This window comes from Abrus precatorius, unplaced genomic scaffold (assembly GCF_003935025.1).
Source record: "Abrus precatorius isolate BTA unplaced genomic scaffold, Abrus_2018 Scaffold4, whole genome shotgun sequence".
NCBI classification, from domain to species: Eukaryota; Viridiplantae; Streptophyta; class Magnoliopsida; order Fabales; family Fabaceae; genus Abrus; species Abrus precatorius.
In genome coordinates, this window is record NW_020874384.1 from 9,908,102 (window position 1) to 10,016,782 (window position 108,681).

General features: G+C 33.1%; 4 protein-coding genes and 1 pseudogene across 9 annotated transcripts; 3 read left to right on the forward strand and 2 right to left on the reverse strand.

Moving 5' to 3' along the window:
- Positions 1 to 1,229: 1,229 nt before the first annotated feature.
- LOC113865322 lies at positions 1,230 to 4,688 on the reverse strand. Its single transcript, XM_027499786.1, has 3 exons — positions 2,514 to 4,688; positions 2,185 to 2,376; positions 1,230 to 2,026 (listed from the first exon to the last, which is right to left on the reverse strand). Exons 1-3 carry the CDS (start codon positions 4,670 to 4,672, stop codon positions 1,456 to 1,458), a joined length of 2,922 nt encoding a protein of 973 aa, XP_027355587.1. The 5' UTR covers positions 4,673 to 4,688; the 3' UTR covers positions 1,230 to 1,455.
- A 14,972-nt stretch (positions 4,689 to 19,660) lies between these two features.
- Positions 19,661 to 49,588, reverse strand: LOC113866379 (probable LRR receptor-like serine/threonine-protein kinase At1g53430). Of its 4 annotated transcripts, XM_027501279.1 has the most exons (25): positions 49,523 to 49,588; positions 49,235 to 49,414; positions 45,834 to 46,011; positions 45,093 to 45,164; positions 44,112 to 44,180; positions 39,221 to 39,292; positions 39,052 to 39,123; positions 38,842 to 38,913; positions 38,142 to 38,213; positions 33,408 to 33,479; positions 33,223 to 33,297; positions 33,056 to 33,127; positions 27,824 to 27,895; positions 27,608 to 27,673; positions 27,373 to 27,432; positions 27,252 to 27,296; positions 27,126 to 27,172; positions 26,636 to 27,006; positions 26,307 to 26,502; positions 25,937 to 26,074; positions 25,523 to 25,635; positions 25,196 to 25,406; positions 21,046 to 21,283; positions 20,679 to 20,829; positions 19,676 to 20,299 (listed from the first exon to the last, which is right to left on the reverse strand). In XM_027501279.1, the coding sequence occupies exons 2-25, from the start codon at positions 49,347 to 49,349 to the stop codon at positions 19,907 to 19,909; spliced, it is 3,042 nt and encodes a 1,013-aa protein (XP_027357080.1). In that variant the 5' UTR covers positions 49,350 to 49,414; positions 49,523 to 49,588; the 3' UTR covers positions 19,676 to 19,906. The 4 variants fall into 4 exon arrangements, 2 of the variants coding, with proteins under 2 accessions (XP_027357080.1, XP_027357081.1); XR_003505041.1 differs by lacking the exon at positions 49,523 to 49,588 and having other exon boundaries at positions 19,661 to 20,299; positions 20,938 to 21,283; positions 49,235 to 49,503; XR_003505042.1 differs by lacking the exons at positions 21,046 to 21,283; positions 49,523 to 49,588 and having other exon boundaries at positions 49,235 to 49,474.
- Positions 49,589 to 52,554: 2,966 nt separating this feature from the next.
- Positions 52,555 to 61,151, forward strand: LOC113864998 (acidic endochitinase-like). Of its 2 annotated transcripts, XM_027499292.1 has the most exons (2): positions 52,555 to 52,567; positions 60,136 to 61,013. In XM_027499292.1, the coding sequence occupies exons 1-2, from the start codon at positions 52,555 to 52,557 to the stop codon at positions 61,011 to 61,013; spliced, it is 891 nt and encodes a 296-aa protein (XP_027355093.1). The 2 variants fall into 2 exon arrangements, with proteins under 2 accessions (XP_027355093.1, XP_027355092.1); XM_027499291.1 differs by lacking the exon at positions 52,555 to 52,567 and having other exon boundaries at positions 60,074 to 61,151.
- Positions 53,530 to 54,092, forward strand: LOC113864390 (annotated as a pseudogene).
- A 38,130-nt stretch (positions 61,152 to 99,281) lies between the features above and the next one.
- Positions 99,282 to 101,908, forward strand: LOC113864938 (metacaspase-4-like). Of its 2 annotated transcripts, XM_027499193.1 has the most exons (3): positions 99,313 to 99,701; positions 100,770 to 100,902; positions 101,014 to 101,812. In XM_027499193.1, the coding sequence occupies exons 1-3, from the start codon at positions 99,356 to 99,358 to the stop codon at positions 101,681 to 101,683; spliced, it is 1,149 nt and encodes a 382-aa protein (XP_027354994.1). In that variant the 5' UTR covers positions 99,313 to 99,355; the 3' UTR covers positions 101,684 to 101,812. The 2 variants fall into 2 exon arrangements, with proteins under 2 accessions (XP_027354993.1, XP_027354994.1); XM_027499192.1 differs by having other exon boundaries at positions 99,282 to 99,701; positions 100,770 to 101,908.
- Positions 101,909 to 108,681: the final 6,773 nt, after the last annotated feature.

A 108,681-nucleotide genomic window follows, 5' to 3' on the forward strand; every position in this document is an offset into this window, starting at 1 on the left:
CTTATAGGTTTCCATAAACTTCACAAGCATGAAAAATTAAAAGCTACCTAAACGGGTTCTCCCCTTGTTTCTTGAGAAGATCAAACACAAAATATAATCACAATCACTACAAGTTTATAAATCTTGCCTTTTATCAAGCAAATTACTAGTAGACGAGTAGAAATCATTTGCTAAAATTTGAACTGAGTATATCAAACACAAACACAAAAGATTCTTCACAAGATGCACCGTGAAACACTGACTATCATTTGATTATGTAGACTGTAGATTATTGAACAAGGAAAAATGAAAGTAACATTGAACAAAGAGAAAGAAGTTCTGGTGAGAAGAGGAAGAAAATACCTCACTTTGCTGTGGTGAAAGTTGCAATAACAATGCAACAGCAGTGATCAGTGAGAACAGCAGACAGCAATGGTGATGAATTCTTCAACCTTCAGCAATGGCAGAGTACTCTCATGTTTTAGGGTTTAAAAAATTTGAAAATGGAGATGATTTGGAATTCTGAGATTTTGATAAGGGTTTTATTTTACTAATATTTTAGTACCAGCTACCCAAAATGTTTAAAATAAGAAGCACCTGAAATTAGCTTCCATATACGCTCTATTAAAAATTTTATCCAAAAATCACTTTTGGACTACAAAAGTACTTCATCCAGTAGAAAAATCTAATAAGCACTTGTGGGGCTGTATCTAAACAGGTTGAAAGTACTGTATATCACGTATTCTTCATCTGCTGTCAAACAATGGCATTGTATGATTAAATATTCATACATTATCAAATTAATTAAAAATGTGAGACCAAATCATCACTGAAATGTAATTCAAACAAGAATTTGTTCATAATCTGCTAGTGAACAGTCAAACAAATATTTGGAATAGAGACAAACAAGACTTGCCAAGTAAAAACTACTAAGACTCAAATATTAGCATAACAATTCATAGGAGCACCTACAGCAAAAGGAAGGCCAAGTGAGACAACAAGAATGACTATGCTGAGATCGAAGGAAACCTAAACATGAAGATAAATGGTCAAAACATTGGTACTTCCATTCATTGTATTTCATGGCAAGGGACAAATAATTGTTTAGCATACTTACCTTACTAATACATCCCAAATGTGTGGAGTCATAAAATGACACGGGTGAACAGAATAAAACAGAAATAAAGAAAGTTCCTTTCACTGATAATTGAACAAATACATTGTTTATATTTGTCAATGCATTGAATTAAGCAAATGAATAATTTACTAAGTAATATATTATAATTTAGCGAATCAATTGGTCATGTTAGTATACAAGTAACGTGATGAACACTTGGAAAGCAAATTCAACTTCAGATCCAGACATCTGCATTCCAAAATTTGTGGTTGAACTCTGAAGCACCGATATTGAGTTATTCTGTTCTTCAAGTTTGCATATACATTTTCTCTATGAAAGGTGGGTATGGTTTACTCACATCAAAGATCATCCTTAAACAAAGCCTTAGAAACTGAGCCACTTGTTTGACTCCCATTAGCCAGGTGATTATCATCATCTGAACCACTTGTCCATGGGTTTGAACGTTTGTTTCCTGCCATTGGGGTCTCACATACAGTGCCATAGCTTGCCCTTTGTCGCTCCTTTCCTTTTGATACCTTCCGAAGGGGACCTGTCTTGGTTTTCATAACCTTCTGTTTTGGGGCCCAGACTCTCTGTAAATCAGGCATCCAACTTGTGAAAGATGAAAATCTCCGTGCCCTCTCTCTCCTCTCCTTAGCTTCAATAATTTTTTTATGTTCATTCTCTAGATTCCTTTGGAATCTTCCACTCTCATCCTTCTGCAAATGATAGGATTCATTTTCCGCTGAAACAGGTTCATTACTGACATCATTTTCACCCACTTCATCTCTGTATGCTTTTTTGTTCAAGGATTTGTTGCTGTCCTCACTGTTGAGTAAACTATGTGGGGCTTCATCCTCATCAGCAAACAGCAGCAGGTCCATTTTATTGTAGATTTTCTGAACCACATCTTCAAGACCGAGTGAATACCTGAAATTTTAGGGGTTTAACTATCATATGTCTACAAGCTTTCTCTACATTACCCAGTACAAACCTAATTCCACTATTTTCATGGAAAAAGATAAACAGACAGAAAGAGCAATCAATTAACATATAAAATATCTCAGTTACTGTATATAAAGTTGTACCTGTCTTTTATGGTCTTTGCCACATAATTTTCAAGGTTCCAATCACCAAAGAATCCTCCTTTCATGTGGCACTGAATGCTCTCTAAAAGCAGGCATATTTGTCTTACAAACTTTTGTTTGTTGGAATCCTCAACTCCAGTTCCAACCTCTGATAGTAAAATCTCCATCCGAAATAAAATCTGCAGTTCATATCTAATCCTCACTAAGGAAAAACCAAAAAAACAAAGAAGAAATGAAAGTTCCCAAATTACAGTTGACTAGAACTATCAAACAAAAAAGGAATCACATGCAGAAATTAAGGTAAAGTGGGAAACTTTATCAAAGGATACTCTCTAACAACATGTTCTGTAATTGATGTAGCAGGTACTGAATTGGATGCCTCAGAGAATGGATTTTGGCTTTTATGCTTTGCAGTTATCTCCTTGGGCTCCCTTAATAGAAGTTTTATCAGTTCAGATGCAATCATGCCACCACAAGTACCATAATCTTTTAAAGGAGAATGACTCTGAGAAATAGTTTGCCTATCAACCTTCTGACATAGCCAGTGTATAGATGAAGTCACAAGTCGCGTAGCCAAAGCCCCCAGGTCAATGACTTCAGATTCAACTGCCCAATTGATCTTGTTCGAAAGATTACTGAAAAATGCTTCAGACGTTTCTGATTTAAAATCAAGCTCAGTTTCGTCCTGTATTCTCATAGCTTCAGGCTCAGGGTTAGTTTCAGCTGAGGCAAATGAGGAGATTGGCAGTTCACGATTTTGAGTTAAGTCATTCAATTTACTGTTAAGCTCTTCTACATCTGTCAGGTTTGGCTTGAGTTTTTCTGTCAAAGCAAGATCCCAACAGCCAGATTTCTTCATCTGTTTCATCCAACATTTCAGAAATTTCAACTTTTTTGACTTGTTGCATTCCAATGCATAATAAACCTCAAGCAAATCTATCTCAAATTGATCATACACAGAATTACAGAATGAGCTCCACGTGTGGTTTTGAATCATATTCAAATCCATCCTTTTCTTTTTCTGATGACCCTCATTCTTGTTAAATTTACAAACAGGTTTGCAAATTTCATCATCCACCATCCTAACATATTGAGCCACATTTGCTTCACCAAAATCACAAGCCACAAGTGGATCCCCTAATACAGACAAGAGAGCAGAAAAAACAGTAAAAGGCCGTAGAACTCCCAAACATGAACCACCTTTGTCATTTGTAACAGACACCAATGCCCAGTAACCTTCCTTATAAAGAAAACTCAAGAGCATTTGCCAAACAGGTACCGACTTCCGGCGCCACTGACAACCAAATTCACACGCAACAAGTTCAAGAACTCTATCCGCAAAAACCTCATCAAAACCTTCCTTGTTTTTCTTCTTCAATTCCCCTAAAACCTCGCGCACAAGAACTGACTCAGACAACCACTCCCCTACATTAACAAACGCATCACACCTCCGCACAACCTTAACCTCCAATCTCACAATCCCACCTAAACACAGCTCCCAAAACCGCCCCATTCTCTCACACCCCCCACCTTGCAAACTTGACAACTCTGAATTCCCCCAAACATCCGCACCCCTATCCAAAACCTTCAAATCAACAAACTCAAGGTCACAACAATTATACTCAATAGGCCTCCCATTCACATCCAAGATCCCAAGACTCAGCTCCGCACGAACATCCCTTTCAGAACAACAAAATTTCCCCCACGAAACCCCAATCTTGGGATAAACCAAACCAAAGGGAACAACACCCGAACCTAGCAGAATCGAGTCCAAACCACAAAAGCCCCATCCCAAACTCCGAAGCCCAACCTCAAACAAGCGATGAATCTCTCTAACCTCGTAATTCTGAATATCAGTCTCGATCACGCCATTAACCCCAACCCAACTACAATAAATCCCCTTGGAAGTAAAAGCACGACTAACATTACCGAAAACCGAAAGAAGAGTCTGACCAAACGAGGAAGGACAAGAAACGACGTCATTTTGGGCGTGGAGAAAGGAGGCGAGAGAGAGGAAAGTGGAGAAAGTGGGAGAGAACAAGAGAACTAAATTGTGTGGGACGGGTTGTGGGGCGTGGTCAGGGTGTTCCCAGGGGTAGTCATGGAGGAGTTGAGAGAGGGAAGAGGCGAGGTGAGAGGCTTTGGGGGAGCGGTGGTGTTGAGGGAATGAAGGGAGAGAAGAGAGGGTGTGAGAGAGGAGTGTGAGGGTGTGGGAAGGGTGGTCGAAGGAGAGAGAGTGGGAAGAGTTGGGGAGGAATGGGTGGAGCTTTGAGGCGGAGAGGAGAGGGGAGAGGGACGAGAAGAAGGGTTTGAAGGCGAAGAGAGAGGAAGATAGGGGAGGGAAGGAGAGGAGGGTTTTCAAGGCACAGATTAGTGCTTTGATGTAAGTGTTGGTGTTGTGGTTGTTGAGGAGTGGGTCAAGGTCTATGAGGAGTACGATGCGGTGGGTTTGGGAGTAGCATGTCAGTGGATCTGAATCTGCACCCATTTCAGAGTGACAGGGAAGAGGGAATGAGAGGGTTTTAATATGAGTTCAGAGATCAGAGGAATGAAACGGGGAATATTTTGTGCCGGGAAATTGAGAGAGAGAGAGAGAGAGAGAGAGGGAAATAAGTGTTTGAAAAGAAGGAGAACGGATGAGCTTAGGGGGGAGGAAGAAACTGTGTCGTTTAAGTCAGGGGTGTTGTGTTTAGCCTCAGTTCCCATTTTACTTTAAAACGTCATTCAAAGTCTACATAAGTTAAAAATGTATTTCAGTTTTCTGTTTGATTCAATTTGAATATATAACTAGTAAATATATTTCTTGCTCAAGTTTTGCACGATTATATTTATATTTTTATTATTTAATTTAAAAATAATTATTTTTAATATTACAGAAAAATAAAAAATATAAAAATAAATTTGGTTAATTTTATAAATATATATATATATATATATAAATATAAGTGATTCAAATATTTTAAATTTTAATAATTATAAATTAATAAATATATATGTAGATTGTACAGATTTATTTATATTTTTTTGTTAAATTATTTTATTTTGAAATAAAAAAAATATTATAATTTAAATATAAAATTATGTAATGATAAAATTTTATTATATTGAATAATATGAAATATAATTATATTAAAAATATAATAAATTTATTTTATATATAATTTTTTATATTTTTTTTATCTTCTTCAATAATAAGAACTTTTATTTTTTAGTTATTGTAACATAAAAAATAAATTTAAAAGATCATGAAAGGGAAATTAAATAGTAAAATATTTTAATTACTTTTAAATATAAGTAATGTAAATATATTGTTTTATTATTATTATTAAATATTTAAAAATAAAAATACACAAAAATATATATTAATGAGTAGAAATATAACAAAAATATTTTTCAATAAACAATGAAATTTAGTATTATATTAAATTAAGATCGAGTTGAATGAAGTTTAATTTTATTTTTTAAACAAATTGAAACAATTTAATAAATTATATATAAAATTATTAATTTATAATTTTAAAATAATATATTTAAATTTGATTTATAATAAGTAAATATATATTAATAATTACTTATTTTTATTTAAAATAATTTTTAATTTTAAAAATATAATATTATAAATAATTATATCAATATAAAAATATATATTTATCTTAATGTTTTCAAAACATTTAAAATTCAATTTTAATATAAAAAATTTTATTGATCACATAGTTAAAATATAAATTGTTAATAAATAAAATATAGTTTGAAATACTAATATTAAAATTTGATTTATGTCTTTATTTGATTGTAAACTTCTTTTTGAGATTGTAAAAAAAAATATTTAAAATGTGAAGTAAATATTAAAAAGTTATAGAATTTTAATTCTTTTTTAAAATAAAATACACACACACACATATATATATATATATAAATTAAATATAATATTTAAACTTAATTTAAATTTAATATATTATTTATTTATTTATTATATATAAAAATACTAAATATGCATATTAACAATTACTATAAGATTTTAATAATAAATTTATATACTATCTTTTTATTATAATGATATGTAATATTATTTAATTTCTTCTAATTATTGTAAATAATTAATTTTAAAATAAAAATTTAAAATTTAAAATTATTAATGTAAAATTTAAAAATAAATAATACCACTCTTAAAATTTAATTAAAAAAATATTTTAGTTAAAAGATGAATAAGTAGAAAAAAAATTATAAAAATTTTAATTATTGTATTATTATTTGATTTTGTCATAATCAAAATTTTATATAAATTTTTTGAAATTCTCATACTTAAAAAAAATAACAGATTTTGTAATATTAATATTTTCAATAGTATATATATAATTTAAATTTTAATATTAAAGTAATAATAAATAACACATCTAGTTAGACGATTCGAGTCAGATTCGAATTAAATTGAACAAAAAATAAAAAAAAAGGTGATAATAAATAAATAAAAATTTAGTTAAAAAAATAAAATATTATCAATAATTATTATATTAAAAAAATTGATATAATTTCTATATCCAAAAGAATTTATATAATGAATAACATTTGGTATATTAATATTAACATAAATCTTTATTGATAATAATTTAGAAATAAAAATATCACCTATAATACATGATACCACTTAAAAATAATATATTTTAAGCATTTCAAAGTTTTTAATAAATTTTTATTAAATATAATTATGATTAATTTGTTATTCTATTTCTAACATGCACTGTTACTCATCTTGATCATTTTTGTTACTAATATTATATAAGATTTTAAATATTTTAAAATTTAATAAGTATGAATTTTAGTGTAAATGCATACATTAATAAGTAAGTATAGTTAATTTTATATAGATTAGTTTATATATTTTAATTAAATTTAATTAAAAAAAATATTTTATGAGTACTATAAAAATAATTAAAATTTAATAACGTTACATTTTATTAATTATATTTATTTATTATCAATATGTTTAAAATCTCATTAAGAAGTATATATCTATAACATGATATTTTATTATTTTTTAGTACTTATTTTTAAATATATTTATAAATATTTTTATTTATAAATTTTAAAATATGACATATATGATACGTCATATATAATTTAAATTTATACTATTGTAAATTAAATTACTTAAGAAAATATTGATAGATTTAATATAATTTAATTAATTAAAAATAAAATTTAATACATGATATTAATTAAAAATAATATAGTTTTATGATTATTCAACAAATTAAAATAAAATATATTAATATAATTTAATGAAAAGAAATTAAAAAATATCAGTATAAATAATATACGTACTTATTTGGATTGGTAACTCCTGACAGTTAATATAGGTGTAAATTATAAAAACAAAATAAAATTATAAAAAGAACTTTTAAAAACTTTACAAAAGTTATGTATGATAAAAATTATTTTTTATTTATATTATAGTTTATTTATCTTTTCATTATAAATATAATTTAATAATATAGAATATAAATTAGTGAGTACATAATTTTTTATCTCAACATTTTGCCTATCAACTTTGGCAACAAAGATGATATCATTAACAAAGAAACGAGGAGAAAGGTTGGGTCCAAAGCAACTAAAAGAGAAAGGAGTTCAATTACCACTATTAATTTTGTCATGAATTAAATTAGCAAATTTTTCTATTCACATAACAAATATGTAAAGGGATATAGAGTCCCCTTATCTAAAGCCACTATTAGGTTTAAAATTTTGAGTTCTACTATTGTTTCAATTTATAGTCATAGGGGGTGAAGAAATACAATGCTTTATAAGCTCAACAATCATCTAAAATCGGTTGCACTAATTTCCTCATATTCAAGGTTAATATTGAAATAATCTAAAATCGATTTTATAATTTCTTCATCATTTAGAGTTAGACCTATGTCTGTTGACTCTAAGACTTTATCTCTATACGATACATGTTCAGGAGGAATAGGGTTAGAAGGCATGTGATACTGATTTTTATCTACAAAACGATGTTCTTCTTGTATGTGCTCCTTCTAGGCGTCTATGGACAAATCTACGCCTGTCTTTATCTTTATGTGCCTTGATCAACCTAATCCATTGCTTCCTTTGGGCGCTTCTCTATCTCGTGTCGCTCTATCTCTATAAAATCCATTGGCTTAGGGCCTGAGCTCAAAATATGCTACTTCTAGTGCACCGTTGTTGTTACAAAAGAATATCATTGCACAGTTTCAAAGAACTAGGGCGAGAGCCCTATAATGGCACCCTCGTTTCTTGAAAAAGAGAAGAAGTTTCTTAAAGCCCCAAATAAAACTCTACCAATAATGCTATGCAAACACCCAGATTTGGTGTCTATACATAACATCGTATACTAACAAGTCTTAAATACAAGGTTGCATATTAGTTATTCTACACACATGAACATACTGCCTAAACTCAAAGTTAACTAAACTTAAAAAAATAAACTAAAACGTCGTGTAACTCTCCCGTCCACTGGCCCTTGGTTCCTCCTCTCTTCTTCTTCTTCTTTTTCTTCTTGAACAAATAAAAAAAAATTATTTGAATTGCAAAGCTACGTTGTTGTTGTCCATCTTCAAAAAAAAAAAAAATTCATTTCTCACTCTTAGGGACTATTCATTGTTACGTGACTCTCTCACTTGTTCTCTGTAGCCTACTCCTGGATATTTGCATATTGGCCCTCATTCGAGCCTTTGTATTGAAGATAGGTTGAAATACTGGTTGGGTATCAGTCTTCGTAGCATCACAGGTACTTTTAGTGTTCTCTTCTTTGGGTTTTCCACAATGTTGATGAGTACTCTGAAATCTTTTTAGATTCCTCTGTGGTAGCCTTATAGACAATGGTAGTTAGTGAATGTAGTTAATTTCACATATTAAGTTAGTATGTTTTTTACCTAGGTTCTACTAATTTAGTGTATAAGCTAATGCTAAATCATTTTACATATGTTTTCTGTTAATCCTAAGTATGATAACAATAATGCTATTATTTTAACTGTATAAAGATGGTTATTCACCATAAAAATCTAGTAATTCAATTTTCAATTTGATGGTAATTGAATGTAAAAAGTGGTAATGTTGCAGGGTGTACACAAATTTTTTCTACTTCGGTAATATATGTTAGTGAACTAACTTAATTAATGGCTAACATAAGGTTATTAAATTTTTATCACCAATATTAGGCCATAAGTAGGAAACTGCTACATTACCAGCATCTAAAATAAATTACATTAACAAGACTTTTCAAAATAAATTTTTGTGCAAAGGGTGATGATAAACAAGACTTTTTAAACCCTTGTTCATGATGTTAGTGGACATGATAATTTGACATTTGTAGAAAAGGATGTGAGAAACCACATTAACAAGGAAAGACGTTTGATTGCCAAGGAATGAGATTCAAAAGCAACATAGATGATATAATAAGTTTGTTGAATATGGTTACTTGGACAACACAATATTTTCTATTTGTTGTTATCAGTAAGATAGGACATAGTGAATTGTACAAGAACAAAGTCTTCACATTATCTCTTGTAAAGTTGTAAATTGTGCAATGTAACCCTTGAGATTTTTGTTTGTAAATATAATGTATGGTTTATTGATCAATACAAGGTCTACATACTTAAGGAGCTTTATAGTAAAACTAAAATGGTAAAAATTTTGCCTTATCTGAACTATATAAAGATGGTAATTGACTATATAAAGCTGATAATTAAATTTTAAATAGGATGGTAATTAATTTTAGATACTGATAATGTTGCAGTTATTACATCTGGTTTATTTTCCAGTTCTGTAATATAATACACGATCTTAATTAATTGGAATATAAGTTTATTTAACTTTTTGTAACCAAATATTTCCCAATAACTATGATACAACAACGTGCAATGATAACAAATTCGCCTTGATTGAACTGTATAAAGATGATAAGGGAACAAAAAGACATGATAATTATATTTTCAATATGATGGTAATTGACTCCAGATACTAGTAATATTGCACATGGTCACATTTTAATAATTAAAAGAGAGAGCGGTTCATTTTTTATGGTAATTTTTAGATGCTGGTAATGTAGCAGTTTCCTACTTATGGCCTAATATTGGTGACAAAAATTTAATAACCTTATGTTTGCCATTAATTAAGTTAGTTCACTAACATATATTATAGAAGTAGAAAAAATTTGTGTACACCCTGTAACATTACCACTTTTTACATTTAATTACCATCAAATTGAAAATTGAATTATCAGATTTTTATGGTGAATAACCATCTTTATATAGTTAAAATAATAGCATTATTGTTATCATATTCAGGATTAACAGAAAACATATTAAAATGATTTAACATTAGCTTATATACTAAATTACTAGAACCTAGGTAAAAAACGTACTAACTTAATATGTGAAATTAAATACATTCACTAACTGTCATTGTCTATAAGGCTACAACAAACGAATCTAAAATAATTTCAGAGTACTCATCAATATTATAGAAAACTCAAAGAAGAGGACACTAAAAGTACTTGTGATGCTGCGATGACTGATGCCCAACCAATATTTCAACCTATCTTCAACATAGAGGCTTGAATGAGGGCCAATATGCAAATACCCAATAGTAGGCTGCAAAGAACAAGTGAGAGAGAGTCATGCAACAATGAATAGTCCTCAGGAGTGAGAAATGATTTTTTTTTTTGTTGAAGAAAGGCAACAACAATGTAGCTTCGCAATTCAAATGTTTTTTTTTTTTTTGGATTTGTTCAAGAAGAAGAAAAAGAAGAAGAGAGAAAGAACCAAAGACCAATGGGCGGAGAGTTACACGACGTTTTAATTTTTTTTTTTTTTTCTCGAGTTTAGACAGTATGTTCACGTATGTAAAATAATTAATATGCAACCTTGTATTTGAGAATTGTTGGTATACGATGTGAGGTATAAACACCAAATCTGAGTGTTTGAATAACATTATTAAAAACTCTAGCAGCAAAAAAAGTCCCAACAAGTTATGAAAAATGATAATTTAAATTAAATAAAAGTGATATACTGTATTATATATACAATATTACGATAAAATTGAATAAAAATATAATTTTTATATAAAATTATGAATTTATTATAAATACGGTTTAATTTAGTTTAGTTCAATTTTACAAATAGAAATTAAAAATTAAATTATTGCATAATATAAAATATGATTTTTGTGCCTTTCAATTTAATCGATTATATTTTTTATGAGTTAACAATTATAGCATATTTAAATTGATGTTAAATCTGTTTAAATAAAAAGTAAATATAAATTTATTTTAATGTTATAAATTATAACTTTTATGTTAGCAAGTAATTTAATTTGATGAATTTTTTAAACATAGGTGAATACTCATATATGTTTGATTCCAAGTGAAAGTTATCCATGTTAACATAGTTAGGCCTATTTGTTTCTCTTTTAAAATATAGTTTTCAGTTTTTAAAACTAAAAAAACTTAAAAATTTGTTTGTTAATTTAAGTTTTAAAAACTATTTTTAAAGTAATTTTTAATTTTTAATTTTTAAAACTAAAATATAGAATAACTTATATGTTGGATTTCTCTTTTAAAAAGAATTTTTATTTTTTTTTAAATATAGTATAAGTTTATACTATATTTAGAAAAAAAAATAAATTAAAAACTCTTTTAAAAATAGAAAACAAACATAATATTTTTATTTTTAATTTTTGTTTTTTATTTTCAAAATTTCTCTCCCAGAGTTTGCAGGACCTGGAAAACTTGAATTTTATTAATGACACTTTTATAAATTAAGAGAAAAAATGCAAATGGAGTGGGTTAGGGTTCGCTGTACTCTCGTATTCTATCCTCACAACCTTGTCACATTTACACCCTAACAACATCATCATGACTCCTCACTCTCGTAGTGTATTTAAGTTGACGTTAAATCTATTTAAATAAAATATAAATATAATTTTTTAATATTATAAACTATAACTTTTACGTTAGAAAGTAATTTAATTTGATGAATTTTTTAAACATCAGCGAATACTCATATATTTTTATTCAGAGTGAAAGTCATCTGAGTCAAGAAACTTATTTTTCGTCTCTTCTTCAAGCCTCCAACCTATCGTGCTATCAAATAAATATCCAATAAATAAGTTTTTGCTAAGAAAAATATTTACCAATTTGTGTCATTCAACAGGTTGAACATTTGATTTGAAGGGTTAACTGTCCATCATAACATCAGAAAGATTACATTGTAAAGATTTTTACACTGTAAACATTGTAATTAAAAGATTATATATATATATATATATATATATATAGGAATCGCAATTGTAATTGGGTTTTTGTTTCCTTCCATCGGCTTTCGAGGTCTCGCTTGAATTTTGGAATTAAGGTTCCAAATCTTACTCCAACGACCATCAATTCGTGCTGGAATTTCTGGCTTTTGGAGCCGTAAAGATAGGGTTCTTCCATTTTCTGATTGTTCTCCTTGAAAAAAAGAGATAACTCTCTCTTTGTGATCAAGATATCTGGGAATGGTTACGAAGATGAGGATTCGTGGGAGATATAATAATTCAAATTCTGCCAATTTCACGTTTCATCTCGCATGCGAATCTTGATTTCTTGCTTGAGGCGGAGCAAGTTGTAGCCGAAGGGCGTTGGGTCTTCTTGATATAGGGCAATATTTCCAGATTCATATCCTAAGTGGAAGGATTGTGCTTCTTCGGTATACATCCAAGAATCTAGAAGTTGGATAATTCAATGGTGAAACGGAGGTATAGAGGAAGGGGTAAATTTGGTGGACATCTTGGAAAAGTTCTCAACAATTCTACATCATACTTTTTTATGAACTTTCCACTTGTTACTGGTGTATCAGCCTTGTGGCGGGTATTTCAACGGTGGGGGAAGGTGATTGATGTTTTCATACCTCAAAAGAGTGATAAACTAGGACGTCACTTTGGTTTTGTGCGTTTTGTGGATGTGGCGGATGCCAAGAGTTTGGAGGCTAAGCTTAGATCTATTGTCATTGGCAGAATGCGCTTGTCTATCAACTTAACGAGGCATGCAAGGGAGAAAACTGTGGGTACAAAAGTGTCTGCGGAGGGCAATGAAACGAGACACTCCTTTGTCACAGGAGCTACAAAGACGTCAGGGAATATGTATGCGAAAAAGCTTAAAGCACCCCGTCTATTTGAGACACACATAGGACAGAAGTGGGAGGAAAAGAAAAAACCTTAGGCTCACCTTGAGTTTGAGGTGGATGAGGGGCGAATTGAGGAGTGTAGAGGTGCTATGGTCGGACACCTTCATAGAAAACAGGATATAAAAAAATATGCGAGGGGCTCTTCTGCGAGAAGGTATGTTGGATATTAACTCACGACCATGGGTGATGATATGGTGTTGGTAGAATCTGATGCGGGGGTAGATTTAGAGAATACAATATCGCTCAATAAATTGTGGTGAGAGAAATAGTTCTATGATCTACGAGAGTGGCACCTAAGTATGGTAGCTGCGCGGAGGGTGACTTGGGTAGTTGTTATGGGGTCCCTTTGCATGCTTGGAGTGAATTATTCTTCTATAAGTTGGTTTTTTCGCCTGGTGACTTTATCAAGATAGACCAAGTCACGACAGAAAGACGATGATTGAATTATGGAAGAATACAATTAGGTACTACCATTACTAAGCTTATCAAGTAAAACATTACAGTGAAAGTCAATTATTGTTTTTACTCAATAGTCATGCTTGAAGAGCATACCTGTGACGTAGTAGCTGCAACAGAGGAAGGCGTGGTTAACTCTTCTGAGGTTGGTTCAATAGAGTTGGAAGCGTTAGATAACTATTCTAGTGAGGAGGAGGATGTGCTGCAAGGTGATATCAGAAGTAAGGGTCGGTTGGTTGATTCTATGATTACAGGTAAACTGTCAATAAAAGGGAGCTTGGTGGATGAGGGTTTGGGGGTTGGTGGTGTGGATGCTATGGGTCTGACGGTGGCAGTCTGTGATGTTGTAAATGAGCCTTCTGAAAATATAGAGAGGGAAGTCCCAATAGTAAGAGATGGGTTGAATTTGTCAGACCCGTTTGGATTAGATGCATTGATTTGGAAAAATCTAGAATCACGGGATATGAAGACAACTAGGACAGCGCGAGTCGACCCCTCTCAATCCAAAATTGAGAGAAAGGGGGGGTCAATGTGCGCGAATCCCTTCGGAGGGCACGTTTTGTGAAAGGTAGTCGAGGTAATGAAGGAGGGAAGAGACATAAGAGCGTAGTTTCCATAGAACCCCCTCAAAAAAACCTTAATAATCATAATAAAGAAGCGTCAATGCCATTGCAACTTAGAAGACAGGTATCGCTAACTGATGAAATCTCAGCTAATGCTTCCAAGAGCTCCTACAAATCGCATCCTCCCAATCTTTCAGTGGAGGTGGGGGAGCGAATACCTACTATAGATTGTGATAATGAGGTAATGGCGTCGATGTTACTAGACATTGACAAGAAGGTTGGTTTGGTTGTACATAGAAATGATAAGCAGGTTTGAGAGAAATTGATTGAGATGGAGGTACGTGATAGAACGATTGCGGAAGAACATGGGGTTCGCTTTGATTCTAAATGAAGATTGGCTCATTTAATTGTCGAGGGCTGGGGAGCGAGGTAAAGCAAAAGAAGGTGTGTGAGATTGTTCGCTCTGAAGGTCTGGAGTTCTTGGCGATTCAGGAAACAAAACTTGAGACATGTAATAGTAATTTATGTGCGCGTCTGTGGGGTTCTGTGGATTTTGATTGATGTGCCTTGCCCTCCATTGGCAGAAGCGGGGGTATGCTTTCACTTTGGGATACTTCTAAAAGTAAAATACTTTTCTCCTTTTCTGGTACTGGGTTCCTGGGTGTTTGCTTGCAGGTATTGGCTATTGGAAACCTATGTGTTGTGGTGAATGTCTATACATCGTGTAGACTAAGTGAGAAGAGAAAATTATGAGAAGATTTGCTCATGACAAGAAGGAGTTTTGGCAAATTTATGTGGTGTATATTGGGTGACTTCTATGCTATGAGACATGTGAAAGAGAGGAAGGATTGTTAAGCAGACTATGGTATCTTTGAAATGGATGGCTTCAATTCCTTCATTCAGGAAATGGAACTTGTGGATCTTCCACTTGTGGTTAAAAAATTTACATGGATAAAAGGGGATGCTTCTATGATGAGCAGACTGGATAGAGTCCTTGTTTCTAGTTCCTGGCTTGATTACTGGGGAGATGGTTTCATTCAGGTTATGAGTAGAGATGTGTCTGATCATTGTCCTATTATTCTTAAGCACAAAGTGGTTAACTAGGGTTTGAAGCCGTTTCGATTTAACAATTGTTGGCTGACTCATAAAGAAGTTGTGGAGGTGGTGGAGGAAGCGTGGAAAAGAGATATTACCCTCCTATGGGCTACCTAGAGAGCTAGTGTGAGGTTGAGGAATGTTAAAATTGCATTGAAAAAATGGAATATTGAGGTATTTGGAAATGTTGATAAGGTGTTCTTTGATTTGACAACTGAGTTGAGCTTGATTGATGATAAAAATTTTGTGATGGAACTTTCTGATGTGGAGAAAGAGCGTCAACAGATATTGGTGGGTGATATTTGGAAGGTTAGGAAGAATAGAGAGAGTATTATAGCCCAAAAAGCTCGGGTGAGATGGGGGTAGGGGGTGATTTAAATACAAAGTTCTTTTATTTGTGTGTTAATGGAAAGTGGCGACGAAATAATATACATGCGCTTCAAATTAGGGAGAGATGTGTCGAAGAGGTTGATGAGATTAAAGCAGGTGTGGTGTCCTATTTTGTGGCTCATTTTAGTAGTAAAGGTTGGCTTCGACCTACTATTGATGTTAATGACCGAGAATCTCTAATCTACAGAATGAGGGGCTTGTTAATGCTTTTTCGAAGGAGGAAGTGGGAAGGATGATTTTGGAGCGTGAGGGGGATAAAAGTCCAGGGCTTGATGGTTTTAATTTTGTGTTCTTTAAGAGGTTTTGGGGAGTGATCAAGGAAGAAGTGATGGGTATGCTTACTGAATTTTGTAGAAATGGGAAACTACCTAGATCTTTGTTATCTTACTTTGTAGTACTTGTGCCAAAAGTGTCTTGCCCACAACAGATATCTAATTTTCGGCCTATCTCATTATTAAGTTGTCTTTATAAGATTATTTCCAAGTTTTTGGCAAATAGGTTGAAAGGGGTTTTGGATTTAATAATTTCAGAAGAGCAATCAGCCTTTATCGCAGGAAGGAACATGTTAGATAGTGTGCTTGTTGCTAATGAAGCAATTGATTATGTGTGGAGGTATAACAAGAGGTATTTTGTGTTAAAGCTTGATTATGAGAAGGCTTATGATTCGGTAGAGTGAGGATATCTTATGTTTATGTTTCGTAACTTTGGATTTTCAGAAAAATGGGTCAGTTAGATGGAAGCTTGTGTGTGTGGGAGGTAGCCTATCAACTTTGATTAGTGGGTGTCCTACATTAGAAGTTCATATTGAGTGGGGCCTAAAATAGAGGGATCCTCTTGCCCCTTTTCTTTTTCTTATGGTAGCGGAAGAATTAGGAGTTCTTATGCGGAAGGCAGTGACTTGTGGGTTGTTCTCTGGTGTGAAGATTGGGGTAGAGGGACTAGATATTTCTTTGCTGCAGTTTGCAGATGACACATTGATTATGGGAGAGGCTTCAGTTCAGAATTTGTAGACTTTGAAAGTAGTATTGCGTAGCTTTGAATTAATGTTAGGTATGAAAATTAACTTTCATAAATCTTGTGTATTGGGAATTAACATTGGTGATAACTTTGAAAACTTGGCTGTGGAGTTCCTACATTATAAGAATGGTAGTTTACCATTAAAGTATCTCGGGTTACAGTTAGGTGTTAACCCGAGAAAGCCTAGTGCATGGAAAGATGTGTTAGAGGCTTTTAAAAAGAGGTTAGCATCATGGAAGCATAGATATTTATCGATTGGAGACAAGGTGACTTTATTAATGTCGTTCTTAATTCTATGCCATTGCACTCGTTATCCTTTTTTAAGGTGCCGAAGTCGGTGATAAAGGAGATTATCACTATCCAATGAAATTTTTTATGGAAAGATGTTAAGGATGGATCTAAAATTTCCTGGGTGAAATGAGAAACGGTATGTAGACCACAGAAGAATAGTGGCTTGGGCATTAGGAATGTGCAGTGGTTTAACTGGGCGCGTCTTGGTAAATGGATGTGGCAAGGTGTTAATTGTTCTAGTTCATTGTGGGTGTGGGTGTTAGAATCTAGGTATGGTAGATTAGCTTCTTCTATTCAACGTTCATCAGTCCACAACAGATGTTCTTTGTGGTGGCGTGATTTGCTAGAGGTTATTCATTAAGGAAATTCATGGCTGGATGATAAGTTTGATAGGAGTGTGGGTGTAGGTTTACACACTCTTTTTTTGGAGAGATAAGTGAGTAGGTGGAGTGCGATTGTGTGAAGCATTTCCGCGATTGTTTGAGGTGGCAAGGAATGCTAAATCATGTGTTTTGGAGAATGATTTTCATGATGGTAATAGATGGGTTTGAGATGTTAGTTGGCGAAGAGGACTCTTTCAACATGAGATCTCAAGCTTTAATCTTTTGTTGGAACTTGTGGATGGAGTTTCTATTAAGTTACTACAAGATGATAAATGAGTATGGAGGGCAGATTCTTCAGGTTGATATTCAGTGCAATCTGCGTATTCATGGCTATTTGAACTTTTTGGTGGTCCTAATAGTGTAGATCAGTGTACGGCAGATGCCTTGCAAAGGCTATGGAGAGGAAAGGTTCCTCTTAAGTGTCTGGTATTTTCTTGGCAATTATTGTTGAATGCACTTTCTTGTAAAGGTTTGTTGATTGATCGTGGTGTTCAAATTGATGACATAACTTGCTATTTCTTCATGGTTTTGAGGAACTTCCAACTCATTTATTTTTAATGTGCTCAATTTCATCTTAAATATGGTACTTGACTGCGCGTTGGCTTAGATTCTCATTGGTTTTGCCTTTAGATTTATCGACTCATTTGCTTTCTTGAGTTGGTGTTGGCTGTAGTAAAAGAGAAGGGATATGCTTATTAATTGTTTGGGTAAGTACAATGTGGTCTTTGTGATTACATAGAAATAGAATTGTGTTTTCTAATGGTATTTTGAATAAGGGAAGTCCTAAATTCTATTATTTTGAGGTCCTAGAAATGACTATCACTTGTTAGTAAGGGAGAAGATATTTTGTTAGCTGATTGGTATTTGCACCTACGAAATTGCATCTGTCTTAATTTTGTATAAGTATATTTTTACTTTCTATTTTTGAGTAAGTAATTTTTTCTGTGTATATGAGTTTTGAATTCTCCTTAAACTCTCTCTAATAATATTTATTTTACCTATAATATATATATATATATATATATATATATATATATATATATTTAAAAATTACATAGTTTTACGTTTTCGAAAAATGTATTTACTTTTTACAGCTTCTTTGATAAATTATAAAAGCAAATAGTTATTGTTTAAAAATTAAATTAAACATGCGTTAGTTATGCGTGAAGTTTTGTTCATCAAAATATTAGTATAAATCATTTATTAAAAATAAAAAAAAAACACAAAAAAGGTGTTAAAAAAGAGAAGTTAATGTTTATTTATTTAAACTCATAATTAAGTTAATGTTTATTTATTTATCCAATTAAAAGGAAGCTTTTGGTTTCTCTAATTACTTTGGTTAATATTAAAATTTCTTTAATTAAAATCAAGCATACATTAAAACAATATTTCATTAACTAAATTACTCTTTAAATATTTTAAAATAAAATTTTCTCAAACTATTTTTCGTACTTTCATTTTTATAGTGTCAGTAAAATAACTGTTTTTAGCTAATTTTGTTTTGGCTAGTATTTAGCTAATTTTTTAAATTCTATACTTTTAACCTTTCACATGTAATTGTCACGTTTCTTACATACAATTATATTTAACTTCTTTGAAGTATACTTTAAAAATAAAGTACACTTAAAACCATTAATTAAAGTACCAACGGGGGAGATCATAACTAATTTTAGAATTTGTTATGCACTTAATTTTATCACATTCCTCAATCTTTGTTTTTTTTTTAATCAACGATTATAAGTACTCTTCATCCTTGTTCTGTCTTGGAAATTAACTCCACACATGGAATTCTACCGTTGCAATTATGCAACCATGAAACCTACTAAAATTGATTTCACAATTTTACCATGTGAAGCCACTATAACAATGGTTACCATAAACTTTAATTACGTACATAAACTGCTATTTGCTAGCTAAAAGTTGCACAGGGTCATATTTTTTAGCCCACTTTCTTATACTGTTCTTTAAGCATGCGAATAGTAAAAAACCCTCCTTGCTACATTCATTGATTCCTTGTATATAATCAATGCCATAGATATCTTTTAATGCCTAATCAAGATTAGGCAATTGGAACTTTAAACCTTAACTAAAATTACGCTAAAATCTTTATGAGAACAATCACATGAAATAAGTGTATTTAAAAACCACAACTTACAGTAACAACAAACATGTGAAATTGTTCCATGCACTTTGATACCTCCTCCAATGCTTCAATGCCTTTTCCTTTGTACATTTTATATATTATAGATCAGCACTTTGCACAGTCAGGGTCTCACCATGCACTTTAATATCTCTCTAACTTTTGAAAATGTCACTCATCATGTGAATCTCATTAAACATTATTAATTAAAGAATGATCATCTCTACTTTGAAGAGATATGGAGGAATCAACCCATGGCCCATCTGCTGATTTGTGTCTTTGCTCCATGCTTTCTTGTGAGTATGCAGAAGAAACAAAAGTTTGGCTGTCTTGTGATAGGAACTCAAAGGCTTTAAATCTTGCATCATGGCTGCTTTCACCGAGCCTGATTATCGGTGCTTGGATTGGGGTTTTTCCTTCAAGCATGCTAACTACAGATGACATGGGTGGTCTAAGAGTGGGGGATGGATTGGTGCATAGGAGTGCCAAGCTCAGCATTCTCATGGCCTCTTCTGGGGAGAACTTTGAACCAAGACTTGGATCCACCAACTCCAGAAGGTTTCCCTGCTCTTGGAGAACATAGGCCTATGTAGCAATAAGAAATTTAACCAAAGCATAAATACAACAGAGACAAAAAAGCAAGAACAACTGTGAAAAGAAAACATAAAAAAAACAGCAGAGTAATTTATCCGAATTTATCCGTTTATTTAATAAATAACATTTTTCTCAACACTCATCTTGAAATTCTATTTATTGTGAAAATGAGCATTTGTAGCCAGAGATATATTTGCCATATGCGTGAAACAGTAAAGGGATCAAGACTAAGATGAACAAGACAAAAAAGTTATGAACATAATATTCAACTGGAAGTGACAAGGTAATTTGGGTATTATGAACCCAGATGGTCCCACACATTGCCTCAAGTTATCAAAAACTCACAAAACCACAAAAAAGTTAAACATACCCAATCCAGAAGATATACAAACTCCTCCTTTGGCCTGTAATTTGTGTTGCTTTTTCCACTAACTATCTCTAGAGCTACAACTCCAAAGCTATATACATCTGCTTTATCAGTCAAGTAACCTCGCATAGCGTATTCGGGAGCCATATAACCACTGTTATGACATGTAGTACACAAGAGGTCAGTGTAAACATAAGTACTCAGCATTCTGTAAGTGGTTGTGACTTCATGCAGTAGACAGATAATGGATAACAATTCAAACCTATTGTGTATGGTAACTATGTCTCGGTTGTTTATGCAATGAATAAAATATCAACAAAGTATGAACTGAGTATTGAGTTCAAGCTAATAGATGTGGTACAGTGCTAACATTGTTCCAGCTACCCGGGTGCTGATATGGGTATTTTCTTCTTCATCAAGCTTAGCTAAACCAAAGTCAGAGATCTTGGCATTCAGATCCTTGTCAAGTAAGACATTGGTTGCCTTAATGTCCCTATGTACTATTTTCAACCTTGATTCCTCATGAAGATAAGCCAATCCCCTTGCTATCCCCACACAGATCTTCATTCTTGTGGGCCAGTCCAAGTGCAGCTTTTGTTCTTCTTTACCTACCAGAAACGTGGGGGAAGGAAATAAGTTTTCCCAGTTACATCTTTACAAACACAGTATTCATCGTCAAGTAAGTTTTACTTTTCTGATTTATTTGGTTCTTATCTGCTCCATATAGTACAGGCACATTTATGACAATTAAATCTAATTCCTAATTTATAAAACCTGAATTAGGAATGCTAAATATATACAGCTAATAGGCTGATTATATTCGTAATTGATATAACATATAATTGGAAACACAATAATGATAAATGTAATGATAAATTCCCTGATTAACATTCCCCCTCAAATCAATGCCGCTGGTCAATAAGTATCAATTTGCTAATGAGGAATTGATGACATAGACGAGGAGCAGCCTTGGTAAAAACATCTGCAAGCTGAAGTTGGGAAGTGATATGAGGAAGAATAATTTCATGATTGAAATTCTCAAAGGCCTCACAAATAGAATGACAATCCTCCTCAATATGCTTAGTGCATCATGAACAACAGGATTGGAAGCAATTTGAATTGCACTAGTATTGTTAGCAGAGGCATGGCAGCTGTTTGCAGGATCCAAGCTCAGCCAAAAGACCACAAAGCCAAACAATTTCAGATCATGCAATAGACATAGCACAATATTCAAATTCAGTGGAGGACTTAGAGACTCAAGATTGCTTTTTCTTTTCCAAGAGATCAAAGCAGGACCTAGCAAACAATTCTGCTTATAAATCATTGAGCTGTATCTCAAATAAAAACAAAAAGCAAAATAGTTATTCCCTTTTCCTTTATGGTATACAAAATTATTCTCTTTCCTTTCTGGTAGAAGGCATTCTTCACATCCATTTGATGAATGGACCAACTTTTGGAGGCAGCAATAGATAGTACAGTTTTGATGGTAGTCAGTTTTGCCATAGGTGCAAAAGTCTCATCATAATCCACTCCATATTCTTGTTTGTTACCCAAAGCAACCAATTGGGCAGTGTAACAATTAAGAGAACCATTAGAATTAAGTTTTAAAGAGTATATCCATTTACAATCAATGGATATAACAGCAAATGGGCAAGGACCAATATCTCAAATATAATTATCCTGAAGTGCTTGTAACTCTTCTTGCATTGCTTTGACCCAACACTTGTGTTTAACAGCCTATGAATAAACACGTAGGAATAGGGATGCTAGACAAAGTAGCAGTGAGAGAAGTAGGTGATAACCATACCTATCCAGTGGACAAGAAACACAAGTGGATCTGCGAAATGTGATAGGTGTGCGCTTAGGTGACGGAAGCTCAGGAAGGGGCAAGGCAAGCTAGCTCTGAGCATATACATGTCTAGGTTTAAAATGTTCTACAACATGAGTGCCTCAGGAAAAGTAGGGAGCAAAGCAAAGTCATTAATTTTAGGACAAGTAAGAGGAAAGAAATATTAATGGTCAAAGAAAACAACATTTTGAGATGTGCTAAATCGTTGAGCAGTAGCATCATAACACAAGAAACCCTTTTGAGTGGTATCATAACATAACCCATAAAAACACATTGAAAAAATTGGGCCCCAATTTTGTGACATTCAGAAAGTGGTAAATGCACAAAACATATACAACCGAAAGGATAAAGATCATCATTATTAGGATGTGTTATAAAGACAAAGGAAAGGAGAATACAGACCAAGAACCTGAGAAGGAATATGGTTGATCAAATAAACTGCAGTGCACAATGCTTTGACCCAAAAAAAAGAAGGAACCAAGACATCAAGGAGTAATGCTCTTGTAACATCAAGCAAGTGCTGATTCTTTTGCTTAGCAACGCCAATTTGTTGAAGCGTATATGGACATGGACGTTGGGAAATAATACCTATTAAGATGTCCTACATTGACTAAAAATAGAGTGAGAATACTCCTTATAAGGGTTAAAGTAGTTCTCCTCCTATGAACTATCCATGGATTAGAAGTTAGAACCTTATAAGGGTGAGCTTTTGGCAATGAGTTAGGTCAAAATTTCTTGACAAAGTATTAGAACCTATCTAGTTTGAATGTTGGGCTATCCATGGATATTCAGTCCTGTTTGGCCACTCACAAATGTCCAATCTTGCAAACTTTACATACCAAATGTCCAGTCTAGGCGTAAGGAAGCGTATTAAGATGTCTCACATTGGTTGGAAATAGAGTCAAAATACTCCTTATAAGGATTAGGGTTGAGAGTGATCTAAAGTGGAAATAATCTGCCCACTTTAGACCTCTGCAATTACTTTCCCCAACACCTAATCCTACACAATACAACCAGCTCGAAAAAATTAACATTACAGTTGTTATCTATCAATTGTGCAACTTAAATTAATTTGGAAACGAGACCAGGGGACACAAACACATCTCGAAAGGAAGAATTAATATCACTAGATTAGAAAAAGGTATTACCATCAGTACTCTGAATGTTTTGGTTGCCATTATTAGGGCAAACATTATGAAATGTTCAAAGGAACCCGTTATATATGATTAGAGGCCCTAGAAACAACAAACCATGGTTGAGATATATCACGTGACTTACCCTAGATGCCTAAGGTCTACAATGCTGATAATACCAGCTGCTGCACCTTTTTTGGAGTCAAAGCATTAGCATTTTCAGGCCCCGATGTGGATGTGTGACCCACTGCACTAATAGCATGAAAAGCTTAGACTTGTTGCTGTGCCAATCTTGTGGGACAACTGTAATTATATGACCACGTTGCTCACAATAGTTACAAAATTTTTTAGTGCAAGGGCAAGCAATATGGCCAAATTGCTTGCTCGAATAGCATTGAACATGTTTCATATCTCACCCTTTTCCTTTGCTTTGAGCAGAATAGGCAACAGGAATAGTGTCTGAAATACATGAGTCCTAAGACATGGTTCCTTGAGTGAGAAGACATTGCTCCTCCTGAAGCAACTCTCCAGCACACACATCCAAAGAAGGAAGTGGATTCCTATTTAAGAGAGCAGCAGAAACTACTTCAGATTCTGGTCAAAGCTTCATGAGAAATTGAGCCTGCTTAGTGACTTCATACACTTCTTGAATGGCAGCCAAGGAAGCTTTCGGAACATCAGAGCACGTACTATGGCTGAGTGCTCAGCCCACAGGTTCAAGAAACCAGAATAATATTATTGGTTAGCATGAATGCAGTTGGCTATTTCAAGTTTGAACTAAAACCATCTAGTAGAATTGTTCTGCGCAGTAGAAAACGAATGCAGGTTACTAACCACGTGGGACTCAATGGATCCCAAGATCCAAGAAATAATCTGGGCATTCTTTGTTTCCCTTGCATCCAACTCAGCCTTGGCTATGGGTGCAGAGGAAGACCCATCTATATGTCTCCACTTGCCTTTCCCTTTTCACTAGCATTTTGAGTTGAAACTCCCAAGCAGCATAGTTCTTTCCATTGAAGCGAACATAAGGGTCCTCTGCTGCCATGAAAGCTGTTTGTGACAGAAAACAGAGGAGAAAGGGAAACCCACAAAATAACACCAAGAAACACTAACACCAGATACTCAAAAAGAAAAATACAAACAAGAACATAGGAAGATCGCTATCCTGCACACACAAGAGTGGGAATAGAACACGAACAAGAACAGGGCAAGGGCCAAGAAAACAAGAGCGTTGAGAGATCAGTCACTGAACATGACTATGACTAGGAGACTCGTGATACCATATCAAGTAAGTTTCAATTTTCTGATTACTTTGGTTCTGATATGCTCCATATATAGTACAGGCACATTTATGACAATTAATGACAAATAAAATCTAATTCCTAATTTAAACAAACCAAATTAGGAATTCTAAATATAGACAGTGAATAGAATCAGGGCTGATTCTATTCCTAATTGATCATATAATAGGAAACAGAATGATAATAAATGTTATAATAGATTCCCTGATTAACAATCATTTCTCAGGAAACATTTACCAAAAAGTGCACGAGCGAGACTGTTGTTCTCCATGTATTCATATATTAGCAGCAACTGGTTTCCTTCAATGCAACAGCCATAAAGCTTCACCAGATTTGGATGCTGCAAAGCAGATATCATTCCAATTTCATTGACAAATTCACGATTCCCTTGCTTTGATTTGGAGGAGAGCTGCTTAACAGCAATTACATCACCATCTGACAGCACACCCTATGATAAAGCTATGGCTTCAGCATCATTTTTTATGAACAACAGTATAGTGGGATAAGTGGCATGCTCCAATGTTTTGAAATCATATACTAAAGTCAGATGATTATATTAGTTACCTTATATACAGGCCCAAATCCCCCTTCACCTATCTTATTTGCAGAGTCAAAGTTATTCGTGGCTGCTTTAATTTGTCTTAAGCTGAAATAACCTGTTTTAAGATCTAGAAGGTCTGCAACAAGGAAGATCTATAAATCACTATTCAAATTTTAAAAACTAACTAGTAAACATGAGGGGGAAAAAGACAAAAGAGAGGCTCAGAAGGAGAACATTAAAGAATCTAACAAATTTCCAGGCAAAAGAAAAGGCTATTTGTCATAATAATGAACCCAAATCTGCATTTTGGATCTTTACAGTAAACATGATGCCTTAAAAAATAATATATATGGATATATTAAAACTGTCTTTATTACCATATTATTGATTATAAATGTATATAGCAACTAAGTACTTGTTTTGGACCTGAACTTTACCTTTATCTGTTGTATTTTTCCCACCAAGGAAACCCATCTTCCAAAGGGCAACCAATACCAATATAACAAGAACACATGATGCAGCCACAATTCCAACAATAGCTCCAGCAGACAGGCCTTTTGAAGGATTTTCAAAGTCTACAAAACAAAGCAGAAATGATTTTAGGGTGCATTTGGAAAAGCTTATAGTTCCCATAAGCTCTTTTCAGCTTATTGCAATAAGTTTAATGATCAAATTTATAACAAAAGCTTTCATGTAAAAAGATTTTATTGAATAAGTGCTTGATCAAACTGTGTTCCCAAATGCAACTATAGAAGAAGACATAACATGGTAGTTGAAATAACAAGTGACAATAATAAAATAACTTACTTGGTATCATCTCGATTGCAGATACAAGAGGTCCATATACACTTCTGTCAGGAATGGCAGTAGTTCCTTTCCCTGCCCAGTATAAGTGGATTTGCAAGGTTCCATCATCAACTTCAACATCAAATTCCTCAGTGATGCCCTTTCCAACTGCTCCAGCTTTTTCCACAATGTTAAAATCTTTCAAATATCTATAACCCTATGAAGATGCAGCATTGAAAATTCCTAAATTCAGAACTTCTGTTCTCTTCAAATACTAGATACAAAATATGATAAAGAAATGTCAGAGGCAACAAAAACAATATAGCAAAGTATTTTTCTTTGGCACTCACTTGAACTGAAACATCAAATATGCGCCTTCCTACACTGCTAAAATTCTGGTCATCAGAAAACATTATCTCAGCAAAATGGAGCTTCACTTTATAATTACCATTTGGCATACAAAGGCCATAGTAGTTTAGTGACAGAGGGGAAAGGCGTGCAGTTTGGTAGTATTCTGGACCACTAATGTTCAAAGAAAATGTATTTTCTGCTATATAATCTGCATTAGCATTTCCCACATATACTCCCGTGCTGCTATAAGCCCATTGTTTTTCATTTCTAAGAAGAAAGTTTGAAATGCCATCTTGCTGGAGGTCACCAAAATAGTTGTTGCCTTCAAACACTCCCTCATTTCCTCCGCAGTTTATGAACAATGACTTGTCTGCAAAAACAGAGAAAATCGCTTCACTAAGTTACCCCAAAAAGAAACTAAGTACAAACACATTCTCAAAATTATTCCAGCATAAGAAAACGTTTGAGCTACTGCATCTCAACACTCACACTGGGGTTTTCCAGCACAAGGTAGGTTCCTCTTCAAACAAAAAGTTCTACAAGATGAGTACAGTTAGTTTAAACAGATATGACTCAGTGGTGATAAACCAAGTGGAAAATAAGCACAGAACTTACGAAGGCGAAGTGACTGCTGAAGAAGAGTGGCTTGAAGCCAAGTTCCTGTTTAGTAATAGTAAGTGGTTATTGACACGGCTGAAAGAAATGCTTAAACATTGCTAGACAAAGAGAACCTTACAGATTCAAGATCTGGCAGTTAGGTGCAGAAGATTTTGTAAAATTGTTGTAAGATAAATCTCTGAAAGAGAACACAAGATTAGATATAATTTTAATTTTTTCACGATTATTGACTCCTTGAGATTAATCACACCAGAAAGTTCAAAAGGACTGATATAAATAATGTATGGTGTAATTCTGTAAAGGCTCTAAATTATGCACTTAGAGAAAGCACAATGAAGGAAATATATGCTAACATATTAATTTTGAAGTTCAGTATCCAGTCTTGAATTGGTCCGCTCAGAGAATTATTAGTCAGAAACCTGCATCCATGATTAATGTGTCTCATTTAGGATCATAGAAAGTAAAATCAATAAAAAAAAAGTAATCAATTATCCAGTATCAAATTACTTGAAGAGTACACATGAACTTTTTGGCTAATATTCTGGTCAGCAAATGGAATGTTCACGTACATATAATTTAGGCTTTTCAATCCCTGAATTGAATTTGGGATTGGACCAGTCAACATATTGAAGCTTAGGTCTCTGCAAGAAAAACAACATGATTATTATGGGTAAGTAATGAGTTTCATGAGTCCTGGACGCATACCAGATTCATCAGATCCTAAGAACAGAATTCCGTTCAAGTTTCTATTTTAAAACCATACTCATTTTGAGTGCCAAAGATAAAAAATTTACACACTTTAACTATATTACACTTTATGGATATTAATTTTCAGAAATTACTCCTACTAAAAGAAATTTTACCAACTTATTTTATATATGATCACTATAGCTGTTACAAACAACTGTGCTACAAATCACAAAAAATTAATTATAAGACAAACTTTTCCCCCCGTTGGTGATAATTTTTGTTCAATATTGTCAGAGAAAATATTGAAAATTATTATTACAAAACACCCAAAGATGAGGGTGTAGAAATGAGTGACATGGACTGCCAATAGAATTAGTACATAAAAATTTTCATGGGAATACAATGGTTTACCAATATTTATATGTAAGTAATAAATAAAACTATTCTAATGAAAGACAACTCTTTGAAGTGAATGAGGACAGAAAAGAAAACAAGGAATAAAAGGGAATGGTCTATCATCCATGACAAATAGTATGTTCATAATGCAGTGTCTTCTGAAAGGTTTATAGCATGATTATTTAGCTGTATGGTTAGAAACCACCCTAAATTACTTTATTACTAAGCTAATGAAAGCATCTCGCTTCTTATTGAGAGACAATAAAAGAAAAAAGTAAGCATTTTGCAGGTTTACATTCCTCTTTTTAATTTCTACAGTGTAATAAATTGAAAAGGAATGAATATGAGGAGGAATGATGTGGAGGGACAAAAACAACAGGCATAGATGAAAATGTAATAATAGAAAGTTAGGAGGATTAAAATAGGATTAATTCTGTTATTAGTTGTTGATATTGTTTAAAGAGCAAACAATCCTGGTTTTAGCGTGAAAAATGGTTATTATCATTGAAAACCAGGATTATTGATAAGACCTTTGTACATAATTGAATCTATCAATGAGAATTCCCTTATTCGTTTCCTCTACAATTCCTAAGAGATTGTGAGTGAGTGTGTGCATTCAAGGTTGGAATCCATCCAAACTTGACATTGGTATCAATTAGCTCGTGACGTTTGGGGACAATGGTGACCACAAAGGAACTTGAAACCCACATGGAGTCTTTTGAGATGACGTTTGCAGACGCACAAGAATCAACAAGGAAGACATTGGATTCATTGTAGCAAGCGATAGGGAGTCTTGTTTCCTCCATAGCATCATTGAACGGCGGCAAGAAAATCGTGACAAACGATGAAGACATTAGGCAAATACCAAATTCCGGTCAATCTGCAATAGGACGGGTGCAAATTCAATTTCCTACATTCATGATTGGAGGGCAAAGGCTGAACAGTTTTTCGAATTAGAGGATACACCAGAGGTTCAACATGGACGATTACTGCTCCTATCCATGGATGGCAAAGCCCTCTCATGGCAATGACAATATATGTAGCAACCTAGCTTCAAGGATAAATCTCAGGAACAAATTCTACACAATGTGGCATATCAGTTCGATGGCAGTGCATTTGATGATCCTGTTGCCGAGTTATCCAGATTGAAACAAGGAGATTTGGTTAAATATTTGGAAGCTTTTGATTCTCTCTTGGCATGTGTAACTATCTCAGAATCCATGGGATTAAGTTTCTTTTTGTCTGGATTGAAAATTCAGTTGAAAAAATCAGTACTGGTTCACAAACCATAGTCTTTACCAGAAGCTGTGCATATTGCAAGACTCCAAGAAGAAATCCTCAAAGAAACGGAAAAGAAGATGCAGCAAAAAAGGATTGGAAGTCTTGAAACATAATCACGGTACACGAGGTCTTGGTCAACACCTGCTAGTTCACAGAGGGGCCATTCCATCACAAGTTTGCAATAGCATCATCTTCCAGCTTCCAGTTCTTCTCCAGCAACTGCAGATTCTAAGGTACCCACTTCAACTTCTATCTCTCGGAAGGAAGTTAATGAAAGAATTGCTAAGGGATTGTGTAGATTCTGTGGTGATAAATGGGAGAAAAACCATAGGATGAAATGTAAAGTATAGGGTAAATTGAATGCAATTTTCATTGCTCAAGAAGAAATGGATGATGATATAATGCAAGTACCTAATTGTGAGGAGGAACAAGCATTAGTGGATAGTAGCCTAGCCATGATTCAAGATGAAGATGTGCATATTTCTCTCAATGCTCTACAAGGCATAGCAGGTGGTAATACATTGCAGCTTAAAGGCTTAATCAAGAAGCAGCAAGTGCCTTTTCTGATGGATACAGAAAGTACTCATAATTTCATTAGTAACAAGTGGGTAAAGTTGCTTGGCTGAAAACACAGTTTGTCAAGGATTTTCCACTAATTGTTGCTTCAGATAAAAAGTTACTGATCACTAAGAAGTGTGAGCACATTTGGGGTCATCCTGGGCATGCAATGGTTCAGGAAACTTGGGAGAAATTTATTGGAATTGTGCTACTTTTACTATGCGATTTAATCATCAAGGCCAAGTGGTGACATTACAAGGAGAGCAACCTTATTCAGAGTTTCAAGAATTGACAGAGAAACTGAAACTGGTACAGGGTACATGTTACTTACATTCCACAGTTCAGTTTTTCTCAGTGTTGTTGATGCAAGGGACCAGGAGGCATTAACAACAGAACAACAACAAGAGCTCAGCAATTTTGCAGCAATTTCAACAGTTATTTGTAGAAACCTACGCAGTTGCCACCTAAAAGGAAATGTGATCACAGGATCAATTTGATAAATGAGACACTAGTTTGCTCAAAACCCTATAGATACTCACATGTTCAAAAAGAGGAAATTGAACGACAAGTGCAGGGATTATTGGCAACTGGATTTATCAGGGAAAGTGCTAGTTCTTATGCTTCTCCCTTGATGCTGGTAAAAAAGAAAGATAGCTCTTGGAATGTTGCACAGATTTCAGAAAACTCAATGCACTCACCATAAAAAATAAGTTCCCTATGCCACTAATAGAGGATTTACTAGATGAATTGCATGGGGCATGTTACTTTTTCAAACTAGATCTCAGAAATGGGTATAACCTTTAGAACACACAGTGGGCATTATGAGTAGGTTGTCTTGCCCTTTGTCCTGTGTAATACTCTTGACACATTTCAATCACTCATGAATAATATCTTCAGATGCTATTTAAGAAAGTTTATCTTAGTCTTCTTTGATGACATCTTCGTCTATACAAAGACTTATTTATATAAATCGCTGGTGCGCTTGTTTGCGTCCAATCCGGATGTGAAGTCCTTACTTGCAGCCCTAGGTAAGGCGCGGGTTTAGTCTTCCAAGTAAAGGTTACGAAGTAAATGGACTGATTTTGATGGACTTACTTTCTCGCCTTTCCCCAGAGCATAGAGCGACTTCTTCGCAATGTCAATATCCTTCCTCAGCTGCTCCAAGAACAAGATATCTCGTAAAATAGAATAAGTAGAGCTAGACTGCATGAGTGGCTTGTAGGAGAAAGAGTGGAAGGATTCTAGCCTTTGGAATGCTTGACAACTATTGGATGTCACACTGCAGATTTTGGAGGAGAATGGCTTGGCTGTCAACTACAAGAAGTGTAGTTTTGGAAAGAAGAAAATATAGTATTTAGGCCATGTGATTTCCATCCAAGAGCTACAATCAGACAACGATAAGATTTCAGCAATTCAACAATAGCCAACACCAACAACAGTGAAAGAACTAAGAGGGTTTTTAGGGCTCTCAGGATATTACCGAAGGTTCATTTTGAATTATGGAACGAGTTGAAGTGGAATGAAGACACTGCAGCTGTATTTCAGAAGCTTAAGGAGGCACTCATGGCTGCACTAGTACTAAGGTTACCAGACTTCAAACAATCCTTCACCATTGAGACAGATGCATCTGGAGGAGGAATTAGGGCTGTTATACTAGGCACCCTATTGCTTACATCAGCAAGGCTATGGGACCTAAGTACAAATTGCTTTCTGCCTATGAGAAGGAGCTCTATGCAGTTTTGTTTGCAGTCAAAAAATGGCAGCACTACTTATGGAGACAGCATTTCATCATTAAGACTGATCAAAAAGCTCTTCAGCACCTATTACTGCAGCCTCCAACTACTCTGATGCAAAATTGGGGACTAGAGAAGCTTATGGGTTTAGATTTTAGCATAGAATACAAGAAGGGCAAGAAGAATCTGGTGGTAAATGCATTGTCAAGGGTTGAACACAGTGGAAGTTCAGTTGCAATACTACATTTTTCTTCTCAAATAATGACTGAAGCCATTGAGTCTTGGAAGGCAGATCCAAAACTGCAGAAATTGGTGGATAAAATAAGGCTGGCACAACAGCCTTACAAGCACTACAATTTTGATGGTACCTTGTTGAAAAGAAAAGGTAAAGTGGTCGTAGGTGCTCAACTAGACTTAAGACACAAAATTTTAAGTCATTTTCATGGTTCACCCATTGGAGGACACTCTGAAACTGAACTCACTTACCAAAAGATTAAAAACCAGTTTTATTGGAAATGATTACAAAAGGACGTAAATAGGTGGATTAGGGAATGTGTCACTTGCCAAAGATTTAAATCAGCGAATGAGTTACCTATAGAACTTCTCCAACCTTTACCTATACCTGATAGAGCATGGAAGTCAATTGGACTTTATCACAGCTCTGCCTAAGTCTTATGGGATGAGTGTCATACTAGTGGTTATAGATAGGCTAACTAAGTATGCTTATTTCATAGCCTTAGGACATCCATTCAGTGCAGCAAAAGTAGCAGAGTTATTCATGAACACTGTTGTAAAGTTACATGGTCGGCCAGAGGAAATCATCTCAAATAGAGATACCATCTTTCTAAGCACTTTTCTGGATAGGGTTGATGCAGTCACAGGGTGTTAAGTTGATAAAATCCACAGCCTTCCATCCATAAACTGATGGACAGACGAAAAACCTTAACAAGTCTCTAGGGCCTACTTGAGATGTGCTACAGGAAGCATGCCCAAACAGTGGACAAATCACTTGGCAGTGGAAGACATGTTTACACATTTTGTCTCCCGGTCATAAATATGAAAATTCTCAGCTAAACTTTTAATCAGCAGTCCATCTTTAAAGAATAAGAAACTTGAGCTGAATACCCGTATGAAGCAACTTACAAAGTTTTTAACTTAGACATTTCACCAATGTAATCCGGAATAAGACCAGTGATTAAGCAATTTCTCAATTCCCTGGACAACAGAAATATACCATTTCAATCAAAACCCAAGTGAATCTTATAGCTATTCACAAAACAGTTGAAAACAAGATTTAAAATTCAACTTACAATCGTTCCAAGATTTTCAAATCCATCAGATCAGGAAATGCCATAGTTGTTGGTCCATTCAAATCAGTGATTCTCCTGATACAGAAATATTTCATCAATAAAAATGAAATGTTTCAGAAGCATTGCACTATATGCAGAAAAAATGCATCAATTCAGGGAAATTCTAGAAAGAGGCAAGCACTCACAATTCAGTCAAAAGTTTCAACTGTGATATAGTGGGAGGAATCGGGCCTTCCATAGATGTTCCCCGCATATCCCTATCAGAAACATAAAATTTAACATAAAATAGACAGGATGTTAATAAAGAAGCATAGAAACTTTCAAACAGTTGTTGTGTTATGTCTCATCCTGTTAAACTTAAGAAATGAACATACTGAATTCTAAGTAAATTATATAAATAATCTATTTTAGACCAGATTTTAGCACAAACCCAGGATTTTCCCTTAACAAGGAGTTTCCTCCTACAAAACACCAGAAATAACAATCTAACACCTTAATTGCCTTTTACAAGTCTGTCACACAGACTATATATATCACTGTAACTGTCACAGCATAATCGATAACTGCTTAATACGAAATTAATATAAAAATAACTGTCCAATAACTTCCTAATACATTATTGTAATTGCCTAATTTAGAACTTGGCCTCTCAATGCCTCCCCACAGAAACAGCCTTGTCCTCAAGGCTAAAAGAAAGGAATTTATCCTTTGCAAACTAGCTTTTGAATTTGGTCCCATCAAGTCAACTTCTGTGAATTCTTGTTCTTCTCCCATTTCATTATTCTTAAGATGTCCCACATCAGATAAAAGCATGTCTAGAATACTCCTTATAAGGCTTGGACAATTCTTCTAGTAGGGTCACAGATCCAATCAAACCACCTGTGTTACAGGTTTATTCTAGGAGGCATAGGAATTAAAATTAAATCTGTCATGTGACAGTTATTGGGGTAGGTAGTTATGTGTTTAGAATCTAATGTGTTGTTATTAGAGTAGGCAGTTATGTATTCAGAATGTAATGAGTAGTTATTGGAGTAAGCATTTACATATTTAGAATATAATGTGTAATTTCTGTGTGAAAGACAGTTATGATAATATTTTTCTTCTCTTGGACAGAGATTGTGCTCTGTAGGAGTTTCTAAGACTCTGGGACAGTAACATTAATTGCTGTATTTCTGTGTTTTATTACATTTCCTATCGATTAATTAACAGTGTTCTATCAATTGGTCCAACCTGCTGGATCAAGTAAGGGAAGGAATTTCTTTGAAGCCAGAGAAGTTTTCTGCTACAATGGATCGAGTTTCTGACAGAGTTGAATCATTGGAAGAAGCTAGTTGAATCAAAGGAGTTTCTTTGAAGCAAGGAGGAAGTGTTGAACAGTATATTGAAGCCTTTGAATTCCTTTCTGCACAAGTAGATAAACTACCAAAGGAGCAGTACTTAGGGTATTTTATGAGTGGGCCGCAACCAGAGATCAAGCAGAGAGTTTGTTAGGTCCCATTAACCTAAGTGGACAAGTCCAGTTCAACTCAGTCAACGGGCCTTGGATTTGGAAACATATAGTAGGAAAAATAAGAAATGGCAGAATGGGAATTAGATAGAGAAATTAGTTATGGAGAGCACATTAAAGGTGTAATGTTTCACATAGTGGGGGAAGAGCTTGAACAAGTCAGTTATGCTTTTTTTTCTTGTCTTTCTGTTAGTAGTGAGCAAGGGTGTGAACCTTTGTAGTAGCTTTGCTCTGGGTATTGCAAAATTGATTCTGCAGTATTTTCTTCTTCGTTAATAATACAGTTCATATCCCTTGATTGGTCTCTCACAGAGTTCATACTATGAGGCCAAAGTCTAGGTTGCAGGTGTCAGAAAATCTGTTTCTGATAATTTGATTAGAAGAGCAACTGCTCTTAAATGGAATACAACAAGTCTAATAAAGGAAATCCCTAAACTACTACATATACAATTAATTCCTAAAATTAAGGGATTCTTGTACAATAAACACAAAATCAGACAGCTAACGCTATCTCCTAATTATAGTATTTAATTCTGTCCATACAAGGAAATATTCTATTTAGGTCAATCTTTAGAGATTCTGACGCTCCCCCTCAAGTTGATGGAACTTGCTAACAGTAGACTGAAAAATAGCACCACCCAATACTTTTGTTAGTACATCTGCAAGTTGGTTTCTAGAGGATACAAATGGTGTACAAATTGTCTCATGTTGCACTAGATTATGTGCAATATTTATTGCTGATTTGTTATTGTTGTACAGTCTCATAGGCTTATTCCACTCAATTTTCAGATCTTCTAGAATGATCTTCTGAACTCTGCCTCTGCACTTGACCTTCCAACAACATTCTATTTCTTGCTTCTCCAAGTTACCAAATTCCCTCTGTGAAAAGTGCAATATACAGAGGTAGACCTTCTGTCATCTATAGATCCAGCATAGTCAGCATCGGTGTATGCTAAAGAGTAATCTCCTTCCCTCTTGTGAACAGAATTCCTCTTCTAAGAGTTCCTTTTAAGTACTGAAAAATGTGATAAACTGCTATAAGATAAGTTTCTTTAGGATTGTTCATCAATTGACTTACCACGCCTTTTGAATTCGCAATGACAGGTCTGGTGTCGGACAAGTAGATCAATTTCCTAACCAGTGTTTGATAAGATTGTCTATCCACTGTTGCATCTTCAACTGATTCGCTTAATTTGTGATTCTGCTCAATAGGTGTCTCTACTGGTTTGCACCCCAATTTTCCAGTTTCAATCAATAAATCCAGCTCATACTTTTGTTGGGAGATGAAAATACCATGAAGAGAATGAGTCACCTAAATGCCAAGAAAATACTTCAATCTGCATAATTCCTTAATCTCAAATTCTTTTAAGCATTTCTTCAGTGCTTCCATTCCTCCTTATCATTTCCTGTAACAACTATATCATCTACATAAACAATCAGGGCATACCTCCCCCTGAAGTTGAATGTTTAATGAACAATTTATGATCACCTTGGCTTTGCTTGTACCCCATTGTCTTCATCACAGTAGTAAACCTACCAAACCAGGCCCTTGAGGACTGTTTCAGCCCATAAAGTGCCTTCTTCAGCTTACACACTTTTCCTTCCTCACTTTAAAAGCAGGTGGGACTTCCATATAAATTTCTTCTTCAAGTTTTCCATGAAAAAGAGAATTCTTGACATCAAATTGCGGCATGCTCCATCCACAGTTAGCAGCTAGAGACAACAAAATTCTAACAGTACTTATTTTTGCAACAGGTGAAAAAGTTTCAAGATAATCTACCCCATATGTTTGAGTGTATCCCTTAGCCACTATCCTTGTCTTATATCTTTCTAATGCCCCATCTGCCTTGTATTTATCAGTGAAAACTCACTTACATCCAACAGTTTTTTTTCCTCTAGGTAATTTTACCGACTCCCAAGTTTTTTTCTTTTCTATTGCATCCATTTCAACCTTCATAGCATCACTCCAGTCTTGCTGCCATCAACAGTTTTTGGAATAGTGACAGTGCTTAAATGAGTAAGGAAGCTTCTATGATTATTGGATAATTTATCATAGTTCAGAAAGTGGGCTAGTGGATACCTTGGCCTTGGGGTACATGCTCCAATACCTTTTCTTACTGCAATTGGAAGATTACCATCTTCAGTGGTCCCATTTTCAATTGGTGTTAAGAAACTTGAGTCTAACTCATTCTCAAAAGCTAAGTCCCTCAATTTTCATCTTCAGTTTCCCTCTCCCATTCTGTTTCACTCCCCCATTTTTTCCTTTTTCTTTATTATTCTGTTTTCTTGATTCTATTTTTCTGTTTTCACTTCCAAGTTTCCTTCTCCATTTTTATTTTTTTATTCTCTATTTTTCTGCTATAACTTCAGCTTTTTTTCTCACGTGCGTGTGTATATTATGACCATTATGCTTCGGCCATAACTCGCCATGGCATCCGCCATCAGATAGATGAATGTCATAATGCTGTTGAACATGCAGTTTACTGGTCCTTTCAAGATTAGAACATCCTGCAGGGTATTCTCCTTTAACTGGTTCTTTTCGGATAGCCAAATCTTTCAACGATGGTAGAGTGGTATCCAAATTGCCAAGCCTTTCTCTCATTTCTCCAAAATCTATGTGAATATCTTGGTCTTGGATAGGTCTTCCATTTTTTGCATCTAATCCTTTTGCTGAGAATTGGATCTCTTTATCACGGAGTTAATCTCCTTCACATGCTTCTCCAATCCACTCCTTAGTCCATCATTCTCAATGGCATCTAGCAAGTCAGACCAACTACTGAACTTGAGAAATGAACACAATGAATTCTGAATAAATTATGAACTTAATCCGGTTTTAGACCATAGTTGAGTACAAACCCAAGATTTCCCTTAACATGGAATTTCCTTCTTCAAAACACTAGAAATAATCTGACACCTTAAGAAGACTATTTGGTTTGAGAAAATATTTTCTGCTTTTACTTTTAATTACAAAATTATCATCTTGTTTTTATTTGGTTTCTTGTTTTCAAATAGTTATATAGGAAACAGTGAAAATAATTCTATCATTTACTATGTCTTTTACTTTCTTATACAACTATTTGAAAATAAAAAATGAAATAAAACAAGATAACATTTATGTAATTAAACGGCCCCATGATTGACTTCTACAAGTCTATCACACAATCTATAGATCACTGTAACTGTCAAACCATAACCTATAACAGCTTAATATGAAATTAATATAAAAATAACTGTCCAATAACTCCCTTATACATTATTATAACCTCAAATTCAGGACTTGGCCTATTACATCCATTTCAAACACATATCAGACTTCATGAATCCTATAATGCGTCTGGTGTGATACATAATATAAAGTTGTTTTTCTCTCCAACAAGGAAGAAGTCAGGGATGTTTCTAAATGTATACTCACAATCTGTCAAGTTTGGTCCAGTTCCCAATAAAACTGGGTATTGATCCGGTTAAACTGTTTCCATCTATCCTACTGCAGAAAATGCAAAGAATAATTTTAGAATTCAACAAAGATATAATAAGGACTAAATGACTAAAACCTCAAATTAGTCCCTAAAACATAAGAAATCCTTTAATTTGATCCCAGAAAGAAGAAAAAACAAAAACTATTAACTGATTACATGGTTTATCATTCATTTTAGTTACCCAATTAGAATTCATTAGTTAACTATAATGATGTGGCATTTTAAACGCAATGTAATATGCTACAGTGTTTGCCAATTAGGAATATTTCAGACGAAGAGAAACACTTCATTTTCGTACACATTCTAAATGATGTGTTATATGTGGAACAGAAATGAAGTGTTTTCTTAGTCACCTTATGTTGTAATGCTCTCAATTGCACAATTAGAGATACCTTAGTGTATTGCACTTAACCTGTTACACCACTATCTCTCTAAGAGTTAGTCAATAGATTCTAACAAAGAAGACTAAAATGAATAGCAGACCACACATTTATCGACTAATTCTAATATTTTATTCTTTGAAGGACCATATTGAAGGACTTTTATCTTTTAGGAACCAAATGAGATTTTAGTCTAAAATATATAAAAATAAAAAAAAAATATCAAAAGATCATTGCATGACTTCATATCACTCACAAATCAGTGAGATTCTTTAGTTTGCCAAATGTTTCTGGTATGGTCCCAGTAAAATTATTTGCAGAAAGAAGCCTGCAGATTAGTATAAAATAATAAAAGAAATTAGTTATGCACCAAAGCAAAAAAATGTAAATAATTTATAGAAATCAATTCAGTAAAATGAATTATCATAACTGATAATGTATATCAGACTAGAAAGAAAGAACTTACAGTCTCCTCAACTTGCTCAAATTTCCAAGATTGGGCGGAAGTGATCCTTCGAGTTGATTACTTTCTAAGACCCTGACAAACATGAATACCAATATCATCATTCAAGTATTCAACCTCCAATTTCAACCATTTTTCAATACCAAAAATCAAAATTTGTTCCGGCACTTACAGTTCCTCCAGACTAGCTATGTCACCAATTTCTACGGGAATTGGGCCACTTAGTCGGTTTCCCACAAGGGACCTGAACCACAGTAAAAGTTATGCATGGATCATTTGAAATATGAAAACCACAAACGCTCCTTGGGCAAAATTAAGTGAACTTTTGTCCCTTAGAATAAGTTTCTTATTTAAGAAATTATTAATTGGATATAACACCACCTGTGAGCTTCAACTGCTTAGACTTATATTTAGTTGAAGAAAAATGGACAGGAAGAGAAGAGAGAGGAGGGATATTTTTAATGGTATGGTGTTTGATTCAAAATTGAAGAAAAATGATGATATTACATTTTAGGCTTAATTATATTTTTGGTGCTCGTAAATATAGGTCATGATTAGTCCTTACAAAAGTGGTTTTTCTAAAATAGGTTACTCAGCACTCTATTAGGTGCTACATGACCATCTTAAAGTCGTCAGAGGCCTACGTGACATACCACATTATTTATTATTTAAAATTAAAATTTGCAAATAAACTCTTAAACCTAAATTTATATAGTTGTATGAAAATCCTTTTTCTTTTACAACCCACTACCTCCCCACCACCCCTACTCTTACTCCTTTCCTCCACGGCCACTCCATTCCCTTCTCCCTCCTTACACCGCCACTCTCTTCCTTTTTTCCTCCTTGCACCATCACTCCTCCCCTTTACCTTCACACTCCCACCCACACCCACACTCCTTCTTCCTCTTCCTCTTCCCCACACTCTACCTTTCTCAACCCAACCCCAACCTCCACTGCCCCCTCCTCTAATCCCACTCCCCCCTCTCCCACCCCTTTCCATGCTTATTCTATTCTCTTCCGAACTTTCAGATGTCTTGAGCCATGGATTAGCCTTCCTAACCCTCTCTTTCTTTCGGCGAATCATGTGCAGGCTGTATGAACAGTTGCATTTTTCTTTCACGGACTTTCTGGAAATGAGCAGGGGCATGTTGGGCTGGATTAGTTTGAGGACCTCTGTAGTAACCTTAAAAAAGAGGCAATGCTGAATCTCGACCCTTTCTCAATAATCCATCTTGCCTCCCAAAGGCTCCTCCGCGTGTAACTCGGACAAAACCCCAACTTAGCATTGATAAAATAACCTATTGGGAAATACCGAGCTTTGAAAATATTTGATACCAAAGACTCAGGATTATGAACTAATCTCCGGTCCTGCTTTGCCAGGAGAGCCTGATTTAAATGAAACAAGAGAACTTCCTGAAGCCGAGACCTCCAAACTTGCTAATCAATGACTCTATCTGCTCACATATTGTTTGAGGAATGGAATCTTAAAACAACTCATTGTTTGAGGTGTCGATTGCAGACCCGTGATCAGAACCTCTTGTTCTCCGAATGCAAGCTCGGAATCAATGAATGTACTCTCTCTCACCACAATCTTCCTTCCCTTATGCGAGTATTCTCTCCTGTGTTGTCTTAGAATACGGCGAACAAATCGCTGGTGCCGGCGAGTATTCTCACACGCTGGAGGCCATCAAGTGGGGCACCAATTATTTCATCAAGGCCCACACACAACCAAATGCTCTTTGGGTTGAGGTATTTGTTTCAATTCATTTCTTACAATTTCACTGGTTTTTAACCTTTGAAAATTAGTTACCCCATGCCGCCGTTGACAGAGATTATAAAATGAACGTGGTTTGTGTTGTGTAGTTGTTTGAGTTTGGTGACAAGTTTAAGGGGAAATATGATGAGAGTGTTGGAGTGGCTAAAGGGTATTATACTTCGGTTAGTGGGTACATGGATGAGTTATTTTGGGCAGCGATTTGGCTTTATAGGGCCACCGAAAAGGAAGAATATTTGAACTATTTTTTGGACAAAGCTTATGAATTTGGTGGGACCACTTGGGCCATGACTGGATTCAGCAGGGATGTTGAGTGTCTTTAAGCCATTGCTTCGATGGTAATTATAAATCTCCCTTCCTTTACAACTTACAAGGGCATTTTATAATTCATTCATGGCAACTAACATAAAGTACTACCAAATTTCGTAGTAGGAAGATATGGGGTGGACAGTGGGAAGAGGTAAGAGGTGGAGGAAGGGGTTAGATGGAGTGGGTAGTGAAGAGGGAAAAGGGGGGTTGATGGAGTGGGTAGTGAAAAAGAAGAAATTTTTTTATGCAATTATATAAAATAAGTTTAAAGTTTATTTGTAAATTTTAATTTTAAATAAAAAATAATAAATGATGTGGCATGTCATGTAGGCTGTGACTGAACCTCAAGTTGGTTTCGTGGCGCTATGTGAAGTGTTGGCTCTCTGTCAGCCAGCTCAGCATTTAATAGAAAGAGAGTTAACGACAAAGACTAATTCCTAAATTATCTATTTTAGAAGGATCACTTTCTAACAAAAATATTTATAAGGACTAATCACAAAATGACCTATATTTATAAAGATCAAAAACATAATTAAACTTACATTTTATTTTGAAACAAACATATCCCCTAAAAACCTTCTTAGTTTATTTTTGTCTTCCCTCCAACGCTGGGGAATTTAAAGCAAAGAAAAAGTGTTTTATAAATTTTTGACAATATATACTAAATTGTTACAAAATTTTATTTTATTTCTCATTTCTTTTGTTACTATCTATAAGGGTATGAAAGAATCTAGAAGGACCATGATATAGTTATAAATTTTTTATCAAAGAAAGACCCATTATGACTAGACTCACTGATTAAATTTTGATAAAAATAAGGCTTAATTATATTTTTGATCCCTATAAATATAAGTCATTTTGTGATTAGTTACTATAAATATTTTTGTTAAGAAGTGATTTTTCTAAAGTAGGTAAGTTAGGAATTGATCCCTGCCGTTAACTTCTTCTTCTTCTCTATTAAGTGCTGAGCTGGGTAACAGAGAATCAGCTCAATACTTTAGCTCAGCACTCTACGTGGTCATTTTGAGGTCTAGTCACAGCCTACGTAGCATGTCACGTCATTTATTATTTTTTATTTTTTATTTAAAATTAAAATTTACAAATAAGCCCTTAACTTATTTTATATAATTGCATAAAAGACTTTCTAACTTTCTTTCTTTTCTGCAATCCCTCTCTTCCCCTCCCCTTCTCAACTACTTTCAAACACCCCTCCTTCCCTTTCCCTTCTCCCTTCCTCACAACCCACTTCAAGCACCCCCTTTCTTTCTTTTTTCTTTGACACCCTTGCCCTTCCAGCATTCTATCTTAACTATAGCTATTTGATGAAAATGTGAGGTCATATTATTATAGAGCTAAACACGCTACTAATCGAAGGTTTCATACAAAAATTGGCAAACAAAAATTTACAATTTTTCTCTTTTAATGTGATGGTTGAACAAAATGGATATTGTGAGTGTGTCTTTGTGAAAAAAATGGAACCCAATACTCCATAAAAACAAAGAGGATATTGACTCTGTCTCTTAAACCAAACATTTTGTGTTGATATAGGACATATATCACGGTAGTTTTGTACTCCTGGTTTGCTATGTACCCAATACTCCATAAACAGAACCCAATGCTCCTTGAACGTAGCTATGTACACACATTTCTACCCTCATCCCCGTCACCCCCTCTCCACCCTTTCTGAGCACCTCCCTTTCCTCTTTCACACAGTAATATAATCACGCAAGAAAATTACCAATAATAAAGGTCTTTGTTCCAGCTATGAGATATAGTATCTAAACATAATCAACACTTTTTTCTTTACACCACCCATTTTTCTCTCTGAAATTGCAAATTAGTGGAAATTGAAGCTTGTGCTTCAGTAATTTTAACTACAAAATCTACCACCCCAGTGCAAATTTTATGGATTATGCCATGGGTTGTGCTGCTGATTGCCCGAGCACATAATCACTAGGAAAACAGTAGTACAATACACTTCTCTCTAGTTTTATCAATTAGTAGCATAGAACTCAATACATATTTATCAATTTGAAAGCTAAAATTTTGAAGCATTGAAAAACTCAAGTTTTCTTATAGTAAAATCCCTTATTTCATTGCTTTAAGGGGCATGGTAGGGAATGATGGCGACTTTGAAGAATGATGGTGGCATCGGCGACTTTGTTGCCAACCTCGGCAAAGCGAGTTAGTTTGAGAGGTGTGGCGTGGGGTGCCATGACTCTCAAATGAAAGTTTGTGGAGAGGGTAGTGCTGGAAATTTGGGAATAGGAGAGAATATGGCAACTGTGACAACATTGCACTTCGATTTTTTTATTTGGGTTTGAATTTGTAATTCCTACATTGTGTTGTTTGGAGCATTTATGAAGTATAATCAACCAAAGAAAGGGTTTGTGGGGAAGAAGAGGCGAAGGAAGAAAGAGGAGTGAGGAAAGACGAAAGTGTTTTTATGTAATTATATAAAAAGGGCTTATTTGTGAATTTAAATTTTAAATAATAAAAAATAAATGACGTGACATGCCACATAGACTGTGATTGGACCTCAAAATGATCACACGTTACATGGAGTGCTAAGCTAGCTAACTTAACAGAGAGGAAGGAAGTTAATGGCAGAGACTAATTCTTAAATTACCTACTTTAAAAAAATCACTTCCTAACAAAAATATTTATAAGGACTAATAATAAAATAAACTATATTTATAAGGACCAAAAACATAATTAAGTCTAAAAATTATGTATTTCTCTTTCTAATATTGCTATATCGTATTACTTAATAACGCGTGAAAAACTAAATCTGATATAAAAATTTATCGTTCATATTTTTTTCTTTCTTTCCTTGTGAGCAAAAATAAGGTGATTTTTCTCCTCTTCTTTCCTTCTTTGAACCAAGTGCACTAAAACTGGTCATTAACAAATAACACAAATGCAGGCCGTATCCAAAGAGCAAGACATAAAATACAGAACAGAGGTATTGGTGACTTACAGAATAACCAGCGAGTTGCGACCAAAATTCGTTGGCAGTGAGCCATTGAGAAAGTTGCGAGAGAGATCACTGCACACGGTATAAAAGTTCTACTACTTAATAATTTAAACTTCACGTAATATATATATATATATATATATATATATATATATATATATATAAAAGGTCTTAAATGAATGTAACAACATAATTTCATGCATGATTTAATAAAAAGAAGGTTTACGAAGGACCAATATGTTTAGAAGAGGAAATGAAAGAGCGGGAATAAATAAATAAGAAAAAAAAGTAAGATTTTTGTTTTAGAACCCAAAAATAAGAAAATTTTCCCCTTTACAGGCTTGAAAGTAGAAGGTAGGGACTTGCCATTTTAAAATTTTTTTTATAACATAAAAAATTAATTCTATGTTATGGAAAAGGCCATAGAGCAAAAGATTTAAAGTTTCTGAGTCAAGTTTAATTTCAAATAAGTAAAAAAAATTATACAATTTAATTTTTTTTTACCCTCTTTTCCACTTTTCTAAAACAAATGGAGAAAGTTTCATAGGGAAGAGATTCACTTATTCTAATAAAGAATAAGTTCTGTAAAATTACTTTACTTAATAATTTTCTTAAGAATATGACTTTGATAATTCTAATTATTGAATAATGTAATATCATTGTAATAATTATGCATGTAAAATTTTATACAAATCAAATATTTATAAATATATAATTTTATAATTTTATAAATTTATATTTCATGTTAAAATAAAGTTTATTGATGAAATATCAAATAGCTTTTGAATTGTATAAATTTATACAATGAATGAATTAATCAACTTTATATTTACAAAAAGTTATTAAATAATAGACAAAAAGCTTTCTTATAAAGTAAATAGATGCTTTTCCAAATTTACTTACCTTTTTTTCATTTTCATTTATCTGAATAATACTACAAGTTATGTTAGCTAGCTGCAGGAAACAAAATTTACAATCACTTACAGTACTTTTAGTTGAGTAAGATTTCCAAATTCACTGGGTATAACTCCGGATATATTTTGACCTTTGAGAGTGCTATCATCACAAAGCCATGGTATTAGCATCCCATAAAACAAATTAAAGATATAACCTTCAAAGGAATTTAATTAATTTATGGTAGAAAATGTGAATGTCAGGAAATGTTGAGCCAGAGTTTATTTGAACTTATCTTGTCACGTTATTAAGCATATAAGAGTGACTAGTGACCTTTTCATAACTTTCTTAGACATATTTTAGTAAATTTAAGCTTATTAAAATAATCTAAACTCTTACATGATTTTTTTTTCTGAAAAATAAACCTTTTTAATCAAAATAATAATAATTCTATAATTTTTAAGTATAATTAATATTTTCTAATTTTATTCTTAAGATAACTACTATTTTAATATCTATTATTTATTTATTTATGTATTTACTACACAAACAAATTTTAAAATAAATGTAATAGAAAATTTTATAATACTTTTAATAAAAATAAAATAATAAAATATATTTTTTTAGTTTTTTTACCATAACTTTAAGTGACTATTTTTTTAAAGAGGAAGAGAGTAAAATTATATTAAATAAGCATTTAATTTAAGCTCCATAAAAATTTACTTTACCTTTGGTCATTTTTTCTGTTTCTACAGTTATTTGATTTCAAACAAAATATCCTTGGCAAAGCTCATAATTGAAAGGGTATAAAATACTTGGAAAAAGACGTACATGTTATCAACATGGCAAACAGTGTTTCTTTGGAAGGTGCAATTGCATGTGACATTCCTGACAATATCATCATCTACATAAACCTGGCCATTAAAGCTTCCATCCTCTGTGCAGGAACGCTCTGTGACTTTCCAGTTCAAGTTCTTTAGTTTATCCGATATTGCTTGTAGAACTTTCACTGCAACACGACACAAATCAATTTCTTTAGCCACATGCATTTCTTCTTGAAATTCGTTAAATATTGAACATCATCATAAATAGCAATTCTTCTATTTCTACACTCACACCCAACATGATCTCTCAAAACATGATCTCTCGAATATGTTGGATATGTTGGAATCCAAGGGTAAACAGTATCTTATATGAAATGGAATATAGATAAGTTAGAAGTCTTTAAAGAAACAAACTCGTACTTATTTTGAGGTTCTGTACCTAAAAAACTCGCCTACTTAAAGATGTATAGTGATACTTAGATGAGCGAGCTGGTAGCACTCATGTGGAGGACGTAAAGCTCAAAAAATATTATATTAACTTATACATTCATTACTTAAAAGGTTTTTAAAGTTAAATTATGATGTAAGTAGACTCCTTACCTTAAAAAATAACTCTTCTACTCAACAAAACATACATTCATTAATCATCAACAGAATCAGAAATATATTGTTTAATTTGAATCTTATGCATGCTAGTGACAAGGTTTTGTTTTTCATCATTGTCAGTGTCATAACATGACTAACACAAGTAACATAATTACTTCTATCACTGTGCCTTTTTGTTGTTTATCTTTTTGTCAAAAAAGAAAAATATTTTATTTATTCGTTCGTACAAAAATTAATATTATCTTTAAGTGATTAAATTCTAAATATTGACCGGTCATATTTCAAAAATCTCATGCCCATAACTTGCAACTCTGTGGCCGTCAAAGGCCAGACAAGTCTTGTGACTTTTCAAAATTTTAAATGTTCTTATAATTTATAATAAGTTTGGGTTCATATTATTTTTAAGAAAAATTAGTTAGATCTCTGACTCAGCTACATTGTTGAGGGCTACAAGGACCCAGTAAAAAATCTTTACATTACAGAATTCAACACACACTTTTAAGTATTTATTTATAAAATAACAAAAAAAAATATTTTTTAATTTTAAATAATAAAATTCATACATAAATAAATTATAAATTAAAGAATATAAAAAATATCATAAATCTAAATTATTAAAAAAAAAATAAACCTATTTAGTCGCTCCTAAATCACTCCTTACACAAATTTAATACCTTTGTTTTAAACAAAGTCATACATGGTGTGCAATCTAATATTAAAAATTGTGTTTTTCTTTTTGTTGCGCAAGGATGATGTATGACAGTTTCTCTATGCCATGAAAGACAGAATCAGGACCACCGTTTGATATAAAAGTTGAAGAGATCGCATGGTTTTGTCATATGTTAGGTCACCGACACTCTTTACAATGTAAGTTAAATCATAAAAGACATCTGAATCTTACAACATCCATGATTTTTAAAACATATACAGCGTAAGAGGGTCAAAGAGTAGTTAGCTACATTGTCCAAAAGTAATGCTACTAAAATGTAGCATAGCTTTGATACATGCCAAAAGTAATGGAGTCTCTGCCTAATGAATACTAAAACTTAGCTATTAGTATGAAACACAACATAATTTTTTTATCAAATTTCTTTTTCTCTTTCAACTGATAGTCACTGGTGGAATATCATGAGTTTAGATGTTGTAGTTTTCTTTTTAAAGAAGTATCTATTATTATCTTTATTCAATTTTTTTTATCCAAAATACCTTTTTTATTATTCGTTGATCAAATTAAATAATAAGACTGTTCTTTTAAAAACAATCATTTATATTATATAAAAATGATAATAAACATTTACAAATAACAATAATCTCACCCCTAAAAAAAACCCTCACAAGTCACAATTAAGAATATTCATATAAAGTATTTTGATACAGAATTTATTTCAGTACTTATTTAATAATTTTTTATAATAATTTATATCATAAAATTTAACAATAAAATTAATAGATTAAAGTAAGTAATAATAATTTATTTTAATGAAATATATCAAAAAATTATTAAAATAAATCGAAAGTAATTAATGAAAGTCAAAGGTTATTTTTCATAAATTATTTTAAGGTACTCTTATACCAGTTTCTTTGGTCAGTTTATTACAACAATGTTATAAGACGGGAAGTATTTCTTTATACAATAAATGCTCTGTTAAATATTTACTATTGTATGTATAATAAATGCTCCATATTTCATTTTAATGCAAACCGTCCCATTGATGCCTCTTGGTATTAAGCAAGTGTTCATGTCCATGCGATTTTCTTCAATTTAGATATTCCTTCTCTTTTTAGGTACTTTTTCTGATAAAATGTTTAATGAACTAAACGTAGTATAACACAGACAGTAAAAGTTGTTCAAAAAATAATTGCTTGGATAATACATTTATAGAAATGAAATATATAAAATCAAATTAAAATTATTCATTTAATTTTTAAATTTATTTTAATGAAAATTTAAAATATTTAATATGAACTATTTAATGTTTCTTGATATATATTTTTAAATATAAATTAAAAAATTAATTAAAGAATTATAAATATAAATATTTCATTACAACATAAAATTATATTTAATCTTACAATTTAAAATACATCACAGAGGTAATTTTTAATAAAAATTTATTACTTACAAATTTCTTTTAATAAAGTTAAGTGGAAAGATTTAGATATTATTAGAGCTTTTTATTAATTAAAATTTTATCTTAATAATATGTAATAAAAATAAATACAACTTATACATTAAAATAAAACTCTAATTTTAATCCATAACAACTTTTACCTTCAAACCAGACATAACTTTTGTCCTAAGGCCAAATATAAAATGATCTCAGAAAATGAAAAAGCCAATGTTGAGACGATTCATTGATGTGTGATAGAGAATCCAACATTATTAGAAGATGAATTAAAAGATCCAGTAAACAAGTTTTAGCTGAATTTAATAATGCTGGATGCATAACCTTAAAAATATCTATAATATGTTGCAGCCCTTAAAAATAGCAAGATAGCAATAACAGTATCGAAAGCTTCGTCAACTAAGATGCAAAGCATTCAATTGATGTTGGAATTTCAACTTCCCCAAACGGAAATATAGTGTATAAGGTTATTTTCAATGTTAGCTTTTATTAATTTCTAATTTCTATTTTCAATTGTTCATCTTTTGCAGAAGTGATAACGGTTAAAAGGGTAGTTACAGCCTTAAAGGCAGTTTCTTTCTTGATTGGTTATGAAAAGCAAGTTTCGACCATAACTGCACGTATGAGCAACGAAACCAAAGCGACTAACATAGCAAAATGAAGCGTGGAAGCGTACCTTCATCTTGTGGTATGAGTTGAGCATTGGACCCAAAATCTTCGAAGCATTTCAAAGCCAGAAAACCAAAGAAAAGAACATGTCCTAGTTTGGACCCTGACAGAACAAACCACATTTTCTTGTCTCAAAGCTTCGCTTTCGTTGGTAATAAAACAGAACCCTCTTCCGCGTCATAAAAAACTGAAGAAAACAACGAGAAGAGTTGGGAGTTAGTTGTAGGATTTGTCTCCATGATTGTATCGATTAGTTTAAGGGAAAGAAATGCTTTTGAAGATGGAGATATTTTACCATGTAAAAGAAGAAAAGCCAAAGCAGGAAAAAAAAGAAAATACTCACTAATATCTTTTAGATCCTGCCTAACAATTAAAAATATTTTTTTTATAAGAAAATATTCTATTATGAACACATCTTATATTTTTTATTTAAAATTTGTTTAACTAGTAATATCTTCCAAACGTTAATTAGCTTTTAAAAAATAGGAAAAGTTCGTTCTTGAGAAAAGTCATATTACGCATTGGTTTTCAATTATGGTGATAAGACAACGCACAGTCAGCACACGGCATTGATTCTCGGTCTCTTTGGTGGGCATGGCAAAGAGGCTGCGCCCTATCTTTTCCGATTTTCATTTTTCACCGCATTTAAGCGAACGCATGTATTTTAGGTTTAATTTTTGCCGGTTTGTTTAGCTTTACAAGTCCATTTACACATTTTTTAAGATAAAAAAGAGGTATAGGAATCTTATGCAGTTTTAGTGCCATAAATTGTAGTATGTGCACTTTTTTAAAGTAAAAACTGTCTCAGCTAAGTGAAAATAAGTAAAATTTATTAAAGTTACTAAAGCAAATTTTAACTGAGTAAAGATTCACCAGACATCACGTGAACTTTGCTTGAGAGAAAGAGAAGCCTTTAGATTATCTCCCTTAGGCAAGTTTTTTTTATTTAATCATTGCTCACTTAAGCGCCTTTAAATAAAAATAATTAAAATTAAGTAAATTTGAGATAAGAAGTAACGTATTTAACGCCTGTCATTTGCTTAAACGATCTTATATTTATTTAAATGAGGATGTATCCGCTTAAACAAGTATGATTTTACTTAAAGTTAAATTAGCAAATATAATAAATTGAGATTCGTTTAAGAGAAAGTGAGCATGTATCTCCGTTAGCGAGCATGATTTCGCTTAAAGCTAAATTAGTAAATGTAGTGAATTGAATTTTACTTAAGAGAATATGGCTAAAAATGCTAAAATTATGCAAAAACAGATAACATGAAAGAAGTTGGGTGAAATACATTTTATGACAGTATTTCAACTTGCATTTTACACAAAAATGACTTAATAAATACATATTTAATCAAGAAATAAAAGAAGTTTTGGTAGTTTAAGGATCATTTTTTATCAAGGATTAAATCATTAGTATCATCAAGTTGTTCCAACAAAATAAGAAGGAAACTTATAAAGACCATGGATGAAAAAAAAAAGAGAATTTGATTCATGTAAAGTTTAGTTGAACAACCTTATTGCTAACAAATTTGTGAAACTGAATTGATTGACTAATGTGTGAAAGGAATTATTACATGACAATGCCAAACAATTTACTTCAAATGAATCACAAAGCATTGGTTGATATTCCTAAAGCATATTCACATAAATATTATTATATGGTTATAATAAGCAACTTAAAATATATGTATTTATTGATATTTACAATTATTATTAAAAAAGTATCTGAGATGCTGATTTACCTAAAATTAGAGTTCTATTTTTCTTTTTCTTTGTTTGTAACTTAATCTAACTTTTTAATCGTTTATACACTCTCCTCTTTATACTTGGTCGTTGCTTGAATTCCTTATGTTGTGTACTATCATTATTGACCACAACTTCTACATCATCTTTATTCTTGTCATTACTTTATTCTTGCAAGTGCAATTTTTTAATTTGATATTGTCATCAATTAGCTGACAATATTCTTGTGAAGAAGATACTTCAAAGGCCAACCTAATCATTTCACATGCTAGGTGATAGTATCGATGTGTGGTACTAAGTTTAGGATCTCTTTTGACCTCTATTCCTTTTACATTATGAATAATCCCATAGCTACCTTATGTTGTCTATCTCTTAAGTATGTAGTTCTAAGTGACAACCTTTACATTATTTGCTTGAATCCCTTAAGTTGTGTACTATCATTATTGACCATAACCTCTACATCATCCTTATTCTTGTCATTACTTTGTTCTTGTAAGCGCAACTTTCTAATTTGGTCAATTTAAGTATTAATATTATCGTTAATTAGCTGACAATATTCTTGTGAAGAAGATATTTCAAAGGTCAACCTAATTATTTTACATGCTAGGTGACAGTATCAACGTGTGGTACTAAGTTTAGGATCTTCTTTGACCACTATTCTTTTTACATTGTGAATAATCCCACAGCTATCTTGTGTTGTCAATCTCTTAAGTATGTAGTTCTTAGGGATAACCTTTACATTATTTGCTTCAAACACTTTCAAAGTATGAGAACAAAGTATATGAAATATTTCAAACTATTTACAAGTGCAAGATAAAGTTATTGAGGAAAGATTAAATGTAATTATCCATAATCTTTGTTGATTTACTTTAGTAATAACATATTTAATCAAAGGAGGATTTTTAATCCTTCATTATATGCAACAAGCCAAGAACAAAGTAAACTCTTGTTGGAATAAGTTAAACATTGTATGTGTGTATACCTAGGCCATTTGTATTAGTGTTGGTGACAGCTCACATCGCAACATGGTTAGCTTGTGGTGGGATTCATACTCACATTTTAGCTCGCTGTACCACTTGTCTTCAACAACTTGTTCAAAGTGTTTGAAGAATTGTTTTATGTCAATACTAGATTTCATACAAGCTTTGAACCTATAATTTAAACTTTCAATTATTTAAGTACTCCATATTCCAAGAGTGAAAATATCTTTGAGGTAACATGATGCTCATTTCTCCTTTATGAAATGAAGTAAAATAATCCAAGTATTTTCTTAAACATTGTATTATGTTATCAACCTTGTCCAAGCCTCTTCAAATTCAATTGAAGTATCACAGTCATACATGCATATTTTCAAATCTCTTAAAAAATGTCTTTCTCCTTTCATCAAATTGCCAATGTATTTTATTCCACTTTACATTAAGTGCATATGCATAAAACATGATGTGTTTCAAGCATTACTTGGACTAGAGCCTTACCCATTGCTTGATTTTGATTTGTAAAAATCGTTTGAAGTATATTTTTTATCCTGCACTTCTAAGAATATCTCAAACAACCATTCAAATGATTTTGCCATTTCATATGCAAAAATGTTGTCCCAAAGATAATAACATCTCTATAATGGTTAAAACCTGAAAACAATGCTAGAGGCCTATTAGTTCGATTGATACAATATGTAGTATCTAGCGATACAACTTTGCCAAAAAATCATAATTAATCACATCTTTGCATTTTTCCCAAAATTATTTTTGATTTATTCATTAGCATCCATTTGGTATGCATAAAAATGATGAGTTTTCTACCAACCATCACTTAAAGTATTGCAGCAGATAACTGACTTCTTATATCCTTGCCCATTTTCCCTTTGCCTTCAAATGACTTTTTTGCATCAAGGCAAGTATACCAACATTAGCTTGATGTCCTGTAAGTGTGGTCATGAGTTGAAATGATGACTTTCGTTACAATCATAAGGGCTCAACCAAATCAATCTCATGACCTTGGATTTTAGTTATCTTATGCAAAACAAGTATGTGCATTGTCTCTAGAACTTATTGTTAGAGATTAGTTAAGTCTGTTAGTAGTTAGTTAATTCTATGGGCTATATAAGCCTTCTATTTCCTCTTGTAATTCAATGGTTTCATTCATTCAGATTAATACAAATTTACTTTTCTTTCATTTTAGTTCTATTATTTTTTTGGGCCATATTTTTTTGACATGGTGTCAGAGCCATAGTACCCACCATGAGCTTCTAATTCTTATAAAGGAAAAAGAAAAAACCAATTTCATTGATTAGGGTTCAATTGAACTCCAATTTCTAACCCTTCTGATTATCCATTTTCCAAATCCTAAAACTTTCCCCAACTGGGTTCTCAAATTTGCCACGGCGAGCCCTTATAGCTCGCATATCCTTCAACTGACAATGGCAAAATTCTCCACACTAATTCCTCACTGTTGAAGCCATTATCTTTGCGGCCTCCAGTCTAAACCTTCTGTTTGGTCTTTCAGTTTTGGGTTTTGAAAGCAAATTGTGTTTACGAATCTCTACAATCAAAAGCAATGGACTCCTTCTCTTCCTTCTTTGATTCAAGAAATCGATGGAATAACAATACTCTCAAGAACTTCTGTTAGATTTCTCCGCTCGTTCAAAATCACCTCAAGCAGGTTTATTTTACATTGTGTTTCGTTGTGGTTGCTACGGGTTGTTGGGGCTTACTTGTATATTCTTTTCAACATTGGGGTTTTCTTACAACATTGGTGGGCGTAGGAAGCAGTGCTTGGTTGATCTCGACTCCTTCTGTTGAGGAGAGAAAGAGGGTGTCTTTGTTGATGGCCCGTCACTTTTTCAGGGTGCCTCTATTGGACCCTTGATTGATTTGGCTGTTCAAATCGATCTAAGCATTATCATTAGTGCATTTGTGGGAACTTCCTTGGCCTTTGCATGTTTCTCAGGAGCTACTTTGGTTGCAAGGTGTAGGGAGTACTTGTACCTTGGAGGCATGGTTTCCTCTGGGTTGTCCATTCTTCTCTTGTTGCACTTTGCTTCCTCCATCTTTGGAGGTTCAATGGCTCTCTTAAAGTTTGATGTATTGCCTATAAGCTTTTCTGCATTTTGTTATTGACTCTTGTATTCTCCCTTGATACCTTCTGATGTTGTAACTTCTAGAATTTTTTTGGTTTGGGACTAGTTGCACGCATAAGGTGTTTTTTTTTTTTCCAGACATACAAATATGTTACACATGACTTCAAATCTGGGACTAAGTTTTGTAACAGTTTTGCTCATACTAAAGATTTTGTTTTATGGTTTCTTGATCTGCTTTAGTGACATAAAATGGGGCTCACAAGCTATTTGGATCAAATTCTTTTTTAAAAACTTCTCTTATATTCATGAAGATTGACAAATGCAATGATCTTACCTTGAAAATAATTTTTTTTTAATAAATGGCATAAATAAGTAAATTTTTAGAATTTACTTAACAAGTCATTGAGTAAAAATGAACTTAGTTAAGAAAATCATGTAAACTAGTTTTTAAAATTTTATCCTTTCTATATAGATTGAACCAATACATATAATATAGATTTTAAGAAAAATAAACTAAGTTTAAAAGATTTGACCAAAGTGTAAGAAAGTATTATACTTTTTTTTTTTGCTTTTAAACTAGATTCTAAAAGTGCAATAATTTGATTGTGAGAAGGGTGGGATCAAGTGACTATAAAACATATAAGATGGCTTGAATTGATAAATCTTTTATGAAAATGGCTCTTTTTGTAAAATAATAAAGTTTTAGAAATAAACTATCATTTTTTTAAGTTGCATGGACTATTCTGAAATAATTTATAGACATATTATTTAGATCTAGAAATGTTTTAAGAGTAATTACCAACTAGTTTTATGAATTTGAAGTTAAAATGAATTAAATATGAATATATTACTAAACTAGTGTTAGAAAATAGTATTTTGTGACTTGTTGGAAATTAGAGTGTGTGTTAAATCTATGCATGGTTGATCTATGATTTTATTTTATTTTTTAAAAATTTCACTTAAACAAAAACAACTTCATTAGTTTCATAATTTTTGAATTAGTAATGAACGAGATATTAATTTTTCAATATGGGATATAATTTAAAAATATGTGCCTTATGATTTAATCTATAGATTGTGATTAGAATATGTTATTGATTTGATGAAATGATTATGAACTAAATATACAACAAAGTTGTTGAATGATTTTAGGTAAAAGCATAAAGCAATTGGTTAAACTATTACCAATAGAGATATTGTAGTACTCATATTTTGACATGAAACTATGTCTAGCCAACTTATGTTGTAGGCAGGGAAAACATACTAAACTATTTTAGCTAGCACTCTCGCATTATATGATTGGTTAAATTATGAACTACTTGAAGTAACCATTATTATTGATATAAATTGTGCACTATAATGTGGTCCTAACGAGGGATAATGTACTTTATGGCACTATATGAATTGAAAACATGGAACTCTCAATTTTTAACCATAAAATTTAAGAGATGAATAATTAATTACTCTATGGAGAAAAGATAACTAATGGAAAAATATGAAAAACTCTTGCTTGTTGACATTTATCTATATTCATTAGTATTGTGTATTTACCTTAAGAAATAAATTATGAGTGATTTGTACTCACTCCTATGTCTTTGTGTTCTTTGATAACATTATGAGAGCATAATGAGTTTTTGAGCCCTATAATAGTGGTATTTAGCTTTTTTCATGTGAGCTGCAAAATGGGATTTTAATGTTGTTAACTAAACCATAAATTTCACAGGTGACATTATCTATACTATAAGTATGATTGATAATAATTCATTAATTGTCTTTGTTATTGTAACTAATATAGTTAGAGTTGAGATCCTTTTTTCCATGTATTGTGTAATGGTATATCTAGGAATTCAGAATGACTCTCTTGCAAGTAGACTAGATACATAGGAGATATGTTTGTTTCCTATGGAGTGACTTAGGATGAACCCTCTTACATTATGTTATTATGTGTGTATGAGTCTTGAGGTCACTATTTGGACTTGCTTATTTTCTCTTCAAATGTATTACAGTTAAATAATTAAAAGAAAACTAAGATAATAGTGTAATATATCATGCACTGTATTATGTTTGAGACTATTTTTAGTTTCATTTGACTAGTATTATCATACATGAGTAATTAGATTTTTTTAGCCTTACACGTGATTAACACTTATATCATTAGCATATGTTACGAAATTTTAAACTTTATAGAATGCTATCAATTAGTTTTACGGATAATAGGATGAATATATTCTTGATGGTAATAGGACTATCTCAAATAAAATTATAACAATTAACATTATTTTAAATTTTAAATAAACAAATAAATAAAATAAAGTGTTATTTTTAAAAAAAAATGAAAATTGATGATATATTATAAAAAATCTTTGAATTACTTTAAAAATAAAATAAAGAAACTAGACACATAGTTAAATTTAATAATTAAATTACTCTAAATCATATATAATTGAAAGTCGAGCTGAATTTAAATATTTTAAAATTGGAATATATTAGATAAGTTTTTCTAACTTTTTCTTATCTTTGAAATTTTATTAGTTAAATGTTTTTTGAAATTTCTAAGTTTCTTTGACATTTTCTTTACTTAAAATTCTCAAAAATTTATTTTTAATAAAAAATTCTCACATATTAATTTGATTAGATTATCTTAATTTATTTTTTACTCATAACTTGTGATCAAAAAGATTGTACGTTAGCTAAAATAAAGAAAATTTCCTTCTTTAAAATTTGATCACACATCTCGTAAAATCTTTTAAAATTTAAAATTTTTTATATTATAAATTCCTTATAGACCGTGGAAAATTTAGATGAAAAATAATAATTTAAAAATTTTATGTGAAATAAAACTAATGAAAAGATAATGTTTATTAAATTTAAAAAGTAGAAGGATTTAACTCATTCAAAATATTAAAAAGCTAAAGCTACACTTCTTCTAAACTAAATAGGAATGTATTAGAGCTATATATTGATAAGAGAAAAATTGGCAAGTGCACTGAGCCGTGTCAGTTAATAAAGTGAAAGAATGATAAGTTTATATTTTGAGAGTGCTTTAATACTAAATATAAAGAGAGACAGCAAGTAAACTTAAATAAATAGTGGTAATGTTTATTAAATAAACAAAAGATAGTAAGACAACCTATCTTTTTATTTTAGATGACTTGTCTTTCAATAAATATATATATATATATATGAAAAAATAATAGAAAAATATGAGAAGTCCAACTAAAATATTTGAAAACCATTTGAGGATAATAGGATAAAATCAATAATTTATATATGGACAATTCAAGTAATAATCTAACAACATAACAAAATATATATAACTAGAACAAGAAGACAAATTAGAAAGGATTCATACTATATTTGGTTTCTTAAATAAGGAAAAGGACAAAAATTTTAGAACCAACACTAAAATGACCTGCTATTTTATTGACCCTACGTACTACTTATGAAAATGAAATCAACGAAATTAACAAATAGAATAACAAAAAAATTTGATCACTAAAATAAGAAATGAAAAAAGTAAAATAAAGTAGATGTATAAGAAAATATTACATGATTTTAACTTTATAATTTTGCTTAATTTGTTCATGATAATAAGACATTCTAAGCATAACATCAACTTATCATGTGTTAAATTTTTCAAAGTATATTTTCTTTTTAGTCATATGAAATCATAATCCTTTACAATCACAGAATGAAGGATCAAATTTAGTAAAAAATAATTCAGAATTATTATATATATATTTTTGCTTTGAGAATTATTATATTTCACCTAAGACAAATAATTATTCTGTATTCTAAGCATTCTCTTCTTCCTGTATATAGAGCACATATATAGAAGTTATGATTAATATAGAAAAGAAACAAGAAGTAAAAATTATCGGTGCCTTGTATCTATGCAAGACCTATGGTTGCAAATTTACTCGTAACAACCAACTAAAATTAAGAAAATTGAAGAAGGAAAATAAAATATTCAAAGCTTACCTAGATAAGATTAAAGACATCTTGCTTTAGATAAATTTATACAACAATGTATAAATAAAGAATAAAAAAAGAGAATATTAACAAATATAAACATTGAATTCTAAGGAAAAAATATATAATTTTTTTCATGGCCAACGACTTTGGCTCATTTAGCTTCAAGTATCATTCTGAAGTCAATCAAATCATTAAAGGTTTTCTCATTTTTATTTTATTTTATTGATATTGAAACAAAAATATGCCAAATAAAAAGAGAAAAAGTGAAGAGAATGAAATTCATAAATAAAAGATAAAATGAAAAATCAGAAACTATTTAAAACAAACTATACTTGCAATTGATCTGTTAAAAAAGAAAAAACAAATCTGCAGCATACGTGTTTAACTTGAAAATGTACATACAAAATCAAAACTAGAAAAATAAAAAATGACCCCAAAACTACACGATTTAAGTATTTTAATTTCAAATCTATTCTAGAAACCTTAAAGATGTGTTTCAAGCCTTCTCATCAAATCCAACAGCCAAATATTATCTTATCTCTTCTTATACAAAACTTATAAATAAGTTATGAAAAGAAAAATTTATTCAAAAAAGAACATGAAGAAAAACAAGAGTAGAAACAGAAAATAATAAGATTATACATAAAAAAATCTTAATTATTAGTTAAAATTATTAAAAATTACAAAAGTCGGAAAAATATTAAATAATGAAAAAAAATGAAATTATATAATTTTATAGTTTTTAATAAATGATACATAAATTATTATATTTTTATATTTATGTTTGAATAGTATGTTACAATTTTGTCAAAAGCTCTAAATAAAAGTTACTATTTTTTTTTAAAAAAAAGTACAGGGATACGTCTAGATAAGACTGATTTGCGATTAAAGGAAAGCATCGTCGAACTGTGCGCCAGCTCATTTCATGCTCTCTTATTTAATAAGAAACCTTAATTCACTAAACATTGTACATAAATTTGAGAGAATAATCTAAAAGGGTCATTAATTAATTCAATCAATAAAAATTTGAAGGTAATTTTTTTTATTGAAAATTGTGTTAGATTGTATTAAAAATTATAAAAGAGTTATATTTGTTATATTTTTTTGAAAAAAATATATTTTTATTCCTTAACCAGTTCTCTAAAATATAATAACCAAAAGAAAAGTTCATTGAATTGTTCTGGATGTGCTTATCGGGAAGGTGGAATGCCTATACAAATTGATATGAATCATCAAAGGCGTACAAGACTAGTGTTATTTCATGACTGAAGACTGCATTATTGGCCTAAAAAACTAAATAAAGAAATTAAACATGAAGCTATGGTATATGAGTGGGCAATACTCCATCTGTTCCCCACACATTACGCCTAAATTTATGACATATTTCAACATTGATGGCTACTAGTACCACTTTCAGCGTGGAATGTTTCGATCCCCGCATACAATCAATCTAGAATATCCTTAAAGAGGTTACAATCTCATTTTCAGTCTTAAACTTAAACATATGTATTTTGACTTTTAAAATCTGTAATGTATGCAAAATAATTCCTTTATATAATTTTTTAAACTTATCTTTAGGATAAAATGAACGTAAATGAGTTTGAAGTTAGAAATATGTGGGATTTAGTCTTTAATTTTTTTTAAAAAAATTACACATGATCTAAGAAGTAAATCATACGTGATTCGATAAATTAACAAATAAATTATTCTATACATTTTAAGGATCGAAATATATATATTAAATTTGGAGGCTAAATTACATATGAACCAAATTGAAGAATACTAATTTAAATTTATTTTCCTAATATTCACTCGCCGGTCTTTGTGAGCTTGACTTGATTTTGTTATTTAACTAGTCAGGACTTTAGATTAGAGAATGTAACAGAAATACATGCTTCTTACTTTTCCTCCCGCAGACCTATGCAATCAATGAATTTGTTGCCCACAAGGCACGGTTCTCATGAATTCTTTAACCAAACTTTGTACATACTAGCCTTCTAGCGCGCCTATAAAATGGTACCCTCTCTGAATTCCATGAACCAAACCTACTAGAAACAATTAAGCACTTCGAGTCCTATAGAAATTTAGCATGGCATCCATCAAACAAGTTTCAATCCTAGTATTACTACCCATTTTGCTCATTTCCCTCTTCAAGTCCTCCTGTGCTGCAGGAATTGCCATCTATTGGGGTCAAAATGGCAATGAAGGCTCTTTGGCAGATGCATGCAACACTGGGAACTACAAATATGTGAACATAGCCTTTTTGTCCACATTTGGCAATGGCCAAACCCCCCAACTTAACCTTGCTGGCCATTGTGATGCCAGCACAAATGGGTGCACCAAATTCAGCAGTGAAATCAAAACATGCCAAGACAAAGGCATCAAAGTGCTCCTCTCACTTGGAGGTGGTGCTGGAAGCTATTCCTTAAACTCAGCCGATGATGCCACACAAGTTGCAAACTACCTCTGGAATAACTTCCTTGGAGGACAATCAAATTCACGTCCCTTAGGTGATGCTGTCTTGGATGGCATAGATTTTGACATTGAGGCTGGTAATGGTGCACATTACGATGAACTTGCAAGAGCACTCAATGGGTTTAGCAGCCAAAAGAAGGTGTATTTGGCTGCAGCACCACAATGTCCATTCCCTGATGCTCACTTAGACACAGCTATTAAAACTGGCCTATTTGACTATGTGTGGGTGCAATTTTATAACAATCCTCCATGCCAATACACTAATGGAAACACTAACAATCTTCTTAATGCATGGAATCAATGGACCTCAAGTGAAGCTAAACAAGTGTTTCTTGGGGTGCCAGCATCTGAAGGTGCTGCTCCAAGTGGTGGTTTTATTCCCTCTGATGTGTTGATTTCGCAGGTTCTTCCTTCCATCAAGAGTTCTCCCAAGTATGGTGGAGTCATGATCTGGGACAGATTCAACGATGCTCAAAGTGGATACAGTAATGCTATTAAGGGAAGTGTGTAAGTGTTTCATTAATTAGTTTGACGTTATCAAGTGATTTATAGTATCTTTGGAATAAGTAGCACGTCGGTGGGTTTTGTACTTACATATTGAGTGCTATGCATATGTAACAGGTATACGTAATAAAATACTTTCTTTTGTTATTGGATATATATACGTACGTACATATATATATATATATATATATAATACTATTAGGAGTTTTATCATATTTGGTAAATGTTTATTATTATACGAGACAAATAATTAAAGTCATCTTTTAAGAATTATCAAAGTAATTCATTATATTGAAGTTTACAACTCGGGAATTGAACAAAATTAATATACCGAACCGTTATGAATCCAAAATTTGATAATAATCAAATTTAGAGTTAAAACTTGAATTTAAAGAAAACTTCAATTCAAACCAAATGGTTATATGAAAATTTTTATATATTTGATTAACATAAAATTAATTAAATTTAAAATTTTCTAATATTTAATTAAAATATATTAATTTCTGTACTATTTAATTAATTTTAATAATTTAAAATTAATTTACACACTTTAAATGAATAAAAATAAATCAATTATTTCTTAATTGAAATTAGAATAATATCTTTAATTTATAAAATTAAATAAATTAAAATAAAGCTTCAAATTGAGAATCAACGTTGAGAATTGATTTTTAAGAGTGTTGCGCTTCTAATTCTTAAATTACATAATAAAAATTAATAAAAATTATTCTTTCATAAGGAAAAAGTACAAAAGTATAAAGTTTAGAGTATAGAAGAAAAAATATAAAAATTAAAAAGAAATTAAATTTGTTTATATGTGTATTCCTTTTTCTTTTTTCTTCTCTCTTTTTGATAGCTTCAAAATTTTAAAAATAAAAAAGTAATCAAAATCTTAAAAATTCTAATTCTAATTATGATAATAAAAATATAAAAAATCAGATTGTATTGAATTTGAAATTTGAAAAGACATTATACTTTGAAGGAAAAAGATATTTTAAATGATAACTACCTAATCTCCTATAGTAAACTTGTAATTTTCTTATTTATTTTGACTCAAAATTTATTTTTATTTAGCTTTGTAGTCTAAAGATAAATTAAAATCTTAGGTGTTGACTTTTAAATATCACTTAAATGAGTTCAATCACATATCTATAGATCCAGATAAGGCCTAAACATTACATGCTGATCAAAAATTTATGTTTGCCTTCTTTCTCTTCCAGTTTAAGCTCGATTTTAGGTGTGAACGTTAGGATTCAAATTCTAATTTCTTCATGAGAGTTGTAAGCCTATTTTTTTAGCTTTCCTAATCAATGTCAAAATATATTTATACTAAAATAATTAAATTAATGTCTATCCAAAACTCAAACAACAAAAGTAGTTTAAATCAATTTAATTATGAACAAAAGAATGTTAATGTACCAAATATGAAGATATATATATATATATATATATATATATATATATATATAAATCTAATTTATCATTATACAATAATTTTTAAAAAATAATTATATACAATAAATCTATTTGATAAATGTTTATAATATTAAATAATTCAATTAATGACTTATATATTAATAAATATGATCTAATTTGAATAATTTTTTTAATTAGTCTTTATAAGAGACAAATAAAGTAATAACATGAATTAAAGTTTATTTTATAAGTTAAAATTAATTTATATTTCTTTAGAATTCTCTAGAAAAAAAGTTCAAGAACTTCAAGTAAGTTTCTTATATATTCTATGAATTTTTCATTTATATTGAAGTATATTTTCTCCACCACTTTCTTTCCTTTTTCTCAATTCATCATTCATATCCTTAGAAGTTTATCATCTCCAACCAAGAACAACCTCTTTCCTCTCCACCTTTCTTCTTCTTCTTCTCTCTCAACTCACATTCCTAACTATGAAAACTTTTCTCTCTTAAGTATGAAAGTTTCTCCTCCTCAACCAATTATCTCAACTTTGGCCTTAACCAAACTTGTCGTTGTCCAATAAACTCAAACCCTAGAATCTAAAGTTTTTAAATTTTAGACCTTTTTGCCTTTTTTAATAAAAAAAAATCATTTCTTTTTAGTTAGAAAAATTTATTTTCTTTCTCTTTTTGGTAGCAAGTAGTCTAAATTACACCAAATAATGACAATTTTTATTTATTTGAGTTGTAATTTTTATTTGTAAAATTTATTTTTATTTTAATATTAATAATAAATTATCTCTATAAATTATCTCTATAATTCTCTTTTTTCATGTTATTTTAATATTAATAATGAAATGTAGCAATCCTTAATTCGTTCATATAATTCTATCCCTATTCCTCTTAAAATCTAATACTTTTCCTCTTTCCCTGAATTAGATTAACTCAGCAATCGAGAATTAACCTTGAAACCTCATACGAATTTAAGCAAATTCAATGGACTCCAACTCCTTTTCCTAAGATTAAGCAACCTTAGAAATTAACTTAGAATTTAACAATCCAAGTTAAGAATCTCATTAAAACGAATTAGGGTTAATTAAGCAATGTCCCCCTCATTCAACCATTAATTCAATTCAAAGAGTTAGGAAATATAAATTTATGAAGGAAAGAGAATTATATTAACATTCATACCTAGAAATTCAAGAATCCATGAACTCACTAAGGATTACAAGAAAGTTTAGCCTTCCATGACGGTGAGTCTTACAAATTTAAGATAAAAACAAAGGGAAATCAATGACATCAATGTAAAAATTAAAGGAAAGTGAAGAATAATTGTAAATCAAACCCTAGGATTGGTCCTTAGCTATCACCCAAGGATGACCTAAGCTCTGCAAGTGTTCCCCAAAATGGCAAAAGAATATAAAAGTGCGTAAAAATTGTTAACCTAATTCCCAAAAATCTATATATACTAAATCTGACGCCACTTCATAGTGATCACTCTTGTAAACAAGAGTGAACACGGGCAACATTCGTCAGGTTTCCCCCTTTTTTGTAGTGATCACTCTTGTGTATAATAGTAGTTACTTTGGGCACGCGTAGTTACTCTTACTTATGAGAGTGAACACGCGTAGAGTATTCTAGTTTAATCTTCACTAGAGTGATCACTTTCACTTCTGAAAGTGGTTATGCGCAAGGTTCTTCATCCTGGGGCTTTCTGGAGTGATCACTATCACTCACGAGAGTGATTACGCGCAGGCACTGTGGTTCTCTTTAGCTCTGAACTGATCACTGCTGCTTCTGAAAGTGGTTACTCTGGCCTATCCTTTGGAATCAGCTCCCTGAAGTGATCACTATGGAACCTGAGAGTGATTACTCTTAGTTCATATTTTCTCAAAGAGTAAAAATTCATGGACTTTGTCTAGAATCTCTTGCACAATTATTCAAATGCTCAGAATTGCAAAATATATTCACAAAAATTAGTGTAAATAACGTAAAAATTAAGAAAGCTGTAATATTTGACCTAAATGAGATTTTTATGTTATTTACAATCTCTAAGTCTATTTTTCCTATTAAAACTCTATAAAAAAACCAAACAAAATATCTATAAAGTGTGGGTTCATCACAACCCCAAAGTTAAACCTTTGCTTGTCCTCAAGCAAATCAAAACTCAAGAAAATTGAAGGTAAATGGTTGGATTTATTCAAAAAAATTTCTTAAAGATTTTCATTCCAATCTTAGACTCCAATTGGCACTTCCAATATTTCCAAAATCATGGATCCATTCAATAGAGAAATCATACTCACATCAATTATTTTCATACAAAGTCCCACTAAACTGAAACAAAAATCCAGCAAGATTCCATGCAATCCACACAATGCAAAGAAATCATCTAGCTCACAAGATGGTGTTTCACTTTTCACTCATTAGTATTTTAGGCTAAGTATTTTCCCTTAATTCATGCATTTTGCCTCACCCTACCATATGCTTACCCATATTCTCAATCTCCTTTGCCTAGATACAATGAATCACCTATCATGAGCGCTTAATTGGCTACAAATGAGGTTAGGTTAGGTTCAAATTTGATCAAGGAGGGACAAAAGCTCAAGTGGATATTTCAAGAAAAAGGAAATTCTTTTGAGTGAGTGAATACAACAACTTAGAGTGGAATGCATCAAATGATGCAACAATTGAGATTCAAGCATTCTTTCACCATATTCTTCATTATTTTGCCTTATGTGGGAGTTCTTTTTCTATTACAACAACTTGATGTATTTTTCTTTTTCTTTCTCTTTCATTCATCATCATTCATTTTCATTTTCTTTATGGACTTTGACAATCATTATTTTCTTCAAATTCAAGCATTTTTGACATGTATATGATGCTCACTACCCCAAACTTAAGGGTTTGCTTGTCCTCAAGCAACTACAGTGAATATTAGCACCCCAAACTCAGTTTCTTGTATTCACTCTTGATGCAACTCAAAAGAAATACCTCTCTTAAAGTAAGAAGATATTTTTGCAGACTAAGTTTAGCAAAAAGAAAAATGTGGAACAAGGAAAATTAGGTGCAAGGGTGGTCCAGGGTGTGTGTGTAAAGAAGGCCTCAATCATCTAGATGAAAAATTGCACGATGCATATTCAAATAAGAAACAAGGTAAGTTCTAGAGGATAGATGTAAAAATACACGTAAAGTGCACATAGAAAAGAAATTTAAGGCCCAATTCTCTACCAAGTAAAAGGTGATAATTACTTAGCAGTATGTGAGTACAGTTCACCTTACAAGAAAATATGTTTAGTATGGTAGGAATGGTAAGTATTTACAAAATAAGAATGATTGTAAGTTGAATGGGAAGTGTAATCAAAATATAAAATCAGAATTACAACACTGAACTAAATAAAAAATATATAAAAATAATACAAATGTTTTTGTATTTTATCTATGAACTATGCAGGAAAAACAAACTAAGACAATGTGAAACAGAGGCAAAGAGATCACCCCCCTTTTCATTAATGATGGATTCACATTCAATCATCAAATTCATGCTCCTCTTGGTGGACTGAGGGCATTCTCTGCACAAAGACGCATAGTGGATTCAGCACAGAGTATAATAATGGAAAATGAACTGCGAATAGTATATATGAAAGCGTTAAATGTTGTTCATGGGGATAATGGAGGAAAATAAAGGGAGAGATGGTATTGAAAGCGGTAAAGTACGATAATTACAGGGAAAATAGTAGTTAATAAATACAGGGAAATGAAGTAGAAATGGTAGAAAAGTAAATGTTATAAGGGAAAGTAAAGCTAAATGAGATCTTCATTTGAGCTGGAGGATGAAAGGTTGTCATTGGCATCCTCATCGTACTCTTCCTCTTCTGGAGAACTAGAGTTGCCATCTTTCTCAGCTGCAAGTGCAGGGGTAGTGGCTGTGAAAGGAGGTAGGTCCTGGTTAACAGCTGCTCTAAGGAAAGGTGCAGAGAATGTAAGAGCTTCATAAATTTGTTCTGAGGTCATGCCCAGCTTCTTTCCTATATTAAGCATCATGGTTTCTAGAAGATTCAGCATGGATTTCTGACTGGCATGCAATGTGTCCTATCTGAGTGCTAGTTGCTTGAGTTGTGCTCTCAATCCAAGAGGGGTTCCTTTCTTATACTCAGGAGGTAGGGAAAAACCTGGGTCAACAATTTGTTTCTTAACATTAAAGAGATCCTTCACCATGGCTATAGAGATGGAAGAGACTGCTTTAATTCTCTGCTGGTATTCACCTATGTCTACTTCAGCATCCTGGCAGAGCATGATGATAATGGATGAGAAAGCAAATGAGTCCCTCTTAGTGCTTAAGACTCCCATGATGAAGTTACTAATAACATCTCCCACATGGATGGGCATGCCAATGAGGATGGCATAGATAAGTTCAGCTCTCTTGATAGCTAATGTAGATGAATGACACACTGGCATGAAGGAACTCAAAAGAAAGATGCTCCACACCTTGGCTGGTGGAAAGAGGTGTCTTGTGGTTAAATTCTTGGGCATGAGCTGCATGTCAAACTCCAAATTTTCCCCTAGTTTACAAATTGCTTGGAGTATTGGCTTGTACTCTTTCTCTTCTAAAGAACTAAATGTGGAGATATCAAGTTGCCCAACCTGCCTCTCCATTGGGGGTATGTTCAAAATTTACTGAATGTTGGATGGGGTAAAGTCAGTTTTCACACCCTGCACCATGATGTGTCTGAGGGGCAGCTGGTCTCCTTTCACCCTCATTGCATTAGCATAAAATTCTTGGGTGATCTCCTTCCACCCATTTCTAGCACAGGTGGTAAAAAGCTCCCAGCCCCGTCTCTGAATTTCTTCTTGAAATTGAGTGTATGTGCCCTCATGGATTTCAAAATTGCGGTCCTGCACTATCTGCCTTCGCAGGATGTTGGTTCTAAAGTAATCTTCATGAGCCAAGGATCTAAACTTTGGGTCATGTGCAGGAGGAGGTCTGGATGATGATGCTCCAGCAGTTCTCGCTCTCTTAGGTCTGGAAGTATTCTTCCTTAGAGTATTCACCATATTGCTACAAGGGGGATGAAAAGAAATAGTGAGCTGATTGTAAAAAGAGACAACCACAAGCATTAAAATCGACTATTATCAGATTCACAGTGAAAGTGGATATCAGAGTGAGCATTGTAAGGTTTTATGTCTCCAAAGTGTTCACTATAGGAAGTGACAGTAATTACTCTGAAATGCAGGGAAGCAAGCAATTGATGCAGAAAAGTCAGTACAATTCAATTCAAAAAGGGCAGACTTGGCATTAGACAATATGCAGAAAACTGATGCATGTGTGGTGGCAGATATGCTATAATGGTGTGATAAAGGGCATTGCAGAATGATGATTATGGCACCTAAGTGTTCAATATGAGAAATGACAGTAACTACTCTGGATTCTAGCTCTTTCAAGTGTTATGCAACAAATTTTAAAAAAAAAAGACTAGGCCAAGCATGTGGATTAAAGTTCAAAGTAACTATTCAGGCTTTAAAAAATTCACACACAGTCAGTGAATGCATTTGGACATGAGAGTGACCTCTCTCAATGTGTACAACAGGAAAATTGATGTGTGTTCAATGTAAGGAGGTGCACAGGGCTGATTGAGTGTGTATAATGGAAGTATAGCAATGATAAAATCTTTCAACATTCAAAGTATCAGAGAATCCCAAAATTACAGAGTGGTGGGAGAAGGTGCAGACCAAATGGTTACCTTTGCACATGCCAATAAACACTATGGGGATTTATTCATGACCAAATTAACCAGAGCCATAAAAGGGATCTGTGTGATTAGCTATAGATATATGAAATGCAGCACAAATTAAGTATCACACCCTAAAACAATCTCAGGGTAAGCACTAGCACATCAGAATATTCAAAGTAACCACTCTCACAGATGAGGTAACTACCCTAGGGTTCAACATTTCCAAACTCAACAAAATAATCAAATTAAATGCTCCCATTATCCTTCAATCATACAAACATCCTTGTAATTAGAGCTATAAATTATCAATTCCAGTCCAAGAGTCTCCAATTTAAAATCCCTAATACAAAAAGAATAAGGGTTAGGTCATCACCTGAATTAGATGTGCAGAATGCAGAAATGGTGTAAGCAAATTGAATCTTGGGTGCAAGAAATCAAATATGAGGGGAGAAAGGCAAGGGATTTGAGAATGGGAGTGAGAAGCACTCAGAAATAAAGTGGAGGTGAATGAGAGAGTGAATACTTTATATATATAAATGACCAAAGTGCTCACTCTCAAATTTGATAGTAAACACGCGCAAGGTGGTTTTGGTATGCTAGAGCTGCGCGTGCTTACTCTACTTTTTAAGAGTGATCACTATAGGGGCGATCAATTTCAAAATTAGTAGAAAGCATTGCGCGTGTTCACTGTTGTAGCTAAGAGTGAACACTCCAGAAAGCTTTACCCTGTGCGCTGTGCAGAAATGCTTGGGGTGTGTTCACTATGACAAATGAGAGTGAACACGCGCACCTACTTAGGATTACATGCAATGAAAATAATCACTATCAACTGAGAGAGTGCTCACTACAGAGAGTGAATATGCAGGTTCGAGCTAAAAGTGATTACTTTTGTTCAGGAAAGTGATTACCTTCAGGACGATCTTTTGTTTTCTTACCCAAGTGATTGCCTTAAGCCTTGAAAACATTGACCATCCTACTGCATCTAAACTTCCTTGACTTTGTGCAATACTTAGCCCCCACAATCACAATCTCACCTTACAAAAATGAGAATTATGCAGAAAAACCATGTCAATTGATGAATCGAAGTGCATAGAGTGATGCTTAAGTATCAATATAATGAAGTATAAGAATAGAAAGGCTCAAATGCAAGACCAACATTTATTGCAAAAAAATAACTAAAATTCCTAAGATCATTGTGAATTGCCTCTCACGCAGCGCTTCTTTAACATCACTAGCTTGACGTATGAAGTGAATTACTTAGGCCATAGGCTGTAGGGGAGATTTGTGCATGGTGAGTGCAGTTTAATCTCCTTAACTTCTTCCAAGGTGGCTGAGTTTTGCAAGAATGGCTTCAAACGGTGCCTATTTACCATAAAGCTTTTGTTTGTGGAGTCACTTTGGATTTCCACTACACCATGAGGGAATACCTTTGTGACTGTGAAGGGTCCAATCCATCATGATTTGAGCTTTCCAGGCATGAGTTTGAGGTGAGAATTGAACAAGAAGACCTTTTGACCAATGGAAAAGTCTTTCCTTGATATCACCTTATCATGGTACCTCTTGGCCATTTCTTTATAAATTTTGGAGTTCTCATAAGCTTCAAGACGCAACTCTTCTAACTCCTGCAGTTGCAATTTTCTTTGTTTTCCAGCTGAATCATAATGGATATTACAAGTCTTCACTGCCTAATAAGCTTTGTGTTCCACCTCAACTAGTAGGTGGCAGGCTTTTCCATAGACCACCCTGTATGGTGACATTCCCAAGGGTGTCTTAAATGCAGTTCTATGTGCCCACAAGGCATCATCAAGCCTGCGGCTCCAGTCTTTTCTATGAGGTTGTACGACTCTCTCAAGTATTTTCTTGATTTCCCTATTAGAAAGCTTAGCCTGCCCATTTGTCTGTGGGTGATAGGCAGTGGAGACTTTATGTACAACTCCATATTTTTTCAACAACAATTCCATTGTCCTATTGCAGAAGTGACTTCCTTGATCACTAATGATGGCTCTGGGGATACCAAACCTACAAAACAAGTTGCTACAGATAAAATCTACAACCACTCTAGCATCATTAGTTCTGGTGGCTTTAGCTTCCACCCATTTTGAGACATAATCAACAGCAAGAAGTATATAATGAAAACCAAAAGAGGAAGGGAAGGGTCCCGTAAAATCAATACCCCAAACATCAAAGATATCACAATACAGGATGGGCTGTTGGAGCATCTCCTGTCTCCAGGTAATTACTCCTCCCACTCTTTGGCATCTTTCACAGATGGAATATGCTTGCCATGAATCCTTGAAAATTGAAGGCCAATATAGTCCTGCATCCAACACTTTTCTTGCTGTCCTTTGGGGTCCTTGATAACCCCTCCTACAACTTAGGTGTGATAGAACTACAGTATGGATGAGATTTCTTCATCAGGCACGTACCTTCTAATGATTTGGTCACTACAGAATTTCCACAAATAAGGGTCATCCCAAACATAATGTTTGGCATCACTCCTTACCTTATCCTCTTTAGCTTTTGGTGCACCTACTGGAAAAACCCCTGCAACAAGAAAATTAACAATGTTAGTGTACCAGGGTTAGGAACTCCTCTATCTTGCTCAGGTGGTCAGCTACTAGATTTTGAGTTCTACTTCTATCCTTGATCTCCAAATCAAGCTCTTAAAGTAAAAGCATCCATATTATTAGCCTAGGCTTAGAATCTGTCTTTTTTAGCAAATACTTCAAGGCAGAATGATTAGTAAAAACCACAACTTTTGATCCTAAAAGATATGACCTAAACTTGTCAAATGCAAAGACTATGGTCAACAATTCTTTTTCAGTTGTGGTATAATTGCATTGTGCTGGATCCAAGGTTTTAGAAGCATAATAAATGATATGAGGAAACTTACTAATCCGCTGTGTCAAGGTAGCTCCCACTGCAAAATTGGATGCATCACACATTAATTCCAATGGCTTGGTCCAATCTGGAGGTTGGATGATGGGTGTGGTGGTTAGGGCTTCCTTAAGCATATTAAATGCTTTCTTGCACTGTTCATCAAAATTGAACTCAACCTCCTTCTGTAAAAGCATGGATAGGGGAATGACAACTTTGGAGAAGTTCTTATAGAATCTCTTGTAAAATCCTACATGGCCAAGGAAAGCACGAACCTCTCGAACACAAGAGGGGTAAGGCAATTGTGCAATAACATCTAATTTTGCAGGATCTACCTCAATTTCTTTTTCAGATATGATATGGCCTAACACTACACCTTGCTCTACCATCAAATGACATTTCTCAAAATTTAGTACGAGGTTAGTGTCAATACATCTTTTTAAAACTTTTTCTAAATTAACCAAGCAAGTAGAAAAAGATGGGCCATACACAGTGAAATTGTCCATAAAAACTTCTATATAATGCTCCATTAAGTCAGAAAAAAATTGTTAACATACATCTTTGAAATGTTCCTGGAGCATTGCACAAGCCAAAGGGCATTCTCCTATACGAAAAAATTCCAAAAAGACATGTAAAAGTGGTTTTTTCTGGTCTTCAGGTGCTATGCAAATTTGAAAATAACCAGAAAAACCATCAAGAAAACAATAGTTAGACTTACCAGCCAATCTTTCCAGCATTTGATCAATGAAAGACAATGGAAAGTGATTCTTTCGGGTCACTTGATTAAGCCTCCTGTAGTCTATGCAGACTCTCCAACTGTTCTTGACTCTGGTGGGTATCAACTCATCTTTCTCATTCTTCACCACAGTGAGTCCAGATTTCTTTGGGACCACCTGGATCGGGCTGACCCAAGTGCTATTTGATATAGGGTAGATAATCCCAGCTTGCAGCAACTTGGTGACCTCTTTCACCACGTCTAAAATGATGGGATTTACCCTCCTCTGAGGCTGCTAAGGCTGCCTCACTGGCTTAACACCCTCCTCAAATAATATTCTGTGCATTCAAAGAGAGGGACTGATTTCAGGAATATCAGCAAGGGTCCATGTTCGGAGGGCAAGTGTACCCATCGAGAAGTAATAAAGGGTTCTTAAATTAAGTTCCCGAAATATCGTCCCATAAGGATTGATTTTCAATTACTAAGAATTTCCTAATTCAATTATTTAAGCTTCAAAGATACAAGATTAATTAAAAACAAGAATTTATAAAATCAATTATAAAACTAAAAGCAAGAATACATTGCACGTCTTAGTTAAACTTATCAGAGAGGAACCTAGGGCATATGGGTTTTCTCATTCAATCCTTTATGTTATTTTTCTGTTTAACTTTAAATCTGATTTCCTTGTGATTACCAACCATTCATACGAATATTATTAATACCCAATGGTCATGCAATATTAATATTCTTTTCTCTAAATTAATATCCTCAATGGTCATGCAAGACATCAATTTAAGAAAGTTTAAGGAACCTATGAACTTGTTAATTTAATAACGATTAGAAGAGAAAGATTAGTTTGGTCCACCTAATCCTTTGTCTCGTTTTACCCTATAGATCTATTAATTAATCGAGGTACGGTCGCCTGACGATATAATTAATTAGGATTAAGAAAGAAACACAATAGGATAAAATCTAATCACATAACGAAAATCAAATTAAAATTCAAACATCAAAATCCCATAAATTCATAAACAATAGTTCCCATAGCCCTAGCTATGAACTTAGTTACTCATGCTAAAGAAAAGAACTAAAACATTCATGAATAAAGCCATAAAGAAAAGAAATAGAAAAACTAGAGTGTGATGAGTTCCCAGTCTTCAAGTACGGTCGCTTGAATCTCCAAGTCCCGCCAAGAGTGTGCCAAAGATCCCGTGCAAGAGAGACGAGATGAAATGTATGCCAGAGCAAAAGCTAATATAAAACGGTGTAAAACGGTATATCCAAGATGCCTCAAGTCCTCCCTTTAATGAAAACCCAAAAAACTCTTCATAATTGGGCTTCTCGCAGATGAGCACGGCCGTGTAAGGCCTTAAGCACGACCATGCATGGGCTCGAAGCACCCCCGTGCTTATTGAATGGAACTGGTCGTGTTAACTGCTGCGAAGCTCTAATCTTCTATCAATTTGGGCCCAGAATGCACCCAAAATCCACTTGAGGCCTCTTTTTATCAAACTGTACAATTAATATATAAATTAGTGTAAAATCCAAATAAAATAATGGTCAAATATGAATATATAGGCTGTAAAAGAGGGCCTAATTACAGACTTATCAGTCCAGCCTATAGCTTTCTTGTGCCTCTTAATCACTTCTAGGAGTTTCTCCTCTTGATCAATATTTAACTTGGTGGAGATTATCACTGGGAGCTTTTCATTTAGCTCTAAATAGGCATATTTCAGATGCTCTGGCAATGGTTTAAGCTCCAATGTGGGAGACTGCTTCACAAATGGAAGTGACTTGGCACTTTCGGTAGAAGAAATTTATGCAACATTCAAATTAAAGTGGTCAGATTCAATTATACTTGCTGAACTCAAAACATCACATTCTTTTCCTTTTGATTTTTTAATCTCTTCAATATTAGAATTTGCAGAATTCACATTCAAAAATTCAGAAATACAAGAGTCACACATAGAAGAATTATTACAATATTCACAAATGGGAGTATCTATACATTCAGAAAAATTAAAAGAAAAATATGCTTCTAAAAATTCAGAAAATTGTTCATCTAACAAATCATCAAATAAATCAATTTGGAAGACATAATGCTCTTTAGATGGATGCTTCATAGCATCAAGTATGTTGAAGCGCACAATGCTATCCCCAAACTCCATGGTAAGTGTCCCGACGTGCACATTAATTTTCGTTCTTGCGATTTTCAAGAACGGTCTTCCAGGAATAATCAATGCAACACCTTTCATTGACTCTCCCTCTTGCATATTCAAAATGTAGAAGTCAACTGGAAAGATGAGATCATTCACTCTGACTAGCACATCTTCAACAATCTCGCCTGGGTTTGTTATTCTTCTGTTGACTAATTGAATAACCACACCTGTAGGCTGCAGAGGGCCAATAGACAGTGAAGTAAAAATGGACAATGGCATGACATTTATAGATGCTCCTAAATCTAACATGGCATTCTCAATCCTATTATTACCAATGATGCATGGGATAGTGAATGTTCCGGGTCCTTACATTTCTCAGGCATTATGGACCTTTGTTTCTCAAAGAGTACAGAAACATTCTTACCCATGTTTACCTTCTCATTACCTTTAAGACGCTTCCTGTGGGTACATAGGTCTTTCAAGAACTTGGCGTACTTGGATATTTGCTTGATTGCATCTAGTAAAGGTATGTTCACGTCTACCTTCCTGAAGGTCTCAAAAATCTCTTTTTCAGCCTCTTCAATCTTCTTGCTTGGTTGGATAACTCTTTGAGGAAATGGGAGAGGAATTGTCCTTTCAATATTGTCCGCCACCTTTGGTTGGGCAGATGTAGGTTCTAGTTGTTTTTGAACCTTTTCCTCTCCATTTAGATCAACTGTAAATGAAGCATAACTTGGGTCTTCTTTCTCTTTGGACACTGTGGGATCTTGAATCACCTTTTCAGACCTTAGAGTGATTGCACTCACATTTTTAGGATTTGCTATAGTTTGTGCAGGGAGGTTTCCCGAACCTTGAGATTGCATCTGGTTCAGAGATGAGGCTAGCTGTCCTATTTGGTTCTTCAAAGTCTTAATACTAGCCTCGGTTCTTTGCTGGAAGGAGATGTTATTCATGGTCAATTGCTTCATGAGCTCCTCCAGTGATGGTTCATTTTTCTATGGTGCACTTGGTTGTGAGGAAGATGGTTGGTGATGTTTCTGGGCTTGTTCTGGTTGATGTTGGGGTGGATGAGATCTATTTGGGCCACCATGATGTCTTTGATATTGATTGCCATGCTGTTGGTTCTACTGTTGAGAATTGTTTCCCCATCTTAGATTTGGATGATTCCTCCAGCCTGGGTTATATCTATTGGAAGATAGATCCCAATTGGGCTGCTGCTGCGAATTTGGAAAAGAAAATTTATTAGTGTAAATGTTTACAACATAGGCTTGAGTATTACCTTCTAAAGTGTTAGACTCTTGTAGTGTAGGACAACTATCAGTGTAATGGTCTGTAGCTGAGCAAATGCCACACAACCTAGCTAGAATGGATGGTGAAGAAGGTGAAGATGCAGCAACACTCTTTTGCATGGAAGCCAATTGCTTTACCATAGATGCTAATTCATCAAGCTTATTCTCTAGCTTACTAGATTCTGCGACTTGTACTTCACTTACATTTGTAGTAACATAAGAGTTTTGCCTTGTTGCAAATTGTTGAGTTGCAGCCATATTCTTAATCAAATTCTGGGCTACAACTGGAGTTTTATCTACCAACGCCCCTCTACTTGCAGCGTCTATCATGCTTCGGTCCATAGGGTGTAGTCCCTCATAGAAGTATTGGATCAACAATTGATCACTAATTTGGTGGTGAGGGCAGTTGACACATAGTCTCTTGAACCTTTCCCAATATTCGTAGAGAGTTTCTCTTTCAAGTTGTCTTATCCCACAAATTTCCTTCCTTATGGACACAGCTCTTGATGCTGAAAAAAATTTCTCCAGGAAAAGTCTCTTCAAGTTGTCCTAACTGGAAATAGATCCTGGAGGGAGATAGTAGAGCCAATCCTTGGCTGCATCCACCAGAGAGAACGAAAAATCCTTTAATTTGACATGCTCCTCAGGCACACGTTGTGGCCTCATGGTTGAACAAACAATGTGGAACTCCTTGAGGTGTTTATGCGGATCCTCACTTGCAAGACCATGAAATCTTGGCAACAAATATATTAGTCTAGTTTTTAGAACAAAAGGAGCATCAATGTCAGGATACTATATGCATAAAGTTTGATATGTTACATCTGGTGCAGCCAGTTGCTTTAATGTTTTTTCATTGTCAGCCATTTGGTCCAATTCATAATTTAAAGAATGTAGTGATAAGTAGATAAATGAAGGAGATAAAGGTTCCTCAAAATGTTCAGAATTATGTCTATGTAATCTAATGTTACTATGAAATATTCTATCAATTTCTGAATCAAGTGGATACAAGTCTCCAGGATTTGATTTAGTCATGTTGTAACGCCCCTAATTTTGTAATCTTAATTATTGATAATTATATAAATCTAAATGTATTTTCATGTGTGTATTTTTAGATATATGTTGTGAATATATATATATATATATATATATATATATATATATATCTGTGTGTGTGTGTGTGTGATGCATGACAGGTTAGGCTAAAATGGGCTAAGTGCCTAAGTGTGGGGCGTGTTACTGAGCTGCTCTTGCTGCAGCGAGAGAATTCTCGCTGTAGCGAGAGGGCTCTGGGAGGAAGGACCAGAACTGTCGCCTTCTCGCTGTAGCGAGGGACGTCTCGCTGTAGTGAGGGACGTCTCGCTATAGTGAGAGAGCGACAGTTTGGGGTGCATTTCTAGGTGCATTCTCGCTATAGCGAGATTCTGCAGAAATCAGAGTGCAGTTTTCTCTAGTTTTTTTGCTATAGCAAGGGGGCGTGTCACTGCAGAGAGGTCCCCTTGCTGCAGTGAGAATATCTCGCTGTAGCGAGAGTATCGCGACCAGAAAGGGATTTAAAGGGGGGTTAGGGTTCGGGGAGAGTTATTTCTCCCTCTCCCTTCGATCCTCTCATGCCCAAAGCCCTTTCCACCGATTAAATTGCCTCCAAAGCCATTCAGGAGCTTGATTGAAGGTTGAATCTACGTGGGGAATGCTTGGAGGTGAGTTTTAATGGTTAGGGTTTCAGTTTTCCTTCCCTTTCTTTGATTTTGGGTGATTTTTGAGGTTCTCATGGAAACTAACCGTGTGTTTAGGCCGAGATCTGTGTGGGGAACACTCCCGTGGTCAACTTTGAGCGTGGGTCTTCAATTCGAGGTAAGGGGGGACTCTACCCTACTCTTTTATGTGTAATTTGCTGTTATTCTGTGGAATGTTATGATGTGGCTGAGTAAGAAGATAAGAAATTGCTAAGATATGTGATGTGAATTATGTACTAGATGTTGTGAATGGGTATGGGCAATCGTGCCATATAATTGAATGAATATTGTGTGAAAATATGGGCCCGAGGGCCGTGTAATATGAATGAAAATAGGTTAAGGGTCGTGTGTCTTGAATGAATTGTGGGCTATGTGCTGTGTGTACTGTGAAAATGAAATGTGGGCCTAGTGTCATAACTGTTAATTGTGGGCTATGTGCCGTATACTGAAATGTGTGTGACTGGGGCGTGTAACACCGTTGTAATGTGCAATGAATGGTTCAGTGATACACTGGAGGTGTGGGAGATGAGGACAGTAGAAATACCTTAGGAAAGAGAGAGTGGTGGTGACACCGACTATGGAACGAGTGCACCACAGGCTACACACTCTCTTTTTGACTAGACCTCTGACCACTATCCTTGCTGAGCGACCCGTGACTGCCCATGGGGTATCCGTGAGACGGGGGTAATCGGCGACCATTCATAGTGTAAATCTGTGATCACAATATCAATGTGAGTGTGGTTGGCGTGCGTGTGCACAGGTTAATGAATTGTTCTTATGAATGTGATAATGCTGCCTTTGATTGTATTTGTTTAATGTTTTGGAAGTGTGTTGAAGGTGAGACTCTACGTTTATTGTGTGTTTTTGGGTAGTGTAGAGTACTCACCCTTACGTTCATTTTTCAAGTAATCAAGACGATCAGCACCGGACTCAGTAAAGGGATGGATGGACTGCTATAGGATTTAGATTTATTTTGAAAATGTTGTAATTGAACTAGTCCTGTAGCAGTTATGTGATATTAATTTGTAACTCTTCACTTGTTTCGAAATCTTTTATGAAAATTTGGCTATTCGTTTTGCGAAATTATTATTAAATTGAAATTAAAATTAAGGTGTTACATCATGCACTAAAAACTAACTAAGAAGTAAACTAAATGAAACAGTAAAAATGCAGAAAAAATTCAGATAACAATTATGTAGAAAACTAATGTCTAAGTGCAGTAAGATGAAGCAAAAAAGTTAAGCAACATGAAACAGAAAGAAATTACAATTAATTGTAAGAAAAAGCAGCGCAAAGCTAACAAATTCTGCAGCAAAAATAGAGAAATATGCAAAAAAGTTAAAAACAGAACACTAAAACAGAGTGACTAACAAAATTAAAACGACGCCAATTTGATGAACGATTTTGTTTGCATAAAGATTTGTCTTCAATCCTCATCGAAATATGCATAATTTTTTTTTATGTAGTCTAGGATGTAAGCCTAGGTTGTCTCCAATGACTTTGGTTGGAATATGCATTAAACATGTTACAGACATTCAGTATAAAAGCAATTAAAAAGGGGGTTTTGTGTGATTCCAGATTTAATGTAAAAGCAAATAATGAAATTAATGAGTTCAATTAATGAAATGTAAATAGACTTAGAGATTGTAAATAACATAAAAATATCATTTAGGTCAAATATTACAGCTTTATTAATTTTTACCTTATTTACACTAATTTTTGTGAATATATTTTGCAATTATGAGCATTTGAATAATTGTGCAGAAGATTCTTGACAAATTCCATGAATTTTTAACTCTTTAGGAAAATATGAACTGAGAGTAATCACTCTCAGGTTCCATAGTGATCACTCTAGGGAGCTGATTCCAAAGGATAGACCAGAGTAACCACTTTCAGAAGCAGTAGTGATCACTCCAGAGCTTAAGAGAACCACAGTGCCTACGCGTAATCACTCTCGTGAGTGATAGTGATAACTCCAGAAAGCCCCAGGATGAAAGACCTTGCGCGTAACCACTTTCAGAAGTGAAAGTGATCACTCCAGTGTAGACTAAACTAGAACACTCTGCACGTGTTCACTCTCATAAGTAAGAGTAACTACACGTACCCAAAGTAACTACTATTGTACACAAGAGTGATCACTATAAAAAAGGGGGAAACCTAAGGAATGCTGCGCGTGTTCACTCTTGTTTACAAGAGTGATCACTATGAAGTGGCGTCAGTTACTCTTCACTTTCCTTTAATTTTTTACATTGATGTCATTTATTTCCCTTTGTTTTTATCTTAAATTTGTAAGATCCACCCTCATGGAGGGCTAAACTTTCTTGTAATCCTTAGTGAGTTCATGGATTCTTGAATTCTTGGGTATGAATGTTAATATAATTCTCTTTCCTTCATGAATTTATATTTCCCAACTCTTTGAATTGAATTAATGGTTGAATGAGGGGAATATTGCTTAATTAACCCTAATTCGTTTTAATGAGATTCTTAGCTTGGGTTGCTAAATTCTAAGCTAATTTCTAAGGTTGCTTAATCTTAGGAAAAGGAGTTGGAGTCCATTGAATTTGCTTAAATTCGTATGGGGTTTCAAGGTTAATTATCGCTTGGTGAGTTAATCTAATTCAGGGGAAGAGGAAAAGTATTGGATCTTAAGAGGAATAGGGATAGAATTATATGAAACTCATTAATTTCATCATTTGCTTTTACATTAAATCTAGAATCACACAAAACTTCACTTTTTAATTGCTTTTATACTGAATGTCTATAACATGTTTAATGCATATTTCCAACCAAAGTCATTGGAGGCAACCTAGGCTTGCATCCTAGACTACATAAATTTTTTTTGCATATTTTGATGAGGATTGGCGACAAATCTTTTTGCAAACAAAATCGTTCATTAAATGGCGCCAAAAACTTGTTACTTTCTCAACAATTGAACTAAAAGTAAGATTGACTAGCAAGTTATAAAATCTTGGAATCAAGTTTGAGTCCCAAATATCGTCCTCAGGGAATAGTTTTCTCAAGTATCACTTCACAATTCAACAATTAGTTAAGCCTAACACAATTCAATTGGAGTTTGTAATATTTGAAAGCAATATTAATAATTACAGAGTTCAAAAAACATAACAGAGCAAAAGCTACGAATTTTTGTATTGAAACAGATGAATAAAACATAGTTAGGTGTTTACTTCACCAAAACTCCAGTGCTAATTCAATCAAGTTCTGAACTTTCAAGCATTTGAATTAGTTGACAATCAATTTCACAATTTATTAATCAGACTTAACTCAATGATTCTAACATTCTATTCAATCATCCTAATTTCTTAGATCTGATTCAATTAAATGTTGCATTAAGCATTAGAAACCATAAGATTGAAAGATTAAGATGATTAATCCCTAAGAAATCAATAATCTTGGTAGTTAATTCAGATCTGAGAAATAATTTCAACTTCCATTGATAAAAGCTTCTCTGTGTTTAGTAAATCGAATTTCCATCCAACAACTACTTGATTAACAGAATTAACTACTCAATCCAATCAATTACTCAAAGTTCAGATCCAGAATCAATTAACACTTCCATTTTGGATCCATAAATCCCTAACTACAAAGAGTTTAGACAACCATTACAAAATGAAAAGAGAAAGAAAGAGAAGAAAGAGATGAGCAAAGAATCATCTTCAATCCAATCTTTGATCCGATTCCTCAAGATGTGAAGCTTGGTATTTGTCCCCAATCTCTCTCTTAGACTCTCTTAAGACAAGAAAATGAAATGAAAACAAAAAATGAATCAAAAGATACAAAAAGTCTGAGTTAACTCATATTTATAGAATTTTTGGCCTTTCTAGTGTGATCACTACTTTTTACTAAAGTAACCACGCAGAGGCCTTTCTGGTAACCTTCATGACTGGAACAATCACTACTTTTTATAAAAGTAGCAACACAGATGTTATTTTCTCCTAGTGGCATGCGCGTGTTCACTTTTGTACAAAATAAGAGTCACACGCATCCTCTTTTGTTAAAGTGCTCTCTTGAACAATCACTATTTTTTGAAAAAGTGGTAACGCGTAACTAGTTTTGCCTTTGAATCATGCGCATAATCACTTTACTCAGAAATAGTGATCATGCGTAGCTTATTGCTTCAAATCAAACTTACGTGTGTTGTTCACTTTTTTACAAAATAGTGATCACGCACAAATTGTTCTTCTCACCCAACTTTGGAACGATCACTATTATCAGAAATAGTGATAATGCAGGATCACTCTTCATGGGCGTAGTTACTATTGTAAGAAAAAGTGATAACGCACAAGTCAATACTTGAAATTAGGCTCTAGAATGACCACTTTTCTTTAAAATAGTAATCATGCCCAACATCTAGCTTCATCAATCCTTGTTCCTTGTCTCCGAAATTGCTACTTTTTTTTTACCTTTTTCTTGATCTTTGAGCCTTATGAACTAAGCTCAGAATTTCCTATAAAATATGTTCTAATCAGTAACTTTTACACAGAAAATTCACAAAATCTAAACAACTAACTATTTAGAAAAGACTTGAACATTCTATTATTTTTATGAGTTTTTCAGCTTTCTTCATCATGTGTTCTATATCGAATGTATTAAAAACTAAGGTAAAATACTAGTAAAATATGGATTTATCAATCAAACTTTAGATAAGAGAAAATAGAGAAATAGGAATGAAGTTATAGAACTAGGCTGTAAGAAACTTACTTGGATCTGAATAGAATAGACGTTCGAGCTCAGATCTGGAAGAGATTTGGGGTTTGGAAAAGTTTTCTCTAAGAAGGGGAGGTGAGAGAACAGAGAGAAATAAGGAGGGAAATTTGTTTGATGAGAAAATGATTTTTCAAGCTGAGATTTCTTAAATACCCTCAAAACCTATGCATTCTTGCTCGAGCGACTCAACTTTTGCCTGGGCGATAAAACCAAATAGTGGAACTACTCAGTTTTCTATTATTCTCGCCTAAGCGAACAACACCTCGCTTGGGCAAGAGGCATTCTCGCCTGAGCGAGAATGGGTCCAGAGAGCTCCTTGTGTTTCTTGTAACTCCTCACCTGAGCAAGAAACCTTCTCGCCTGGGCAAGAGGACAGTTGGTATAACTTTATTTTGTTTAAGTGAAAATGGTCCAGAACACCGTAGTTTAGAAAACTTTGTCTCGCTTGAGTGAGACATATCTCGCTTGAGTGAGAAATCCTGCACCAAAGTTCCTATTTTTTGCATATAAAGGCAACAAAATTGAGGGTGTTACAACTCTTCCATCCTTTTAGAAATTTCATCCCCGAAATCTCTTGTGTTTCAAAAGTTTATCAGTCCCAACAATTAATGAAACCTTTTGAAATACTAGATTCCAACTTATTTATTAAAATCTTTCCAACATTGTACATGTCATTTCTCCTCCACATGAAGAATACATATTCTATCTTTGAACTAGATGAGTCAACTAACATTGCTGTAAGATTCCATGTCTTTATGCTCTCATTTATATCATATTATATCATACACATATCATCCCTTTTATTGTATCTCTAGACTGCACTAGAACGATGCTACTGATCCTCTAAAACTCCAAGGAAAGATACATCGTACTTCTAGTGCTAGGTTCAAATTTTTGAACTCTTCCCTTAATTAACACTCCTTTCACCATTTCCACTAAAGTGTACAATGATTTCTTGTTTATCATAGCTACATAGTAAGTGCGTAGCCACTCTAAGCGCTGAGAGTAGCTACGCGTGAGGCTTTTCCCATATAGGACACTTGTGCGTAGACACTTCAACCATTTAAAGTGTCTACACAAAAGTAAAAGAATTTTAAATATCACTTCTAAGTGTCAACTTTGGACGATCTGAGTTCTGAATTCAATTATAGAAGCTTCTAGAAGACCTTTTATGCTATAATTCTTAGAGATTATTGTGTGGAAAGGAAAAAAGGCGGGAAAAATATTATAAATAGAAGTTAGAGTTTTGAAAAATGGGATTTTGGTTCATTTTTGTTATTTTTCACTTTGTAACTGTTTTAACTTCCAAGGGAAGTCAGAGAGAGAGATTGTGAGCGACTTTCAAGCTTTATTGCTAGAGGAATCAGTGTGAAGATTGGGTCTTGGAAGATGTTTTTCTGCTTCTTGTCTTCTTATTCTCTTATTTCTTCTTCTTTTATTGTAATGTTATTCTAAACCTTTTTGGTTAGGGATCTATAGAGCTAGATTTGATATTGTGATGTAATTATGGATTTGGATATTGAGATTTTAATTGAATTAAGTATATGATTATGTTGTTAATGCAGTTATGAACTAATCTATCATTTAATTGAATTTAGAAGAATCTTCATCAATGGAAATTGAGTTTATTTCTTAGATCTGAATTATATGCCTAGGTTATTGAGATCTTAGGAATAAGTATCATGATCTAGTAATCCTATAATTTCCAGAACTTAATGCAGTATTTGATTAAATTTCACCTAAGAAATTAGAGAGGTTTAATTAGGTATTAGGATCAATGAGGCAAGAAATTCTTCTTTGGTTAAAGAAGTGAAATTGATTATCAATCAATTAAAATTCTCAAGAGTTCAGAACATGATTATATTGCAATTGAAAATCTGGTGAAGTGATTCCTAACTATTTTCCATATAGTATTTTAATTCAAATTTTGTATTCTATTTTTGCAGCAAATTTGTTACCTTTTATTGTTCTTATCTCTTAGTTTTACATATTACAAATCTTCTAAATGAATTGTGTGGCTTAACTAATTGTTAAATTGTGAAGTGGTAATTGAAAATAAGATCCTTATGGACGATACTTGGGGCTCATATTGATTTTCAAATTTTATTACTTGCTACAACTACCTAGTGCACTTGCTAGTTAGTATCCCTCTGAATTTACGTAACAGACGCCATCTCGCTCAAGCGAGCATATCAGAAAATAGTGGACGAATCTGTATATGTCATTCAGGCAAGATACATGTCGCTCAAGCGAGATATCCATCGCTCAAGCGAGAGTGCGCAAGGCTGAGGGGTATTTAAGAGATTTTCAGCATGTAAGTTTCATATCATTCTAAACTCACGTCCCTCTCTCAGTTTTCTCTGAACTATCTCTTCTATTCTCTAGAGAAAAGCTTCAAAAACTCTGATTTCTTCTCAAATCTAAGGTTGGACGTTGAATTTAAATGACTCCAAGTAAGTTTCTTCGGATTAAAATTGATTTTCTTCGATCATTTATCATGTTTTGTTCCTTATGGATATCTCTTGGTATTCAAGAGAACTTTCATAGTTGACCCTTGATCCTTTTCAACATCTCTTTGTGAACTCATCTTTGAGGTAACGGGCTCTATTTTATCATTATATTGTAATATTTATTTTATGCTCATAGAGCACTACTATATGAACATTTTAAGAGAATATGTGGTTGAGATATCTATTGTGTGAATAATGAATGAAAAGATGTTTGTTTGATTGTTAGACTGATTGGTTGTTTAGAATAAATGATTGGTATTTGTATTATATAATGAGTATTTAATGTGAAATATTATTAAACTTGCTGAGTGATTATTATGAGATTTTATGAAATATGTCTGAGTAAAATGATATGAGAAAATGATATTGATCTGAAAGACTTTAACAGTTGTAACTATATCAATAAGTGTATGAGCGAAATGGAATTAGTCCGGAAGTACTTTACTAAGCACGATCTTGTGAATGGAAAAAAGGATAACTATGAGAATGACTTTAAAAGTCGAATATGGATTGAATCTAGTGTGAATAGTTATAGAGATACACTGAGGTATAAAGTTTAGAGATGATAAAAATCTTAAGAAAACATAGGTGGTGAGCGACATTCATGTATGTGTACACACTCTCTCTGAGAGAAAATTTATCACATGGCCTCATACTCGTTTCCTGACTAGACTTCTAACTTTACCTTTACTAAGGGGTCCGATTATTGTATATGTTGTATCCATGTGCATAGGCTAATCAGTGACTATTGTCAGATTGGTGTAATTATACGTTACTATTCCCTCTGAATTGTGTTGCGTATACCTAAGTGCATGAATTTTCATATGTCAAAATGTATATATATAAAGGTTGTATGATTGCTAAATTAGGAGCAGTGTGATTGCTATGTTATGTGATGATGTTGTTGAATGCAAAGTGCAGTGTGAGCTGAAGAATAATTATTAAGTGTGTTGTATGTAGAATAATTTAGAAAACATGGTTAAGAGTTGGTATTATTTCCCTCGGGAGATAAATTTAGAATCTGGGTGTAGGGTATCTCGTTCAAGCGAGATCACTCTCGCTTAAGCGAGAGCAGATAGGATTACCTCAGTTGTAACCTCGCCTAGGCGAGAAAAGTAGACAGCGGAACCTCCCAGATTTCTGCTATTCTTGCTTGAGCGAGAATCACCTCGCTTGAGCAAGCTACATCTCGCCTAGGCGAGCAACATTCTAGCTTGGGCGAGATTGCGTCCAGAGAACTACTTATTACTCTGGAATCATCTTCGGCTAGTGCCTTACATGCAATACATCCTAGAATGGTCAAGACTTCGCAGATGACAAGACCCCAAGCTGAAGCACAAGTTTTTACCACTTCTGGAGCGGAGCAGCTCAAGCCGAGAATCTTGTTAAGGGAACGGGAGAAGTGGCAGGTACCTTTCTTTCTGTACTTGCTGATTTTGGAGCCATGTACTCCTTCATTGCGGATGCATGTGTGAAGAAACTAGGATTACCTGTAAGCAATTTAAAGTGTGACCTGGTGGTGTCAACACTCACTCAGAGTTCAGTGATGACTTCGACAGCTTGTGTCGGGTGCCTTATAATAATTAAGGGAAGGTGTTATAAGTAAATTACATAAGTATTCCTATGACAGGTTTGGATGTAATCTTAGACATGGATTGGTTGACTGCTAATCATTTCTTAATTGATTGTGCACAATGATGTTTAATTTTTCCTTAACAACAAAAGTTAACAAAAGTAATTTCTACACACCAAGTACAGATCTCTATTAGTGAAGGAGCTTCATGCTTTATTCTCTTAGCTGTTATGGATGTAGAGTGGGAACAAGAACTTTAGCTAATTTCAGTTGTACGGGACTTTCCCAAAATCTTTCCAGATGATGTTCCTGGAATACCTCTAGCCAAGGAAATAGAGTTTGGTATAGATTTAGTTCCCGGAGCTGAACCAATGTCGGTAGCACTTTACCGGATGGTGTGAAAGGAATTGATGGAGTTGAAAAATCAGATTGAAGATTTGATGCAGAAAAAGATGATTAGGCCGAGTGTATCACCTTAGGAAGCGCCAGTCCTTTTAGTGAAGAAGAAAGACGAAAGTTCTAGACTTTGTGTAGACTACCATCGACTGAACAAGTTGACTATTAAGAATAAATACCCGTTGCCGCGAATTGATGACTTAATAGATCAGTTGAAAAGTGCTATGATACTCTCCAAGATTGATATGAAGTCTGGATATCATCAAATTTGAGTTAAGGGTGAGAATATTCCAAAGACAGCTTTTCGTACTCGGTATGAGCATTATAAGTATATGGTGATGCCTTTTGGAGTTACTAATGCCCCAGCAGTATTTATGGACTACATGAATCGTATCTTTAGACCATTCTTAGATCAATTTGTGGTAGTGTTCATCGATGATATTCTCATTTATTCCAGTTCAAAGGAGGAGCATGCTGAACACTTGAGGATTATCTTAGGAATTTTGAAAGAGAAAAAATTGTATGCAAAGTTGTGCAAGTGTAAATTTTGGCCTGAGGAAGTGAAATTCCTTGGTCATGTGATCTCTGCTGAAAGGATTGCAGTTGACCCTTCTAAGGTGGAGTCAGTGTTGAAATGGGAAAGGCTGAAGACAACCACAAAGATTCGTAGCATTGTGGGCTTAGCAGGTTACTACCGGAGGTTTATAGAGGGGTTTGCAAAGATTGCATTACCTTTAACTCGATTAACTCGCTAAGAGCAACCCTTCGTTTGGACAGAGGACTGTGAACAGAGCTATAATGAGCTAAAGCAGAGGTTAACATCTTCTCCAATGTTGATTCTTCCTGATACCAGTTGACCTTTTGAGGTATATTGTGATGCATCGCATCAAGGTCTGGGATGCATATTTATGCAAGACAAGAGAGTAGTGGCATATGCATCACGCCAGGTAAGAACCTATGAGTGGAATTATCCCACTCATGATCTTGAGTTAGCTGCATTGGTTTTTGCTCTGAAGATTTGGCGACACTATCTTTATAGAGTATAATTTGATGTATTTAGTGATCATAAAAGCCTTAAGTATTTGTTCGATCAAAGAGAACTGAATATGAGGCAGAGGCGCTAGATGGAATTTCTTAAGGATTATGAGTTTCAACTTCAATATCATCCAGGCAAAGCTAATGTAATAGCAGATACTTTGAGCAGAAGTGTAGTTCAGGCTTTCTCGCTAAGAGTTAGTAAATCTCTTTTAATGGAGCAATTGCAAAACCTAAACTTACAAATGAATCTATTTTACCTGGAAAGTTCATATGTGGCAAAATTGTGGTGACTAGTGAATTTCTACAAGTTAAGGATAAACAGTTGTGGGATCCTAGATTATGTCGAATTGTATTTATTTTAGGCATAAATAGCACAATTGGTTTCAATCAAGGTGCTAATAGTATTCTTCGATATCATGATCAAGTCTGTATTCCTAAAGGTGCTTATTTGAGAAGGAAAATTTTAGAGGAAGGACATAAGGGCAACTTAAATCTCCATCCTAGAGTGACAAAGATGTATCAAGATTTGAAGCGAATGTTTTGGTGGCCAGGCATGAAAGGTGAAATAGCCAGATTTGTCAAGACTTGTTTGACTTGTTAAAAGACAAAAGCAGAACGCTGTTGTCCACCTGGAGAATTGCAAATAATGGTGATCCCTGAATGGAAATGGGACTTTGTGACCATGCACTTTATGTCCCATTTGCCAAAAACTGTTAGGAATTATGATGCTATTTGGGTCGTAGTTTCGTTGACTAAGTGTGCTCACTTCTTACCAGTTAATATGACTTATACTACGGAGAAACTTGCTAAGCTGTATATCAGAGAAATTGTTAAGCTGCATGAAGTGGCTTCTAGCATAATCTCTAATAGGGACCCTCGCTTTATTTCTCAATTCTGGCAGAGTTTTTAAGAAGCTTTGGGTACCCAGCTTAGGTTAAGTTCAGCATTCCACCCGCAAACTGATGGCCAATCGAAACGGACCATTCAAACTTTGGAGGACTTACTACGAGCTTGTGTTCTTGATCAAAGGGGCGATTGCAAGGATACATTTCTTCTGGTAGAATTTACCTATAATAATAACTACCATTCAAGCATTGGTATAACGCCTTTCGAAGCTTTGTATGGCAGAAGATGACGAACTCCGATATGTTAGTTTCAAGATGGGGTACATTTAATGGTTGGACCAAAAATGCTTCAGAAAACTAGGGAGCAAGTTGAGCTTATACAGAAAAGATTGAAAATAACTCAAAGCCATTAGAAATCATATGGTGATCAGTGCTGAAGATCCTTTGAATTTAAGGTGGGTGACCACATATTTTTTAAACTATCACGAACCATTGGTGGAGGACGAGCTCTAAAGACAAAGAAATTAACACCGAAGTTTATTAGACCGTATCAAATATTGTATTGTAGAGGACCAGTAACATATGAGTTAGCATTACCACCTCAACTAGCAGGGTTGCGTAATGTCTTTCATGTGTCGTAGTTGAGAAAGTACATTCTGGATCCAACTCACGTGATAGAATCGGTTACGGTGCAGATACAAGATCACTTGTCGATTACACTTCTAACTACACATATTGAAGATACTAGAATTAAAGAACTCAAGGGAAAGTCAATTCGACTTGTGAAGGTCGTTTGGTATCCAGTTACTGGTGATGCGACGTGGGAGTTGGAAGATCGAATGAGGGAGTAGTACCCTCATATTTTCCATGAAGAGTAAAATTTTTTAGGATGAAAATTTATTTTCAAGGAAGAATTGTCAGATTGTTGTAATGATATGTTACTATTCCCTTTGAATTGTGTTACGTATACCTAAGTATATGAATTTTCATATGTTAGAATGTATAATATATAAAAGTTGTATGTTTGCTGAATTAGGAGTAGTGTGATTGATGTGCTGTGTGATGATGTTGTTGACTGCAAAGTGCAGTGTGAGCTAAAGAATGATTATTAAGTGTAATGTGTGTAGAATGATTTAAAGAACATGGTTAAGAGTTGGTATTATTTCCTTCGGGAGAGAAATTTAGAATCTGGGTGCAGGGTATCTCACTCAAGCGAGATCAATGTCGCTCAAGCGAGAGCAGATAAGATTGCCTCAACTGTAACCTAGCCTAATCGAGAAGGAATCTCGCTCATGCGAAAGGTGACCTCGCTTAAGCAAGGAGTCGCAGGAGTAATAAGTAGTTCTCTAGACATAATCTCGCCCAAGCGAGAATGCTGTTCACCCAGGTGAGATGCAACTCGCTCAAGCAAGGTGATTTTTGCTCAAGCAAGAATAGCAGAAATCTGGGAGGTTCCACTGTCTGATTTTCTCGCCCAGGCGAGATCAAACCTTGCTCAAGCGAGGATTAGCTTGCTTGAGCGATAACGCGTGGGCTGGAAGGGTATTTTAGGGGTGTTAGCTTCCAAAAACTTTATTTTTCTCACCAGACAACTTATCTCTCATTTTCTCTCTATTCTCTCCCATTACTCTTAGAGAAAACTTTCCTGAAGCTGAATTTCTCTCCGATTAAAGCAAGATTTTCTATCTCATTGAGATCTAGGTGAGTTCTTGAAACTTAGTTTTCAGTCTTTACTTTGTTTCTTCTCTCTCTTTCTTAAGTGGCTTATACTGTGTCATTTTGAGTAGATCTGAGCCGTTTGAACCGTATTCCATACCCAAACGCTTGATTTATCCCTTTGGGACTTACTAAGAGTTAATCTGAAGAAAACTCATTCTAGGTAAGGGAAGCTTACTCTCTGGCTCGACTTAACTAGTTAATATTGAAATGTGTAAATACATATATGAAGATATCGTTCTGGCTAAAGATAGGTTGATGTATGAGCAAAACATTAGGGTAAAACCCAAGGTAAATATAGTTGAGTAGTTTGATTGTTGTTGATGAATGTGATGAGCTGGATGTGTTTGAAATGGAATTTTTTGCTGTTTTATTCTGCGGTATAATATTTATAAGGCTTAGAAAACTGTTAAAAAGAGGTTGTATATTATGTTGAGACCGATTGATGAATATTATGAATGATATGTTTTAATATTGATTATGTGATGGTGTTAAAATCTTATGGAAATGTGGTAGGTCAATGTGTCGAGTGGTAGGCCATGTGCTGAGTGGTAGGCAAACGTGTCGAGTGGCAGGTTCCTTCTGATTCACTAGTGTTTTGATGTCGGAAGGAGCTAAGTTGTTGTTGTTATAATTATTGTAATGGTTATTGATGCTAAGGATGATATTGTTGATATTGTGGTTATCGTCATTGTTGTTAGTACTCAGTGAGTAATGAAAAGGGATATTATTGCTAAGTAAAATATTGGGAAAAATTGCTAAAGAATAAGCTGTTCAAATATTTATTTTGTTAATATATGTGAATTTGCAAAAAAATTTAATAATTATGACTATATTTTGTAAACTCACCCTTGCGTTTTATTTGTGGTGTATATATTTTTGCAATGATCATACTATGGTACGTGAACAGAGGAAATATGTACTATAGTCACTTCTCAAGCTGGAAGGTTTGGCTGATGACTATCAGACTCAACATATTTTGGAGAAGATTGTAGCTTTATAATATTTTGTCGGTCTAGATTAGATAATAGATCTAGAACATTTAGCCACATTTGAAAAGATGTAATAATTATTATATAAAGTTTTTGTATTTCGAATTTCATATGGGACCACAGTTGTAAATATACATGTTGTGTATAATTTCTGAATTATATAAAAAGTGTTCTTCGAATGTAATTATCTTGACAGTTTGAATGACTGAGTTGTACATACATTATAAGTTATATTTATTATATTTCATAGGTGGATTTGAATTAAAAATAGTAATTTAAAATACCGTGGAATTTTGTATAAAAAAATAGGTCGTGACAACTATTTACCTAGTAGAGTAAGACTTCAAGAAATCTTGAAGGTATTGATATCTTTGATCACAGTGCACTGGGAGTGCATATTGGAATGAGAGAACAAATAATGAATAATAAATTATGAATAATATGTGTGTAAATATGTTTGAAATGCAAATTTAGTGTGAAAACAAATATGTTATGTACTATAAATTATGATTTTGTGATATAATGTTTGGAAAAAGATAGAATAGATGCTCATCTTTACTAACATTTTTAGAAAAACAGGATGACAGAGCCTTAGGGAAGAGTTATATTAACAAATAGATCAGTACATAATAGACTTAATTTTGCATTTAATGAATATCAAAGAGTGTGTTATTTTAAATTTGTTGTTCTTGTAGAAGATGAACCTAGGACTTTTGTTATGTTAGAAATGGATTTCTCTTGTAGTATTCCTTTTGATTTTCCTAGGAATAAAATATATCAGACTGTATGTATCTATATAGAGGTACTGTTAGGACTCTAATAGCCCTCACCTATCACGACCATGATCATCTCGAAAGACTGTCTAGATAGACCTTTGAGCGCGTTACTGGCATAGAAGTCACAGCTGACTCCGGCGATCGTTACTAGGGATCAGATGATGATCTGGATTCGGAGGATTTGACTGAGATAGAGAACTGGCATGAGGTTGATGAATAGGACTGATCTTTAGTGCTGGGTTATGTTTGAGACTGCTCTGGGACTTAAATTTGTTTATGAAATGTAAATATTTTGGTGATGTAAATATTATTTTAATTCCCATATATTTTGACAAATGGTCTATAAACTATTATACTTGATATAAGGAATGCATGTTCAATTTCTTAAATTAGAAATTCGACTATGTTTCATTATAGTCTTTGAAAGTATTATTGTTCCATTAATATTGCATGTAGATGGAAAATCTTATTTACAACCAACCCATTTATAAAGTGACATTTATTAACTTGTTATAATGAAATTAATAAATCTTGCTTTGTGATATTTATTCTTAATTATTGTCATTGTCATACTATTTATATTATAGTTTATGGAAATTTTGTATAAATAATTATATCTAAAAGAAAATTTCACTAATTTGCTATAATAAGTTCATTACATCTAGGGATTGATTTTTTATTTCAAATTGCTAAGAATAAAATATACTTGGTAGGATTTAAAATTTTAGGGTGTTACATCCATAGATCTTAATACAAATTTCGTTATCACTAATTCCAAGACATGCATCGCTTAATTATCTTATGTTGTTTTGTTTGTCCAAGGACATAATCAAATATCTTATGCTTAAATTCTCTTATCTTTGTTTCACATTAACTTTTAGTTTCCACCTCTAAATCAGACAAAGCCCAAAAATTGATATCCATGCCAATAGTTTCCTTCTAGCAAAAGATTCATTTTATACTTTTCCCTTCAAACAAAACTTGCTCCCTTTGAATCACCTTAATTTTACAATAATACCAGTTGAGAAAATTTCTCATTCAATCCATAATATCGCTTACTCCCAGTAGTAGATAGTCATTCTTGATGGTCACTTCATTAGGCTGATGATACTCCATACACATTCTCATGTCGTTATCTTTAAAAAGTACAAGTACTCTTCATGTTAAGCACTTGGTCTCATGAGCTATTTCTATCACAATTCTTCCATCTGATTCTTTTACTTTGAATGGTTCTATAACTGATATGTGATATGATGCAATCAATACTAAACTTAACCCTAACACAAAATCTATAGGGAATTTAGTAACCTTATAAACTTCTCTTATAATTGGAGTACTCCCACTTTCAAAGGGTTTCACTCTCAAGGGAAAGCAACATTATGAAAACTTTAACCTTTTTTGCTTTTACTGAGTCACTCACGACAAAAGTCTACAAACAATTGGTACATAAGTACCCAAAACTAACGATTTATCTTTATATCAAAGGACATGATTGGACAAAACCAATCTATTCGCAACATTACGATTTAATGAGTAAGGGGGCAGACAATTCAAATTAACTGCAAAAATTTACTTTAAGAGGTTACAGAATAGCTGATCGTAGATTTTAAACAACAACAGATTCATTGATGGGAATAGTTAATTGTAACACCTCGAATTTAGTAACAATATTTTTATTGTTAATATAAGTATGTGTATTGTTAATTGGAAGTGCGTATTGATTTGTATGGAGATGTGGATGTGTGTGTTTGTGTGTGTGTGTGTATGTATACAAATAAATATATGTGAGTGTTGACTTGGATAGGCTGGAGTTGATTGGAAAATATAATTGCAGAGGCATTCTCGCTGTAGCGAGAAGGTCCTGGGCAAGTTGCGTGCATCTGTTGCATTCTCTTTGAAGCAAACGGGCAACAAAGAGAGGGTATTTTCTGGGTGCAGTCTCGCTGTAGCAAGAATATGCAAAAACCAGTTCACAGTTTTGTCTAGTGTTTCGTTGCAGCGAGAAGGGGTCTCGCTGCAGCGAGAGAGGTCTCGTTGTAGCAAGAATGTTGCAACACTTTGTGTATTTAAGGGGTTTAGGGTTAGGAAAAATGCATTCCTACTTTCCCTTTCGTTCTCTTGTTCGACTATCTCGACTCCTAGCCTTTTTTACCGATTAAATTGCCTCTGGAGCCGTTTGTGCCCTAGATTGAAGATTGGAATCGTGTTTATAACGTTTGGAGGTAAGTATTGTGAGTTAAGATTTTCGATTTTTACTCTTTCTTCATTCTTATTGATTTCTCATGGATTATTCCATGTATTTGGGGTGAGAATCCGTATAGGGAGTATTTCTACTATTGATTTCATGGTGGGTCTTCATTCCAAGGTAAAGGGGAGTTGATCCCAAACCCTAACTTCTTTTGGGTACTTTGAATTGAAAAACCCTTAATTACTTTTATAACTATCTAAATGTAACTAGTAGTAAAGACTCTAAATAAAACAATCTTTGAGAAATATTATGATTTTATTAAACAAATATTCTTTGAGAGTAGTTAAGAGTTGTAATTTGATGTTTTTTGAAATAGTGAGCATATTGTTAATAATGGATTATGCCAAACTTTAAGATAGATGACCTTATTATTATTGAAAAATATGTATGTTGGATTGAGTCTGGAGGTGTCTAACCTCCAGCACATTGTATTGGTCTATGTGATGTGTGTACTTATTTGAAGATTTTCTGTGTTGAGTGTATGTTTGTTGATGATAGAAGTATGTGGAAATGAGGTTGTTAATTAAAAGTGTTGTATTGTTCTTGAATGAAAATATAGTTTGATGTATGAAATGGAATGATGTGATATGATGGTGGAATGGGGAGAAAAGTGATTGTAATATGGACGTCAGAATGGTTAATAGATGTAATTGTAATACAGGTATTGTGGTACATCTAAAAGGTGTATTCATATAATGCATGTATTGTAATACACCAAGTCATGTGGTCAAGACTCACGTATTATGAGGGTATGAAAAAGAATGAGAAATGTTAGTGGTGAGTTTAGATAGCTACAGAGATACACTAGAGGTATAAAGTCCGGAGAAGATTTGGAAAATCTTAGGGAAATAAGGGTGGTAAATGCTAAGTGTGAATAAGTGCACAATGATTTGTTGAAAGTGAAAGCATTCACAGGCCACACTTATTTCTTGACGAGACTCCTGACTATACCTTTGCTAAAAGGGGCCGGGTCGGCACATGTGTATTCGTATTGCTGTGGCTAACCAGCGGCTATTTGTGAAGTCCTCAAGGGATCCCAGGGGCATTAAATATGAAAGTGAAATTAATGTGAAAGTATGATGTATATGAAGTAACATAGAAATTATATGATTATAATATATGCATTGTAACATATCGGTTAATGTTGTTATGATATATGTGTTGTAATACATCGACGGGTGCAATTAGGACACATGTATTGTGACATATTGATCGACGTGGGATAATACATGTATTGTGATGTACAGATTAGTAGAAAGATGCATGTAATGACAGTTTGCATATGTGATTGATTGTTTGTCTTGCGTGTACTTCGTTGAGATAGTGAATTGTATGATTGAGTGCCATTGTTAATTCAATCCATGTTAGACAATATTTTTAGTAATACACACACACACACACACACATATATATATATATGTATGTGTGTGTGTGTGTGTGTGTGTGTGTGTGTGTGATTATCTTGCTTATGTCAAACAAGAGATTTAGTGGGACGGGAGATACTCACCCTTACTAATATTTTTAGGTAATGAAAGTGAAGGGATAAAGATGTTTGACTCGTCTTAAGATCATAATCTAAGGGTATTGGAAGGAAGACTGCTTTGTAGGAACTGAGATAATTTGAGAAATTTGCATTATTTTATCTAATAGTATTTCATGTTGACCAAATCTTGTAAATGATTTTAAATGTCAAATTTTAGAATTTATAATATTTGGACCAATTTCTAAATTTTAAAATTTGTAATGAATACTTTAGAAATGTCTTTAGTGGAAATTCTAAATTTATATGTAGTCAATGTGTATCAAATAATTTGTTAGAGGTAAAGTTAAGTTTTATTTATTACTTTAAAGTTTCAAAATTATTCCCTTAGAAGTTTTAAATCAATTTAGAATTTTATGAAACCTTCATATGAAAAAATATATAAATTTTTGTCTTATTTCTATTCTTAAATCCATGAATAAAAATAAAATTATTTTTTTTATCTCGTTATAAAAATTTATTTATTTTGAATGAAGAAAATGAGGATGTTGCAATAATGATATTACATGATCACAAGTTACAGACAAAACAAAAGTTCTTGTACCATGAAGAATCATATACAAAATTTTAAAGTTGCACCAAAACAACAAAATCCTACTAACAATAATACATAACATAGTTACTAAGCTACACGTCCTTCATTCTCTTAGTGTGACAAAACAAATTCTACTCTATACATTTCTTCACTAAAAGAGGTCATCCACAGAGATATCATTTTCTTGAGTCTAGGAAATCATTGGTTTTTGGATATTGGCTTGTTGTTTCCACTTGCACCTCTATTTCTTTATGGTGCAAACTAAAAAATATTTGTTGAATGTCCTGTTTTTCACAATGGCCGCACATTACAGGTAGTCGCATACAATTTCTTACCATATGAGATTCTCTCACTGAAAACATTTTATTGGATCCAAGGGGTCATTGTTTTTAAAAGTATGTTTCTTGCTTTTATTGGTGCTTTCATTTTTCTAAGATGCAGACCGACAAACATCAGTGCCCTTTGTTTCCACAATGGTCATATATCAAAAGCGACATAGGGTAGTCTTTGACCACGTGAGGTCCCTTCCATTTCCTTTCTCCTCTTTCCTCCTCCCACTGCAACTCCTTCTTCCTCCTCTCATTGTTGCAATTGTTTTTTTATAATTAATATCAAAATAAATGAATCTTCGTAGTTTTAGTGTAATTCATTATTTATCCTCACTCTATACTTTTGTATAATTGTAAAAAAAAAAAAGAAAATTCAAATTTTTATTTTTACATATTTCCTTTTAATTAAAGTTACATATTTCCTCTCATTGTTGCAATTGTTTTTTTATAATTAATATCAAAATAAATGAATCTTCGTAGTTTTAGTGTAATTCATTATTTATCCTCACTCTATACTTTTATATAATTGTAAAAAAAAAAAGAAAATTCAAATTTTTATTTTTACATATTTCCTTTTTATTAAAGTTACATTCATTATTTATTACAGTAATAGTAATAAATAGGAGAAAAAAAAAGAGTTTATTTTTTATTAGGAATAGGAATTTGGTTATTGGTCCATTTTCAGTTTGTACTTAGTCCTTCTTCTTCCTCTCGCTATTGCAGCTCCTCTACCCTTTCCCTCCAAACCCACCAACCTTGTCTCTCCTTTCTACAACTCACATTTTTCCCTCCCGTAGCCCTTTCCCTTCCCTTTCCTACTTTTGTAGCTTCCTCACTCTTTCCTCCGCAACCCACCAACTCGCAGCTCCTATTTCCCCTTCCCGCAGCCCCTTTCCGTAGCTTCCTTTCTCCCCTCCCACAACCTCCCTTCTCTCCCTCTTATTCCCCTTCAATTATCCTAAGCCCTCCTCCTTTACTCTTGTTCTTTTTCTCTCATAAGTTTTAATATTGCAAATCTCTCAAGCCCTTTAACTCTCTTTCTCGTGTGTACTTATCCCAAGTCTTATATTTCATGGATTAGAAATTAAAAACTTGAATTAAATGATTGATAATTGAGTATAGATTGGTACTTTGCTAATTTATTATGTAAAAAAAAAAATTGTGGAAGGAGAGAAGAGGAAGGAGGAGCTATAGTGGGAGGAGGAAATAGGAGAGGAAAAGGGGAAGTGGGGAGTCAACGCTACCTAGACAAATCTCGTTATATTTAAATAAAAAAATTCCAAGTTAGATTAAATAAATGGAGTTAGGTCATCTCAACACTACTTAGGACATCTCTGTTAGGCTGTACAATAGAACTAACGGAAAGGAATAACTTGGAAAAAAATAAAACTTTATGGACTAAATTGAATTTAAAAAACTTAAAGGACTAAAATAAATTTTACCATAAAGTTAAGAGATGAAAAGACTAATTTTATCTATAAAAATATATTCACTAATAAAGTAAAACATAAAAATTAATTTTTTGATATTTTTGATAGAAAATTTTATTTACTATTTTATATGTTTAACTAGACTAATACAATTTATATATTAGATGATTGATATGATATTGAATTTTTAAAAAAAAATTATATATAACACATACAAAATAATTTTCACACAAATATTTTTTAAATAAAATTATATTAATATTTAAATCATAAAGTGAATAATAAATAATAAACATATTATAAATATTTTATAAATTTTACAATTACCTAATATTAAGTAGGCTTATTGTTTATTGATAATATTTTAATTTTAGTTTTTATATTTTAATTTAAAATAATATTTTTCTATGCAACATGTGCATTACAAGTACAACTATAATTTATTGAATTTAAATACTATTATTCTTATCATTTATTTATATTCAAAGAAATTTTTAAAAAGATACAAAATATAAAAATATTGTTAATTCTTATTTTTATTTATTTTACTGAGTTTATTATATATTTTTATTATAATTTATCTGTTAAATAATATTTCTTTGGATAAAAGAGTATAATTTTTTTGATATATACATATATTTTTTCATTACAATATTTCATAGTAATATTCTTTCTTTTAAAATTTATGTACATTAAAAATATTTAATTCATTAAAATTATTTTTCAAATAAAATTTTATTTTTGACCAAATACTTTGATATAATACAAGGTTAAAAATACACACACACGCACACACACACACACACACACATATATATATATATATATATATATATATATATTGATTAAGTTATATTATTTCAATGAAATTCATTATTTTGTTTTAAATTTCAGATTCAAAAACTAAAAAAAAAAATGTATTATGTGTCCACTCATTATTGTTGTTTAGTACTTGGCATATATACATCTCGTCATTAACCAATTCAATACGTTGTTGTTCGATCAGATCTTACGCGAGACAGGATCATCATTTACAAATTATATGTGTTTAATTTCCTTTATAGTTTTTAAGTACTTTAGTTTATAAAGTTGTTGTATTAAGATATACGAAATAATTTTGATCTTTAAATATTTGTTTTATATTTATGTTTAAACTTTATTTAATAACTACACATTAAATTTTTTTATTATTATACTACTTATGTAAAATTATACAAACATAATTTTTTTATAAGTATTTTTTTTAGATAAGTACACAATAAATATGGATGTGAATATTAAAATACTTAAAAAATATAGTTACTGTTTACACAAGTATGGAGATCTTAAATAACTCTAACTATTACCATTCCTAGCTAAATGCCATAATCAAGGCAGAACCTCATGATAACTCATTTCCGTGAGTCTTATTTTAAAAAAATAATTTAACTAGTTTGACCGAGCTAGAATATCTAATTGAGAGATCATATAAAAAGAATAAATTAACACTAATTTTACTTTTAAAAATTGTAAAGGTTGATAAATTTAATTTTTTATTTTATAAAAATTATTTTAATCTTTAATTTTTTTTAACAAAATTATTTCTTTTAGCAGTTTTATATTAAAATTAAAATAAATGTCATTTTATCTAATTAAAAAATAAAATGAAAATTTTTGAAAATTAAAATAATAATATTTACGCTAATCATTGTAAGTGAGATGATTCACATGCTTTTATTTTCTTTGTAAATCAGATTTGAGATACAGAGAGAAAGAGAGAAAGTGAAGGTGTTAGCTGCAATGGCGAAAAAGGCCGTTCTGATCGGAATCAACTACCCAGGAACGAAAGCGGAGCTACGAGGGTGCATAAACGACGTGTGGAAGATGCACAAGTGCCTCGTCGAACGATACGGCTTTTCCGAAGATGACATCACCGTTTTGATCGACACGGACAGCTCTTACACGGAGCCAACTGGCAAGAACATTCGGTCAGCGTTGAGTAGGTTGGTGCGATCGGCGGAGGCAGGTGACGTGCTGTTCGTTCATTACAGTGGTCACGGTACTCGCCTTCCCGCGGAAACCGGAGAGGATGACGACACTGGTTACGATGAATGCATTGTTCCTTCTGATATGAACCTCATCACTGGTTGTTACCTTAATTCTTTTCTTTTTTCTTTTGTATGTGTGTGAGAGAGAAAGATCTGTTTCTTTTTGTTGTTATTATCGGCGTTTTTTGTTTGGTTTGGTGACTTGTTATTTATTTGTTTGTTTTTGGTTTGATCTTCTGAGATCAAGAAAAGGCTGAACTTGATCCGGATTGTAAACGTGTGAATTGTTTGTTTTTGGTTTGTGGTGGACGTTAAATAAGTGACGCTATAAAAAAATAATAATGAAAGAGGGAGATACAAAACTTGCTTATGACCTTGAGAGGATTGGATCTGGAGTGAGAATAGTATAGATTTGTTAAACCATTTCAGTAAATGTTTGATTTGATAAGCTGTTAATGGTGAGAAATACGCCAAATTAGTCTTTGAAACTACGAGCTGTGGATAATTTGGTTTCTAAAATTGCCAAAAAGATGATGTCGTTTTAGATCTTCAAATTACTGAACATTGGTTATTTTAATTTTTATTTCATGCTTTTAAGGACTGTAAAAGACCATCTGTGTTATGGTATTTGTAATTTCATAGATTACTTTAGTGGGTTAGATTGTTAATTATCTTTTACTTTATAATGGATGGGTGTAACATTTGTGGTCTCTTTTGGTCTATTTGGCGTAACGTATTAAAAAAGTGACGTTAAAATAAACAGGGATCTGATTTATCAGTAAATTGGTGTTGAAAACTTAACCTTGATTTATCCATTCTGTTTGTTTGAGTGATTCAGATGTTTATAACAACTTAACTCGAAAAGTAGTATTAGTATTTTATGTGGTCTTTGGATAGGCATGATTTTTGTGTGATGTAATAAACTATTTGTTTATGTCTGTGCGAACAGACGATGACTTCGGTGAATTTGTTGAAAACTGATTCTTGATTTTTTTCAGAACAATTAATTCTCCTCCTCTTAACCCATCCTTAATTCTGATGTCAATAGCAACTTAATTTGAACATGGTAGAAGTAATTTGGTGTTTTGTTTTACATTGAACACTGTTGCATTGGCATGTCTTTTGTGGAAAGTAACAAACTATTTGTGTATGTTCTGTGAAAGCAGATGATGATTTCAGGGAATTTGTAGATGGGATCCCTAGAGGTTGCAGACTCACAATTGTGTCAGATTCTTGCCACAGTGGTGGCCTAATTGAAGAAGCTAAGGAGCAGATAGGGGAGAGTACAAAGGGGGAAGAGCATCATTCTGGCTCTGGCTTTGGATTGTCAAGCTTTCTACATAGGACTGTGGAAGATGCCATTGAGTCTCGTGGATTTCATGTGCCTTCAGCATTGCACCATCATAGAAGCCGGGACGGTGATGATGGAGCTGGAGATAGGGATATTGAACTTCCACATGGGCATCATTGCTATGTAAAGAATAGGTCATTGCCACTTACTACCCTCATTGATATACTGAAGCAGAAAACTGGGAAAGATGATATAGATGTTGGGAAACTGAGACCTACACTCTTTGATGTTTTTGGGGAAGATGCTAGTCCTAAAGTAAAGAAGTTCATGAATGTTATCTTGAATAAACTCCAGCATGGAAGTGGTGAAGGTGGGGAACAAGGTGGCGGATTATTGGGGTTGGTGGGTGGTCTTGCCCAAGAATTTCTCAAGCAAAAGCTGGATGAGAATGATGAGGGGTATGCAAAGCCTGCCATGGAGACACATGTGGGAAGTAAGCATGAGGCATATGCTGGATCATCCAAACGCAGCCTTCCAGATGGTGGAATTTTGATGAGTGGCTGTCAGACTGACCAAACTTCTGCAGATGCAAGTCCTTCAGGAAATTCTGCAAGTGCTTATGGGGCTTTTAGCAATGCAATTCAAGCTATAATTGAGGACACTGATGGAGCAATCACAAACCAGGAGCTGATTTTGAAGGCAAGAGAGAAGCTGGAGAGGGGTGGTTTCACTCAACGACCTGGACTCTATTGCAGTGATCATCACGTTGATGCTCCTTTTGTGTGTTGATCTGCTCCCATCTGATGCCAGGGAGAAAAGAGAAGAATAATGTGTGTTGTTTATAGTATGTTTGTGTTACTGTATATGTTTGAACAATCAAAATCAGGTTATTATTTTCATACTGCTATGATATAAGATATGGACTATTCTCTCCAACATTTTAGTATTTCTTGAATCTTTGCTGATTGGAGCATTGTTTATACATTACCCTTTGTGCTAGGAGACCAAAATTTCAGAGGAAGATCCATGTCCTAAATCACAGATTTCCGCTTTGAATACATTCGTGTGATATATTTTTTTTAATTTACTAAAAATATATAATGAAGGACATTATTAATTTTTAAATATTATGTACGAATCTTGAGAACAAATCGACACATTAGTGCACATGGTCGAAATATGTTGTCTACGCAAATGAGAAGCAAAATGGGGTTTGCAATAATCAAAAGGTGTTACAAATTATCCTCTCTTTTCTTTTCTTTTTTGTCGTCACGCAATAATTAGCAATTCAAGCAACATTTGTGCGTTAAGATCTTTAGAATGTGATTTTTTATGGTCCATGTTAGAAAGCATCTCGACCTTATCATTTAGATAGTGTCAAACGGGCGAATATATAAGCAAAGAGTAGGGTAGCTTAATGGAAGGGCAAAGGCCGAGGAAAGTAATTTAAACCAATAACGGTATGCATAATCGCTTAAGAACGACACAAGTTACGTAAATATTATTGTAACATCCCAAAATTTTCTATACAATGAAAAGACTTAATTTTATTTATTAAATATTAAATTTGTAAAATTTTGAGTGAAAAGACCAATACATCCGTCATTTGCATAAATTAGATTAAAGATTAATATGGAGGATTAAGACTTGATAATAAAAATTAGATCAATTAGAAAAATTAGAATTGAAATTCTCAAAATACACTCCTTTATACAAGTAAAATTACTAATTGCCTCTAGAATGTGATACCTAAAATATCCCTGTTTAATTGTAATTTTGAGTAACTTGAAGGAATTGTTTTGAGAGAAAACACTGGCTACAGATCCACCAAATTGAACAAAATTAAACCAAGTGCATCTGAAAGTGAAACTAACTATTACTTTTATCTTTAACCAAATAATTGATAGAGATACCACAAAAATTTCACCAAAACCAATTGAATTTTATTCCTTAACCAAGTTTCACAAACTAGTCACCATTCTCGACGTCTACAACCTTATTTGGGCAACAATTGGATGAGATTATTGATTAAAATAAAGCTTGTTTCATATATAAAAGTTTCTTAACTAAATCGTTGAAAATAGATGGCCTTTGCACGTAATTGCAACCAAAGAAAGTCTACAAACCATTCAAGAATAATAGGAAATAAGCTTGTCAATTCAGTGGACTTCGGAAAACAAAAAAATAACTAAAGTAACTAGATTCTCCTTTGTAGTTCAATTCTAACCAAAGTGGAGTTAATTCTATTCCATTTTTCTGACTAAGTAATAATGATTTAGTTCATTTAGCCCATAAATATGAGCTAAAACTGAAATTAGAGTTGTCTATTCAAAATATTTCTTACTTTATTAAATCTTGAAATCAAAACCTTTTCTTGTAAAATAAGGATCTCTTTTTTTCAGGAAGTCCTTACTTTAAGTTCTTGCAATTTTCAATCTTGGAAGTTTTCAACTTTCTCTTCTTCATCCCAAATCACTTTGATTAAGGTAGTGGTGAAGAAAAATTATACAACCTTAATAAATTATCAATGAGTAACAAAAAATGAGATTTTCCTAAAATTCCCAGGTAAAATTAAAATAAAATTCTTGTTAATTTTCTTGATTCTTTTATTATTGTATATATGTTTGTTTCATTTAATTGATGTTTTAGAGGAGCGAACTCTTATTACTTTAATAGAATATCAATAAGTAACAAAAGGATGAAAATTTTTGGAATCTCAACGCTAAAGTAAAATGAAGTTCTTTGTTCATTTACTTAATATCTTATTCTAATTTTTTGATTTTCTTTTGTTTGTATGTTTCTCATTTGATTGCTATGATCACCGTCAAAGACAGTGAATTGATTTCTAGTTAAAGTTCTCTTAGAATTTCATAAGCTAAAAGAATAAGGAAATAATGTTTTGTTCTATTTCTATTACTATTCTAGTTTGTTTGTTAATTTTTTTGGTGTTCCTTATTTCAATCTTATGTTCATAAGTATGTTACTTCTTCAGAATGAATTAATTAGGTAGAGAAAGAAAGACAATAATTAAGAGATTTGTATGACATATATTAAATACAATGCTTAAACTTGATTGTGTTGGTAATATGAAACAAATTGATCATGTTTGTTATCTTTAATATGATTCAAATCTTAACTTGATTTTTTATTTGATTTCATTTTCTTAATTATTTCATTGGTGTGTTAGAATTGCTATTGATTGATCTTATGTGAATTGTAACACCTTAATTTAATTTCTAAATAAATAAATTTTCACAAAAATAGGAATAATAAAAGTTTTCATTCAAACGGTTCCTAATGCATGTGTTCAATAAAGTATTTCAAAATAAGGATGGATTACAAGTTTGAACCAAATTATTGCTATAGAACTAATTTAAATACATTATTTTCAAAAAATAAACTTTTTAAGTCCTATAGCAGTTTCATCTATCCCTTTACTGAATCTGGTGTTGATCGTCTTAGTCACCTGAAAAATAAATGTAAGGGTGAGTACTCTACACTATCACACACCCACAAGCATAGAGACTCACCTTGCATATTTCACACATTTGCGAACATAAATTAAATCATGCATCAACAAACATGAAATAACATTTCTTAACATTCCATTCCAATTCACAAATAGGTGCGCTCACTGCACCATCAAACAATCTACACACAAGTGCGCTTATTACACGTAGCCACGCTCACTGTGGCACTATGACCATAGTTTTCTGATGCCCTCAACCTCAGGGACTTACTCAGCTTCACACCATGGATGATCGCCAGATAACACCTGCTCCACGGATACAATGTGTGTAGTACTGAGCCCCTCAAGCAATAGTATTAGTTAGAGTCCGAGTCAAGAGTGTGTACGGCCTGCGGTGCACCCACACTCATTGTTGATGTCACCACCCCCTCTTCCCCAAGGTATTTTTACTGCCCCATCTTTCACACCCCTAGTGTATCGCTGAACCATTCATAGTTTTTCTAACATTTCAAACACAATCAACATGACATTCTCACATGTTCACCCACATTATCAATTATTTCGTCGTGTTCATTTTCAATTAATGGCATGTTTGCACATATCAACCACATTATACTCAAATACAAAATATTTTCCATCACAATATTATGCCAATCAATTCATTCCATCATACACACTATTCAACATCTATCATGCTATATTGTACACAATCTCACTACAAGCAAACCATTTTTATTAAAACACGTGTTCCAACGTTCTAATCATTCACATTCACAAACAACCACATTAACGAATTCTAGGCATAATGAGATAGGGTAGAGGCTCTCTTACCTCGGGATGAAGACCTAACACAAAATTCAACAATGGAAATGCTCCCCACATGAATTTTGTCCTAAACACATGAAAAATCTCCATGAGAATTTAAGAAAACGAAGAAAGGGATGAAGGAACAAAACCTAGCCAATAAAACTTACTTCCAAATGCTCTAAACATAATTCTAACCTTCAATCTTGCTCCCAAACAGCTTTAGAGGTAGTTTAATAAATGAAAATGAGTTGGGGATCGAGAGAATCGAGAAAGGGATGAAGAGAAAGAGTAGGAAATGAGTTTCCTAAATCCTTCAAATACCCTATGAGTCGCGACACTCTCGCTATAGCGAGACATCTCAGACGATTTTGCACTTTGATTTCTGTAGAATCTCGCTACAGCGAGACTGCACTCAGAAATATACCCTACGCCTAGGGCCTTCTCGTTATAGCAAGAATGCCCCTTCAACCCACACTTAGCCTTTTTTCAATCAGTCCAGCCCATCCATAAGTCAAACATTCTCAATATAGAATCAACATTCACACTCATGCTCGTATACACATATTCATATGCATCCACATCATGACACATATATACACTTATATTCACATCATCATATACATCAAATACACATTCAAATAGTAACCCATATATTCATATTAATAATCAAAATAGTTTACAAAACTCGGAGCGTTACATTAATTGATTGACTTGATTCTTTAAACTTTGTTTGTGATGGAATTTAATGCTTAAAAGGATATGTGATGTGATGAAGTAGCCTAAGTATTGCACTTTTGTGAAGCACTATGTGATGTGTTATATGCATAGGTATTGATCCATTTAAGAGCATGATATCTGGTGTGTGAAAGTCACAATGATGTTGAATTTAGACCTCATCATGAGAATAAATAGTTTTGAGCATTATTCATGGTAATCACTTACTGAAATTTTTAAGGTGATAATGAGTTTAATATGTGATGGTTATAAACTTCATTGTTTCTAAGGTGAGGATTATGTTTTTATGTGATATTATATACTATGATGAAAAAAATGTACTTTTTCTTTACTTAGATTAATGGTATACTTGTTTTTGCTCACCTCTCTATTTTTCTATTTTCATGAAATACTTATTTTGAAACTTCACTATTTCATAATAATTCTTTCTCAATTTCATCCCAACTCTAGTGGTCTTTTTTTTAGGGATATTTAAAAAATATTAATAATCACAATCCCTAAGATAATGCAGTATCATAAATATCATAAATAATATAATGCCTTATAGGCGTCATGTCCATAATGCATGATAAATTATTATAAACCTTCTATATTTTTTATAATTATTTAAATACTATATATAATAAGAAAAAGAAGGTGATTAGGAAAGTCTTAAACATATAATACATATAAAAGATAAATATTCTTCTCTCCACTTAATCCTTTCCTCAATCCCGTAGTACATTAGGAGGAGGGTCGTCATCAAATTTTAAATATGTTGCTGCAAAGGAGAGAGAAAAAGGTACCTCAACTCTAGCTTATGCTTGTATGACTACTGAGTTAACATAAAGGTTATTTATAACAATTATAGTCAATATGATAAAACTTGTAAAGATAATGGTCTGATTGGAGTAATTAGAGTTCCATTCTCCTACTTCCATACTAAGTTTGCATAGGGGTGTTTGGTACATCACTACTCATTTTGCATTCATATACATTTAGTGGACACATCACAAAGTAAAGAAGTAAGTACAAATATTCATAAATCATATCACAAGCCAATACTTATGCTTAAATGACCAAAAACTAATCCAAATAATCAATCAACAAACTAATCAATTGTTTCAATGTATTTTGTTTATGAGTTCTCCATAGAGTAATTAATTAATTTTCTAACATTATCATTTCTAGGTTGAGAGTGAGAGTTTCGTGTTTGCAGTTCAACTAGTGCTATAAGTACATCTTCTCCCTTTACTGTAGATAGAACATAAATGCGCATTTTCATTTTTATAATCACTATCGGCAACCCACACTTAAACTAATCATGGCATGCTCTTGTGCCTATTACGATAAGTTAGCATATTCCCACTGCCTATGACACAAGTTAGCCATGCTTGGTCCCTTGTAGTTCTCGGACACTTTCCTATTCCTTTTGATCACACAAACACTGTTTGCTCCCTACTTGTACTATTACATTTTCAACCTCTTTCCTTGTAAATTAATTTATATTCACAAACACAAACACAAAAAATTTTACAACTATTATCTTATTCAGCAGGTTCATTATCACATCTTTACATTAAGAGAACAATCAATTACACGGACATGGTCAATATCAAATATTTCTAAATTTTGTGCACCAACTTCTAAAATTCATAACTAAATCATTACAAGTCCAAAAATTATGAAATTACTGAAATTTTCTTTCTTCAAGTGTCTAATTTTATATAAAAATACAAACAAAATTCAGACACTTTCATAGAGTTAAACAAAACTCAATTTCCCTTGCTGTTCACAAATTATCTTTCTCAATACCTAACATATTAGAAAATTTATAATAAATTCATTTCAATTCCAAAATTCATGAAAATAGTGAGGTTATTCTTCTCCACACATATTTTTCAATGAAAAATACTTTTCCAATTTAGACACTTACATATATCATTTCGAGTTTTAATTTTTTATCTGCATGTCATAAGTTATCACATTTTAGCAACATATTATTGGAAAAACCACACCTCATTCAACACAATACCAAAAATTATGAAATTAGTAGCATTATTTCCTTTAAACATATATTTTCACAATAAAATACAACAAAAATTCATTACTCAGAGATTTCAAAATGAAGCACAAGTACTCTCTATTGGTTAGAGAGCTTTACTTTCTATTCATAACTATTTTATTTCACGTCCAAAAATCATAAAACTATTGGGAATATTTTCCTTAAATCTCTGTTTTTATTAAAAAATATATAAAAAAATATAACAAAACTTATGGATTCCAAAACGAACACAATTTTACTCATGATGTTATGAGAAAATCATTTTAATACAACAATATATTTAAAAAATTAAAATTAATTCAATTAAAATCTAAATTGAATAAAACCAGCAAAAAATTTCTCCTAATTCAATATTCTATATACCTATATTTCTCAAAAATTACAATTTATTCCTCAAACTTTATATTATTTGTAAAAAAGTCCTTATTCTAAACTTGGTAAATTTTAGGTTGTCCAACTTGTTTCTAATGGTTTTACAACTCATGATCCATATTTCTACAAGGTTTAAAACATTATTTTGGTCCTCCCACTCATGTGGTTAAATCTCTTGAACTTTTAAGACATAGTTGGGTCAAAATCATGGTACTTTATCATTTCAAAGGTTTAATCTTTTAAATTTGTTCTTAGATCTTAGTCCTCATCATATTTTTCATATAGTCCAAGGTTCCAAAGGTCCTTTTTATAGTCACTTTTCATTTTTAGTCCATTTCATGCTTCCCTTCCAACACATTG

Excerpts from the sequence above, each read along its gene's own strand:
- LOC113865322 (XM_027499786.1), bottom strand. The coding sequence starts at position 4,672 with ATGGGTGCAGATTCAGATCCACTGACATGCTACTCCCAAACCCACCGC. Across the intron at positions 2,377-2,513 it reads ACAGAACATGTTGTTAGAGA|ATATGAACTGCAGATTTTAT; the intron begins GTATCCTTTGAT and ends AGTGAGGATTAG. Across the intron at positions 2,027-2,184 it reads GCAAAGACCATAAAAGACAG|GTATTCACTCGGTCTTGAAG; the intron begins GTACAACTTTAT and ends CTAAAATTTCAG.
- LOC113866379 (XM_027501279.1), bottom strand. The coding sequence starts at position 49,349 with ATGTGGTTTGTTCTGTCAGGGTCCAAACTAGGACATGTTCTTTTCTTT. Across the intron at positions 38,214-38,841 it reads CTAAAGAATCTCACTGATTT|TAGGATAGATGGAAACAGTT; the intron begins GTGAGTGATATG and ends CATTTTCTGCAG. Across the intron at positions 27,433-27,607 it reads CTGAACTTCAAAATTAATAT|AGATTTATCTTACAACAATT; the intron begins GTTAGCATATAT and ends GTTCTCTTTCAG.
- LOC113864998 (XM_027499291.1), top strand. The coding sequence starts at position 60,117 with ATGGCATCCATCAAACAAGTTTCAATCCTAGTATTACTACCCATTTTG.
- LOC113864938 (XM_027499192.1), top strand. The coding sequence starts at position 99,356 with ATGGCGAAAAAGGCCGTTCTGATCGGAATCAACTACCCAGGAACGAAA. Across the intron at positions 99,702-100,769 it reads TGATATGAACCTCATCACTG|ATGATGATTTCAGGGAATTT; the intron begins GTTGTTACCTTA and ends CTGTGAAAGCAG.